Source organism: Bos mutus, chromosome 27 (assembly GCF_027580195.1).
Source record: "Bos mutus isolate GX-2022 chromosome 27, NWIPB_WYAK_1.1, whole genome shotgun sequence".
Classification (NCBI taxonomy): Eukaryota; Metazoa; Chordata; class Mammalia; order Artiodactyla; family Bovidae; genus Bos; species Bos mutus.
Genome location: NC_091643.1, coordinates 42,942,197 through 43,086,375, shown reverse-complemented (window position 1 = coordinate 43,086,375; position 144,179 = coordinate 42,942,197). Strand labels below are relative to the sequence as shown.

The 144,179-nt window shown below is 47.0% G+C and overlaps 1 protein-coding gene, 2 long non-coding RNA genes and 1 other non-coding gene across 9 annotated transcripts in view; 2 read left to right on the top strand and 2 right to left on the bottom strand.

The window, feature by feature from the left end:
* Positions 1-50,389, top strand: part of CLN8 (CLN8 transmembrane ER and ERGIC protein) — a 57,274-nt gene extending 6,885 nt beyond the window's left edge. The window contains exons 1-4 of one of the 6 annotated variants that reach the window (XM_070364339.1): positions 37,581-37,717; positions 37,861-37,931; positions 43,030-43,642; positions 49,533-50,389. In XM_070364339.1, the coding sequence (XP_070220440.1) occupies positions 43,106-43,642; positions 49,533-49,832 (837 nt within the window). In that variant the 5' untranslated portion in view covers positions 37,581-37,717; positions 37,861-37,931; positions 43,030-43,105 and the 3' untranslated portion in view covers positions 49,833-50,389. Of the gene's footprint in view, positions 1-32,936; positions 33,063-36,567; positions 36,751-37,577; positions 37,718-37,835; positions 37,932-43,029; positions 43,643-49,532 lie in introns of those variants that run through there. The other 5 variants (XM_070364343.1, XM_070364341.1, XM_070364340.1 and 2 more) reach the window with 5 other exon arrangements.
* A 3,290-nt stretch (positions 50,390-53,679) lies between these two features.
* Positions 53,680-53,751, bottom strand: TRNAW-CCA (transfer RNA tryptophan (anticodon CCA)). The gene has a single exon. It is a non-coding gene; the product is annotated as a tRNA-Trp (tRNA).
* Positions 53,752-88,882: 35,131 nt separating this feature from the next.
* LOC106701751 (uncharacterized) lies at positions 88,883-100,343 on the top strand. The gene is made up of 4 exons (XR_011462896.1): positions 88,883-89,486; positions 91,388-91,474; positions 93,416-93,527; positions 95,956-100,343. It is a non-coding gene; the product is annotated as an uncharacterized lncRNA (long non-coding RNA).
* LOC138985969 (uncharacterized) lies at positions 90,921-127,963 on the bottom strand. The gene is made up of 5 exons (XR_011462897.1): positions 127,833-127,963; positions 110,135-110,290; positions 96,044-96,088; positions 94,366-94,503; positions 90,921-93,592 (listed from the first exon to the last, which is right to left on the bottom strand). It is a non-coding gene; the product is annotated as an uncharacterized lncRNA (long non-coding RNA).
* Between the last annotated feature and the right edge of the window lie 16,216 nt (positions 127,964-144,179).

Genomic DNA, 144,179 nt, shown 5'->3' with positions numbered 1-144,179 from the left:
GGAGAGATATAAGCATCTGAATGCAGAGTTCCAAAGAATAGCAAGAAGAGATAAGAAAGCCTTCTTCAGCGATCAATGCAAAGAAATAGAGGAAAACAACAGAATGGGAAAGACTAGAGATCTCTTCAAGAAAATCAGAGATACCAAGGGAACATTTCATGCAAAGTTGGGCTCGATAAAGGACAGAAATGGTATGGACCTAACAGAAGCAGAAGATATTAAGAAGAGGTGGCAAGAATACACAGAAGAACTGTACAAAAAAGATCTTCACGACCCAGATAATCATGACAGTGTGATCACTCATCTAGAGCCAGACATCCTGGAATGTGAAGTCAAGTGGGCCTTAGAAAGCATCACTACACACAAAGCTAGTGGAGGTGATGGAATTCCAGTTGAGCTATTCCAAATCCTGAAAGATGATGCTGTGAAAGTGCTGCACTCAATATGCCAGCAAATTTGGAAAACTCAGCAGTGGCCACAGGACTGGAAAAGGTCAGTTTTCATTCCAATCCCAAAGAAAGGCAATGCCAAAAAGTGCTCAGACTACCACACAATTGCACTCATCTCACATACTAGTAAAGTCATGCTCAAAATTCTCCAAGCCAGGCTTCAGCAATATGTGAACCGTGAACTTCCTGATGTTCAAGCTGGTTTTAGAAAAGGCAGAGGCACCAGAGATCAAATTGCCAACATCTGCTGGATCATGGAAAAAGCAAGAGAGTTCCAGAAAAACATCTATCTCTGCTTTATTGACTATGCCAAAGCCTTTGACTGTGTGGATCACAATAAACTGTGGAAAATTCTGAAAGAGATGGGAATACCAGACCACCTGACCTGCCTCTTGAGAAATCTGTATGCAGGTCAGGAAGCAACATTTAGAACTGGACATGGAACAACAGACTGGTTCCAAATAGGAAAAGGAGTACGTCAAGGCAGTATATTGTCACCCTGTTTATTTAACTTATGTGCAGAGTACATCATGAGAAACGCTGGGCTGGAAGAAACACAAGCTGGAATCAAGATTGCCGGGAGAAATATCAATACCTCAGATATGCAGATGACACCACCCTTATGGCAGAAAGTGAAGAGGAACTCAAAAGTCTCTTGATGAAAGTGAAGGAGGAGAGTGAAAAAGTTGGCTTAAAGCTCAACATTCAGAAAACAAAGATCATGGCAGCTGGTCCCATCACTTCATGGGAAATAGATGGGGAAACAGTGGAAACAGTGTCAGACTTTATTTTTGGGGGCTCCAAAATCACTGCAGATGGTGACTATAGCCATGAAATTAAAAGACACTTAATCCTTCGAAGGAAAGTTAAGACCAACCTAGATAGCATATTCAAAAGCAGAGACATTACTTTGCCAACAAAGGTCCGTCTAGTCAAGGCTGTGGTTTTTCCTGTGGTCATGTATGGATGTGAGAGTTGGACTGTGAAGAAGGCTGAGCGCCAAAGAATTGATGCTTTTGAACTGTGGTGTTGGAGAAGACTCTTGAGAGTCCCTTGGACTGCAAGGAGATCCAGCCAGTCCATTCTGAAGGAGATCAGCCCTGGGATTTCTTTGGAAGGAATGATGCTAAAGCTGAAACTCCAGTACTTTGGCCACCTCATGCAAAGAGTTGACTCATTGGAAAAGACTCTGATGCTGGGAGGGATTGGGGACAAGAGGAGAAGGGGACGACAGAGGATGAGACGGCTGGATGACATCACTGACTCGATGGACATGAGTCTGATTGAACTCCGGGAGTTGGTGATGGACAGGGAGGCCTGGCGTGCTTCGATTCGTGGGGTCGCAAAGAGTCAGACACAACTGAGCGACTGATCTGATCTGATCCCCAGTCAGGTAAAGCCCAGGAAGTCAGGCCCTTTGGCCTAACTGTCCCAAAATAATTGGTCAGATAGCTCAATGTAAATTTTTCTGGCCCCTTAAACAGATAACTTAAAACTGGGGTAAATAGAACAGGCTTGTTTAGCTTTTAATGTCAGAGACCAGTAGGGGTTCCTCAGGCTCATTAGCTTTGTTGCTGTTCAATCAAAGGGACTCTGCTACCTCAGGGACGGCAGCGCATCAGGCCGCCCTGTCCTTCACCATCTCCAGAGTTTGCTCAAACTCGTGTCCATTGAGTGGATGATGCCATCCCACCCTCTCATCCTCTGCCACTCACCCCCTTCTCCTCCTGCCCTCAGTCTTTCCCAGCATCAGGGTCTTTTCCAGAGAGTCTGATTTGGGATGCAGTAAGCAGCAGGGAGCAGAAGCTGGAAGCAAGGCCTTAGTTTCCCAGACCCGGAGTCCTAACCGCTGGACCCTGGAGCCAGCAGTTAGGGTTAAGGTCCCTAGTCTTGCCTGCCTAGTCGAGAGGCAGAAGGTAAAGAGTAAAGTAAAAAGTTTATTGAAAACAAAACTACATTCAGAAATGAACACTGGTGAGCTCAGAGTCTCACCTTTGGGAAGTTTAAATCCTTTATCAGGGGCCAGTTTCCAGGTCTTTGTCTTCCCTCAGGCCAGTACTCTTGCTTTGTCTCCGCCTCTCCGCCCCGCCCCCTGTGCTCCCCCACCACACCCCCCCCCCCCGCCCCCGCTGTAAGTTTGTGTCAGGACCTTCCCCAGGGTGGATCTCTAAGCAAGGCTTCTGGAAGGAGCAAGACTCACTGTGGCCTGGCATTATCCTCTGATTTTTGACTCCAGCAAACCTTTTTGTGCTTGTATAGTGTCTCCCTTATCCTAAAAAGGGGGAACCGGTATTATTCCCTTAATCTTTTACTCAGACAGGGTTTTGCCTCTCTTTGTCCTTGCCATAATTATTTCCTTGAGATGTTTGCAAGACTGGCTATTTACCCTGATTCTACTGTTTCTTCCTTTTTGGAGAACAAACAGGAAGCTGTAAATTCCTCAACTGGACCCCACCTATCTCTTGCCTCAGGAAGTGCAAAAAGGAGGTTGGCTGATTGCAAATGTCCAACCTAGAGCCACTATCTACCAAGTCAGCTTCTGGGACCAGGTGGCCAAAGTACTGGAGCATCAGCTTCTGCATCAGTCCTTCCAATGAGTATTTAGGGTTGATTTCCTTAGGATTGACTGGTTTGATCTCCTTGCAGTCCAGGGGACTCTTGAGAGGCTTCTCCAACAACGAGGTTCAAAAGCATCAATTCTTCGGTGCTCAGCTTTCTTTATGGGCCAACTCTCACATCCGTACATGACTAGTGGAAAAACCATAGCTTTGACAAGACAGACCTTTGTTGGCAGTGATGTCTCTGCTTTCTAATGTCATAGCTTTTTTCCAAGGAGCAAGTGTCTTTTAATTTCGTGACTGCAATCGCTATCTGCAGTGATTTTGGAGCCCAAGAAAATAAACTGACCCTGTTTCCAATGTTTCCCCATCTATTTGCCATGAAGTGATGGGACCAGATGCCATGATTTAGTTTTCTGAATTTTGAGATTTAAGCCAGCTTTTTCACTCTCCTCTTTCACCTTCTTCAAGAGGCTCTTTAATTTCTCTTCGATTACTGCCATTAGGGTGGTATCGTCTGCATATCTGAGGTTATTGATATTTTTCCTGGCAATCCTGATTCCAGCTTGAGCTTCATCTAGCCTGGCATTTTGCATGATGTACTCTGCATATAAGTTGAATACGCAGGGTGACAATATAGAGCCTTGACGTACCCCTTTTCCTATTTGGAACCAGTCTGTTGTTCCATGCCCAATTCTAACTGTGGCTTCTTGACCTGCATACAGGTTTCTCAGGAGGCAGATCAGGTGGTCTGGTATTCCCATCTCTTTAAGAATTTTCCACACTTTGTTGTGATCCATACAGTCAAAGGCTTTAGTGTAGTCAATGAAGCAGAAGTAGATGTCTTTCTGGACTTCCCTTGGTTTATCTAAGATCCAGCGGATGTTGGCAGTTTGATCCCTGGTTCCTCTGCCTGTTGTAGATCCAGCTGAACATCTGGAAGTTCTCAGTTCATGTACTGTTAAAGCCTAGCTCCCAGGATTTTGAGCATTACCTTTCTATTGTATGTGAAATGAGTGCAATTGTGCAGTAGTTTGAACTTTCTTTGGCATTGCTTTTCTTTGAGATTGGGCTTCCCTGGTGGCTCAAATGGTAGAGAATCTGCCTGCAATACAGGAGACCTGGGTTCATTCCGGGGGTCTCGAAGATCCCCTAGAGAAGGAAATGGCAACTCACTCCAGTATTCTTGCCTGGAGAATTCCATAGACAGAGGAGCCTGGCTGGCTACAGTCCATTGGGTTGCAAAGAGCTGGGCCTAACTGAGTGACTAACACTTTCTTTGGGATTGGAATGAAAGCTGATCTCTTCCAATAGTGTACAAGTGTCATGTCTTATCTATTTCCCCGTTCTAAATAGCCACACAAAGAATTATTTATTCATTTTAGGTAACTCCTTAAAAATTTGTTTTTGTTTTACCTCATTGGTATAATGGCTAGACTTTTTTCCCCCAAGTTTTTTCTTGATATTCCTAATTGCTCTTATTAGCATCCATAAGGAGAAGGCAATGGCACTCCACTCCAGTGCTCTTGCCTGGAAAATCTCATCGACAGAGGAGCCTGGTAGGCCGCAATCCATGGGGTCACTAAGAGTCCGACGCGACTGAGCGACTTCCCTTTCACTTTTCACTTGCATGCGTTGGAGAAGGAAATGGCAACCCACTCCAGTGTTCTTGCCTGGAGAATCCCAAGGAAGGGGGAGCCTGGTGGGCTGCCGTCTATGGGGTCTCACAGAGTCGGACACGACTGAAGTGACTTAGCAGCAGCAGCAGCATCTGTAAGGCCCATTGAGGGGAAGGCCACAATGAAGCTTCCTCAACTGATTTTTCTCATTCAAGAAAAAGTTCTTAGGTTAATTTGACTTTTGTTTTAACTATAACTATATCATACTTTTGCTTTAGCATCAAAACAGTTGTTTACAATGACAATGCTCTAAATTTAATAATTTATTAGTTTCTCTAATTTTCAAAGAATCCATCATTTGGCCACCAATAAATTATAGCTCCTCAGAGATGCAAATGATTGAGAAGGCAAAAAGATCTTTTATAGGCCTTACACACACACACACACACAAGAACAAACTAGGAAGGTCAGACACAACATTTACAACTCAAAGACACAGAGCATCCCCAACTTCCCCCTAGAAGCCCTAGTTTAAGGTTTTACCAAGCTGGCTTTTTAATTTTGAACATTTAAAGAGCCCCTCAATAGTTAAGGTAAGATTTAATTTCTCCAGTTAACTATGTACTTGCAAGATTGAGTTCCGTTCCTTAACCCATTTCAGTTCAGTTCAGTTCAGTTCAGTCGCTAACTAGTTGGAGTCACAAAGCTCCCATTCTGTTTTAAGTGGCCCCAGGGTGACTTTTGTGGTTATTCCTGTAAGATTTGTTGGGAAGAGTGGTTTTTCTCTCTGCATCATCATTCAGTTCAGTTCAGTCGCTCAGTCATGTCCGACTTGAGACTTCGAGACCCCATGAATCGCAGCACGCCAGGCCTCCCTGTCCATCACCAACTCCCGGAGTTCAATCAGACTCACGTCCATCCAGTCAGTGATGCCATCCAGCCATCTCATCCTCTGTCATCCCCTTCTCCTCCTGCCCCCAATCCCTCCCAGCATCAGAGTCTTTTCCAATGAGTCAACTCTTCACATGAGGTGGCCAAAGTATTGGAGTTACAGCTTTAGCATCAGTCCTTCCAAAGAAATCCCAGGGCTGATCTCCTTCAGAATGGACTGGCTGGATCTCCTTGAGTCCAAGGGACTCTTAAGAGTCTTCTCCAACACCACAGTTCAAAAGCATCAATTCTTTGGCGCTCAGCCTTCTTCACAGTCCAACTCTCACATCCATACATGACCACAGGAAAAACCATAGCCTTGACTAGACGGACCTTTGTTGGCAAAGTAATGTCTCTGCTTTTGAATATGCTATCTAGGTTGGTCATAACTTTCCTTCCAAGGAGTAAGCGTCTTTTAATTTCATGGCTACAGTCACCATCTGCAGTGATTTTGGAGCCCCAAAAATAAAGTCTGACACTGTTTCCACTGTTTCCTCATCTATTTCCCATGAAGTAATGGGACAGGATGCCATGATCTTCATTTTCTGAATATTGAGCTTTAAGCCAACATTTTCACTCTCCACTTTCACTTTCATCAAGAGGCTTTTGAGTTCCTCTTCACTTTCTGCCATAAGGGTGGTGTCATCTGCATATCTGAGGTTATTGATATTTCTCCCGGCAATCTTGATTCCAGCTTGTGTTTCTTCCAGCCCAGCGTTTCTCATGATGTACTCTGTTAAGTTAAATAAGCAGGGTGACGATATACAGCCTTGATGTACTCCTTTTCCTATTTGGAACCAGTCTGTTGTTCCATGTCCAATTCTAACTGTTGCTTCCTGACCTGCATACAGATTTCTCAAGAGGCAGATCAGGTGGTCTGGTATTCCCATCTCTTTCAGAATTTTCCATAGTTTATTGTGATCCACACAGTCAAAGGCTTTGGCATAGTCAATAAAGCAGAAATAGATGTTTTTCTGGAACTCTCTTGCTTTTTCCATGTTCCAGTGGATGTTGGCAATTTGATCTCTGGTTCCTCTGCCTTTTTAAAACCAGCTTGAACATCAGGAAGTTCATGGTTCACATATTGCTAAAGCCTGGCTTGGAGAATTTTGAGCATTACTTTACTAGTATGTGAGATGAGTGCAATTGTGCAGTAGTTTGAGCATTCTTTGGCATTTGGGATTTGGGATTGGAATAAAAACTGACCTTTTCCAGTCCTGTGGCCACTGCTGAGTTTTCCAAATTTGCTGGCATATTGAGTGCAGCACTTTCACAGCATCATCTTTCAGGATTTGGAATAGCTCAACTGGAATTCCATCACCTCCACTAGCTTTGTGTATAGTGATGCTTTCTAAGGCCCACTTGACTTCACATTCTAGGATGTCTGGCTCTAGATGAGTGATCACACTGTCATGATTATCTGGGTCGTGAAGATCTTTTTTATACAGTTCTTCTGTGTATTCTTGCCACCTCTTAATATCTTCTGCTTCTGTTAGGTCCATACCATTTCTGTCCTTTATCGAGCCCAACTTTGCATGAAATGTTCCCTTGGTATCTCTGATTTTCTTGAAGAGATCTCTAGTCTTTCCCATTCTGTTGTTTTCCTCTATTTCTTTGCATTGATCGCTGAAGAAGGCTTTCTTATCTCTTCTTGCTATTCTTTGGAACTCTGCATTCAGATGCTTATATCTCTCCTTTTCTCCTTTGCTTTTTGCTTCTCTTCTTTTCACAGCTATCTGTAAGGCCTCCCCAGACAGCCATTTTGCTTTTTTGCATTTCTTTTCCATGGGGATGGTCTTGATCCCTGTCTCCTGTACAATGTCACCGACCTCATTCCATAGTTCATCAGGCACTCTGTCTATCAGATCTAGGCCCTTAAATCTATTTCTCACTTCCACTGTATAATCATAAGGGGTTTGATTTAGGCCATACCTGAATGGTCTAGTGGTGTTCCCTACTTTCTTCAATTTAAGTCTGAATTTTGCAATAAGAAGTTCATGGTCTGAGCCTCAGTCAGCTCCCGGTCTTGTTTTGGTTGACTGTATAGAGCTTCTCCATCTTTGGCTGCAAAGAATATAATCAGTCTGATTTCGGTGTTGACCATCTGGTGATGTCCATTTGTAGCTTGATGTAAATCTGTTGTAATCTGGAGAAGACAAAACCTAACAGGTATTTAAAAAAAAAAACAGAGGCCATGGGTCAGTGAAAGAGTTGTTGCAACTAAGGATCAAGGAAGGCGTAAGAACCAAGCTACATTTGATGATAGTTTTGATTGTGGTCCCGATAGGGTCAGCGCTTGGGTCATCCTGTCCAAAGGAATGGAACCATTTGGACTCAGAAGTAGTTGGAGGAAAGACAACCAGAACATTAATAGGCAAAATAGAAAAACATGAAGCCTGAATCCTTAGATTTAACACTTCAAAGAGACTTATAGCCAGGTAGTCAGTTGTCTAGGTTTATCTAAGTAGGTCTTAACTTTTAATGTGGCTATTGATCATTACACATGTGGTTTTTTTCCTTGTCAGTATATGATCCAGAGCAATTTCATTGTCTAAACATATAACTCTGGAGAAGGAAATGGCAACCCACTCCAGTTTTCTTGCCTGGAGAATCCCCATGGACAGGGAAGATGACAGGCCACAGTCCATGGGGTCACAAAGAGTCAGACACGCCTGAGTGACTAAGCAGAAACATACAGCAATTATAAGAAGAGGCCTTTAAAAAGTAAGGTTTAATCACCTGCTCCTAGCAGACTTTGTTTTTAGAATGGCTGATGGCATCCTAAGTCTGACACAGCTCAGAAAACTCAAGTTCTTAACAGTACAAGGACTTGTCTGCAATCACACCATGGTACCGAAATGTGAAAACCGATTCTACTCACAGAGCCAAAGAAAGAATTCTGCAAACTTGCAAACTCTCACAGAGCCAAAGAATGAATTCTGCAAACTCGCAAACTCTCACACAGGTAAAGTTTATTTTTAAAGGCTAGAGATACAAAGCTCTCAACATATACTCTGAGAGGGGGTGAAGAGCCCCAGAAGGCGGGCATTGCAGCAGTTTTATATCTCTACTAGAATTGATCTGCATAATTTTGATCGGCTTGCGACTTTAATGTGTGTCATTTTTGACCAGTTTGAATGTCGCAAGGTCCGGTTTGTCATTTTTTGGCTTTTTTGGCCCCTCAGTTTCTCAGTCTCTGCAGACATTGCAGCACCATCACTTGACCCCAAGACCCCAGACCATTATTTAGGGACCAAATATGTTTAAGAGTTAATGGTCTTCTTGGAGTTTTTCCCCTTGAGAAACTGGACAGCAGTTTATGATTGTCTTGTCCTGGTAATATGGGGTGGGGGTGCCCTCCAGGGCCCCAAGAGAGTGGGCTCCTATCTAACACACGGAAAAGAATTGTCCGAGGAGACACGTGTTGACAAAGCAAGAGACTTTATTGGAAGAGGGCACCCAGGCGGAGAGCAGCAGGGAGAGGGAACCCAGGAGACCCGCTCTGCTGCATGGCTCACAGTCTCGGGTTTTATGGTGATGGATTAGTTTCCGGGTTGTCTTTGGCCAATCATTCTGACTCAGAGTCCTTCCTGGTGGCGCACACATCACTCAACCAAGATGGATGTCAGAGAGAAGGATTCTGGGAGGTGGTCGGACATGTGGTATCTCCTTTTGACCTTTCCCAAACTCTTCCAGTTGGTGGTGGCTTATTAGTTCCATGTTCCTTACCAGGACCTCCTGTCGTAAAACAACTCATGCAAATTGTTACTAGAGAGCCTGGCCAGGGTGGGCAGTTTCAATCAGTGTGCTTCCCCTAACACTGAGTCTGAATGTTTTATGACGCTCCAGACCAGGGAGGCAGTTCTCTGAATGCCTAGAAATTAGAACAATGAGTGAGATGCTTAAGAAGAGAAAAAATATTGAAATTAAAAAGGAACTGAGGTCTCATAGCCTTATACTGTCTAGCAATTTCTGCCTCACTGTCACCTAATTATTTCCATATCTATTCTATTTTTACTTTAACTGTAAATTTTTTAACAGTCAAAGTAGCTGTCACCCGTCAATGATGTTAGTGTTTCTCTAGGTATGAGAAGATATAAGAATCAGGGCTCATAAAAATTTCCTCCCAAAACTGCCCACTTGATTTCGCATTTCAGGATGTCTGGCTCTAGGTGAGTGATCACACCATCGTGGTTATCTGGGTCATGAAGATCTTTTTAGTATAGTTCTTCTGTGTATTCTTGCCACCTCTTTCTAAGGTCATAAAGTTATAAATCATGTTTTATCAGTAAATTCAGTCCCATGTAATTTAACTTTGACTCTTAATGGCATGCCTATATTAATTAGACCAGCAAGCTTAAACAATACTAGTATCAACTTAATGTTGAGTATTTCCCAGTCCACATGAACCTGACAGTCATTTGGTCAGTTTCTTTAACTTATGAGCTTTGGTCTTTAGGGGGCAGTTTAGAAGGATTTTTCTTTTTGTTCCCTGTCTGTTTTACGTACTTTTATATGAAAGGCTCTGTGATCCCCAGAGTTGGGTAAAGAAAGGGAAGTCAGGCCCTTTTTCCTTCTGGGAAGATTAGAGCTGGTATTATAGCAATGAGCTCAGCTTTCTGTGCAGAGGGGAATGGGGAGGGGGCTTTGGCCACAGTCACCGTTGCTCCATAGCTACTGCCCACGGCTAACCCTCCCTCCCAGAATCACGGCCGTCAGAAAAAGGTCCCAGCCAGCCTTGCTCAGGGGCTTATCTGACAGACCCAGTCAATCAAGGTGGACAGTCTCCAAACCTCCAGGTGTCTTGGAGGGTCTCCTGCTCAGGGAGTTAGGAAGCAGGGAGAAGGAAGTAAGAACTGCTCACTCTGTGGTGACATTGAGGGTTGTCCCGGCCCGTGCACAGGTGGGTCATTTCCGGACATGAGGCCAAATGAGAAGAGAATGAAGTTTATTAGAGTGGGAGACGCTGTTAGAACAGCGGGCCAGCTCGAGGGAGAGCAGATCTCTTTCACAGACAGTAGCCAAGTTTTACAGCCTCGAGACAGAGAAAATTCCTACTGGAAGGGTGGCAGTAGGTGATTGGCTGGGATATTATAGGGTGGGCTTCCCCGGTGGCTCAGACGGTAAAGAATCCACCTTCAATGTGGGACACCTGTGTTCGATCCCTGGACTGGGAAGATCCCCGGGAGAAGGGTATGGCAACCCACTCCAGTTTTCTTGCTTGGTGAATCCCCATGGATAGAAGTCTGGTGGGCTACAGCCCATAGGGTCACAAAGAGTCAGATACGACTGAGCAGCTAAGCGCAGCACCGCACAGGGTGGATAGGAGGGTGGGTATTTTACCTAATGTGGGATCAGGGAGCTGGCCAGTTTAGATATGGAGGCTCATGGCCACAGTTGCTATGGGGCTTGGTCGGTTGCAGAGATTTTACCCTGTGACCTTGGTACGGGGCTCCACAGGGGTCATCGAGGAGGATTACCTAATATTTCCCCATCCTCCCTGAGGTCATCCAGCATCCACCCCGTTGTTCCAGAAGGACTAGGCCTTTCTGTGGGATGGACACTGTGGCTGGCTTGCCCAAAGTGAACTTCACTGCCTCCTTTAGCCGTTCACAGGTGGCGGCTACTGCTCGTAAGCAGCGGGGCCGGCTGGCAGCCCTGGTGTCCAGCTGCTTTGAAAGATAAGCTACTGGTCAGGGATTCTCTCCCACCACGCCCTGGTCCAGCCCCTGCTTCTCCTGCACATACAATTTGAATTCTTTCTGGACCTCAGGCAGGCCTAGGGCCGTTTCAATCATGAGCTTCAGCTTCAGAGTCTCATAAGCCTTTTGGCAATCTCCCATTCAAACCAAAGTTTCAGAATCTGTACCTTTCAAAGTATGATGTAATGGCTTTGCAATTATCCCAAAGTTGGGGTATCCATATGGGACAAAATCCTGCAATTCCTAGGAAACCCTGGTTTTGGCAGCTTTTTGGTCTGTGCTCTAGATTTAATGATTAGTTAGTTTCTCTAATTTTGAATCAGTCATTTGGCCACCACTAAATTATAAAAAGACCTCTTATAAGCCTGACACAAACACACACACAATAGAACTACTTAGGAAGATCAGATAGAACATTTACATCTCAAAGACACCTAGAAATGTAACTTTAAAAAGATAAAAAGTAATTTTCACCCTAAGAGGTCTTAAAAGAGTTTCCTCAAAAAAAAAAAAATTTTTTTTTTTTAATGTTTGTGATCATCTTTGTTGTTGTTCAGTCACTAGACCATGTATGACTCTGCAACCCCATGGGCTTCCCTGTCCATCACCAGCTCCCGGAGCTTGCTCAAACTCATGTCCATTGAGTCAGTGATGCTATTCAACCAGCTTATCCTCTATTGCCCCCTTCTCCTTCCGCCTTCAATCTTTCCCAGCATCAGGGTCTTTTCTAATGAGTCAGTTCTTTGCATTGGGTGGCCAAAGTATTGGAGCTTCAGCTTCAGCTTCAGCATCAGTCCTTCCAATGAATATTCAGGGTTGATTTCCTTCAGGATTTATTAGTTTGATGTCCTTGCTGTCCAAGGGACTCTAAAGAGTCTTCTCCAACACCTCAGTTCCAAAGCATCAATTCTTTGGCACTCAGTCTTCTTTATGGTCCAACTCTCACATGCATACATGACACTGGTAAAACCATAGCTTTGCCTAGACTGACCTTTGTTGGCAAAGTGATGTCTCTGCTTTTTAATATGCTGTCTAAGTTTGTCATGTAGGCTTCCCTCATAGCTCAGTTGGTAAAGAATCTGCCTGCAATGCAGGAGACTCTGGTTCAATTCCTGGGTTGGGAAGATCCCTGGAGAAGAAAATGGCAACCCACTCCAGTATTCTTGCCTGGAGAATCCCATGAACAGAGGAGCCTGGTGGGCTACGGTCCATGGAGTTGCAAGAGTCGAACACGACTTAACGACTAAAGAGAGAGAGAGAGGTTTGTCATAGCTTTTCTTCCAAGGAGCAAGCGTCTTTTAATTTTGTAGCTTCAACCACTGTCTGCAGTGACTTTGGAGCCCAAGAAAATAAAATCAGCCATTGTTTCTACTTTTCCCCCAGTTGCTTGCCATGATGTGATGGCACAGTATTCCATGATCTTCGTTTTTTTTAATGTTGAGATTTAAGCCAGCTTTTCACTCTCCTCTTTCACCTTCATCAAGAGGATCTTTAGTTTCTCTTCACTTTCTACCATTAAAGTGGCATCATCTTCAATTTCCTATTAAGTCACTACTCATCATAACTGATTTGGGATGCGTGATGCAGTCAGCAGCAGTGAGCAGTAGCTGGAAGCAAGGTCTGAGTTTCCCAGACCGGGAGTCCTAACTGTAAGGCGAGTGCACAGAAAAAGAGACTGAGCCAGGCAGTCAGGCAAGAAAAGGAAATTTACTAGAGGGAAAAGAGAGGGTGACCGTCTCTTAAGGAGAACCAGCGTTCTCCCTTTCTGACTGAATCCTTCAGTTCACTTCAGTCGCTCAATTGTGTCTGACTCTTTGCGACCCCATGGACTGCAGCACGCCAGGCCTCCCTGTCCATCACCAACTCCAGGAGTTTTTCAGACTCCTGTGCATTGAGTCAGTGATGCCATCCAACCATCTCATCCTCTGTCATCCCCTTCTCTTCCCACCTTCAATCTTTCCCAACATCAGGGTCTTTTGCAAGGAGTCAGTTCTTTGAATCAGGTGGCCAAAGTATTGGGAGTTTCAGCTTCAACATCGGTCCTTCCAATTAACACCCAGGACTGATCTCCTTTAGGATGGACTGGTTGGATCTCCTTGCAGTCCAAGGGACTCTCAAGAGTCTTCTCTAGCACTACAGTTCAAAAGTATCAATTCTTCAGTGCTCAGCTTTCTTTATAGTCCAATTCTCACATCCATACATGACTAATGGAAAAACCATAGCCTTGACTAGATGGACCTTGTTGGCAAAGTAATGCCTCTGCTTTTTAATATGCTGTCTAGGTTGGTCATAACTTTCCTTCCAAGGAGTAAGTGTCTTTTAATTTCATGGCTGCAATCACCATCTGCAGTGATTTTGGAGCACAAAAAAATAAAGTCAGCCACTGTTTCCACTCTTTCCCCATCTATTTGCCATGAAATGATGGGACTGGATGCCATAATCTTAGTTTTTGAATGTTGAGCTTTAAGCCAACCTTTTCACTCTCCCCCTTCACTTTCATCAAGAGGCTCTTTAGTTCTTCGCTTTCTGCCTTAAGGGTGGTGTCATCTGCATATCTGAGGTTATTGATATTTCTCCCGGCAATCTTGATTCCAGCTTGTGCTTCCTCCAGCCCATCATTTCTCATGATGTACTCTGCATATAAGTTAAATAAGCTGGGTGACAATATACAGCCTTGATGTACTCCTTTTCCTGTTTGGAACCAGTTTGTTGTTCCATGTCCAGTTCTAACTGTTGCTTCCTGACCTGAATATAGATATCTCAAGAGGCATATTAGGTGGTCTGGTATTCCCATCTCTTGAAGAATTTTCCACAGTTTATTGTGATCCACACAAAGGCTTTGCATGTCAATAAAGCAAAAATAGTTGTTTTTCTGGAGTTCTCTTGCTTTTTTGATAATCCAACGGATGTTGGTAATTTGACCTCTGGTTCCTCTGCCTTTTCTAAAACCAGCATGAAATGTTCACATTTCACGTATTGCTGAAGCCTGCCTTGGAGAATTTTAAGCATTACTTTACTAGCATGTGAGATGAGTACAATTGTGCGGTAGTTTGAGCACTCTTTGGCATTGCCTTTCTTTGGGATTGGAATGAAAACTGACCTTTTCCAGTCCTGTGGCCACTGCTGAGTTTTCCAAATTTGCTGGCATATTGAGTGCAGCACTTTGACAGCATCATCTTTTAGGATTTGAAATAGCTCAACTGGAATTCCATCATCTCCACTAGCTTTGTTCGTAGTGATGCTTTCTAAGGCCCACTTGACTTCACATTCCAGGATGTCTGGCTCTAGGTCAGTAATCACACCATCTTGATTATCTGGATCGTGAAGATCTTTTTTGTACAGTTCTTCGGTGTATTCTTGCCACCTCTTCTTAATATCTTCTGCTTCTGTTAGGTCCATACCATTTCTGTCCTTTATCGAGCCCAACTTTGCATGAAATGTTCCCTTGGTATCTCTAATTTTCTTGAAGAGATCTCTAGTCTTTCCCATTCTGTTGTTTTCCTCTATTTCTTTGCATTGATCGCTGAGGAAGGCTTTCTTATCTCTCCTTGCTATTCTTCAGAACTTTGCATTCAAATGGGTATATCTTTCCTTTTCTCTTTTGCTTTTCACTTCTCTTTTTTTCACAGCTATTTGTAAGGCCTCCTTAAACAGCCATTTTACTTTTTTGCATTTCTTTTTCTTGGGAATGGTCTTGATCCCTGTCTCCTGTACAATGTCATGAACCTCCGTCCATAATTTATCAGGCACTCTGTCTATCAGATCTAGGCCCTTAAATCTATTTCTCACTTCCACTGTATAATCATAAGGGATTTGATTTAGGTCATACCTGAATGGTCTAGTGGTTTTCCCTACTTTCTTCAATTTAAGTCTGAATTTTGCAATAAGGAGTTCATGATCTGAGCCTTAGTCAGCTCCCGGTCTTGTTTTTGCTGACTATAGAGCTTCTCCATCTTTGGCTGCAAAGAATATAATCAATCTGATTTCGGTATTGTCCATCTGGTGATGTCCATGTGTAGAGTCTTCTCTTGTGTCGTTGGAAGAGGGTGTTTGCTATGACCAGTGTGTTCTCTTGCCAAAACTCTATTAGCCTTTGCCCTGCTTCATTCTGTACTCCAAGACCAAATTTGCCTGTTACTCCATGTGTTTCTTGACTTCCTACTTTTGCATTCCAGTGCCCTATAAGGAGTCCTTCTTGTACCCCACCAATGAAAAATTCTTTTAAGGGATGGTCATGTGGCTAGAGGTCTGGAATCTGGTAGTCTCACAGCTTTGAGAAGTTAGGCACTAGTGAGATACCAGGATGCTGTTTGGGCAATTTGGTCAGCCTCACAGATCACCGTGATTTATTCTTTATTTGTGACCCCATGTGGGCCCTGTCACTAACCACTGGACCAAAGGAGCCAGCAGTTAGGGCTAATGTCCCTAGCCTTGCCTGTCCATTCAAGAGGCAGAAGGTAAAGAGTAAAATGGAAAGTTTATTGAGAAGAAAAGTACATGCAGAAAGGCACACTGGTGAGATCAGAGAGAGTCTTGCCTTTGGGAAGTTTAAATCCTTTATAAGGGGGCAGAGACATTACTTTGCCAACAAAGGGCTGTATAGTCAAACCTATGGTTTTTCCAGTAGTCATGTATGGATGTTAGAGTTGATCTATAAAGAAAGCTGAGCACTGAAGAATTGATGCTTTTGAACTGTGGTGTTGGAGAAGGCTCTTGAGAGTCCCTTGGACTGCAAGGAGATCCAACCAGTCCATCCTAAAGGAGATCAGTCCTGGGTGTTCATTGGAAGGACTGATGCTGAAGCTGAAGCTCCAATACTTTGGCCACCTGATTCGAAGAACTGACTCCTTGGAAAAGACCTTGATGTTGGGAAAGATTGAAGGTGGGAGGAGAAGGGGATGACAGAGGATGAGATGGTTGGATGACATCGCTGACTCAATGGACATGAGTTAGAGCAAGCTCCAGGAGTTGGTGATGGACAGGGAGGCCTGGATGCTACAGTCTATGGGGTCACAAAGAGTCAGATATGATTGAGTGATTGAACTGAACTGAAGGAGGCAGAAAAAATTCCTTTCTGGGTCTTTGTCTTCCCTCAGGTCAATCATCTTGCTTTTTTCCCCTTTCCCCCTCCCCCCTGCTGTTATTTGTCTCTGGACCTTCCTCTGGGGTGAGCACGCACATCTTAGCCAAGATGGATCTTGAAGTGAAGGCTTCTGGGAGGAGCAGGACTCATGAAAGTGAAGTGAAAGTGAAAGTCACTCAGTCGTGGTGGACTCTTTACAACCCCATGGAATTATCCTCTGACTTGGACTCCAAGGAGGCTTTCTGCACTGTGTAGGATCTGTGCTACTGCTGCTAAGTCACTTCAGTCGTGTCCGACTCTGTGCGACCCCATAGACGGCAGCCCACCAGGCTCCCCCATCCCTGGGATTCTCCAGGCAAGAACACTGGAGTGGGTTGTCATTTCCTTCTCCAATGCATGAAAGTGAAAAGTGAAAGTGAAGCCGCTCTGTCGTGTCTGACCCTCAGGGACCCCATGGACTGCAGCCTTCCAGGCTCCTCCATCCATGGGATTTTCCAGGCAAGAGTACTGGAGTGGGGTGCCATTGCCTTCTCCGGTAGGATCTGTAGTATCTCCCTTATCCTAAAAAGGAGTAAGGGGAGATCTTTTAATCCTTGGCTCACACAGGATTTTGCCTTCTCTTTGTCCTTTCCATGACTATTACAGTAAGGTGTTTACAAGAGAAAAAGACTGGCTATTTACCCTTATTCTGCTGTTACTTCCATTTTGGATGGCAAACAGGAGGCTGGTTGTAAATTCCTCAGCTGTAGCCCACCTATCTCTTGCCTCAAGAAATGCAAGGAGAAGGCTGCTGTTGCTGCTAAGTCACTTCAGTCGTGTCCGACTCTGTGCGACCCCATAGACGGCAGCCCACTAGGCTCCCTCATCCCTGGGATTCTCCAGGCAAGAACACTGGAGTGGGTTGCCATTTCCTTCTCCAAATGGAGGCTGGCTGATTGTAAATGTCCAAGCTGAGCCCATTTATCTCCAACCTCAGGTCAACCAGTCACTGAGGATTTTCCCTAGGGCACTCTGAGATGGAATCTCAGAAAAAGTGCCTCCCATTATAGTTCGAGCAGTTCGTGTCAGAAGTCTGCAGCACAGGCCAAAGAAAACAAAGCAAACCAAACCAAACCTCACAAGTGGAAAGTCACAGAAAACAAAGCGGATGAAGAAATGCCCAGAAATTCAAAAACAAATGGCAAGACTACCCCAGACAGGACTTCCAAGTCTCACTAAGCCTGTGACCCTTGTCCAAAGCAGCACCTTACAAACGGGCCCCCCACTTCCATAGGGAGAAAAAAAAAACACCCAAACAGAAACTGCATCCATTTCCTCCAAAGGAAAATGTCAAGAGGCCTTGAGGTGTACCTTGGGGGACTTAAGAAAATGCTAGCAGGTGTCACGATGACGTACAAGACGCCCTCTCTGATCCTCCAATATTTAGTGTTTCTCGGAGTGGAAGTTAAGGTGGAGTGGACAAGAGAAGAAAAAATGCTTTCAAGGCAAAGGAAGCCTTGGCAGCTGCAAAGAGCAGCTTCTGCCCTGTTCTCTGCCGCAGTCCTGAGTTCCCCAGTGAGTCACCAGGCGGGCCGGAGCCCCTGGCTGTCTGTTAGGGCCACCTGCCAGCGACCAGATCATGGACAGGACCCCAGAATGGTTGCCGGCCAAAATCTTGTCTTTCTCTGCCCACTGAAGCCAAGTGAAAAATACAGAGAGCGAGTCTGGAGGAAATAGAAAGCTGGCTTCAATTCTCAGCAGGTGGAGAGGAGCACACAGCAGGCTCCTGCTTCAGGAACTGCAATGAGGAGTCCAGGGCTTATGTAACATGGGGGCTCGCACAGGAGATGTGGGGAACAAAGGGGATGGGGTCCTGATGTCTTCCTCTTGCATTGTTTCAAAGACAGACAGAAACTGGCGTCAGTAACCCAATAACTGAGTCTGGCCATTAGGTGGTGGCTCTGAGACCTTCTTTCTGGTCTGTAACTGCAAGGGGAAGGGTGCTGTAAGTGTAAACACCGGATAGGGGATGTATTTAGCACAGAGTCAAAGAAAGATAGGTGTGAATTGTAGCTCCTGCTGAGCTAGGGGGCAGAAAAGCAAACTTAGTTTCAGACATTCAGAGTCAGGAGCAGTTAAAGGAAAAAAAAAAAAAAAAACTAGACATGTTCAGGCCTGTGCAGTGCTCTCTTTATCATCTTTGCTCTCAGGAAAGAGAAAAGCTCCTTCCTCTTTTTCTGCTTCTCACTGCAACCCTTTCTGCTCACAGCCACTTGACCTTTTCCTCTCCTTCTGCCTCGAACTCCAAACAAAGGGAGCTGTCTGCAAAGGAAGCCCACCAAGGCCAGAAAAGGGGAGAGGCCGGGCTCCCTGCCGTCCCCAGAGGAGGGGTGCAGGACGCCAAGCAGAATCGGGCCTCCCCTCCCGGGCAGACTGCAAAGGGCCCCACTTTCTGAAGCAGCAGCAATCACCGCCGCCCTCCCTGTCCGCAGCGGTGGACGCACAGGAGCCACCCCTTCCCAGACCTCAGGGCCGGCCCACAGCAGGCAGGACTTCCCGCCCGGGCATGTGAGCAGGAGTCACGTGTCTGCTGACAGCTCGGAATCAGCCGGAGGGGAACATGCCTTCCCTGCAGGCCTGCCTGGCAGCCCAGCTGGGTGCACCAGGCCCTGGTGCTCGCAGCAACCCACGGCAACATGCTCATTTTTCAATTATTTTCAGAGAAAACGTCAACTCCAAGGGTCCTGGGAGTCGACTTAAATGTGTATGAGCTCTGTACAGGCCAAGGGTGTGGTGCGGCAGTGAAATGACCCGAAGGCGCGGCCATGCAGCCGTGAGGCTTCTCAAGTTGGTCACACGTATGCAGTGTGAACACTCGGTGTGCAGCTGGTCTCCTGGCACCAAAGCTTTGCTCTCAGCATCATCTAGTGATGAGTGTGATGCCACCAACATCTTGGCCTTGTCTGTGGACCGAAGCCAAAAGAAAAATACAGAGACAGAGTTTGGAGGAGACGGAAAGGTGGCTTTAGTCCCCAGCCAGCAGAGGGGAGACTCAGCAGGCACGTGTCCTCAGGAGCTGGAGCCCCCTCCATGAGGAGTCTGGGGGATCATACAGATGAGGGCGCGTGGTCAGAGGGCAGTGATGAAAATCAGTGGCGTAAGGATCTTGTGTTCTTCCTCCTCTGGCGTTGTTTCTTGCAGGGTCACGGGCTGGTGTCAGGTAGCAGGGGATTGGGTCTGGCTGTCTGGCAACCCAGTAGCTGGATCCATTGGCTTTTGTGTATTGTACCATGGCTTTGGTTCTGTAATGCAAAAAGAGAAAAACTGGGCGGGGAGGGCTGAGACGAGTGTGCCCGATAAACGTAAAGGTAAAGTATCAGGTAAAGGTGAGGACCACGTGCAGGATGCAGTTAGCATGGAGTCAAGGATGATGGGTGTAAAGGTAGCTCAAGCAGAGTTACAGTCCACAGGCCAGGAACCTTTAATCCACCTGCAACGCGGGAGAGCTGGGTCGGGAGACTCCCAGGGACAGGGAAGCCTGGCGGGCTACAGTCCATAGGGCCGCAGAGTCAGACACGACGGAGCTACTAAGCACACACAACAAAGTAAAGACTAGGAGTGATCAGGCCTGCGGACTGTCTCTGTGTCTTCTTTGTTCTCAGGAAAAAAAGAAAGTCATTTCTCCCTTTTTTTTTCCTTTTCACTGCAACAAATTCCCGCCCTCCCCCCACCCCCGCCCCAGTCAGTTTATTCGCTCTGTATCAGTGGAGGAAGGGAAATAGGGGTGGTTCTTGTCCAGCTGAGGACAAAACCTTAGTTTTGTTCTGTTTGACAATCACCAGTTGTCCAGCTCAGAGGCCCTCATGGGTGTCCTGGAGCTTTATTAAGGGGCCCGAGGGTGACTTTTCTGATTATTCCTGCAGGATCTGTTCTGAGGAGGGCTGTAGTCTCTCTCACATGCTAGTAAAGTAATGCTCAAAATTCTCCAAGCCAGGCTTCAGCAATATGTGAACCGTGAACTTCCTGATGTTCAAGCTGGTTTTAGAAAAGGCAGAGGAACCAGAGATCAAATTGCCAACATCTGCTGGATCATGGAAAAAGCAAGAGAGTTCCAGAAAAACATCTATTTCTGCTTTATTGACTATGCCAAAGCCTTTGACTGTGTGGATCACAATAAACTGTGGAAAATTCTGAAAGAGATGGGAATACCAGACCACCTGATCTGCCTCTTGAGAAACTTGTATTCAGGTCAGGAAGCAACAATTAGAACTGGACATGGAACAACAGACTGGTTGCAAATAGGAAAAGGAGTACATCAAGGCTGTATATTGTCACCCTGTTTATTTAACTTAAACCTGTTGTCATCTGGAGGAGATAAAACTTAACAAGTAATTTATAAAACAGAGGCCAAATATCAGTAAAAGGATTATTTTAACTAGGGGTCAAAGAAGGAATAAGAATCAAGTTACATTTGATGACAGTTTTGATTGTGGTGTACTTGGTCAGTGCTTGGGTGTGGACATCAATGTGGCTATTGGACATTCAGTTCAGTTCAGTTCAGTTCAGTCACTCAGTCATGTCTGACTCTTTGTGACCCCATGGACTGCAGCACACCAGGCCTCCCTGTCCATCACCAACTCCCAGAGCTTACTCAAACTCATGTCCACTGAGTCGGTGATGCCATCCGACCATCTCATCCTCTGTCGTCCCCTTCTCCTCCCGCCTTCAATCTTTCCTAGCATCAGGGTCTTTTCAAATGAGTTAGGTCTTCGCATCACGTGGCCAAAATATTGGGAGTTTCAGCTTCAACATCAGTCCTTCCAATGAATATTCAGGACTGATTTCCTTTAGGATGGACTGGTTGGATGTCCTTGCAGTCCAAGGGACTCTCAAGAGTCTTCTCTAACACCACAGTTCAAAAGCATCAATTCTTTGGTGCTCAGCCTTCTTTATGGTCCAACTCTCACATCCATACATGACCACTGGAAAAACCATAACTTGGCTAGATGGACCTTTGTTGGCAAAGTAATGTCTCTGCTTTTTAATATGTTGTCTAGGTTGGTCATAACTTTTTTCCCAAAGAGCAAGCATCTTTTAATTTCATGGCTGCAGTCACCATCTGCAGTGATTTTGGAGCCCAAGAAAGTAAAGTCTCTCACTGTTTCCACTGTTTTCCCATTTGCCGTGAAGTGTGAATGGGGACTGGGTCCCATGGTCTTAGTTTTTCGAATGTTGAGCTTTAAGCCAGCTTTTTCACTCTCCTCTTTCTCTTTCATCAGAGGCTTTTTACTTCCTTTACGCATTCTGCCATAAGGGTGGTGTCATCTGCATATCTGAGGTTATTGGTATTTCTCACAGCAATCTTGATTCCAGCTTGTGCTTCATCCAGTCCAGTACACTTGTGTTTTTTTCTTCTTGTCAACATATGGTCTTAAGCAATTTCATTTTCTAAGCATATAATGATGACAAGAGGAGACTTTTTAAAAAGTAAGGTTTAATCACCTGCTGCTAGCTGACTTTGTTTTCGGAATGGCTGATGGTATCCTAAGTCTGACACAGCTCAGGAAACTCAAGTTCTTAAAATACAAGGACTTGTCTGCAGTCACACAATATTGTCTCCTAGACACCATTTCCCTGGGTGTCAGAGCCACAGCTACTCTATTTTTACTTCAGTTGAAATTTTCCTTAATAGCCAAAGCATCTGTCAGCGTCAGTGGTGTTAGTGTTTCTCTAGGTACGAGAAGATACGAGAATCAGGGCTCATAGAAATCTCCTCCCCAGAGTGTCTAACTATCTAAAGGCCTGTTTTGCCAGTTTTTTTCAGAGCAGAGAGTGCCTCATTCCCGATCTCCACCCTGAACTCTTTTCAGGGGGTGTTGAAGGTCAGCAGCTGCGATGGCCATGATTTCATCTTTGTAGAAGTAGATGGCAAGTGCCAATTTCCAGTTGGCAGAAACCCTTCAGGGTCACGAAGCTGGCTGTGGTTTGGGAGCAGTACGTGACTATTTTGTCCCACGGTCCTAGGAATGTTCATTCCCAGGTCTTGTGAAGGTTTCTTTAACAAGCCATTCAATATGCTGTTACTGGACTGGACCATAAAACAGTATTCAGAATTCTCTGGATTACTTGTACTTACTGGTCTCTTGTGGTCCAGGAAAATATTCCCTTCTGTTGCTTCTTCCCATATCCAGAGTTACACTGTTACAATCAAAGATCTTATACAGAAGTACGTATCTGATCAACTGCTTCAAGTCACCTGCTGCTGCTGCTGCTAAGTCGCTTCAGTCGTGTCCGACTCCATGCGACCCCATAGACGGCAGCCCACCAGGCCCTGCCGTCCCTGGGATTCTCCAGACAAGAACACTGGAGTGGATTGCCATTTCCTTCTCCAGTGCATGAAAGTGAAAAGTGAAAGTGAAGTCACTCAGTCATGCCGGACTCTTAGCGACCCCATGGACTGGAGACTACCAGGCTCCTCCATCCATGGGATTTTCCAGGCAAGAGTACTGGAGTAGGTTGCCATTGCCTTCTCCTCAAGTCACCTAGTCATCATCATTTTTGTTGGAGGCCTGTTTACACACTTGGAACTATAAAGACAACAGTTTTATAAAATAGGATATAAGTAATACAGCTAGTAACATTGACAAAGTCATAGTGTAGTGGGGAAACAAAAGCACAAACTTTGGAAACAGAACAAATTAAAACAGTGATTAGTGTATTCGTTGTAATCTGTTTGTAGTAAACCATCAAATCCAAAGGAGAGCCATCTAGAGAAGCTAAATTCTGGCAGGGTCAGATAGAAAAAGATAAATGTTTCATCTTTGTTTACAGAGGCATACTTTATTAACTTGTTGTAGGTCATAGCATAAGAGAAAAAGTTTTTTTGAGGAACAAAGATTTAAGTTAGGATATTTTCCAAAGTCATAAAGTTATAAAACGTATTCATCATATTCATATAAACCATATTCATTCTGTCCCATGTAACTGATTCCTATTGATCTGCGTGCAGTAATCAGGTTTTCCATCAGAGTGTTGTCATTTGTTACCCAGTTCAGTGGCATTGTCTAAAGGCCATCAGAAACTTACATTTGTTTAAACGATTCTTTTTATGAGTCTTCTTGAAAATCTTCATTTTGTAAAAACTATAAAATTATGACTGTCTATAAAGGACAAAACTTGAAAAAGAGTGATTAAAGATTTGAGTACAGTACAATTAGCAGAAAACTTGGATGTTTTTGCAACATAAAATATTTTAGGATAATCACTAGGATTATGACTGATAACATTTTATCAGGACGTATCAGATGTTAGAGACTACATATAAATTCTGAAATATCTATATTAATGAAATTTATCCATACACTATAGTTTATAGTTTACCTCAAGTTGTCTGACAGTTTCTGAATTAAAAATACCGAATGTACAGTTGGACATTCCTCTCTGAGATGTCTCAGAGAGGTTTTTTTTAATGCATCCATCCCAGAGTCAGGTGGAGGCTAAAAGAGCTTTAGTTAGATTTTGGTATTTGGGAAGTTTGTTAGAAACGTCAAAAAGGTTTTGGAACAATACAGGATCATAGGGCATTGAAACAACACTTATTTAACCAAAGTCACAAGACAAAGAAAACAAGCTCGGATCACTTAAGGGCACAGGAACTCACATGATCTGTTATCAAAAAGGAGCACTTCCAACACAGAAAGAAACTAATTCTAGTCTTGCAGGAGCTTACTGAACAAAATCTAAACTTAGTTAATCCTGATTATACATAAAGCTTTTTCTGCAGTCTCTCATCAGTTTCTGTATCCAGATCAGCCTCTCATTTCCCATCTAAATAAAACCAAGAAGCTCACAGTCTTATTTTTCCTCAATAAAATGTAATTCCATTCCTCATGTCATTTTTTACTAAAATCATATATTTTACTTTCTTACCGTATACTGAAATGTTTGTTATTTCATTTGCTTTAATTGCATGTTTAAATTAGGATCCTTAATTACTGAACACCTTAATTTTTAGTAAAAACTAAGAAATAAGCAATTATGAACTGTCTTTTATATTGGCATTTTATGGACAGGTGAGCATGAACACTAGTGATAATTTCCAAAAATATTTGGTTTTTTATAGAGAACGTCTCAGGGTGACAGCAAACATTTTTGTTAGTATTTTGAAATATGTTTATAGTTTTTATACTACCTTTAATATTTCTAAATACATTTTTGTTAATATTTTAACATACCTTTATAAAGCTATGACAAACCTAGCAGTAGTAGTTAAGTCGCTCAGTTGTGTCTGACTCCTGCGACCCCATGGACTGTAGCCCGCCAGACTCCTCTGTCCACGGGATTCTCCAGGCAAGAATACTGGAGTGGATTGCCATTTCCTACTCCAGGGGATCTTCCCAACCCAGGAATCGAACCCAGGTCTCCTGCATTTCAGGCAGATTCTTTACTGACTGAGCTATGAGGGAAGCCCTATGACAAACCTAGATAGCGTATTAAAAAGCAGAGACATCACTATGCTGAGAAAGGTCCGTATAGTCAAATCTATGGTTTTTCCAGTGGTCATGTATGGATGTGAGAGTTGAGCCATAAAGAACACTTGAGTGCTGAAGAATTGATGCTTTTGAACTGTGGTGTTGGAGAAGACTCTTGAGAGTCCCTTGGACTGCAAGGAGATCCAGCCAGTCCATCCTAAAGGAAATCAGTCCTGAATATACATTGGAAGGACTGATGCTGAAGCTGAAGCTCCAATACTCTGGCCATCTGATGTGAAGAGCCAACTCATTAGAAAAGACCCTGATGCTGGGAAAGATTGAAGGCAGGAGGAGAAGGGGATGACAGAGGATGAGATGGTTGGATGGCATCACCGACTCAATGGACATGAGTTTGAGCAAGCTCTGGGAGTTGTTGAAGGACAGGGAGGCCTGGGTGCTGCAGTCCACGGGGTTGCAAAGAGTCACACACGACTGAACAACAATGACAAATACCTTTAGTTTTTTTTAATTCAGTAATTGATGTCTCAGTGTTTTTTAGCTATTTAATAAACTTTTATCATTTAATTTAAATTAATACAACTTTATAACTTTAAGTTACCAAATACCTGGAAAGATTGTTACCGAGTCCAAACTCCTTCTGCTTGCTGCAGGTCAGGTCAATGAATCCGAGAGACGAGGTGTTGAGGCAAGGAAGAGACTCTAATTGGGGAGCTGGCCGACTGAGAAGATGGCAGGCTGGTGCCTCAAAATAACCTTCTTACTGTGGTCTGGATGCCAGTTTCTTTTATAGACCAGAGAGAAAGAAGCAATAAGGAACTAAAGTCAAAGGGCAAACTAGAGAGGGAGAGGCAGGGGAAAGTGAAAGGGTCTTCAGGCTTGTGAAACATCCCCAAAGGAATGGCCAGCCTTCAGAAGGGGGGTGTTAACCTCTTCTGTTCACAGGTGGGCAGGGACAAACTCTCTGAACAAAGGCGCTTTAGTTTACAGTCAAGCAGAGGGCAGGGTCCTCTGGGAAGCCATTGAGTATGATTATAGTAATAAAAGCAACAAAAAAGAAAGTCAATGAAACAGTTTCCAACATGGAGTCAGAATTGGCTTTCTCCCTGCAACCAGATCATTTTAAGTAGACATTTCAAAAATATTATTTTAAAGAGTTTATTCCAAAGCTCTTATCTCATTTACATTTAAAGTTTTATTATATGAAGTTATTTTCCTTATAACAAATAAAATATTTATTAAACCTAGGTACTATAAAATATTATACTTAATTTCGTGACTGTTAACCATATGTCAATTAGATCAGTAAACTTTAATACCAGGTATCAACTTTATATGGAATATTTTGTAGTTCCTGTGAATCTGGAATCAGCCATTTACGCCGGTTTATTTATATTTAATTTGTAAGCGATCACTTCTCAATTTAATAGAGTTTTTTATGCATTTAATTTTGATAATGCTTTCCAAAGGTAGAGATCTCTCATATGTATGATGTATCCACAAGCAGGCAAAACTAGAGATCTCAGGGCTTTTCTTTAAAAATAAAGACTTAGTTATGAACCAGATATTGCATTATAAGTTTACTAGTTTACAAAGAATGGTTGAAACACATTCATATTGCTTGTTCAGATGACTGAGGCTTATTATCTTTTTAAAGGTTTTGTGGTGACCCAAGGAGGAAAGAGCAGATGAAACCAAGGAGGGTCTTGGAAGCGGGAGTGGAAAGACCAGACCCTGTTTTCCCTCCCTCCCCCATGCTGTAACTGTTATTGGATCTCAGGGCCTCCTGACCGGCGGAACCTGTCTCCCCTCCTACCCCACAGGGAGAAGGCATTTGCCTTACTCTTCCCCACCCAGACTACGTGCCTCATCCAATCAGCAAACGACCTGCGAGGCCCCTGTCCCACTCCTTGTACCCTGGCTATAGAAGCGGACTAAGGACCCCGATCGACGTCGGTTCTCCCTTGAGCTGGCCCACTGTTCCAACAGGTTCTCCCACTCTAAAACTTGACTCCCTTCTTATTCTGTCTCATGTCTGGAAATTCTTTTCCAACCTGCGCCCAGACCACAACAGGTTTGGCTGAGGGAGCAATTCCAGCGGTTTGAATTTTATACTTGTCACTTTTTTTTCCCCTTGGTTTTAGGTCTTGTCTGATTGAGTTAATCAGGCTCAGTCTCAGATCCTTGTGGCCTGTATTTATATTTTGGTTTTAAGATTTCCAAGAGAAAGTTGTTTGTAGTTCCCCAAAGAACTGGTCTGTCACCTGAAAGATTTTATCAGTGACAAGATTTCTAATTAGACTGAAATTTATTTTATGAGTTTTATGTTTTATGATTTTACAGTTTATCATATCGTCAAAAGTTTGTATGAGGCATTTAGCAAAGACCTTTTCTCTGAGTTACAAATTAAGCCCAAAGCAATGTCATTATTTTTATGAGCCCTTGAATGTTAGTTTCCAGCTGCTTCCAGGTAGTTCCACCGTATGGTGGAGACTCGCCCAAACATGACTTCCAAGTCCCACCCGACCTGCCCCAAAGCAATACTTTCCATCAGGATCTCCTTTTTCAAGAAGACCCCTAAACTGAACCGTAGTCCCCTTAGGCGGGGGTCAGAGGTCAAGGCGCAGCTCCAGAACTCACCACAGGTGCTGGGGGTGTCTTGGCTTCCTTAGCCCAGTAATTGGCTCCACTGTCTTTTGTGTTACTGCCCTGAGGCCTGCTTTCTGTAATGCAAAAAGGACAAGCTACAAGGGGTGGTCTGTGCAGAGAGCCTGAAAGGTGAGCACCAGATATGGGATGTCATCAGCATAGAGGCGAAGCCTCATAGGTGCGTATGCAGAGTTAGGGGGCAAAAAAGCAAACTTAGTTACAGTCTACAGGTTAGGAACAAAGTGAAAGCTAGTGAAAGCTTTTCACTAGTGAAAGCTAGTGAAAGCAATCAGGCCTGCTCTCTTCTCTCCATCTGCTTTGTTCTCAAGAAAGAAAAGCAAAGCCCGTTCCTCTGTTGCCTTTTCTCTGAGACAGGTGAGTGGAACGAGGCCTTGAGAGATGAGACCTGGATGAGGTGGGATTCGTGTGTTTCGGAGAAGGGTCCCGTTTCAGGTTGGATTGCCCATCCCCAAACAGACACGGTGGGTCCTAACCCCAGCCCCTCAGAATGTGACCTGATTTCAAAACAGGGTCTTTATAGTGGTCATCAGGTTAAAATGAAGTCTGGGGAGGGGGGTCCTAATGGACTGTGATGGGCGCCCTTATGGAAAGGGGGGTCTGGGCCCAGTGCAGGGGGAGGGGGGACGCAGGGGACATGCTGGTGGGGACCAGGGGCCGCTGCCACCACCAGAGGGAAGCCGGGAGCAGACCCGCCCAAGCCTTCCCAGGGGGCTTCCCAGGGGGCTGGGTCTCCAGATCTGTGAGAAAACAAGCCCCTGTTGCTCTAGGCTGCCCGAGATGTTGTGCTGGGTTACAGAGGCCCCAGGACGCTGACGTGACCCCAAATCGAGAGGGACCAAGTCGTGAGTCAGGCAGGCGAGCGCATGCTGGTGTCCCAGCAGGCACCTGTCAGTGGAGCAGACACAGTTTCTCTGTGCTGCTTCCACATATACAACCATATGTACACATTCTGAGTAGAGTCACAGCTGCAGACAGAGGTGTAGTCATGGGCACACAGTGGCTGCACCCTTGCCCCAGCTCCAGCGGTTGCAGCAGACTCCCAGGGGCTGGGGGCTTAATCCCCCGATGTTTATTTCTCACACTCTGCAGACTGGACGACCAGCTCCGTGTCTGCTGAGGACAGACGGATTCCCCCCAGCTCCATCGGTGGCATCTTTTCCCTGTGTCCTCACCTGGCATCACAGCCTGGATGCCATCCGGAAGTTCCACCCTTGTGACCTCCCCCCAAGGCCCTCCCAGCACCTACCCCCACCCAGGGTTAGGCTCCACGTGTGAGCTGGGCACGCACCCGCCCTCTGGAGCAGGTTGTTTACGGGATGAACCGGCTGAGGTGTGTCGTCTTCTCTGTTGAGACAGCCAGAGTGTGGGTTGGAAAAGAATTTCTAGACAGAGCATTTCAGAAGGGAGTGAGTTTAGTAAGAGCAAAGGGCAGATAAAGTGGACTCTGCGAGTGCAGTGGGCCAACCTCCTGACAGACCAGGCAGAGCTGACAGTTTTCTTAGCTTAATAGTTAGTTTTGTAGCCTTAAGACAAAACAAGGCTGGAAGGCTGGCCTTAGGTGATTGGCTGGGGCACTGTGGGATGTTTTCTAGAGTGGGCATCTTTGCGTAATTGGGAGTCAGGAAGTTTGTTAGCAATGATTAGGCGCTTTTTGACAACAATTACAAAGGGGCTTTGTCAGCTTGGGAGGTGACCTTGGCTCTGGGTTCTGTTTCTGTGGCTGGTGCCAGGCGCACCTGTGGCCTTGGGGCAGGACTCCACATCCTCCTGGACCAGGAGCTCCTGGGATGGAGCAGAGATGCCGCATCGTCACTGCTCGTCCCACCCGAGACGGCCTTGCTGAACACAGAGGACAGGGAGTGAGGCTCTGCGACGTGGGTTCCAAGGCCGCTGGGCTCACACGGAAACCCCCACAACGCACCCCTGTGCCCGGGGCCGGCCCTGCACCTGCCCTCACATCCCGCACAGCGGCCGTGGTCAGGCCCCGAGATGCTTCAGCCTCGTTTTTGACAAAATAACAGACAAGACTGTGCAAACTTCTGTACAGAGGTCACAGTTTAAACCGTGCCTCCCATGGCTGAGCTCAGGCTGGCCTAAACAGAAGTCTCTCTCTGGGATTCATCCAGGCAGCCCCTGCCCTCCCCGACCCGTCAGGTCCCCAGAGGCGCCCTGAGTCCTCATGTCGCCCCACTTTCCCAGCTGCACCCCAATTCCAGCCCAGCCTCGGGTGCCCCCGAGTCCACCCCTGCTTCCTGCTGGTTGCCTTTGGTAAGTTAGCATCTGTTGCCACAGTGGTCGTTCGGAAGCTAAGTGGAAGCCTGTGTTTGAGACAATGGTGTTGGTGTCCGAGCAGCGCCTGCTCAGCAATGACCCCTTGTCTCAGCGGCTCATGGGCTTTAATTCCCAGCAAGAATGTCGAGGTGGCTTGACTTGAATTTACAAGTCGTGTTTCAGCGGGAGACGTGAGGACAGAAGCTCCACAGACCTTATTTGTTCCTCTTTTCAATTAATTTTTAATTATGCACTTCACTTAAGAACTTAATTACTTCAACAGTAACCTTCAGCCTCGGCTCTTAGCATAGTACAAACAAGACTGGGTACCCAAGCATCCGCGAAGGAGAATAAGAGTAAGAATAGCCACACTTCCCAGCGCGGACTGGCCACTGCTGGTCTGAGGGCCTCGGTCACTGAGGAGATGACCTTGACCATCCCCCTGGGCCCTGTGACCATCCCCCCGGGCCCTGGACACCCAGGTGTCCAGCGAGCAGGTCAGCGCTTCAGGCCCTAGACACAGGACTGCTGGGGGCAGCTCAGGAGCCAGTTCTTTACCAACCGGCCAGGGGGGACTTAAATGACCCCGACCCAGGAGAGCCACGCTGGTGCAGCCGCCTGCAGGTCTGGGTGGCAGGGACAATTACTAGCTGCGTTTTATTTATTTATTTTTTTAATAAATCACTAGCTGCGTTTTAAAGAAGTAGAGACAGAGACTAAACCTCGCCCCATGCCTTAAATTCAGCAGAAAGCTCAAAGCGTTCTTGCTCTCGTTGGCTTTGTTTCGCTCTTGGGTCTTTTTGTTGTTAGTTTTTCACAGGGTTGAAAGAACTGAGCGTCCACCTGAAAATGTAGGTGTGAACTCTGGCAAACTGCCTCAAATGTGCCCTGGGATTGTTCTATGGAGGTCAGACAGGCAGCCCGGGAGGTGCTGTGGTGGCGGAGGAGAGCTGTGTTCGCACAGCCCACAGACAGGAGGTGGCCCCCCACGGGGTCACGCGGGGAGACAGAAGGAATGGGGACCTTTATGGTGGTCCTCCTGGGAAAGGCGGGGCGGGCAGGGGGCTGGCCCAGTTAGGGATTGCTGAGTCTGAACCACTTCAGCTGGATCTGGGCTCCGGGCAGGGGCCCCCGCCGTCTGACACGTCTGTCCTGGCTGATTAGGGCGCCTGTCTGGGAAGCTAGTGTCACGGGAGAGCCGGATGGAGCGGGTGGGGGTGCTGTGTAGTTTATATGTGGTCTCCTCAGTCTGGGAGGGGCGGTCCTTCCGGGTCAGACACGCCCCAAGGTATCAAAGCGTTATAAATACAGAAAATAAAAAACATCCTTAACACACAAACATAGCTTTAAACCAAGACTTACTTTCTCAACCGAGAATACATTGTTTTTTGTTTTTGTTTTTTAATTTTATTTATTTGGCCGTGTAGGGTCTTACTTGCAGCACATGGGCTCTTTTGTTGTTCCTTGTAGTACGTGGGCTTCCTTGCCCTGTGGCATGTAGGATCTTACTTCCCCAACCAGGGATTGAACTCACGTCCTCTGCATTGCAAGGCATATCTTAACCACTGGATCACAAGGGAAGTCCCGAATACATTCTGTTTTATCGCAATATCTCTTCTCCCTTCGGAATGGACCATGGTTAACTGAAACGGCCGTGGTTACTTGGAGCACATACTAAAAAAATGCTTGGACTTCCCTGGTGGTCCAGTGGTTCAGAATCCACCTGTTAATGCAGAGGACATGGCTTCGATCCCTGGCAAAGGAAGATTTCACATGCCACAGAGCAGCTAAGCCCACGCACCACCACTACTGAAGCCTGGGCGTCTAGAGCCCGCGCTCTGCAAAAGAGAAGCCACCGCGGTGAGCAGGCTGTACACTGCAGCTAGAAAAAGCCCACACGGCAATGAAGCCATAAAGAAATAAATAAGTTTAAAAATGCTTATGAAACAAACTTGATGAAAAGCATTCTCTGTATGGGTGTTCTTGCTTTGTATGATACAGTGACTGTCCTAAGCTTAGGCCCTATGTCTTCTCTTGATGCTTGTAAACACAAGTTCAGACGGTCCTGTTATTTTCTTAAGTGAAAGTGAAAATCACTCAGTCGTGTTCGACTCTTTGCCACCCCATGAACTATTCCTTGGAATCCTCCAGGCCAGAACACTGGAGTGAGTAGCCTTTCCCTTCCCCAGGGGATCTTCCCGACCCAGGAATCGAACTGGGGTCTCCTACACTGCAGGCGGATTCTTTACCAGCTGAGCTATCAGGAAAGCCCCTTTTTCTTAAGTGAATTGTGTACTAACAGGAAGGTTGCTCCCAGGTGCTTTGAGGTTGGGAGCTCATTGATTTTCATGGTTAATATTTATTGGTAGAAAAGAACAGAAGACCAGCGTCCAGACATAAAGCTACCCTGTCTGCAGATTTTAGAGTTTTTTTAGTTTATTTTATTCTTTTTAAAAATTTTTGTTTATTTTTGGCTGCCTCTTTTTCACTGTGTAGGCTTTTCTCTGGTTGTGGAGAGCGGGGGCTGCTCTCCAGTAGCACTGGGCGGGCTTCTTGTTGCCGTGGCTTCTCTGGTTGCTGGGCGCGGACCCAGGGCTTGGTGTGCGTGGGCTTTATTGCTCCGTGGCATCTGGGATCTTCCTGGATCAGGGATAGAACCCGTATCCCCGAGTTGGCAGGCGGATTCTCATCCACTGAGTCAAGAGGGAAGCCCTGTCTGCAGTCTTGTTTGGGAAACGTGACTCTGAGGTCAGCGTGTGTCATTTCACCCCAACCTGGTGAGTCTTCCCTAGTGAAGGCGGAAGCAGCCCATCTCGGACCCTCTGGAGGCTTCGTCCTCCATCCTGCTGCTTGTTTTTATCCTGGAACGACTCACACTAAACAGGTTTGGCCGCGGGGCCAGGCCACCCCACCCCCGCCGGGCATGACCATGGCCCCGAGTGGCGCATGGGCGTCCTGTGGCCCTCGCGCTGGGTGACTTTCGTCCAGAGTGACTCAGACCTTGCCTGTGACACTCCCCACGCCTACCAAGTAATTATGGAGAACCAGAGTCACTCTGCCCTGGTCTCACTGAGCAGAGGACTTTGTCAGAGGATAGTGGTGGTCGGGCCATCCGGGGCCCTCAGGCCCTGGTGAGCGGGACAGCTCGTTGATGGCTCCTCTGGCTCGGTGACTGTAAAAAGAGAAAGGCCTGCGAGTAGGGAGTCTGTCTGCTAATTGCGGCTGTGGTTTCTGCTCAGCTGACCCCAGTCTCACATCCTTGTCTCTGCGCCCAACGCTGCAGTTCCCAGGGGAAAAACTGAAAACTCTCGGGTAGGTTTTTGCTGTTTGGCGATTTTGCATGTCCTGTCTCGATGTGTTACTTTTGGGATTTGCCTGCTTACAGTATTCTACCTGATATTGGGAACACTCCATCCCGTTTTCTTTACGTGCCTGTGTATTTGATGTGTGTATCACCTTGTGCTCTGTTTGGCGGGGGATGGACGGCAAATTTTGAGTCTGTAAATTTGTCTGTAAAATAATAACCGAGGTGAGAGATCAAGGTCATTAGATCTCTCTGTGGTATGAATCGAGCATTTCTCACAGTTGCGCTTGACCCTCCAGGTCACCTGATTTCCATCTGGTACCAACCCGAGAGGTGGAACTGGACCGACTGGTTGGGGGGCGTCTCTCACAGGGTTTCTGTTTGTAATTAGGGCATCTCCACTCCCGGCCCCCGCAGGGCTGATGTTTCTTGTGCTTCATCTTCCGGGGAGTACAGCATCCAGGGCACCCTCCCCCACTCCGTGACAACCAAGACTGTCCAGACTTGGCCCTGAGGGGGGGTGTTCCAGCTGAGGGTGTACTTCAGTTGGCCCCGGAAGCAGCCTGACTCTGCAGCGCTAGAACCAGCAGTTTTCTCGAGGAGGTTTCGTCGTTACAGTGATGTGTTTGGCCAGGGGAGACTTAAGGATTCTTTGTAACCCACGATAATGACAGCCATTAGCTTCCAGCTCGTTATTTGCACCAGAGGCAAACCGGCTTAGCTGACACTCAAGGAGGAGAAGCCTGGATGCCCAGAGACTTTTCTTTTAATATTTATTTTTATTTTACTGATTTGGCTGTGTCGGGTTTTAGCTGCAGCACGCAGACTCGTAGTTGCAGCATGTGGGGTCTAGTTCCCGGACCAGGGATGGATGGAACCCGGGCCCCTGTGTTGGGGCACCGCGTCTTAGCCTCGGGACCATCAGGGAAGTCCCTGGAAGAGACTAGACCAATCTCATCTTCTCCTGTCTGTGGCTCAGAGGTTAATCAAGGCTTCCGAGGTCCCAGAGCAGTAGGAGTAAAACTGGCGAGAAAGAGTTGAGACCCCAGCCTGAGCCTTTAGCGTGTTTTCAGACTCTTGGATCCAAGCCATAGGCACCGTGGTTGGTGGTTCAAAACTATGCTTTGCAGAGAAAGAAATGGACATAATGAATACTCAATAGGAGCAGGAATGACTCTAGGAAGGTACATTTTTCTGTTATAAATGTCTTTTGTTTCCAGGAAGTGTTTGTTTTGCCACAGTTGTTAAGGAACTAGTAAATGGCAACCCACTCCAGTGTTCTTGCCTGGAGAATCCCAGGGAAGGGGGAGCCTGGTGGCTGCCGTCTGTGGGATGACACAGAGTCGGACATGACTGAAGTGACTTAGCAGCAGCAGCAGTATTCATGAGACTGAAACCAAGTGGGTGCTGTTTTGGGGGCTTCAAAGAGCTCCTGTACACAGTCCTTTATGTTTCGGAGCACAAAGAATGGGGTGAGAGGCAAGGTGGTAGATAAGAGGTGCTTTATTAGAATAGAAGATGCCCTGAGAACGCACTGGCTACAATTTTACAATCAGAGGAAAAGTGGGGAGGGGAGGAGAACTTCTTTGTCTTTCTTGAGTAGAGGTCATGCTTCCATCATCAGCTCCTCCTCCAGGCTGAGCAAGGGAGTCTTCTTGACTCTACCTGGTTAAGCAAGGTCCACAAATTACTGCTTTTTTGTGTGTGCAGAGAGCACGTTCTGGGGATCCCTAACTTACTGAGCTCACGGGCAGGATGTGGGTCTCACGTCACCGCTGTTTTGTCGTTGGGGGCATGTCTCGTGCAGTTCTGTTGCTCAGCAAGCCTGCTCTCTTGAGAGATCATGAGAGTCTCTCTCATGAGAGAGATCTACAGGGGTCTCCCGTATTGTTCTACTCACAGCCCCCGAGTGGGATGAATTATTTACTCGCCCACTTTGACCCTTCACTCTGACCCTGTCAAGACTAGTTGCTGAAACACAGTGAGCAGCTCCAGTTCAAGGCACCACGAGACCCGTGTGGGGACCTGCGTGGTGGGGGCAGTGGGGAGGAGACTGGGCTCACCTTCAAATACAACAGGGACAAGTAGGGTCACAGCCAAGGAGCAGGGTGTGTCTGGGGGGCTGGGGGACAGGATGTTCCCAGCAGGAAGCATCAAGGTCAGGGCATTCTCACTGGACACTTAACAGGGAGGCCCAGGTGATAACGGGGAGGTGGGGCTGAGGAATCTGATCAGATGTCCAGCGTGGGGGATTTGTGCTAAAGCTGAACCAAAGGTGCAAAGACAGACCCGAGGTCGGGCCTTGAGGATGGAGGGCAGCCTGGCTCGAGCTGGGGGGGACCCCGATTGCCAGCACAGCCAGAATCCAGAGTCTGTGCTTGTTTCTGACCTGTAATCCGCAGATGGCCAGCACAGGTCCAGTGCTTTCAACTGTTGACTGGCAGCAGGGTGTGGGGGTACCACTCTCCAGTGTAACGTTCCAGAGTTACTCCACTCCGGAGAGTGACTCCCGGGTTTAAAACTGGGGAGATCCCTCCCTCCCTCCCTCCCTTGGTTCTTAGGAAGAGAGGAGAAATCCCAACAGCCGCTCCCCCCCGCCCCGTCTGCTAATGTCTTCTAAAAACCTGTCTTTTTCTTGATGAAACAATGAGCATGTACTGCTTATATCAGAAAGAAAGATGCCACCCTGGCCACCTCCTCTACAAGTTGTGTTTTCCGTCCTCTTCTCTACACTCTCACAGCTTGGACCCCCAAACTCGGCCTCCCGGAGCCCTGTGGGAAATGGGACCAGTCAGTCAGTTACCCTCACCCCGGCTTGGCTTCCTCAATCGACCATTTACAGAAAGGGCTTAGCTTGGTCACACACTCACACCACACATCACACAGCAGGGAGAGGGATCCCTCACCCCGGCTTGGCTTCCTCAATTCCCCCGGTTATTTATCACTAGTTACACCTGTAATTTTCGGAAAACATGACTGGTTTTTTCAGGGTGCTTTAAAGATAGCAGAGCAGATGACAAGACCCTTGAAAGCACTGAGGAATTTACTGCCTGTGTGACTAGCAAGTCATCACCTGGCGCCGCCGACCCCAGCTCCTCCTCTGCAAGGCGGCCTGGTCACCGCCTCGCGCGGAACTAAGCGCGTGCTCCGGGGCCTCTCCAGGGCCGAGGTCGGGAGGCGGAGGCGGTGGCTCCCCCAGCGGTTCACATCTATTTCCACAGGACAGGTAGGACTCGGGGTTCAACCTAGACAATGAGGCATGCCCGAGTGTGAGCGGAAACCTCCAGTGTGCTGGAAGGACACAGTAATCGATACTTTCTTTTCAAGGGCGCTGATAATGTCCATGTCTTATTTCATCCTCAGAGAAGTCCTGAGAGGTGGCTGAGGCCGTGGTTCTCCTCACGGGTTACAGGGGCAAGAAAACTGCAGAGTCTGCGGGCTGGGCGGCATTGCTGCAGCTCAGTCAAGTGACTGCGGGCGCCTCAGGCAGCGGGTCAAGGTGGGGCTGGAGGGCAGAGGCCGCTTCCCATGGGACCCCACGGGCTCTTTCTGCCACACCCGCTCTGGTCACTGGTCGCCGCGGCGGTGCCGGGCACGGGCCCAGGGGCTACTTAACACCACAGTCAGAAAATCAACAGGGAACTAGGACAAACGCATGAGAGCACAGGATGCCCAGCGGTGACAAGTGCCCTGGAGGTAGCCTCGGGGATGAGACCGCGGGGAGGGCGCTGCTGGGGACACAGGAGCACGCGGGCGGCCGGGTGTGAGCAGGGCCGCGGGTCAGCGGGGTCTCACGGCCTCTCCCCGCTGCTCCATCCGGGGCGCAGGGCTGCCTGGCTCCAGGCCGGGAGGTGGTCCCGGAGCTCCAGAGCCCGGCCTCGTGCTCCCGGGGTGAGGCCCCCATGCTGGGCGGGGACCAGGCGGCGGAGAGGGGGGGTTCACCCGCCGACCTCACGGCCCCACGAGCCACCGGGCAGCAATGCGGTCCCTGCCCCGGGCACGTGCGCCCGGCCGGCGCCCGGAGCCGGCTGCCCCGGCGCGCGCGGGGCCAGCCTGTAGGGAGCTGGTTACCTGCCCGCCCGAGGGGAAGCGAAACTGCGCCCGCGGCCTCTGCCGGGGGATCACTGCGGGCCCGGGGCTCCGCCGGGTGTCTCCGCGGGGCGCGGCGGGGGAACCGAGGCGTGGTCGGGCCGCGTTCCCGGCGAGTGCGGGACCGGCGGCCCTTTCCTGGTCCATCTCGGTCGGAGGAACAGACCTGGGCCGTGAAGGGCGCGTCCCGGCCTGGTTCCCTAGAGGCCAGAGAGCTCCGCCCCACCCCACGCTCGTGGTACGGCCCGCGCCCCCTGCACGCGGTGGTATGGCCCGCACCCCTCCGTGCGGTGGTACGGCCCGCGCCCCCGCCCAGCGCGCACCCTTGGTATCGCCCATAGCCGGGAGGCCACGCCCCCTGGTGCGCATGCGCAGCGCCGGGCGCGAGGGTCTCAACACAACGGTGTTCGGGTGGGCGCTGGGCGGGGCCGGGTTCTCCTACTGGTCCGCGTCTCCTCGACGATCTGAGAGCCCCAGCCCCGCGCTGAGGATCCCCGCGCCCACCAGGTGCAGTCAGCGGTGGTGACGGCCAGGCCTGGACTGTGGGGGCGGGATCCGGCTCGCCCGTCCTCAGGTGAGCGCGCAGGGGGTCAGGTTGTCCTGTCCGCAGGTGGGCTGGGCAGTGACCAGGTCGCTCCGTCCTCGGGTGAGCCGCGCGGGGGTCTAATCGCCCCTTACGCAAATGGGCCGGCAAGGATCAGGTCGCTCTGTCCGCAGGTGAGCATGCAGAGGGGCAGTCGTCCTGTCCGCAGGTGGGCCGGGCAGTGGTCAGGTCGCTCCGGCAGCAGGTGAGCCGCGCGGGGCTCGGGCCGCGGTGGGAGGGGTGCAGTCCGCGGGCGGTCCGAGAGGACACTGGCAGGCCGGCCCAGACCAGGTCGTGCTGGCTGTAGGACTTGTTTATATTTTTTGAATTATGTTCATTGAGAGTGTTTTTTTACTTACTTTTTGAATGTCAAAAATTAAGTTTATTCTGCGTTAAATATTGACGTAAAATGGGTTGTACCACTTTAAAACTTGGAGAACACCTCTTTCACACTGCAGATTAAAGAGATGCAATTTTGTGGGTGGAATAGGGAATAGGAGCTTTTTTAGGAGATGAAAAGTACTGAAAAGTAAAAGAGGAGAGCTCCACAAGGTGAGATGGAAATTGACCAGTTTTTTAAAGACTTGGCTGGTTCTCTCCAAGCCATCAGTTGCTGCCACATCTCATCTTTAACTCAGTGGGATCTTCCTGCATGTCTTCACACGAGCTCTGCTCTGCATCCTCAAATCAGTGATATTCTTTTTTTTTTTTTTTTTAAGTATGATTGCTTTACCATGTTGAGCGTGTCTTTAAATTTTGGGAAAAAAAATGTTTAAAAGCTGCTGAAGTATAATTCTCAAAATACAGAGGCGTAATTCCTGAGCAAACAGGGAGCACAGATCAGGTTGGACTAACTCACTGAGGAAAGACCGTCAGAGAGGACAGAACCAACTACGGGTCGGCGGTTGGAGCGGGGGATAGTCCAGGAACGCCGCACCTAATCGGTGCCTCTGGCTGACCTCACAGTGCAGTCCCTGCCAAACAGACCTGCTGTGTGCCCTGGAAGGTCAGGTGACCTTCAGAGGCCTGCAAGCGACCGAGGGTGCCTTAAGAAAGCCTGCTTTTCCCTCTTTCTGATATGTTTCCAAGTTTTGGATCAGTGTAGCCTCCAGTGAACGGTGGAAGCTCACACCTGCTCTGGTGGCAAGACCCCGGTCCCCAGGATGGGGCAGCAGAAACCCTTCTCTTCAGTTTCCTGAGACACCTGGTCCAGTGCAGGGAAGCGGCCAAAACCACCGAATCTTGTGAAAGAGACGAAGTTTGTACATAGATTGATTTCCCGAAGTAAATGGAGGCCTGTGGTGCAGAGGCGGGCTTTCCAGCCCCGGAGCCCCTTCCCCTTAGCTGTGGGGCCTTGGCTGCCCAGAAGCAGGGGCTGCAGTGGGGTGACTCCAGAGCCCCCCAGGATTGAAAGAGCAGGGGTCCATGCTCCTGGGTGTGGCTGTGCAGGGGGAAGCAACAGTGACCTCGAGCTGGGGCCTGAGGTAAGGCCAGCCTGCTGCCACGGGACCAGCTGGCCCCGGGTCCCCTTGCCTAGAAGGTGAGGGGTGTGGTGGGGTGGGGGGCAGGCGCTGAGCCGCTGGAGCTCTGCCCGCCACCCTCTGGTCTGTGCTGCCTTCCTGAGCAGGGCCCTGCTGCACCCTGGGGTGCTGCTTGCCAAGGGGCAGCAGTGCCACCTCAGGGTTCTGGGGGCTCTCTGGCCGCTGACTAGGTTCCTGCAGACTACCTCCAACCCAAGGCCTGGACTTGCCCGTCATGGCTCAGATGGGTCACCTCACCTGTGTATCCCTGAGGCCCAGGGTGACAGGTTGGACCTGCCCAACCTGCCCAGAAGCTCTGAGCAGGCAGCTCTGCAGGAGGGTGTGTTCAGGGAGGGCTTGAGCAATGACCAGGGTGGAGCGGGTATACTGGGATCGAGTCCTGGGGGTGGAGTACGGGGGGTCCAGTCCTGGGGTCGAGTCCTGTGGGTGGAGTCCTGGGGGTGGAGTACGGGGGTGGGGTACTGGGGTCGGGTCCCGGGGATGGGGTATGGGGGTCGGGTCCCGGGGGTGGGGTACGGGGGTTGGGTACTGGGGTGGAGTACTGGGGTCAGGTCCTGGGGGTGGAGTATGGGGGTCAGCTCCCAGGGGTTGAGTCCTGGGGTCGAGTCCTGGGGGTTACATACTGGGGTCGGGTCCCAGGGGTGGAGTACTAGGGGTCAGGTACTGGAGTGGAGTACTGGGGTCAGGTACTGGGAGTAGAGTACTAAGGCAAGGTACTGAGGCTGGGTACTGGGGGTGGAGTACTGGAGTTGAGTACTGGAAGTAGAGTACTGGGGTCAGGTACTGGGGGTGGAGTACTGGGGCCAGGTCCTGGGGGTGGGTCCTGGGGTTGGGTACTGGGACCAGGTCCTGGGGTGAAGTACTGGGGTTGAGTACTGGGGGTCGGGTACTTGGGTGGAGTACTGGGGGTGGGGTACTGGAATCAGGTACTGGGGGTGGAGTACTGAGGCCACGTACTGGGGTTGGGTCCTGGGGGTGGAGTACTGGGGTTGAGTACTGGGAGTAGAGTACTGGGGTCAGGTACTGGGGCTGGAGTACTGGGACCGGGTCCTGGGGTCAGGTCCTGGTGTGAAGTACTGGGGGTCAGATACTTGGGTGGAGTATTGGGGGTGGAGTACTGGGGTCAGGTACTGGGGGTGGAGTACTGAGGCAAGGTACTGGGGGTGGGTCCTGGGGTTGGGTACTGGGGGTGGAGTACTGAGGTCAGGTACTGGGGGTGGGTACTGGGGGTGGAGTCCTGAGGTCGGGTGCTGGAGTGGAGTACTGGGGGTCAGGTACTGGGGGTGGAGTCCTGAGGTCGGGTGCTGGAGTGGAGTACTGGGGGTAGGGTACTGGGGGTGGAGTACTGAGGTCGGGTACTGGGGTGAAGTCCTGGGGTCAGTTCCCAAGTCTGCAGAGGGAGTTGCGTCCATGTGTCTGATGGGTCCCACCTCGGCTCTGTCTGGCCTGGGAGCTTTAGTGTCTGCCTTGACCGCAGCACAGATCCTGGAAGGCGTGAGGACCCGGAACCAGGCTGAGGTTGCCTGTCAGTGACTCTGGAGGCCAGTGGTTTCCCTGGTTCCTGGGTGCTGGGAGCCGCCCTCTCCTCTGCCCTGGCTTCTCCTGTGTCTTCAGAGGTGGGTGGTCGACTCTGCTGCGGCCTCACGTCTCCACTTCCCACCCTCCCGGGCCCTCTGCCTGGCCCCTCAGGACCGCACGTCTCTGTGTGCCGCCTGGTGGGCAGCAGGAAGGTCAGAGGCGGGGACGTGGCATGGGGGGTGCTGGTTTGTTCCGGGCTTTCTCTCCAGGATGACTGGGTTTGGTTTGGTTTTTAACTTGGCTCACAGTTAAAACCACCTGCAGCACACAGGAGACGTTCACACGCTTTCAGTTGCATTTACTTGGTTAGGAAAAGGAAGCCACTAAACCACTGCTTCTCAGAGTCGCAGGGCCCTAGAGCTGGGGGCACTGGGCATGTTCAGTGGTTCTGTACCTGCTTAGGGCACCTGGGCATGTCAGACATGCCCGCAGCTGGCCCTTCAGGGCAGTGAGGGCAGGCCCTGGGCAGGTGCCCGGGGCGCCCTGCGTGATTGAAAGGAACAGGTGAGTCCTCAGGTGGTCTGAGCCCCTGGCCCCGCTCTGAGGGCCTGGACGTGGCGGTCAGAGGTCTGTGGAGCGGCCTGGGCTCACCTGGCTCCTGGGAATCCGCGGTCCCATGAGCCGGGCAGACCCCCAGCCAGCAGCCCCACATCGGCTCCTGCCCTCCTCTCCGCCGACCTCCATCCTGCAGTCAGACTCCGGCTCCTGGGTTCCCTCTCCTAAACTGTGGAGCCGGGGTCAGAACCTACCGCCCTGTTCCTGGTTCTTTAGTCCCGGGGCCCCAGGGTCCGCCAGCCTTGGAGAAGAGGCCTCTGTACAGGCCACTCCCCTGTAGAGCTCGAGTTGTTTAGTCAGAGCTTTTCAGGGTCACAGGGGAAGGGGAACCCCCATTTCAAGACAGAGCTCCATGAAGTGAGGTGCTGGCTCGGAGTGCAGTGCCAGGGGGACGTGTGAAGGGAGGGGGCGGACAGGATGAAGGCTCGGGAGGGGCTGCCTTTCAGCAGAGCTTAGGGTCGCACGGCCCCTGTGTGGAGCCTGGCTCTGGACGGTGAGGCTTCCTTCCATCTGCCCGGCCCACTCCTGTCGGAGCTGGTCCTCACCCAGTTTGGCTGGAAGCTGACCACTGCGGGACCAGATGGCTCCGGGCTCTGTTCTGAGAGGGTCAGGCAGGTGTGGCCACGGAGGACAACAAAGCCCGTGGTGCTCACAGGGCCTGGAGGTGGGGCCCGGGGCTCAGAGGGCAGAGGGCAGGACAGAGTGGAATGGAGGCCACGGCCTGTCCTGGGGTTTGCTGGGAAAGGCAGGCAGGGTGGGGTGAACACGAGACTGGCCTGTTCTAGTGATTTCTCTGGGCTTTGGGCGACAGGGGTGTTCTGAGCTGCCAGGCACACGGCCGGGGTGATCCAGGCAGAGGGGTGTCCTCTCCCGGGGGATAGGGCAGGTGGCAGAGGCTGGGCCTGGCCGGGGGGGTTGGCACAGGTCATGGGCGGCTCCTGGTGGGCCCTTGGCTAGTAGGGTGGTGTCTAGGGAGTCCAGATGTCAGAACATCACAGTAGACAGAAATATAGATATATACACACACACAGATGTGTACATACATAGATGTACACACAGGTGTACACAGATACACGCACACATAGATGTACACAGAGATACACACAGATGTGTACACACATAGATGTACACACACACAGAGATACACGTATGCACAGAGATCAGAGAGATACATGCACACACAGATGTATACACACAGATAAACATACAGATGTACATACAGAGAGATACATGCACACAGATGTACACACACAGAGATACACACACACAGATGTGTGCACACATACACATATGCACAGGGATCAGAGATACACACACATAGATGTACACACATAGATAGACATACAGATTACACACAGAGATACACGCACACACAGATGTACACACAGAGATGCACGCATAGACGTGCACACACAGATGAGCCGGGCCAGTGTCTTTCCCTGCCCCGTCCACACCCCTCCGTCTGTCATGTCCCTGTCTCTTGTGCGTCTTTCCCTCCAGTGGAAGCTTTCTTGCTGTGTGTGTGTCACCCAGATGCAGGAGCACAAGGTGGGGGCTTGTTGCCCGTGCTGTGACCGTCTTCCTGGCACGGGCGCGGCCAGCAGAAGGTCAGGCTCTGTTCTTCCCCAGGGTGAGGACGGGCGCATGAGGGTCCGGGGGCTGTGGCCCTGGTGCAGCGTGTGGACCCCGGCCTGGCTGAGACGACATGGGCAGCATGAGCCTCCTGGGCGCTGGTGCCCTTGACCTGGACTACACCTCCGGGCGGGTCCGCGGGGTGCTGGTGGCCGCCGGCTGTGCCTTCTACCTGGGCGTCTTCGTGGTCTGCCACCGGCTGTCCTCCTCCCTGAACGCCACCTACCGCTCGCTGGCGGCCCGCGAGCAGGTCTTCTGGAACCTGGCGGCCACACGTGCGGTCTTCGGCATCCAGGGCACCGCGGCGGGGCTGTGGGCGCTGCTGCTGGACCCCGTGCTCCAGGCCGACAAGGCACTCGGCCAGCAGGACTGGTGCTGGTTCCACATCACCACGGCGACCGGCTTCTTCTTCTTCGAGAACCTCGCCCTTCATGTGTCCAATGCGCTCTTCCACACCTTCGACGGCTTCCTGGCTGTGCACCACCTCTTCGCTTTCCTGGGGTTTCTCGGGTCTGCGGTCAACCTCCAAGCCGGCCACTACCTGCCCATGGTCACGCTGCTCCTGGAGATGAGCACGCCCTTCACCTGCATCTCCTGGATGCTGCTGAAGGTAGGCCCCCCACACCTGCTCGGTCTGTTCCTCCATAGCCTCTGCGCCTGGCCGCAGTCGCTTCAACCCTGACGCCTCTGCTGCTGGCCCCTTGTGGCCTGTGCTGTCCCCAGGCTGGGTTAGAGCTTAAAGGCAGTAGGAAGCTCATTCTGATCGAATTGCATTTTAATAATTTTCAGCAGGCTTCCAGCCATGGCAAAAGAAGACGTGCTGGATGTCGTGTCTGCCGTGGTGGACAGGGCTTTCGGTAGATGCTCACTTGGTTCCTGTGTCGCGTCTTCATGGTGGCGCTGTGGCTCAGGAGTTGCGGCTCACGGGTTTAGTTGCAGACGCCCCCTGGCGAGTGGGATCAAACCCGTGTCCCCTGCCTTGGAAAGTGCAATTTTAACCTGGACCGCCAGGGAGGTCTCAGTAGACAGTATTCGTAAGCCCTTGAAAATGTGCTTTTTCTGTGTGTCTCTTGAAGGTTTTATTTCACGTTGCATTATTTTACACACATCTTCGTGGCCAGCACAGCATTGTCAGCCGTAGGACACGTGTGCAGCAGGTTTCTGGAGCTTACTCGTCCTGTTTGATTTGAAGCCTGCTGCCTGTTGATGGGTACCTCCCCGCTGCCTCCCTGCCACCCCCGGCAGCCGCCCTCCACCGTTTGACTTAGGGCTGCTGGATGCCTCGTCCACATGCACTTGTGCCGTCTCTCCTGTCCTGGTTTGTGTCACTGGGTGAACGTCCTCCGGGTCCGGCCGTGCTGTTGCACACTGAAGAGCTCCCTCCTTTTCTCGGGCTGGAGGGTTTCCCGTTACGAGTGTGAGCGCGTTCTCCTCGCCCGCCGTCCGTCAGGGAGCGGTCGGGGGTGCTTCAGCCTCAGTCACTGTGACTCGCGCTGCGGTGAACTCAGGGGCGCTGAGGCCCTTCCAGATCCTGGTTTCGGTTCCTTTACTGGGCCCTAAGGCAGTTCCGGTTTTAGAAACAAACCCCCCCGCGCTGTTCCCCACAGTGGCTGCACATTCTGTGTTCCCACCAGCAGTGCAGAGTTCGAGGTTCTCCATGTCCTCAGCAGTGTATGCTTTCTTTATTTCTTGGCTGTTGGCTCATTGCCTTCGGTCTTGTTTTTCCCTGATGACTGGTGACAGGGAGCATGTTTTCATTTCATCTGTCTGTGGGCCATTGGTATGTCATCTTTGGAAAACCGTTCAAGTCCTTGGCCCACGTTTCAATCAGAGTCTTTGTTATTTTTTACTGTTGAGTTGTAGTCCTGTTTTAAAAAACAATTTTATGTATTTATCTATTTATTTTTGGCTGTGCTGGGTCTTCGTTGCTGCTCACTGACTTTCCTCTCGTTGCAGAGAACAGGGTCTTCCCTCCAGTTGCGGTGGCAGGCTTCTCTTGTTTCGGCTCGTGGGCCCTGGGGCTCGTGGGCTCGGTAGCTGCGACTCCTGGGCTCCAGAGTGTAGGCTCAGTAGGTGTTGCTCAAGGGCATAATTGCTGTGCAGCACGTGGGGTCTTCCTGGATCAGGGGTCAAGCCTGTGTCTCCTGCAGTGGCAGGCGGCATTCTTTACCACTGAGCCACCAGGGAATGCCTGGAGTTCATATGTTCAAGATTAATCTCTTATTAGACATATGGTTGGCAAATATTTTCTCCCACTTTGTAGGTTGCCTTTTCACTCTGTTGTTTCCTTTGCTTTGAAGAAATTTTTAGTTTGCCGTCCCGGTTGTTTATGTTTCCGTTGCCTTTGTTTTTGGTGTAATGTTCGTCAGAAGATGCGGTGTCTCCAGCCTTGTTCTTTTCTTTGAAGGTTGATTTGGGTATTTGGGGTCCTCTGTGGTTTCGTGTGAACTTTAGATTTTTATTGTTGTTACAAATGCCCTTGGCGTTTTGGCAGGGGTTACACTGTACACCTGCCATGTGGCTCAGATGGTAAAGAATCTGCCTGCCGTGCGGGAGATCTGAGTTCGATCCCTGGGTCGGGAAGATCCCCTGAAGAAGGAAAAGGTAACTCACTCCAAAATTCTTGCCTGGAGAGTCCCATGGACAGAGGAGCCTGGTGGGCTACAGTCCAGGGGCTTGCAAAGAGTCGGTCTCGACTGAGGACCTGACGTACCTTACACTGAACCTGTAGGTGACTGGGACCTCCCTGGTGAGTTTCCAGTTCAGTTATTGTGTTCTTCAGCTCCTTGGTTTCCGTTGGGACTTTGTTTATATTTCATCTGTTCACTAACGTTCCATTTTTATAAACCGTGTGTTTCTCTTGGCCGCACGGGGTCTTTGCTGCAGCACACAGGCCCTCTCTGGTTGCCATGTCGGGCTTCTCGTCGCCGTGGCTTCTCCTCGCCGTGGCTTCTCCTGTTGCAGACCATGAGCTCCAGGGCACTCAGGCTCAGGAGCTGTGGCACGTGGGCTTCACTGCTCTGCGTGTGGGGTCCCGGACCCAGGATCAAGCCCTGTCCCTGCACTGGCAGGCGGATTCCCAGCGCCTGGGCCACCAGGGAAGCCCAGTGTCCCACTCTGTCCGTGTGTCCTCCTGCCCCCGGGGAGCATCCTGTGCCAGTCCCAGGGACTCCCCTCAGCAGGGCTGGGGATGGGTCTTGTCCCTCTGTGTGGAGTGAAATGTTGTGCCTCATCTCCGGGCCTCTGTTGGAGTCTGTGCGTCAGACGGAGCTGACCTCTTCCCAGATCGCGATCAATCGGCCCAGCCCAGGCCCTGGGCCTTCTTGTCAGCATCCTCCTGGGGGAGGGTGGAGGCTGTGGCTTTTGTCTGCTCACAAGTTGGGGTGCTGGATGCCCCAGCCCCTCCCTCTTCGGCGTGAAGCAGGGAGCTGGGGTCTCCTCCTGACCCCAGGGTGCTGTGGGACATGGACCGTCCTGTCGCTCCTGGGGGCCTGTCGTGGCGGCAGGGCCCTTTCCGTGGGTCCCTGATTCCTCACGACGGAGTTTGCCTGTGGCCTGCAGCTCACACAGGCCTCCCCCAGCGCCCCTCACACGTCAGGCACTGGGGAGGGGGTCTTTGGCAGCTCCTCCCGAGGTGGGGCGGCCCCCCTCCTCAGGAAGCAGACAGACCCCAGCTGTGGGGGGGATCCCAGAGGGAGGCACTTTGTTTGGGGTCTTTTCCCTCTGAAGTGTTTGGATGCCATTCACTTAGGATGGAGATGAAAAAGGGGGGTCTGGGGATAGGACCCCCTTCTTGCAGCCTTGCTGTGTTCACCACGTGGCCAGCGGCCCCACAGCAAAGCTGTCCCCTCAGCTAGGACAGCTCAGAGCCAGTGTGTCCAGGTAGACTAGTTCTAGTTCAGGTCCTGTTGAGCCTTGGGAGTAAATGCCACTCAGATGCTGAAACCCCTCTAAGCCTTTCATAAAGCTGCCGAGTTCTTGCTTTGTAGGGCTTCGGGGTCCAGGCACTCTCGCCGTGGACTCTGGTTTGATGAGATGCAGGCGGTGTCAGGACCGGACGTCACCACCGTGTGATGTAGTTTACACCCCAGATGGGCTCATGCTTCTGTTTCCTCCTTCAGTTTGGTTCTGAAATGCTGTTTAGAAATAATAATAAATAAATTACACACTCATACATCTAAGCTGGTTCATCCACAGAGACACTAATCCAGGTGTAGATGAATTGATATTAAAAAAAAAAACAGTGAATTTATGTATAAATATATACTAGGCACACTACTTGCTGGGACCCAAGCTAGACAAAGGAACCTTGCATGGTTCAGTCTCAGATTGTTACTGACCCAGCTTTTCTCAGAGCATTTGGTGATGATGAATGCAAAAATTTTAGTGCCTGAGTAAGAGCAAAAATGCTCAGTTCTCAAGCTTGGAGTTTTCTGAACTTAATGCAATTATTGTAGGAGTAAAAGTTCATGCTTCTGGTGTAGACGTTAGTGATTTAAGATGACTGCTTTCAGCACGTGGGGAAACCGTGGGAAAGAGGACATTTAGTGAACTTTGGAGGAGACCACTCAGTGGGTGGAAGATGGCTTGCTGGCCTCTTGGGTGGAAAGGATGAGCAGTGGCCCCCCGTCCCCCAAGCATCCGCAACTCACTCTGCACTTCGTGTGTGCACCCCAGGGCACGCTTAGCTCTCGTCCCCACTCTGCAGTTTGTACATTTAACGTCCTTGGGCCAAGGCAAAGGCTAAATCTTTCTCATGTAAGGACTCTCTCATTGAAAGCCTCAAACCTTACATGTTTTGGTGTTTGCACTTTTCTGTCTGATCGTACAGTGTAAGGAATTTTACTTGTGTGAGTCATGATTCTGACTGACATCAAGTGGAGAATGCCTGCCCCCACACTGGGTATAAAACTGTTTCTATAGAACTGTGTTGTTTCCCTAGTACTCTGTGGTTTTCTTTTTCTTTGAAATATTGACATTTCATCCATTTGAAAAAAAGTATTTTTAAGTAAGGTGGGAAGTGAGATCCCATTGGATTTCCCAGGAAGCGAGCAAGCATCCTGATGTAATTACATCATCCATCCTTTCCCTGGGGAGTCAAAATGCTGCCCAGTATCAGCTCTCCGTATATTTTACTTACTTCTCATTTTGTGTTGTTTATTTCTTGCACTGCAATCACCTTATTTCTGAAGCGTCCCCACATTTCATCCTTTACTGAGGCACCTTCAGCCCTCCTGGTGCATTTACTGCATGGGTGGAATTATTTAGAGTTATTTTAAAGCGATAAAATATGGAGGGAGGTATTCTCTTATTTAGACTAAATCTGGATGGATTCTAGGAGGGAAGAATGTAATGCCTTTTGAATGTTTTCCATCCGAGAACATGTGTGCCCCAATTCATCCAAGACTTTTTCCAAAGACCTGGGCTCCTGGGATCCTGTTAGGGAATCCTGGGCTCCCCGCTTCCTGCTGTTTCTCTCTGCCTTGTCCTTCTGCTTTTCTTCACACTCATTTCTTAGCCTAGGCTTGGTAGAAGCTAATGTAAATAGAGTTTTTAATATTTAAAACTGCTGGAATAAATAGGGTGTTTCTCTGGGTATTATCTGCAGATGATTTAAACATCCCTGGTAGTAGAAGAGGACACGGTCATGTCTGGCCTAGAAACAGCAGGCAACTCAAATTTTCTGTGAAGTTATTTTTGGAAGTTCACAGTACTTCAGACAAGGAAGAAACTTCTGTTTTCCCACTGTTTTAAGTTGGCCCTGGGTCACGGGTCCCGTTGCTTCTCGTCTGTCCGTGTCAGAGCTGTGTGAACACCTTCTGCAGCTCTGAGAGGTTAGGGTCTTCCTCTGTTACAGTGTGGTCCCTCCAGAGGTCAGTGTCCGTGTCCCTCCCTGTTCCCAGGGTCACCGGGCAGCTGCCTGGCCCGCGGCAGCACCTCCCCGGGCCCTTCTCCTCCTGCACATTCCAGACGGGCCCTCCCCTGGGAGGGGGCCCAGGACGAGCCCCAGCCCCAGTGTGGCCCAGAGCGGCGAGGAGAGGCCGGGGTGCACAAGCTTGTGGGTCTGAGGTGTGCGGGCCGTCCTGGTGCAGCGAGATCCCCACCACAAGCCATGAAGGCCTATCTCTGTGTGCCCGGTCTGCTGTGCAGAGTCTTCAGATTCCCTGTTGGGTTGTGGCTACAGCTAGTTTTTCTGTGAATTTGGAATAATTTTAGGGCATGTTCACTTGGGCTTGTGTCCATGGGCTGCTGGGGTGACAGTGCCAGAAGACAAATGGGGTCACATCTCATCCCGGGGCCTGGGGAGGTTGGTCACAGGTGATGGACAGGTCTCCCAGCGTCGCCTGGTCACTGGCTGTGTGTAGTGTGTGCAGGACCCGGGGAGGGGGGGGGGGGGAGGGGGGGCTGGAGGGGGGGCAGTCCCAGGGAGGGCGGCTGTGGGCGGGGCGGGCGGCACGAGGCCCGCGGCCCCGCCCCTGACCCCTCTCTGCGCCCGACAGGCCGGCTGCGCGAACTCTCGGCTCTGGAGGCTGAACCAGTGGGCCATGGTGCACCTGTTCCACTGCCGCATGGTGCTCACCTACCACATGTGGTGGGTCTGCCTGGGCCACTGGGCCGGCCTGGCCCACAGCCTCTTCCCGCCGCACCTGGCGCTCTTCGTGGTCGGCCTGGCCCTCCTCACGCTGCTCATCAACCCCTACTGGACCCGCAAGAAGACGCAGCAGCTGCTCAACCCCGTGGACTGGAACTTCGCGCCTGGCCCCCCCAACGGGCCAGCGCAGCCCAAGAAGGCCAGGTAGCAGCCTCGAGCCCCAGCCCGCGGCCTACGGCCGCCCCCCAACACCAACCCCCAGGCGTGCGTGCCGGCCGCGTGGCGCCGGATGGCCCCAAGCGGACGTGCCCAGGGACAGCGTCCTGCCCGGCCTGTGTGCGGTCTCCCCAGGAGGGCTGTGGGGCAGCCCCCGAGGCGTCCCTGCGACCTGCTCACGGCCATGCTCATGTGGGCAGGAGAGAAGGCCCGCAGGTCATTACCCCAACACCCGCCGAGGGAGCGTCTCCCCGGCGAAGCTTATCCAAGCGAGAATTTTGCTTCCCCTTTGTGAGGCTCTGCTGACACTGGAGGGAGATGAGAGTAATCACTTGTCTGGATGTGAGAGCTGCTTTTAACCAGGTGTGCAGCCAGCCCGTTACTCCTAATCGCTGTGGGTTTCGAGTCAGGGAGCCGTCGGGGGCACCCACCTGGCGGTGCTGGGCTGCAGGCTGCCACCCTCACGTGTTGGCCCCACAGTTTGACTGACAGTGCTGACATCTTTTTCTTGCCACGAATGTGCAATTAAAATGAAAAGCTTGTATCTGTTGGAAGTGCCCTTGAGTGTTTTTGGAGAACACGTTTATTGGTCGTGAGAGTCTCATGTGCCCTGGGGAGCGCGGGGGTGGGGGGCGCACACAGGTCAGGAGGTTAACACCTGCTTGCCTCAACTGGAGAGTCGGTTTCAACTTTAAACACACCCAGCAAACCGCGTTCCTCCTGGGGCTTCTTCCCCTGGCAGAGACCCTGGGGGCCGAGGCTGTTTCCACCACCCAGAACTTGAATCAAGTGACCTCAGTTCACAGAACCTAAAGGCACGTCCCTGTGTATCTCTCAGTGCGGTTCACCTTGCTGCAGAGGTTTTCCATCTTGGAGATGCAGCTGTGATGATAAGTCTTCACGTGCTCAAAACTCAGGTTAAGATCTGAAAAGGTCAGCTTGATTCCCACGTAACCCTCACTGGGACTTTGACCTTCCGGGTTCAGTCTCTGCATCCTGTCCCAGCCAAGCTGGTGTTGGCTCCACCCCGACCAACTTCCTGGGAAGACACAGCCTGGCATTCGGGCAGAAGGAGCCTCCTGAGATGATGACCCAGCATCCCGGTGCCTCTGCTGCCTGACAGCGTTTGCTCTTCTCCACCCCGAGCGTCCCCTCGCTCGGCTCTGCCGGTGTTGCTGTTCTGGCTTCTGAGGCTTTCACAGTCACAGCGCTGGATGCCGAGGGTGCCTCGCTCTTTGGCATGAACCCTGCTGGGGAGTTGGCACCATCCATCTTCACAGCAGGGCCTGAGGCTTGGGTGGTGGCCCGCTGGGCAGCAGCCTCGCAGCTGAGGCCCGTGAACTGTGTGCAGCACAGTAGCACCCCGCTGACCCTGGCTATCGGGCCCAGGTGCATCCCCGGTTTGCAGAGCACTGAGTGGCCATGTCTGCCTGTCCAGGACAGGCGCAGGGTCCACCAGGAAGGGCAGTGTTAACAGTTCAGGGGTGAGAGTCAGCCCTGTGGCAAAGCCACATGGGTGTGGCCGGGCGCCATGCAGGGTCAGCCGGCATCAGGGCTGGTCTGGCGATGGGCTGACGGGCTGACGTTTCCTTTCAATGCGTCCCTGTTTAAAGAAGCACAATGGGAAGACCGGCTCCTCTTCCTCCTGCACGTGCACCTTGGAGTCTAGTCCCTGTGCCTCACAAAGGCCAGAGGCTGCCCCAGGACGGGGTGCGGAGCTGTCGGGTGGGGGTGGGGGCCCCTCTGGGGTTGGAGCAGGAGGCTGGCTCCTGCACGCATCCCCCAGGGTCCTCTCCTCAGGGCTCCAAGCTCTCACCTGATCTGCCCATCTGATGGAGCCCGCGTGAGGTGGGCAGGACCCAGAGCTGGGGGAGCAGCCCCAGGAGGAGGGGAGCGGGTCCGAGTGAGCCAGCAGCCCAGGAGGTCCGACAGATTTCTCGTTGTTCGAGTCATGTTTGCAGCTCACCCAGAAGAGTGCTGCACACACCCCCGTGGGTGCTTTCAGTTCACCTCCCTTTACTAAACTTCTGCTCTAGTGGGAGAGCTTACTAATTCAATATTTCTCTTTCTAGATAAAAGCTTCCCTCTTTTCCATAACTAAACTATACAGTGTATACACAGTTTTGCTAGATCATGTTTAGTGACGTGAAAAACTCAGAAACTTGTCGTTTTACTCTGACACCTGGGAACCCAGAGAGCTCGGAGGGACCCTGGCTGAAGCCCCTGCGCAGAGCGGAGACGCCACACCTCCCTCAGCAGGGCCTGGCCTCACAGCGACGGGAGTGGGCTGGCAGCCACGTCTAACTTCGGCCTGGCGTGTGCCTTGTTCTTACTGCTGTGCAGTTGCAGCGTCAGGCGCCGGCCTTTGCAGGCCTGGACGTTGTGCTCCGTGTGTGTCCCCACGCCGCCCCCACACGCCAGCACCCTGACCTCAGTGCCACCCCCAGAGGCCCTGACACTGCTGGTGACACGGGCTGTGTGCAGAATGCGACATCAGAGTTCTGCTCCGTCACAGAGTTTCCTGGGGTGAGTTTTACAGAACTGGGTCGTTTTCAGTGATGCTCCCACGTATAGGAATAAAATGTTATTTTACTGTAACGCTGCTTTTTCCAAGATTCCTTGGGATCCAGGGAGACATGGCCCCAAATGGCTCTCTAAATGACGACACCGCAGTGCAGCTGAAACTAATCTGTGAGTGGGAAGCAGAACAGCATGAAATTCCTTAGCTTTTAAGCCACTGAATTCGAGTGAGCCTTCTGGACTGGGTTTGTTTATCGTCTCAGGAGTGTGTGTCTGTCTGTCTGTCTCAGTATGTGAGTCCACACCCTGCTCTCTTTTCCTGGTTTTGACCCTTGTTAGTGATCTGCATCCTGGTTTGAGGGGGGACCCCGCTAATTAGGAAAGAGAGTAAGTGGAAGGATTAAGTGTTCTCAGAGACCTCCTGAGAGGGCCCTGGTAACTGCATGTGGCGAAGACGCTCCTTGAAACTGATCGCTTAGTTTGAAGTCTGTTTCAGAGCCATCTGCAAGCTCATCTAGAAGTGCGGGGGTGAGTGCACTCCATCAAACCAGTCAGTCCTAAGGGAAATCAACCCTGAATACTTATTGGAAGGACTATGCTGAAGCTGAAGCTCCAGTACTTTGGCCACCTGATGTGAAGAGTCAGCTAATTAGAAAAGACCCTGATGCTGGGAAAGATTGAAGGTGGGAGGAGAAGGGGACGACAGAGGATGAGATGGTTGGATGGCATCACTGACTCAATGGACATGAGTTTGAGTAAACTCTGGGAGTTGGTGATGGACAGGGAGGCCTGGTGTGCTGCGGTCCATGGGGTCACAAAGAGTCGGACACGACTGAGTGACTGAACAACAACAGTTGTCTGTTGGTTAAGCTGAACTGGCTATTTGGGTACTGAAGGAGATCTCCCCTTGAAAATGGCCAAATGGGGCTCTCTTATGTTGTAAAAACTGGTTTTTGCCTGTGCAGTGAGAAGTGGCTTTCTAAGAGGAACCTGCTTTTCTCCTCCTGTGCCTTTGAGCTGTACACATTTTGACAGTTCCTGAGACTGAAGAGGAAAGAGGGACAGCAGGGAAACTGAGGTCTCTGTGTGGATGTCTGTCACAGAGGCACGTCTTCACCGACAGAGAGTATCAGAATTATGCAGCAATGTGCAAACGAGCTGTGTGACTCGCTGAAAAGAAACTAAAGTGAAAGGGAAGTCGCTCAGTCGTGTCTGACTCTTTGTGACCCCATGGACTGTAGCCAACCAGGCTTCTCAGTCCATGGGTTTCTCCAGGCAAGAAGACTGGAGTGGGTTGTCATTTCCTTCTCCAGGGGATCTTCCTGACCCAGGGATCGATCCTGGGTCTCCTGCATTGGAGGCAGATGCTTTAACCTCTGAGCCACCCGGGAAGCCCTAAAAGAAATTAAGTGTTTACTAAAAATACAAAAGACACCTACCCAAATGAATTTCAGGTTCATGTGATCTGGGAAATACTCAGTATTAAATATCTGGTCTGAAAGTTTAAGCTTGTTAATCTTAATACAGACATGTTTCAAGAGACATCAACTATAATTTTATTATACTTAAAGTTAATAAGATCTTATTAATTCTGTTACACAATTCATGAGCAAGGAAAGTAACTTGATACAATGACTTAACTTTAAGTTAAATATAATTGAGATAAGAGTTTTGGGAGTTGAGCTCTTTGGGAATAAGTGTTTTAGGAAATCTACTTAAAAAAAGTCTCTCCAGATTTTGGCAACTTGAAAGTTTTGTTAAGTTAAATAATGGGGAGTCACTTTCTGAATTGCTAATTGCTAAACAAGTCTAAGTTCACCCCCCTTTTTTATGAGAGAAAAACTAAATATGTTTGGGTTTGTTAGAAACATATGACACCACACTGAGGACAGAAGTTATTCGATGAGATGACGTGTGTTTCTGAAGGCTGTAGAATACATAAGTTTTCCAATCAGGAAGCCCTGGTATGATCACAAGTCCTTGCTTCTGTTTTTGCTGGAGATCAGGGTTCTTAAGGGCTGTTGTTATTTAGTTGCTCGGTCACGTCCGACTCTTTTGTGACCCCATGGACTGTACCCGCCAGGCTCCTCTGTCCATAGATTTCTCCAGGCAAGAATACTGGAGTGGTTGCCGTTTCCTTCTGCGGGGGATCTTCCCCACCCAGGGATCCAACACGCGTCTTCTGCATCGGCAGGTGAGTTCTTTACCACTGAGCCACCAAGGAAGCCCTTTGAAGGGTGAAAAGCTGTATCTTACATACATGTATATATTTTAAGCCACTAAAATAAGTGAAACATTTCAGTATGCTAGGAAAGATATGAGAAATGAAAATGCATTTTGTTAAGGGGAAAAGTAACATGGTCCTGAAGTTGGTTATTTCTAAATAGGAAAGAAAATAAGGGACAAACTAATACAGGAAAAGGAAAGGTGTGACAGGTTTGTAACAAAGGAGCCCAGAACCCAAAATGTCTAAGAGATTAAACTAGAATTGTTTGGTATGTTTAATTACATGGGAAGCACTGTCAAAACTTTCTTAGGTTATAAGGTATGGGTAAGTGTTGTTATTATATTCTAGAAATTGTATGGAATTCTGAAAAATCTGGTGGTCCTGATAACAAAACTAGAATTTTGACATTTTAATTGAGGTGTTTACCAAGACTCACCTCCCAGATGGTTCCTTGTTATGTCACATAATTGTTTTTTTTTTATATTGAAGTACAGTTGATTAACAATCTTGTGTTAGTTTCAGGTGTACAACAAAGTGAGTCAGTTATACATATACATGTATTGATTCATTTTCAAATTTTTTTCAAAGTTACATTGTTATGGAATATTGAGCAGAGTTCCCTGTACTATTCAGTAGGTCCTTGTTGGTTATCCGTTTTAAATACTGCGGTGTATACATGACCATCCCAAATTTCTTAACTATCCCAATTATGTGACATAATTGTAAAGTTTAATTATGAAAAGGATACTCAAGTAAGTTTGTTTTTGCAGTGAAGGAGGAAACAGACAGAGCTGGACTCCGTCGTAGGCCAGGCTGCGAACATTAGGCTACACGCATGGTCACCCTCCCAATGGACTCTGAACTTTGTGCTCGGTATCTATAGAAACGGCATACCAATGGAAAACCAGACCCCCGGATAAAAGAGCCTCAGGACTTGTACTTGGACTCTCCGTTGCCTAAAAGAATATGCTAATTCTCTCTGTAACAGAACAAAGTGGTAAATTCCATTATATTTATTGGGATATGACCATAGACCTATTGGTAAATATCCACTGTTTATCTAGTCTTGTGACATGTGAATCATAGGTTAACTTTGATCATATCTCTCTTTTACCTTGTCCAGACTAGTTTCAAGGAATTTGGGGAGGTGGGTTTGAGCAAGTACACTTAGGGTATATAAGGTTTTCACAAAAACTGGTCGGGGTCCTTGGCTAAGAGGAGACTCTGCCTTGGGCCCGCCGGTGTAATAAACCACACTCCACTATCTGCATTGTCCTTCTGAATGAGTTTGTTTCCCGGAATGCGTGGCTACAACATTTGGTGCATTGGCCGGGAAACTCCTCACTTTGAGGAGACAAGTCCCATTTGGGACTACTCCGAGGCCTCGTGGCTTGAATCTTCTAGAGTGGGGGAGGCGCCTCACCCTTCTGGAAGGATTCTGCTTCTCAACGCCCGGACCTTTCACGTTAGCAGGTAGTGGATGGCAGCAGAGGAACTGAGCGCTCAGGTGAGGAGGAACCCACCCGGCAGAGTGGAAGAGGGGGCCTAATCACCCCCCTGGGAGGGACTGGAAGGGGCACGGACCCACAGGAGCCTGGAATAGGCAGGCAGCGATTGCTTGGTACACAGGCTGACGAGCGTGCTACTGTTTAGGAAGGAAATTTGTGAAGGTCATTTAGGAGATGTGTCCACGCTGTCTCGGGGAAAATTATTACCAAGCAATCGCCAGGGGATGTTAGGATAGGCAGGAGGCGGTGATTGCTTGGTACACAGGTCAACGAGTGTGCTAGGGCTTAGGAAGGGAATTTGTGAAGGTCATTTAGGAAGTGTGTCCACACCGTCTCAGGGAAAATTATTACCAGTGACCGCCAGGAGATTTTAGGATAGGAAACTCGTCCTTGTATGCCCGTATTCTGCCTTCCCCAAGGAGGTGTCCTGTCTGCTGTGAAATTCTTGACCCCCTCGGAATTGTTAGGCTAGAAGGAGGGGGGATACATAAGTGAGTATGAATTGGCTTTTCCAGAGATGGCCTGGGACATGAGATATTTAACCCATCTGTGTTTTCATCCGCACCTGATCAAGCCCACCAAGGCAGAATGGACTTTAAGGGAGAAAGTCTTGGACCACGTGGTATTCTGGTTCGGCTGTGCTGACTGGCAGGTGAAGACACGCCGATCCCCCTTCTCCCTCTGGGATCTGACAGGATTTGGACGGGGATGACCTGACCCCTCTCCCATACTGGATAATGACGCGCCTGCCTCCCAGTGCTCCACCTGGACTGGAGGCCGCCTTGATGCCCAATCCAGAGCCAAGTGAAGTTCCTGCAGCAGCCACTGCATTTGCGCCAGCTCTCCCAGAGTTCGTAGAGCCGCTGTTTTGGCAGGCTCTGATCCCGGTGACAGAAGCCTCTAGCCAATACTTCCAGGATCCGGCTCCAGCTGAACTGCCCAAGCTATACCTGCCTCTCCCAGTGAGCACTGACAAGAAGGGGAGGGAGATGTTGGCATTAAGCAGAGACTGCGCTCTGCCACTCTGCCGGAGAGCCGGAGGGAACGAAAGAGAACAGACGAGATGTGCAATGCTAGCTGCTGCTCCGGGAAAGTCTATCTCGGGCCCTCCGGAAAACCTCATCTGCCCCAGGGACAGGACAGTCCTTCAACTGGTCCCAACGGAGGCCCTGTCCCCGTTACAGCCAAAGCAGTGTGCCGGGTGCCAAGCTTTTGGCCACTGGAAGAATGAATGCCCTAAGGCAAGGAAGGAAGAGGAAGCTCCCGCAGTTGTGGGGCTTGCTGACTTGGAAAGTAAATAGGGATGCTGGGGCTTAGAGATACCAGCTCCCCGAGAGCCCATGGTAACCTTAAAAGTGGGGGACCAAAACATTGACTTCATGGTGGATACAGGAGCAGAACTGTCGGTAGTAACAAAACCTGTGGCACCACTGTCCAAAAAGAGACTACCACTGTAACTGGGGTATCAGGCGAAGAGATGATTAAATCGTTTTGCCAGCCCAGAAAATGTCAGATGGGGGGGCGCACCAAGTGATTCATGAATTCCTCTACATTCCTGAGTGCCCAGTACCCCTGTTGGAAAGAGACTTGCTTTCCAAACTAGGAGCAGAAGTGGCTTTCTCCACTGAGGAGAGGCCCACCTTCTGGATGGGCACTATGACTTATTTGCTCTTTCTCAATGCCACCCCAGGATGAGTGGAGGTTGTATGAGCCTCCGAAGGAAGAACCAGGTGGGCCAGAAGAGCACGAGAGAGAGCTAACTCAATTATTCCCTGAGGTCTGGGCGGAAGACAACCCTGCCTTCCCCCAGGCTGGGTAAACATCAAGCCCCAGTGATAACAGAACTCAAACCAGGTACCATCCCGGTTAGAAAGAGCCAGTACCCACTACCAGTAGAGGCCTGGGCCAGCATACTACCCCACATCAATAGATTGAAACAAGCGGGCATTCTAGTAGAGTGCCAGTCGGCTTGGAATATGCTGATCCTGCCAGTCAAAAAGGAAGAAGGACAGGACTATAGGCCTGTACAAGATCTCAGGCTAGTCAACTAGGCTACTGTGACTTTACACCCCACTGTTCCAAACCCCTATACCTTACTTAGCCTCTTCCTACCGAGGACTAAAGTTTGTACTCGCCTAGATCTCAAGGATGCCTTCTTCTGCGTACGCCTCGCCCCAGCGTCACAGCCCGTCTTTGCCTTTGAATGGGAAGATCCAGTCAGGGGCACCAAACATCAGCTCACCTGGACTCCCCCACAAGGGTTTAAGAACTCCCCAGCCATCTTTGGGGAAGCCTTGGCTTCTGACCTGAACTCATTCCATCCGAAAGAGTATGGATGATGGCTCCTACAATACGGGGATGACCTGCTGCTGGCTGCTGAGACCAAGGAAAAATGCTGGAAAGGGACAAAAGCTCTGGTCCAGCTGCTGATGGAAGCAGGTCACCGGGTGTCGAAGGAGAAGGCGCAGATCTGCAAGGAGGAGGTAAGGTACCTGGGGTTTGTTTTAAAGAAGGACTCAAGGGTCCAGACCCTAGTTGGGTCCTATATACTGATCCTAGTTGGGTCCTGTATACTGATGGCACTAGCCTGATAAAACAAGGACAACGGCTGTCAGGTTAGCCAAAGTGGAAGGGGCCATCAAGACTGAAAAGGGATGGTGGGAATTGCCAAGTGGCAAATTATTGGCACCGGAGGAGCTGGCACACACTCTGGTAAGCCAAACACACCAAGCGACCCACCTAGGCATGCTGCCTACTCACAGGTTAATGCTGCCTCTCGGGTATTCAGACAAAAACCTCCAGGTATTCAGCAGAAAGGCATGCTGCCCTTTGAACACCTGGGAGTGGACTTCACTGAAATGAAACCTCACAGACACTACCGTTACCTGCTGGTCACGGTATGTACGTTCTCGGGATGGGTAGAAGCTTTTCCTACCTGGACTGAAAGGGCATCAGAAGTAGCCCAGTGCCTGCTTAGGGAAATAGTTCCCAGATTTGGATTTCCTACCAGCATTGGATCAGACAATGGCCCAGCTTTTGTAGCTATTTAGTACAACAAGCAAAACTTTAAACATCAAATGGAAACTGCACACTGCATATGGGCCCAGAGTTCTGAGATGGTGGAATGAACCAACCAGACACTTAAAGAGACTCTCCAAGTGGATCATAGAGACTGACTGCTTCTGGGTGGACTTGCTTCTGATGGCTCTGCTCAGACTCAGGATGACCCCACAGTCCCAAGGCTATTCTCCATACGAAATACGAGAGGCCCCCTCCTATAAATAGGTGTCAACAAATTTGCCTCATGTAAGGGGGGATAGGATTTTGCAGCAGATGGAACTGGGTAAGGTAATAAATCGGGTAACTAAGTTTGTACAAGAAAGGGTGCCTTCCCCCCTTGGGGAACAGATTCATGAGTTTACGCTTGGTGACCAAGTATAGGTCAAAGACTGGAAACTTGATTTACTAGCCCCTCAGTGGAAGGGGCTTATACTGTTATTCTAACTACCCCTACTGCAGTTAAAGTTGCAGGTATTGCTCCTTGGATCCATCATATGAGGGTGAAGAGAACATACCACGCAGACCCAGAAAATGCTGAGTGGACTGCACAGCGGCCCAGCCTTAAGAAGAAGGAAAAGAAGATCCCAGATGAGGCCCTTGAGGATGAAGCCGCATAATCAACTCCTGCTGCTTGGTCTCATCAACGTGCACATTACTACGCGGACTTCACAATACCTCCAGCTATTGGGTATGTGGGGCTATGCCTCTGTCTGTGTTGGATGGACTTCCCTGGTGGCTGTCACTGCTCCACTAAGGAGATTTTAAACCACTCTGCTCTTTTCTGGGACACAGTCATAATCTCTCCCTGCTCTCTGGGTGTAAGCCAGACCTACAGTGAATAGACTCGGGTCATAGGGTTACATTTGATATAAATGCCAGTGTAACAAAAGCCTAACCTACAACAAGCCCCAGTAAATCTACTTTATTTACATGCTAGGTGGACAAGATCTGTGTTTCAGTGGCATGAATATATTGCTGCTTTATTCATACCCTCTATAGGGACAACAGATATTATGATTAAAGTACAGACCTTGACTAATTTCACAAAACAGGCCCTCCTAGATAGAACAAAAGCCATCCAAGCTTTAAATGAAAAGCAAATCCAAATAAGAAAAGCTGTAGTTCAAATAGAATGGCTTTGGACATACAGCTGCTCAAGGAGGGACCTGTGCTGTTGATTAAGGTTGAACGTTGTGTATGCATTCCTGACTTATCTGGCAATATATCCACTGCTTTAGATGACATGAAAAACCAGGTAAAAGTGATGTCAAATGAAAACATTCCTTTCTGGACTTCGCTCCTATCTTGGGTGAAGGGCGATTGGTGGAAAACTGTATTTACCATTGTTATAGTTGCCTTGGTAGTTCTGCTTTGTGGACCCTGAATTTTACAATGTATTATGAGCTTTGTAACCCAAAGGTTGATGTCATTCTCCCAAATTGGCGGTTGGAGAGCCAGGGTGCAATATATCCCTATGAGTGATGCTCATAATATGAGTTAAGAGCATCAAGAGGGGGAATGAAGGAGGAAACAGACAGAGCTGGACTCCATCGTAGGCCAGGCCGTGAACATTAGGCTACACACATGGTCAGCCTCCCAACGGACTCTGAAATGTGTGCCCGTGTCTATAGAAACGGCATACCAGTGGAAAACCAGACCCCCGGATACAAGAGCCTCAGGACTTGTACTTGGACTCTCCGTTGCCCAAAAGAATATGCTAATTATCTCTGTAACAGAACAAAGTGGTAAATTCCATTATGTTTATCGGGATATGACCACAGGCCTGTTGATAAATATCCACTGTTTATCTAGTCTTGTGACACGTGAATCATGGGTTAACTTTGATCGTGTCTCTCTTTTACCTTGTTCGGACTAGTTTCAAGGAATCTGGGGAGGTGGGTTTGAGCAAGTACACTTAGGGTATATAAGGTTTTCACAAAAACTGGTCGGGGTCCTTGGCTAAGAGGAGACTCTGCCTCGGGCCCGCTGGTGTAATAAACCGCGCTCCATCTGCATTGTCCTTCTGAGTGAGTTTGTTTCCCGGAACGCGTGGCTACAACAGCAGCTTATCACAGCAGTCTGTCTTTGAATAAGACTATGCATACTGGACAAGACATTTATAGGACTGTCTCCAACCTAGATGGAAGGACCCTACAAGGTCCTTGTTTTGTTTTTGGCATTTTTTACTGAAGTTCAGTTTATCTTGTGTCAGCTGTGCAGCATGGTGATTCAGCTACACACACACCTACAACTCTCCTTTTCCAGGTCTTTTTCCTTATGGGCTCTTACCAGATACTCGGTGTGGTTCCCTGTGCTATACAGTAGGTCCTTGTTGTTTATTTTTACATAGTGGTCTGTATATATTAACTTCAAACTCCTAATTTACCCACCAAGTACCCTTAACTCGCTCAGGCTCAGTGAAACTGAAGGGAACTGATTCAAATGCATACATGCGTTTTACCTGAGAGCCTTCTGTTCTGAACACCAAGAGCAACACACCCCACAGCGCCCTCCTGCTCAGTGTCTCCAAGAAGCCTCCCTGGAAGACGGAGGGGGAGCGTTCAGGTGCGAGCACCACAGCAAGTGCTCCTTGGGTGGCCCGCGCAGGCGCCTTACAGACGCAGCCCTGCCCTTCACCTGCCGTCACCCAGGTCTGGCTCGCTGACAGTGGGCTGGGGGCGCTCCTTTCTCACCTGCCAGGCGGCAAGGACAGAGCCCCTGTCGTCATCCTCGAGTCTGTAGAGGCGCTCTCCTCTCCTCGGCACATTATACAAGTGACCCGTGGGTCCACTTAGAGGTAGATTTTATTCAGTAAATGTATTGGACTTTGTTTTTTTTTTTGAGATTTGCAACAATTTGAAAAATCTCTTACAAACCACATAGCCCAGAAACATTGAAACAAGTCAGGAATGTCATAAGTGCACCAAACGTGTGTAGGTAGGCTTAAGGTGAGTTGTTTAAAATTAAGGAGGTGTTAGTGTTCCTCTCGTAGTTGGAGAGACTGGGTTCCACCCATCACAGGGAAGTGTCTTTTTGTGTAGCCGTGTTTCCAGCACTGTATTAGAAATGTGGCTGTAAAACTCTGTGCCATAAGAAATGTAAAACTACTCATTCATTAGGGTCTCTGCTGCTGGCGTCTGAAGAACCCGCAACTGGAGGTGTGAGCTGAGTCTTAAACTTGGGGGCCTCACTGAGAACAGCCTGGGAGGCTGCTCTGAAAGGTAAGGTAGGACATCCCTGCTAGTGACAAGACTGGCACGGAGGTCTGTGATGGTCGTGCTCTTCCGTGATGACAAGACGCAGGCACGTGGGCGCAGGGAGGTTGCGCCTGCACGGCGGAGGCTGGGCCCAGAGCACAGCTCCTTCCTGTCGTCTCCCTGCCGAGCCCGCAGACTCTGCCGGGCCAGCTGGACTCTGCCAGCTGACGGCCGCAGCGTTGTCCGTCCACTGCCCCGTGGTGCCAGGAGGTCTCGTGCCTGGGTCAGATGAGAAGAGGCCAGTGTGTTATTTTGGTTTAGGCCTGCCGATAGACGACCTGAAGGTCTCTGCGTTGACTGTCTTAACTCGTCAATTATGACCCAGGAGGTATTCTCCCCAGTTTCTTCCTGTATCTAGAGTTGCACTAGTACAGTATTCAGTATTGAGTATATATATATATGTCTGCTTGACTGCCTCAAGACTTAGGTAGCGTTAATTTTGTTAAAGGCCTGATTACACACTGGGTAACACAAGAGAGAGGATAGCACGCAAGTAGTAACATGAATAAAGTCCTAAGTAGGGATTTAAGCCATGAGATTCTAGAACCAAACCAGCTCCCTGAAAGGACCACGAAGACTAGGAAGTGGACGACTTAGGACAGGAGCCTCATTTTTCACGTGGGTCATTAAACATATCCCATTAGAGGATCTGTCTGGTAAGAAAACACAGCGTTCGGTTTGAATTATAGTGCTGGTGCCTCCTTGAGATGCTGTAAGGATATCCAGGGTCCTGTGATTTTGTGATAACCACTTTTCTCATCATAGAGGCCTCAATTCAGTAGGCTAATAGCCTGATTAATCATTTAAGGCCTTTTGGGTGAGTTCTGTTAAGGCTTTGATGTGGGCATGTACATCTTCCAGTTCTACTGAAGGCATGAAAAATAGATGCTAAATGGTCATACCAGGGAATACGCCTCACTTGGTAAATCTGCGGAGTCATCTCTAAATTAACATACAGGTGGCCTAGAGCCCTAGGGAATCCTGAAGTACATCTTCCCATCCATCCTGACAGAGGTCAGGGCCACAGACCAGCGCCCCACTGCTATTAGGTCCCATTTGGTGCAACCCGGGAGACTTCTGGTCACCTCTCTTTAAGGGAAATGGTAATATACTGACATTTTTTATAGGACACCCAGCTTAATTTTTTGGTGTTAGTAGGCTACTGTAAAAGCCTTTGCAGTTGTTTTACCGCACGATACCATCTTACCTGGGTGCCAGTGAGGTAGCTCATGAGGATACCGAGGCTCACGCAGAAGGAGAGGCCTCCTGTCTGGGCGTATTCCCAGCCTTTGACTTGAGTTCAGCCTTCCCCGTGTGTCCAGGTCCTTCTTCGGGTGCTGCCCCTGAGCCACCTGTCAGGACAGCTGCTGGGAGGCCAGTGTGGTCGTGGCCACGTGGTCACTGCTGCAGAGTGGGCCTTTGATGCCACCATAGCAGCAAGTGCCCTGGAGGCAGAGCCGCCTCCAGCAACGCTGCTCACGTTTACCGTTGTGAACAGGCTCTCAGGATGCTGAACACCGTTGTGAACAGGCTCCCTCAGGATGCTGGACGTCCTGTGCCCCCAGAAGGCGGCGGCATCTGTCAGTATCAGCAGACTTCCTGTGCACACTGGCAGGTTCTTATCAGTCCTGTTACCTCAGCCTGTTGAAGGAGGAGATTTCAGACAAAACTCTGTTTTCCGGGACAGCACGGGAGAAACAAATGGTGCAGCCCGCCCCTCCACGAGGTTCTCTCAGACATGAACCACAGTGAGTGAGTAACCTAAAATCAGAATTGTCCGTCGGGCTTCCTTGAAGGTCAGTCCCAGAAGACAAAGGGTTTTCATTGTCTGCTGCTTTCTGGGAGCCGGTGCTGGGCTGTTTGTTACACCTGTGGAGAGTTTTGGTGAGAGCAAGACCACCTCAGGAGAAGGCAGTGGGCTTGGGTAATGTGTGTGATGAGTGCTTAGAAAGGCCTTCACGGAGTGGGAGACCGCGATGGTGAGAGTGTGACCTGAGACCGTCCCTTCTGTGGTTGGACGCAGCAGTCCTTGGCTGCTGAAGCCGGCTCCTGGTGGCGACGTCTGGTTGCTCGGTAGGAACCGCACTGTCACTGGGTTAAAACTCCTAGTGTAGCGTCTCTGTTTACACGTGCAAAGAGAATAAAAGGGTAAATAATACTGGGATGCCCCAAGGCCAGGGCCTTTGCCAGGAAGTGTTTTAGGGTCTCTGTGGCTTCAGAATGCTTTTTCTCCCAAAGAGGCTCAGCTGGGCTTTGTCTAAGGTAGTCACATAATAGTGGGGCCACTGAAGACAGTTTTGGAATCCAGTTCCTGCAGCAGCCTGGAAAGCCCCTGACCTGCGTGTGTCTCAGGCATAGGGAAAGCCAGTGTCTCCACTGCCAACTGTCCTTCCGATGACCCGTCACATCAGCCTTGGATCATCATTTTCCCTGGGTCGCTCTATCCCTTTGAAGCTGGTTTCTGCAGCACAGGCTGTCTTGCTGGAAACTGAACACGACAGTAAATCGCCTGCTCGTTCTGTCCGAGCTGACTCGGGAGGAGACGCCAGGTCACCTGGGTCTGCCCTGCAGCACTGTGCTGCCGTCCGTCCCAAGTGGAGAGGCTGAACAGCGCTGTGGAGACCGCAGCGAGGGGCCACCGTCCCAGCGACAAGGGCGGCGAGGGGTGGGGCTGGCAGTGCAGCACAGCAAGGAGTGAGGCAGCCAAGGAGTGAGGCAGCGTCGCTGCAGCCCGACCTTGACCCATCCGGCCGTTAACTGGCGGAGAGAGCCACAGGGGTGGTGCAACCGGCCCTTCTCAACGTGAACCGGCGTCAAAGCTTTCACTCTGTGGCTTCCTCCCTCCACGGGTACTGATGAGTATCAGGCAGGGCCTTGTTCTCGTCTCCGGTCGTTGCAGTGGGAATGCATTCTCCTTGTCAGGAGGGTCACGTGCCTGTAACTCTCACGGTGCTCAGCCCGGCGATCTTCCCCTGCGTCACCTGATCGTGGGTCACATAGAGTCCCATCTTTCAGGTCTAAGAACATTTCCCCTTAGGAGGAAGGGCAGCCTGGCCTTCATAAGTTTCTAATCTCTTTCCATCGGGTGAACGGGGCATTTTGTACTAGAAAAGGTGAGCTCCTTCCTTTACGTTCTCCTAAGGAAAATTCTAAAGAGCCTTAACAGGTACATTAAAACCCCACCATTTGCATTAAGCACCGTTCCTTGGGCAGCAGCCTCAGATTTTGGTCAGGTTTAAACCTGAAAAGCTGCCCCCCTCCTTTCTGTTAGGGCTTTAACTGTTTTCCCCTGTTTTCTTTTCTACTTCTCCCCGTGTGATAAACAGGAAAGACTCCCAGTGTTCCCTTGGAGCAGCCTCATTCTTGTCTAACTTTGGATTCTGCCCTGAGATCTAGTCCATTTTAAAATCTTTCTTCATTTTCTAGAGTTCCTTCTCTAATGACTTTTTCTTCTTAAACCCACAGTAAAAGCAAGTGCTAGGTTCCTTTGTCAGTCGAGGACTGAACGGGGATTTATTAACTGTAGCCTGACCTTGATTACTTAATTGGTACAATCGGAAGGTACAATTTTTACAGATGTATTTTCTCTATCAGTATTTTTGAAGTTGATCAGCCAGCACGGTAAGGGCATTTTATGTAATGCTGATCAACCTAAGTTGTATTTTTTAGTTAGAGCAGCCAGCTCCTCATTGACACCTTCATTCAGGTATCGTGCCAGAATAGTGTTTGAAAGCTCTCAAACCTCATAATCCAGGATTCATCTTTTCTGTGTTTGCACTGCTGAATCTTTGTCCAGGCTACAGCTTGGGGGAAACATGAGTTAATTGCATTTGCTTTGAACCTGTGAACCATGGGAACTGAAATTGGTTGAGAGGTGTTTCCACTCTGCTTTGTCTCTCCTTTCCCTCGCTTTACTTTCAGAAGGGAATAGCTGCATTAATGGGTACAGATCTGCAAAACCGGGCTCACAGGTTGGGATGTTTATCTTAAATTCCTTTGCAAATCCCAGTAGGTCCTGACTAGGATTGGGAAGCTCCCTCGCCAAAGCCCTAAGTTTTGCTCTAGTCCAGGGTGTGTCTATAAGCACAGACGACAGCTCACCTCTTCCTGTGGTAGGTTCTGCCTTAAAGGGGATGTAATTACTTCTGACTGTACGTCCTCTTTTACTAGGCGGGGTGGAAGCAGGAGGCAAGGTGATGGGGAGAGAAGGAATCAGGTAGTTCAGGACAGTGAGGACTTTAGGCAGGAGCAGAGGGAGAGGCAGCTTTGAAAAAGTCTGGTACTGTATTTTTTGGTTGATTTCCTATAAAAGTTTATCGTTTCCTCTTTGGGAGCATCTAAATATCAATAAGCATTCCATTCAGACTGTCTGATCAACAAATTGACTGTTTGTTGAGATAAAAATCTCTAGTGATGATCCCAGGGTGGGCCAGCCTGCTGGTTGGGATTGTAGATTGTAGCCTAGAGTCACGTCTCTACCTTCCCTAGTCTAAATCCACCATGAGTGGTTGGAACAGACTGGCTGGCCCTTATGTGTGTCCCCAGCTGAGGAAGTTTTTAATTCAGATGAGTGGGTTTCCCTCTGCAGACAGCAGTCCAGTGTGAAGACTTACCTCCACCACTCCCATGAGTTTCCCAGCTGTCCAAGAAAGCCACCACTGACCAGAAAAAGACAGTTCATACCAGCTTGCTGCTCCAAAGAAGGGATATATTTGTTTGTATTCCAATAGCCCCGTTCAAGCAGCCAATCAGAGAAGGCAATGGCACCCCACTCCAGTACTCTTGCCTGGAAAATCCTATGGACGGAGGAGCCGGGTAGGCTGCAATCCATGGGGTCGCTACAAGTCGGACATGACTGAGTGACTTCACTTTCACTTTTCACTTTCATGCATTAGAGAAGGAAATGGCAACCCACTCCAGTGTTCTTGCCTGGAGAATCCCAGGGACGGGGGAGCCTGGTGGGCTGCCGTCTATGGGGTCACATGGAGTGAGACACGACTGAAGCGACTTAGCAGCAGCAGCCAATTCAAGGAAAACTGACACATCAGTCTCGCATCTAATTCCCAGTTCAGCCACACTCCGTGTCTTTGACTCAGCCTTCCTCGAGTCTCTCAACTAGAGTAACCCAAGTACCTCTTCTTAAAACTAACCTCCTCCAGTGAGGGATTTACCCACCAGCAAATAGGATAGGATCAGCCCATAGCAGGAGATCTGAGATCCGGGAGACTCCCCAGGGAGGCAAGTGGGCCCAGGAGCCTCCCTGCTGAGTTCTGGCGAAGGGGAGACATCTGCTCTGGGCCCCCTCGTGGTCACCAAAACCACTGACCAGAGAAAAACATACAGCTTAACTTGCAAGTTTTAGGTTATTTGGGGACCTTACTGAGGACTCGATAGCCCAACCTCTCAGAGGAGGGTAGAGCAGAGCCAAGGTGTATACATTTTTTGCTGGAAGAAAAAAAAAAATTCAAGGATTACCGCTCATCACACAGAAACCCCAGACATTTCAAGGTAATCGTTTCAATGCTTTTCTATGCTTGGGTAGATGCAAGACTCTGGCTTCCCTGCAGTTATTCTTCAGACATGCATGTACGCTGTCTGGGGCTGGGGCCCAGAGCCCAGAGGGTCTCCTAAACCCCCGTGGGACAGCTGGCGCCGGTGGCTCCAGGGGCCCAGTGTTCTTCGCTTTCTGGAGTGGCAGGTGCGTTCTGTGTCCAAACTGCCGAAACCACAGCGCTGCTCTGCACTGCCAGAGTGTGAGCCTTCATATCTGCAAAATAAAGGCACGTTTTCACACTGCTTTTGACGTCTAGTGTAATTACCCGTAGAACACCTACATTGTTTTATGTCATAATATCAACGTCCTCACGGATGACTCACCTTGAAAACGCCCATCATAGTTGTAAACATCCTCTTCCTAATGGTCTTAACATTTTCTCTACTTACTTTAATTATAAAAATGCTGTATGATATATACGACATAGAAAATGTGTTAATAAACTGTGTTACTGGTAAGGCTTCTGGTCAGTAGTGGGCTCTTAGTAGTTACGTTTCGGGGGAGTCAGCAGGTATACACAGGAGTTCCCGAGATGGCAGAGTAGGAAGACCCGAAGCTCACCTCTTTTCACGGGCAAACAAAAACTACAGTTTGCAAAGAAACTACTGTCGACAAGGAGCAGAACCTACTGGAAAAGATCTACAGGGTCTAAAGAAGGAACCACAAGATGGGGGCGGGCAGGGTCACAGTGTAGTCAGGACCCATAGGGAGGGGGAACGTGGAGGTCACCTCCTCCCACAAATACATCAGGACACATCCACATGTGGAGAGCAGTTCTCATGGAAAACTAATTGGAAACTGCCAGAACTGTGGTACAGCCAAGGCTGTCGGGTAGACACGTAATCAGGTAGGACGGGAAGAAAAACACTGGTGCAGGACCCCCAGGGAGGGGACTAAGAAGGGAGATTGCATGGTGGACGCTTGCCCTTGGGAGTGAGCAAGTCACACCACAGACCAGGCATCCGAGTTCTAGGACCCTACCTGGAGGAGGCAGGGTCCCTGGAAGGCTGAAGGCGGGTAGCTGCTTCCACAAAGAGCACACAGGTGCTGGCTCCACTGGACAAAGTGGAGAGACAGCTCACCCGGTGGCCACCTTGCTAGGCTCCCCAGCCTGAGCTGAGCAACGCCCCAGCACCACACTCCACGCCACAGCTTGGCAGCCAGGTCCTGGGGAAAGGCTCAATCTGGGGACACAGGTGGCCCAGGGCCCTGGCATGAGGGCAGATGGGTGGCGGCCATTGTTGGCACTCAGCACTGCAGAGGCAGCCCAACCCTCTGACAGCAGGGGAGCCCCGTGGACCCCACGGTCCCTGACTCCCAGCTGAGCTGACCCTCTCTCCTACCCATGCCACATCCCCGCCTTGCACTAGATCTGGGATGACCACCACGGGAGAGACGTGACGCTGCTGCGTGTGAGCAGGGGCACAGACGCCAGCACAGAGCTGTGTACACGCCTGAGCCCTACTTGCTCCCACAGTGGCCCCAGAGCAGGAAGGAGGAGACACACCCTGAAGGAACAGAGCCAGCTCTGGGCTGCCCTCAGGGCATCCACTCCGACCTGGGAGCAGACACTCCCCGGGCGCTGACGGGGTGGGGGCCTCTGAGCAGAGAAGTCCTACCAAGCCCTGCAGAGGCTCTGCTCCTCCAGCACCACAGTGATGGTGGCCAACATACCCTGGATACCGTCTGTACAGGGATGCTCCCATGTAAGGACACCCCTTCAAAGTCACAACAGGTAACTTCCACCTAAATCCATAGATACAGAAATTTAAGTACAATGAAAAGGCAGAGGAACGACTCTGAATTGAAAGACAGAAAAACCCTGAAGAAAATAACGAACCCAAGGTAGTCTACCAGACAATGAATTTAAAATGTTGGTAATAAAAATGCCAGCTGAATTAAGAACTAATCTAAGCACAGATCATTTTAACAAGGAGCTAGAAGCTGTAAAGACAACCTAATCAAAAATAGGTAATTAAATCTGAGATTAAAAAGCACTCTAGAAGCAATGAATCCCAGACTAAATGACATAGAAGAACACATAAGTGAACTGAACGAATAGGAATCACCCAATCAGAACAGCAGACAGAAAGACAAATGAAAAAAAAAAAAAAAAAGGGCAATACACAGGATCCATGGGATTAAACGGGCTTCCCTCGTGGCTCAGCTGGTAAAGAATCCGCCGGCAATGCAGGAGACCTGGGTTTGATCCCTGGGTTGGGAAGATCCCCTGGAGAAGGGAAAGGCTACCCACTCCAGTATTCTGGCCTGGAGAATTCCATGGACAGTCCGTGGGGTCACAAAGGGTCAGACGTGACTGAGCGACTTTCACTTTTACGTGGGATTAAACTGTCAGCATTTACGTTATAGAGATTGCCCACAGGGAAAGAACAGGGTCAAGTGTACTTTGAGACACTACTGACTAGAGATTTTTGCAGCAACTAACGCCTGTGGCCAGTGATTTGTTATGTAAGTGAGTACTGAAAGCTCTAGTGAATAACGTTTGGGTAACAAAACATATGTTAATGCATCTCTGGTCAATAATGTGTAAGAAGTTATGGCTGAAAACTTCCCAAACCTTAAGCCAAGTACAGGAAGCACAGAAGTTCCTGAATAAGGTGCATAAAGACAGACCCACACCGAGACACAGAATAACCAAAATGGCAAAAGTTGCAGAGGATTCAAAGCAGCAACAGGAGAGCAGTCAAATACAAGGGAATCCCCACAAGGCTTCAGCTGATTGCTTTGCAGAAAATCTGCAGCCTGAAAGGAGTGGCATGATGCATGCAAAATTCTAAAGGGAAAGACCTGCAAGCGAGGGTACTGCCCCAGCAGGAGCATCACACAGGATAGAAGGGGAGAAAGAATGTCTCAGGCAGTCACAAAACGAATTCAGCAATACTGATTCTAGTTCAGAATAAGTGCTGAAGGATCTTTTCCAAATGAAGGAGTAGTAAGAATCTATAGGAAAGGGAAAGCCCAACAGGAAAGGCAAATATACTAAGGGTTTAAGGTCACTTAAACCAGTATGTATATCAGTGAAAGTGGAGTAGCTCCGTCCTGTCCGACTCTCTGCGACCCCGTGGATTGTAGCCTACCAGGCTCTTCCCTCCATTGGATTCTCCAGGCAAGAATACTGGAGTGGGTTGCCATTTCCTTCTCCAGGGGATCTTCCCAGCTCAGGGATTGAGCCCGCGTCTCCTGCACTGCAGGCAGACACTTTAACCTCTGAGCCACCAGGGATTCCCTATGTATATCAATTGACTGATTCAAAATCAAGGCTGTATATTGTCACCCTGCTTATTTAATTTATATGCAGAGGATATCATGTGAAATAACGGGGCTGGATGAACCACAAACTGGAGTCAAGATTGCTGGGAGAAACAACCTCAGATATGCAGATGATGCCACACTAATGGCAGAAAGTGAAGAGGAACTAAAGAGCTTCTTGATGAAGGTGAAAGAGGAGCGTGAAAAAGCTGGCTTAAAACTCAACATTTAGCAAAACTAGGATCATGGCATCTGCTCCTATCACCTAATTGCAAATAGATGGTGAAGATGTGGAAGCAGTGACAGATTTCATTTTCTTGGGCTCCAAAATCACTGCAGATGGTGACTGTAGCCACAAAATTAAAAGACACTTGTTGCTTGGAAGAAAAGCTATGACAAACCTAGACAGTGTATTAAAAAGCAGAGACATCACTTTGCCGACAAAGGTCTGTATAGTCAAAGCTATGGTTTTTCCAGCAGTTACAATACGGATGTGAGAACTAGACCATAAAGAAAGCTGAGTGCTGAAGAATTGCTGCTTTCAAACTGTCATGCTAGGGAAGACTCTTGAGAGTCCCTTGGACTGCAGGGAGATCAAATCAGTCAATCCTAAAGGAAATCAACCCTAAATGTTCACTGGAAGGACTGATGCTGAAGCTGAAGCTCCAGTACTTTGGCCACCTGATGCAAAGAGCCAATTCATTGGAAAAGACCCTGATGCTGAGAAAGATTGAAGCAGGAGGAGAAGGGGGCAACAGAGGATGAGATGGTTGGATGATATCACTAACTCAATGGACATGAGTCTGAGCAGACTCAGGGAGATATTGAAGGACATGGTATCCTGGCATGCTGCAGTTTATAGGGTCGCAAAGAGTTGGATGTGAATTAGCAACTGAACAGCAACATAATTGTAAAAGCAGTTATAGCCACTAACAGTAAGGAGATGAACATCAAGATGTAAAATATAACATCAAATATATAGAGAGTGTACAAGGGGAGTTAAAAAAAAAAAAGATCTTTTAGAAAGTGTTTGACCTTAAATGACTGTCAGTTTAAAGCAAGTGTATAAAATTATGAGTCAACATATGACCCCCATGGTAATCATAAACCAAAACCTACAATAGATACAAGATACACAAAAACCAAAATGAAAGGAAACCAAGCATAGTACCAAAGAAAAACCAAACCTCAACAGAAGAAACAAGAAGTGAACAGAGAACTACAAAAAAAATGGAAAACAGGGAATAAAATGGCATTAAGTATGTAGTTGTTGTTGTTCGGTTACTAAGTCATGTTTGACTATTTTCGACTCCACGGACTGCAGCACACCAGGCTCCTCTGTCCTTCACTGTCTCCTGGAGTTTGCTCAAACACATGTCCGTTGAGTCAGTGATGCCAACCAGTGATGCCACTCATCCCGTCATCTCCTCCACCTGCCCTGAATGTTTCCCAGCATCAGGGTCTTTTCCAATGAGTCAGTTCTTTGCATCAGGTGATCTAAGTACTGGAGCGTCAACTTCAGCATCAGTCCTTCCAGTGAATATTCAGGGTTAATTTCCTTTAGGATTGACTGATTCGATCTCCTTGCTGTCCAAGGGACTCTCAAGAGTCTTCTCCAAAAATAAAAAAGAGTCTTCTCCAGCACTACAATTCAGAAGCATCAGTTCTTAAACCAGTACGTTGTGACGTGCTTAGCAAAGTGCCTGACACATAGTAGGTTCTCAGTCTCTCCACCCCACCTGCCTCTGAAATTTAATTAGGATCAATTATAATCAATTAGAATGCTTCTTCTTTATCAAATCTGAATGTCTCATTACACTTCATTACAATGAAGTCAATTTCTTCATTCTTAACAGTTTTTGATAAAAGATGAACGGTAACTTTCATGTACTTGAAAAATAGTCATAATAAATTATTTTTCCCCCTGTGACCAGTAATCATAAATTTTGATTCATGCTGTTAGTAAACAAGCTGAAAACATTGAGTCTGTGCAGTACACTGAACACTGCAGAGTCATCTCACCTGAGATGTCCTCTCAACTTCGCATAATCCCTTCTATTGGAAAATTTAAAAACACATATTACTCAGAACTCTAATCAACTATGAATGCATTTTTTTAAATTGTGAACTAATTCTTACCCATTTTTCCCACTGCCAGATAATTTGACTATAGTTTCCATTATGGAGCATCATTTTCTTATATTTTTCCTGTTTGTGATCTGATTCTTCAGTTCAGTTCAGTTCAGTCGCTCAGTCGTGTCCAAGTCTTTGCGACCCCATGAATCGCAGCACGCCAGGCCTCCCTGTCCATCACCAACTCCCGGAGTTCACTCAGACTCACGTCCATCGAGTCAGTGATGCCATCCAGCCATCTCATCCTCTGTTGTCCCCTTCTCCTCTTGCCCCCAATCCCTCCCAGCATCAGAGTCTTTTCCAATGAGTCAACTCTTGGCATGAGGTGGCCAAAGTACTGGAGTTTCAGCTTTAGCATCATTCTTAATGAGCCATAAAAGAAATTAAGAAATAAGCAAGAAACAGGAGTCAACACAGAAAAAGAAATGTACACAGAAGTTGTAAAACAAAAAATAATTTAGGAAGTTAAGGGAATGGTTCCTTTCTCCCCTTCCTCTTTTCCCCCTTTTCCCTCCTCCGTTTCTCACAAAGCCCTACGTCCGCTGCAGGAGGTTCGGGAGTCTTCAGGTAGTTCGGAGCTCTGACCCTCACCTACCTCTGGTGAAATCACCTCTCTGACCTCAGACGTGTTGCTGGTCATTACATGAATGTCTTAACTCCCAACATCCACAAATGTCCTCCGGGACTCCACGTGGGCTGCGTGTATATGATACAATGTTTCCCTTTCTCTCCAGCTGAGGACTTTTGTTCTGTGTCAGGTTTTAACACCTGAACATCAAGGCCAGGTCTCTGTGCTTAGCGTGTGGAGGGGTGTGATGCTGGGATGTGGGAAGACCCCCACAGTGAGTCTGTCGCCAGTTTCACTCTGATGTGTTACCCTCTGCTAGACACTGTGTCTCCAACTAAAAAAGTGTAGCAGTCCCTGCAGGTCTGACCTGCCTGTCTTGTCTTTCCTCGCACCATTAACTTGGTTGGTCATCTCAGGTAATTTGACTCCTGTGCCCGGTAATTTGACTCCTGTGCCCACTGTGTTACCAGCTCACCTCTTGACATGGCGTCTGGGGCCACCAGATCCCAGACAGGAACTGCACACAAAGGAGAAAGAATAGGGGCGGTAGAGTGGTTTGCGTGGCTGTGAGCTGTCTTGGCTGGCAGCCTGCTCTCCGTGTGGTAAAACACAGCTATTTGCAGCAATGGCATGGGATATTACAGGGTTCTCTATGTCCTGAACAAATAAGTTACAATCTCTCTGCCTTATTTTTTTCCCCGTGGGAGGTAGAGAGCTGAACCCCCTAGTGGAGCCAACAGAATAAAGAGGAAAAGATATAACAGCTGTTTCTTCCTGTGAAAGTCATTTTTGTCTAGACACAGAACAGAAATTACTGCAGAAACATATTGAAGCATTAGTGCATGTTGGTGGGGGTAGGGGGAAGAATTAATTACTGTGTCCCAGGCTGTCCTAAAGCATCACACTCCCATACAGAGACTTTTGTTCTTGTTGTTGTTCAGCTGCTTGGTTGTGCCCAACTCTTTGTGACCCCATGGACTGCAGCAAACCAGGATTCCCTGTCCTTCACTATCTCCCAGAGCTTGCTCAAACTCCCATCCATTGAGTCAGTGATGCCATCCAACCATCTCACCCTCTGTCGCCTCCTCTTCCTCCTGCCTTCACTCTTTGCCAGCATCCGGGTCTTTTCCAGTGAGCCAGTTCTTCACATCAGGTGGCCAAAGTATTGGAGCTTCAGCTTCAGCATCAGTCCTTCCAATGAATATTCAGGGTTGATTTCCTTTAGGATTGACTGGTTTGATCTTGTTGTCCAAGGGACTCTTAGGAGTCTTCTCCAGCACCACAGTTCAAAAGTAGCAAAGACTTTAGCCATTTGTATTTTAACATTTTCGTAACATAAAAATGTAACCAGGAAAACTGATTTTAGACTTTACATTGAGAAGCTTATTATTAGGAAGCCATTAAAAGCTATCAGTCTTCTGTTGTTAAAATTGCTGTAGAAGCCAATATGTTGCTTGATTTTGAAGGCTAGTGGCCCAGAGCAGAAAGTGGAGCTTGTCAAGGCTGCAGGATTTCACACTAAGCCTTTACCGTGAGCTTGTCAAGGAAGGAAAATTACAGGGCTCAAAATAGCCTGGAGTTAAAACTCCCCTCCGATCCTCCCCAGCATTCTATGCAAAACAAAGAAATCTCTCACCGGAAGGAAAAAAAAAAAGACATTAAAGTTGATTACGCCCAGTTCCCAGCCGGTCCAGCCTCTGGCCCATCTCCAGAATTCCTTGCCCCAGACCTTAAAGAGAGAACTACTCCGAACAACCTTCGAGAAGAACAGGCCCCCTTAAGACAGTAGATTTCCACGTATATGCCTACATACACTTACTCTTTTCTTGGGTTAGTGCAGCAGCTCACTAATCTGACTGCTGTCTCTTCTCGCCTCATTAAAGGTGATCTGTTCCTGTAAAGTGCCGGTCTCCTTCTTCTTCCGAACCTCGCCTTCTCTAACTCCTTACCCTACAAACTTCCAAAAACCACGAGGAGGAGTTCACCTTCTCTGCAGTATGTTTCATTTATAAATGTTGTTATTTAGTCTCTCAGTTGTGTCCAACTGTTTGTGTCCCCCTGGACTGCGGCCCACCGGGCTCCTCTGTCCCCCTGGGGTTTCCCAGCTGAGAACACTGGAGTGGGTTGCCATCCTCCCCTCCAGGGTTGTAACTAGAGCGGCGTATAAACTATGTGTGATGTGCTTCCCTCTGCAGTGGTGAACTGCCTGGACCCAAGGCACGTGCACCAGAGCCTCCCCGAGGGTTTTGAGTATGGAGTGTCGTTTATCAGTATCAGTGCAAGAGGGGCTTCTGCCTTCTGGGATCTTCCGCCCTCACCTGCATGGCGAACGGCCTGTGGGATCGCTCTCTGCCCAAGTGTCTGGGTGAGTGGGGTCATCTGGGCTCTCATGCCGCAGAGCCCTGAAAGAACACTGCCAACACCACACGTGTTTTGTTTTTTTAAGTATTCAAAAAGGTATTGATTTTTTATTCTACCTGACCCCATCACAAATCGTATTCGTTTCTCTCATGCCGCAGAGCCCTGAAAGAACACTGCCAACACCACACGTGTTTTGTTTTTTTAAGTATTCAAAAAGGTATTGATTTTTTATTCTACCTGACCCCATCACAAATCGTATTCGTTTTTATGATATCTTTAAAGAAATCACCAAATATAACTCAAAACTAGTTTCAGGGGAAGAAAGGCACGGGGTGCAGGCCGTTCACAAACTGGTCCCAGAGGGCAAGGGACTCGCCTGGACCCTGCTGTCCCTGTGTCCGCTCGTCAGTGCTCGTTTCCTGCTTCAGCCCAGCAGGCGGCAGATCCTCTGGTTCACCCAGGTGCCACCAGCCTCCAGACTGTGCCTCTCGCAACACACTGCCTCCCTGGGGACCCACGTTCAGAGATACTGTAAATGGCTATAGTATGGAGTCTCCATCTGTGGACCCAGTATCTGTGGCCGGAAGCGTGGAGCACTCTGGGGGCCTCATTTGTCTCATCGGCACTTCTGGGACAGTCCAGTGTGAGCCTGATAAAGAAGACGGCACCCTGGTTGGCACTTCCTCCTGACCCTTAGGTTTAACCAAGAGGAAGAGCAGGGTGCTCCTCCAGGCAGACAGAATTACAGGTCACGGCTCTGTCTTCCGAGAAAACGTTATTAGCAGTATGCAGATGAGCAAGGACATTTTCTTTTTCACCCACTAGCTACATTATTACTTTCTTTCCCTTGAAATAGCATATTGTCCTTGAGTTCAAAGAGAATCGTCCTGTGTCTTGTTAAAACCGAGTCTGAAAAGGAAGGAAAGGGAGTCACTCTCCTTGGTCCTTTAAAAATCAATCAGAAACAAAACAATTCTTAGAATCAAAATTTTATCTTTTTAGTACTCATTTTGTGTGCATAGAGAAAATGGGAAATGACAATTACATTATGAATTGAAATACTGAAAAAATGTGATAGTTCATTTTACCCCTCATGATTACAGCGTTTTCAGTACATTTGCAGAGTAGACTGGTGCCGGAGACTTTTCTGCAAATCAAGGTCCCTCAAAGCCCTTTGGGAGAAGGCAATGGCACCCCACTCCAGTACTTGGCCTGGAAAATACCATGGACGGAGGAGCCTGGTGGGCTGCAGTCCATGGGGTTGCTAAGAATTGGACACGACTGAGCGACTTCACTTTCACTTTTCACTTTCATGCATTGGAGAAGGAAATGGCAACCCACTCCAGTTTTCTTGCCTGGAGAATCCCAGGGACGGGGGACCCCCGCCTGGTGGCTGCCGTCTGTGGGGTCACACAGAGTCGGACACGACTGAAGTGACTTAGCAGCAGCAGCAAAGCCCTTTGAATCTGCCTGGAAACCTGTGTCAAATTCTAAGTGTAACAATACAGTTAGTACCTATGGAGAAAGAGAGCAACGCTTTCCAAAAACAAATGTACAAACTTATAGGACCCCAAACCCCCACATCTATGAATGTGTTACAGCTCTCAGCATATGTTGTGTGCTCTGGTTTTCCGTGCCTTCACACATGGGAACTTTTCAGAGAAATTACTTTTATTTTCTCCCCAGAGATATAGCTAGCCTCTTCCCCGGCCTCCCCGAGACTTCCTTTAGTGGTTGTGATGATGCCCCTGTGCCCCACACCTCCAGGACCCAGCTTTTCACTGCCCTCGTTTTCCCAGGTTTCGAGTTCCCACCTCTGCTGTCCTGAACCGCTGGAGTTACGGAACGTGGGAATTGTGCTCTCAGAGGAGTGCTTTGTTTTCACAGGCTCTGCAGTGGCTAGGCTAGCTTCCATCTCTGTTTGTGCCGATTTTTTTATTTACCTGGAACTGATCTTTCACCAACCGTGTCACTGATTCTGCTCGAGTTAGCTTCTTTTTAGGACTTTAGATAAACTCCCGTTCTCCGATGAGTGGATTTCAGGATGAGAGTGTCAGGGGAGGGCGAATATGACTCAGGGGGCACTGGGGCCTTTCTGAAACCTGCCTCTCTGGTTGGTGTCGCTCTGTGGTTGCCGATGACCAAATGCAATCTCTCTCGGATGTAAAATCAGCTCCCTTTGGATCATTTCTGGCACCGTCAGTCCAGTTAGTTGTTTGAACATGGTACACTTTTTTTTTAATGGTTAACCATAAAAATTTTGGACTTTACAAAAAGATAGAACTCTTTACCATCCTGTGGTAATCTGGATTCTAGAATTTTCCTTTTTGAGGAATAATGATCAGATGATGGGCCTCATTTGGTATAAAGAAATAAATGGAATACTTGAGGAAAAATAAATCAGCAATTTATTATTACTTTTTAACTTAAACATTTTATCCTCTATTAAAAAATTAATAGAGGATATATGTGTATGTAACTGATTCACTTTGTTGCACAGCAGAAACTAACATAATATTATAAAGCACCTAGATCCAGTTTTAAAATACTAAAAAAAAAGACATTTTAGATTGCCACCTATTCAAGGAAAAATTGTTAGAATGGTCTCTCTAGACTGTGATCTGGAAGAGGGAGCAGATTTGACTGAGTTTTGTCCCATGCAAAGCATACTAACTGAAGAAATAATGGTGAAAACTTTGGTGGGTCTGTGGTAGTCTCTGTCATTTTGTATGAACACTGCTTACTTAGGATACAGTTAAGGGAAGATGGAAAAATTTAGGTAGATGACTTTCTTTTTCAAAGTCTCAATGTCAATTTCTACCTTCAGCAAAGCCACCTTAATTAAAAAACAAACAAAAAGCTTCACTGACGGACCTTTTCCTGGTCTTCAGTAATGTGTGAGGGAGGGTCGTCTGGAAGTTGATGCTTCTCATCCACAGGGTACCAGGGATGTGTTTTCGTTAATAGGCGGTGATCATATGAGTCTCTGAAGTACAGTGACTAACACAGAGCAGCTTAACAGGAACAATGTACTTATTGATTATTTTCTCTTCTTAAGTGATATCATGTGGACACCCTGGCATCCCTGCCAACGCCATACTCACAGGAGACCTGTTCACCTATGGGGCCGTGGTCCACTACTCGTGCCGAGGGAGCCGCAGTCTCGTGGGCGACAGCAGCAGAGCCTGCCAGGAGGACAGTCACTGGAGTGGAGCCCAGCCCCACTGCACAGGTGGGCTGGCGCGGGCAGTCGTCCACCACGGACTGGCGGCGCCCGTCTCCAAAGTGGTTACTAACCCATTCCAGCCGAGCACGCCCCTAGGACATGTCGCCAGTGCCTGCGGCTTCTTCTCTTTGAATGAATGCATGTCCCAGCACGGTTTCTCCTGCTGGAGCCCCAGGAGCCTCCCACCCCTGACTAGGAAGCCTGCTCACCTTGACTCAGCTTGCCCTCCCTTTTCTCTCCTTCTGCTTCCTCTCTTTCCTATCCTTAGGAAAGATATCCTAAGATATCTTTCCTATCTCCACCATCAACAATCACATCGGTCCTGTTTGGAAAAGAAATCATCTTAATTCTTCCATGAATGTTTCATAATAACTCAGTGGATCACATCTCTTATTTGATTTTTTTATTCCCAACACACCTTCCCACATCTCCTTGTGGGCATCCTCACCAGCATTTCCAGTGAGCAATTCCTGCACTCACTGTCCCCAGTGTTTTGTTTCTTCCAAAGAATATCAATTATTGTCACTACCATATTTTAATAAACTATTTTGGTTTTAGTTACATATAAACAAATTCTTAGAGTCTTCTAGTTTTGTGCTATAATAAGGAAAATCTTTCTCACAGGATTTCCAGAATATTATATGACTGTGACCATGTTTGATACACATTTACATACAATTTCATTCTCTTTAAGCATAACAGCCCTGCTTTAAACAGCATCATCTACTGCCATGTATTTTGTGGCCTGCAGGAAATAACCCTGGATTTTGCAGTGATCCGGGTACCCCAGCCCATGGGTCTCGGCTTGGAGAGGAGTTTAAGGCCAAGAGCCTCCTGCGCTTCTCCTGTGAAATGGGCTACCAGCTGTGGGGCTCGGCCGAGCAGACGTGTCTGCTCAACGGGTCCTGGTCAGGACTGCAGCCCGTGTGCGAGGGTGAGTGGGTCCCAGCCTGAAAGTCAGCGCTGCAGGTTGAAACCGGGTAGCTCACTCTGAAATGACCAGTGACATTCTGCAACATCTTACAGGTCACACTGTTTCTACAATTAACCTGTTTTCCCCCCAAACATAAGAGAATCATCAGGAAGTCTTCTCCTGGTGACCATCTCTATGTGGCGCTCAGGGTGTTATGGCTGGCGGGGCTGAGAACGCAGGTGGAGGTGCTGTGAGCAGGGCAGGTCCTGACGGGGGCTCCCTGCTGCTGGAAGTCATTCCATTCACACGTTATTTCCAGTCTGTCAGCCCCCTGGTCTTAATTCCTTGCACTTTTTAAAAAATTAATTAACTTGTTTGACTGTATGGGGTCTTGGTTCCATCATGTGGGATCCAGTTCCCTGAGTAGGGATCAAACCTGGATCCCTTGCTTTGGGATCATGGAGTCTTAGCCACTGGACCACAAGGGAAGTCCCTCTGGCAAAGTTAAACAGTCAAAAAACCAAGAGCAAGTCATGTTTTCCGTAAAAATCTCACTTTGTTGCTGGGGTACCACACTATGAGTTCTTTCCCAACAAAACATAAATGAATTCATTTATTTGATTAGGAGAGCTTAATTGGATTTCACTTCATGATGTACTTATCGCAGACTATGCAAAGTGCTTTTTAAATAGCATTTAGTTTATCAATGGACATGAGTTTGAGCAAACTTCAGGACATGATGAAGGACAAGGAAGTCTGGCCTGCTACAGTCCATGGAGTTGCAAGGAGTCAGACGTGACTTAGCGACAAATTCAGAAATTCAGAGGGTTCCTATAAAATCCTTTTAAACTTTCCCTTAAAATCTGTGTACAAAAAGAAGTTACTAAAATGTTTCAATGCTGAAAACATTTCTCAAATATGCAATGTTCCCGAAAATTGGTAATTTCCAATTGCATTGTACCTGGAAGAGGGTATGGCAACCCACTCTAGTATCCTTGCCTGGGGAATCCCCATGGACAGAAGAGCCTGGCGGGCTACAGTCTATAGCGCAAAGAGTCGGACACTACTGAGCGACTAAGCACAATGCATTATACAGAAATCATGGGAAGTTGTGTGAGTGATAGTACAGTTACACTCAGAAAAACCACAAATGATGTCTAGGAATATATGATTAATCCCTTCCCACTCCTGCACACACACTTACAACTCTTGGAGAATCTATTGCTTTCTGTTTTTTCTTACTTGCTATCATAGGTCCGTATCTTTGGGGCTATCATAGGTCCGTATCTTTGGGGCACACATTATTTTCTGTAGAAAGTGGGGTTATCAGCAACTTTTCATTGCCACAAAAGTTAGCCATGACCTATGTACTCGATCCCTTGGCCAAGGTCATGCCTCTCCTAATGAATTTACCTTCTCTGAATCTATTTAAAAATATATTAGGTCCTGATGGGATATATCAATAAATTTTAAAAATAGGTTCATGAATTACGAGAAAAATATTTGAAAAATTCTTAAGCATCAAAAACCTTAAACTTCTGATAACTATTTTCATCACTTTAAATCATGTTTTCTTTGGTTAAGATCTAGTCTTTGAATCACAGGCTCACTGACTTAGCTATTCAAATGGATCTATCTTACCAAGTTGTGTAAATGTAACTACATTTTTGGGGTAACTCCTAATCCTATTTCCCAGGAGATTACGATAAAGTTGACCTTTATTCACATAATGGACATGTGACTAAAGTGATGATAATGAAAATAAAAATACTAATATGTCTATACAAGATGGTGGCATTTTGCACTTAGTATGGCTTTCCAGGTGCCTCAGTGGTAAAGAACCCACCTGCCAATGCAGGGGATGCAGGAGACATGGTTTCAATCCCTAGGTTGGGAAGATCTAGAGGAGGAAACGGCAGTCCATTCCAGTATTCTTGCCTGAAGAATCCCGATGGACAGAGGAGCCTGGTGGGCTACAGTCCATGAGGTCACAAAGAGTCAGATGTGACTGAGCATGCATGCACATGTGTAATCTTACAACAGGGAAGAGTTATCTTTTTTATCAATTTTATAGTGAAGACACTACATGTTGAGAACTCGAATTGATCATTCACATTGATTTAACTTATATGAGCAGAGATTCAAACCTATGACTATCTCAGTTTAACAGCAATCATCCTAATACAGCATGCTAAGTGAGCAATATTGATACTAGTAAACAATAATGTGTATTTGGAATAAGTATGATGCTGCTGCTGCTGCTGCTAAGTCACTTCAGTCGTGTCCGACTCTGCAACCCCATAGACGGCTCCCCCGTCCCTGGGATTCTCCAGGCAAGAACACTGGAGTGGGTTGCCATTTCCTTCTCCAATGCATGAAAGTGAAAAGTGAAAGTGAAGTTGCTCAGTCGTGTCCGACCCTCAGCGACCCCATGGACTGCAGCCTTCCAGGCTCCTCCGTTTATGGGATTTTCCAGGCAAGAGTCCTGGAGTGGGGTGCCACTGCCTTCTCTGAAGTATGATGCGACCTTATTATAAATTGAGTAGAAGACAATGATCTTTTACGAAAAGGAGGCACATTAATTAAATGTACTTTTAAAAAGTATATTTAAAAATAAAATTTAACTTATAATTTTCAAAATATCTTGTTTTCTATCATCCTTAAAATGTAATCTCTCATTTTGCCTAAGTGTCAGTCTTTGTATGCCTTGAAACCTCAGGACCTTGATATAAAAACAGATATGCTGACCCTGTTTCTAATCTACACTTTCATAGGCATGATCATCAGTGAAAGTATCCCTGTCAGGAAAAAAAAAAGTTAACCATGAATTTGACTATATCAAATACAATAGTAGAGGGGACTTCATAAACATCAGGGTGTCATTACTATGATGGACATTCCTTTACTGACAATACATTTGTCTGTAAATTAAGTCGAATATGTTTCAACAGTCACCTGCTTTATTTCAGCATTAGCCTTTCACAGGTCACTTTTGAAAACTGCTGCATGGATTTTAATATTCCAGATATGACTGGAAGAATCTACAGTGACATGAGTCTCTTTTGTTACAAGTTGGGTCAATGCAGTTCTTTGCTGTGCCAGGTTTGCACCCATACTCATGAACAATGACTGTGCATAGGAAGGAACGGATCAGCGTTAGTGGAATGGAGTAGTGTTCTTTAACAGGCTTGGATTTTTGCCAAGTGAAACTTTAATTTATGTCACAGCCGTCAAAGGACCCTGAGCTTTACAGGATGTTAGGTATCATCTGCCTCAGGACTGGTAAATATATCTCATCTCAGATGTCAACCAAGAAACCACTGAATGATCTGTGTTAGGAAGGGATTGTAAGTCCAAACCCAGACTCATCAGGGAAGAAGGTTGTAACGGATTAGTTATAGCTGACATAGAAAAGTGAAAGTGTTAATTGCTCAGTTGTGTCCAGCTCTTTGCGATCCCAGGAACTGCGTAGCCTGCTAGGTTCCTCTGTCCATGGGATTCTCCAGGCAAGAACACTGGAGTGGACTGCCATTTCCTTCTCTAGAGAATTTTCCCAACCCAGGGATCTAAATTAGGTCTCCTGCATTACAAGCGGATCCTTTACTGTCTGAGCCACCAGGGAAGCATAGGCACAAGCATAAAAGCACCAAGAAGTATACTTTTTGTCAAACAAGATCTAGTCCAGTCTGAGAGTTATGTGCATTTTTTAACATTATATGATAGGGAACTCATAAACTTCTATTATAGTGACTTTTATTTTGCAATCTGTTTTTTTCCATGTTTTTAAGAACAGTGTATATTTGTTCACAGGCTAAGTTTGAAAGTGGAACAACTAAATAGGCCAGAGTATTTCAAATATTTTGATCATTCTCAGAAAAGGGACTCATGATACATTGTTGGCATTAGAATTACATTCTTTGTATGTCTGTCTATTGTGCATTATTGTGGGAGGATTAAGGAGGGAAAATAACCATCTTTATGGTAAATAGATTCAATGAAAAAAGGCAAAAAGCCCGTAAAGGATTGAGATCATCACATTGATACACACCCAGAAGCTGCTGAGTTTCTCTGTTCGCTAAGGAAAGAACACACCTGACATACTCAGAGGGCAGACCTGCCCCACTGCCCATCCCAGCTGAAGTCTTCATTCCTGTGCAGGATGACACTGTGGTCATCTGGAGAGATTTAAGGTGCAGCCATTCCAAAGCCAGTGGTACTAGTGTTAAAGAACTGCCTGCCAATGCAGGAGACAAAAGAGACTCCTTGGGTGGAGAAGATCCCCTGGGGCAGGGAATGGCAACGCAGTATTTTTGCTTGGAAAGTCCCTTGGATAGAGAGAGTCTGGCAGGCTACAGTCCATGGGGTCGCAAAGGGTCAGACACGACTGAGTACTAATACAGAGCTTTTATAGACAGGAGGAGGGAGCTACATGCAGAAACAGCACAGACAGCTCTGACAGTCATCTGCAGGTCGGTCACCGGTGGTCTGACCAGCGTCGTTTGGTTGTTGAAGTACAGTCAGTCTTCAGTTCCAGGATCAGTTTGTTCCCATTTCCTTGAGGCCAGTTCTCAGACTTGTGGCAGCCTGTGTCATGGCTCCAGTCTGGTCATCATGAAGTTAACTTCTCCACCTGGTGGGGGTTTCCGTTTCCACAAAAGAGCTCACAGGACCTGGCTCACAGTTTTATCTATGGCCCTGGAGGAGGAACTGTTAAAGGTCCTTGACTTAATGACTAAACTATTTTTATTTTGTCTCGTTGGACTGCTTTCTTTGGTTCTGCATTTTCTCACTTCTCTGATTAAACTCATTGTTTGGCTACAGTTTTTCTACAGACGAAAGGCAGGCAGAGGATGTGGGGGTGGGGGGAGGACCACAGTGTCCTTCCGATGACTTTTTAAATAAATGTGCAGGCTGTTACGCAGATGGCCCTTGACCTCTCGAGTTTATCACGTGGTAACGGGTCTCCCCTGCTGTTCTGTCTCCCCACAGCTGTGTCCTGTGGGAACCCGGGGACGCCCACCCACGGCAAGATCGTCAGCAGCGATGGCGTGCTGTTCTCCAGCTCGGTGGTCTACGCCTGCTGGGACGGCTAGAGGACCTCGGGGCTGACCACTCGCCACTGCACCGCCAACGGGACCTGGACCGGCACAGCCCCCGACTGCACGCGTGAGTGGCGCCGTCCTGGCCAAATCCAGGTCCCCACAGCGACTCGTACTTGACTGAGAAAAAGGAGTTGAGTTTACAGAGGGCTGTATTGTTTAATCCCTAGGGAAAAAAAGGATTATATCATACGTATGTTTGATAATATGACCACTTTCTAAGCACTTTCAGATTTTTCTTCACTTTCTTATTTATATGCTTAAAAGTGCTTTGCCTGGCTGGTTGGGTTGGATATTACAAAACTGAGTTCAGAAAAGCCAAGATTCCTTCTCTCTGTAGACCAGTTAGTCTGAAGGGAAATGGTGCAGGAGCCTGTTCTCTATCTCAGCCTGTGTCTCTGTCCTTGACCTTGTGGGGTGACCCCTCACGACATGTAGTTAAGGACAGAACGCGGATGACAGCTGTCATCCACACAGACAACTATCAGTGGAGTAGAAATAAGCGGTTCCAAACATGCAGCCTCCTGACTGCCAGCCAGCGAAACTGTCCCCCAGATAGGTTGGTATCGCTGTGCTCAGCTACGGCATCATTGCTCTGAAGAGCAGCTTAAGGAGAGTCACTTAAACAGAAACCAGGAATAAGTCATCCCGTGATGATACTGTGTCTCTCTGTTTGTCTGTTCTCTGCTGATTAGTCATCAGCTGTGGAGACCCAGGGACCCTGGCTAACGGCATCCAGTTCGGGACGGATTTCACCTTCAACAAGACGGTCAGCTACCAGTGCAACCCCGGCTACACCATGGAGCCCGCCACGTCCCCCACCATCCGCTGCACCAAGGACAGTACCTGGAATCACAGCAAACCGACCTGCAAAGGCGAGTGTTGGGGCTTCTCTTGTGCATCACTCACATGTGGAGAGTCTTTATTGAGTTAACATTTTACATCAGTTTGCAAGCATCTGTGTAAACCTTCTAAGTGCTCAGCATTCCTGTAAACTCATTCGCAAATATTAAATCACTTCCTTTTCTTATTACCTTAATCTTGGTTTTACAGCCTCAAGACTGACTCACAGAGAGCTGCAGTAAATTCTCAGGGTCGCAGGTTAGGTCTTGGAACCTCGGGCTTCAGGGCCGACTCTGGAGTCTGTGCTGTGAACCCAGCTCTGCTGTCTCGGTGTGCGTGGCTGTGTTGAGTCTGTGGCCGTCATCACGGGGTTGGAGAGGCAGGTCAGAGCCAATCATCAGATACGGCAGAACAGTGGCAGAGACCGCCAGTGTCCTGATGCCTGGTGGGCCTCGGACGCTGAGACTAACAAAGCCCCACCACGAGGAAGGGGTACAGGGAGGTTCATGACTTGGCCAGTGGACTTTCCAGGGAGAGAGCGAGCAGGCAGAAAGTGTCCGCGTGGCTGGGGGAGCAGCGGGGCTGGCGGACCGCTGATGCAGGACTGATCTGCAGGGTGAGCGTCTCCACCAGCTCCAGAGGGAGCTGTGGGCCTTCTCGGATGGGCAGGAGGGGCAGGGGCAGGAGAGGGCGTGGAGGCCGGCAGTGACCACACAGGAGAAAGGGTCGTCTTATCGTCATTAGACAAAGGAGGGGGGAGAGCTGGAGCTGGAGCAGCAGGAAACCTTGGAGGAAGGTGCGTCCTGTCGAGTCTTTTGAGGTCAGAGGAGCCCCCACCCCCAGGGCCGTTTACCCACTTCCGGCCGGGGCGGTTCTGGTGCATCCTGGTTTCCTCCCATCAGAGGGTGAGGAGCCCTGTCTCATGTCCTTCTTTCCAGCTGCAGTATTAACACCGTGCAGCTCTGTGGCAGGTGCTAAGAGGGTGTTTAATGCAGCTCACGCTGTCCTGCTGGGAGCATTCTAGTCCAGTGAGTGTGTCCATGGCGCTTATTCCTAGAACGTCTGATCTCTGGACTTCAGATCCATCTGTGTAGATCTTGTCCCTCTGTTTGGTGTCTGTGGATTAACAATCCTTCCACAGCCATCCGGGCCCTCACGGAGGAGACCTCCTCTTCTCCTGCTGGCCACCCTGTCCACTCCTCCCTGGAGCCATGTCACTCATCACTGTTCCCACCTGGGGGCCTTGTCACCTGACCTCGACCTGTCTATAGACTGTTCCCCCAGTCTTCACTTGGGGGTTCTGCAGGAATCTTTGTTGAATGAGTGGATAGATGGAGAGAAAGAGAATGGCAAGAGGAGGGCCCGTTTCCAGCTTCCGGGCGTGCACGTGTGGTTGTGTCTGTGTGTCTTTCTCATGTGAGAAGGTGTGAGCACCTGTGAGAAAGTGCAGGTGAGGAAACAGGGCTGAGTCTCCTCTCCCGCCGCCTTCCGTGCCCAGACTGTCAGCGGCAAACCTTCTCCAGCGTGAAGTCTCGGAGCTCTTGGGTTTTCAGGGAGCTCTTAGACCAGGCGTCACAGAACAATGGCTGGAGCGGGCCAGGCAGACACCAGCACCAGTGGGCAAGTCACTCCTGGGAAGCCCCTGGATGTGACAGAACCCTGGCAAAGCGGTTTCTTACAGGGTCTTCTCTAACCACGCAAGTGTTAGTGCTCAATTCTTCAGCAAGTGCATCAGCAGCCTATGTATGTCTTTTGGAAACTATATGCTATCTTTATTTAAAGAAAAAAGTACAGATAGAGAAATTCTTACCATCTGTGTATATAAACTCAAACATTTCTTCTCACGTCATAGGACCACATTATGGCTGGATTTGCCTCTGGTAAGGGCATGGCAACCCACTCTAGTACTCTTGCCTGGAGAATCCCCATGGACAGAGGAGCCTGGAGGGCAACAGTCCATGGGGTCACAACGAGTTGGACACACATAAGAAGACAGTGGAATAGCATTCTTTCTTTCTTGGTCTTATACATACTGAGACTGTGTTGTTTACTCCACTTTCATGGTGTGAAATGTTTTGACTTTGCTTTTGTATACTTGATCTAAACTAATGAGGAAATATTGGATAAAAGTTTTATTCTTTTGATTTACTCTCTTCCTCAGTAATTTCGCTGTTAAAAAATTTAGCCCCTTGTAGATGTCATGCAAAATGACATTGGAGCATTGTGTTGTGGTGGAAACTCTAGAATGTTGAATCCTGTTTGTTCTCTGACAGCCGTCACGTGTGGCCAGCCTCCTCTGGTCCAGGATGGGAAGGTAGAAGGAACGGACTTCCACTGGGGTGCCAGCATCAGCTACAGCTGTGCCCATGGCTTCCAGCTCTCCCAGCCCGCCATCTTCTCCGGCGAAGGCTGCTGCTGCTGCTGCTAAGTCGCTTCAGTCGTGTCCAACTCTGTGTGACCCCATAGAAGGCCAAGGGGTCTGGAAAGGCGAGGTCCCCCAGTGCACACAAACCTCAGGCTGCAGTCTGAGGAAGAGAGCCTGCGGGACTTGTAGCCAGGGTGCAATAGGTTAAAGACTCCACATTTGAGACCCGCTGCCCACGGGCAGATTCTGTGCTTTTCTTCATCGTTGATTCCTAAGGATTTAATGCGTGTATGTGCTTTGTGACCCATTGGACTATAGCCTCTAGGATCCTCTGTCCATGGGCTTCTCTAGGCAAGAAGACTGGAGTGGGTTGCCATTTCCTTCTCCAGGGGATATTCCCTACCCAGGGATCGAACCTGCATCTCCTGCACTGCAGGCTGATTCTTTACCCACTGAGCCTTGAGGGGCTTAATGGGAGGATTTATCGGAAAGCAGTTAGAGAAGCTGAATAGACTAACCTGACCCAGGGGCACAGACTGTGCACTGACCTCCTGGTTGTCTTCTCTAGCTGTGTTCTGCGGGGACCCCGGCACCCCTGCCGAGGGGCGCCTCAGCGGCAAGAGCTTCACCTACAGATCTGAAGTCTTCTTCCAGTGCAAGTCCCCCTTCCTCCTGGTGGGGTCGTCCCAGAGAGTCTGTCAGGCAGACGGCACCTGGAGTGGCGTCCAGCCCACCTGCATCGGTAATGATGGCAAGACAGCCCTGGGGGTGGGGAGAGGGCATTTCATTCTAAAGCTGGCGCGTTTGTGGGCACACAGGTGATGCTCTCCTGGGAGATTCTCTGTGCAGGCACTGACCAGCCACGCTGATGGCAGCCTCTTTTAAATCCTGCCACGGAGCCTGGAGCTGACGTGACAAGTCATTTAAAAACAACTTCTAGACTCTCTTACCCTGGCAGCTCCCCCTCTGCCCATGTCAGCTGACAACTGCGACCTTCAGGGGAAAGACCAGTTTGCTGAAGATCTCACTGTTGCCATGGCACCAGAAGGCCCCCCACTTCAGAGCCTGACACCCTCTCCCCCAGCCCACCCCTGCTCCCCAGTAAACCACCTGCTCTGTCAGCCACGGCTGAAAGGGCTACAGGGTCATGCGAGCTCTGTTGACCTTCCAACATGAAGTGAAACTTACAAGTTAAAAGAGATTCTCTACATGACCTAAACCCTTCATTTTTAGACTAAATCTCTGTCTCTTAGGAAGGGTTCAGGTGGAAATTATACTGGTCGACAGTCACTGCATCAGTGACATAGGAACCAGAACCCTCCCTGCCTCCTTCCCAGCCTCCCTCCACCTCGCCCTGCAGACTAAGTGATGGCTGGCCGCTCCGTGCACCCTGCTTCCCCAAGCAGGAGAGGGCCTTCTGCACACACGCAGCAAGCAGGGAATGACTTCTATCCCTGGTTGTTTTCCAAGAAAGTAAATATCTACTTAAAAATACAGTGTCAACAATAATTTCTTTGAAACACTGCTTTTTCTAATTAAAGTTTACTGCATTGGGCTAAAACTATCGCTTTGCTTTCAGTTCAGTTGAGTCGCTCAGTAGTGTCCAACTCTTTGCGACCCCATGAATCGCAGTACGCCAGGCCTCCCTGTCCGTCACCAACTCCCGGAGTTCACCCAAACTCTTGTCCATTGAGTCGGTGATGCCATCCAGCCATCTCATCCTCTGTCGTCCCCTTCTCCTCCTGCCCCCAATCCCTCCCAGCATCAGAGTCTTTTCCAATGAGTCAACTCTTCGCATGAAGTGGCCAAAGTATTGGAGTTTCAGCTTTAGCATCAGTCCTTCCAAAGAACACCCAGGACTGATCTCCTTTAGAACGGATTGGTTAGATCTCCTTGCAAGGGACTCTCAAGAGTCTTCTCCAACACCACAGTTCACAAGCATCAATTCTTCGGCGCTCAGCTTTCTTCACAGTCCAACTTTCATATCCATATATAGCTATTTCTGAAAATCTTAAAAAAAAAATGTTTTTTTCTCTTCCCAATAGGTTAGTTTCTCTTGAAAACATACTTTTGTAAAGTTATCCATTTTGTTTTCCCATCAGCAGCTGGAGAGCTGCCGTACTGAAGCCACTTGCTGATTGCTGAAGTGCTACAGTGTTTTAGACAAATATCACTGTTGGTCTGCCATATGCTTTTATTTTGAAGCATTAAGTATATTCCCCATTTTGAAATCTTGAGGAAAATTAGTTTAAGACATTTAGAATAATAGATGACCAAATGAGATGGCGATTAATTAACAATAAAAAATAAAAGGTCATAATAGGTAATTATTGAAGATTATATATCATTAACCAACCAATAAAGTATGTCAGTAGAGAAAAATTAAACCAGAGAATGGAAAAGAATGTGCTTCTTCTGACATAGAAAATAATATTCACAGCAATTTAGAGTCTGATAAAGCACTAAAGATTAACATCTAAAGAAGTCAGAAAAAAGATGAAAATAGCAATTTAATTTTTTAACCTTCTTGCAAAACATCTTGCCCACTTGTCAAAACACAATTTTCTGAATTCTGAAAGGCCTTTTAGTGAAAATATTAGAATTTCTGTAATAACCATATCTGGTTCTGATTTTTTTTTTAAGTTGTGAGTTTCAGATCCTGCTCATGACACCTGTCCAGACCTTGGTACTCCACAGTTTGGAATACAGAAGAGCTCAGGAGGATATGAGGTATTCCATTTTTATTTTACTATGTTTTTCTCTATTTCAAAATGTAATTGATACTTAAATATACATGTGTTTATATAGCATATCTGACTCATGTTACATTTGCCCAAATATAGTCCATTCAGAGAGGATTTCTCATTATTTTAACTGTTAGAACTGAGACAATGGTATCTTATTCACACAGGATTAATTGGTATATGAATTTCTGTTTGAAAGCATGTATATTTCTTTCTGTCTGCTGAATTGACACAGCAAATCTCAAACAGGGTGATTTTCCACTGATTCACATAAGAAGACTCCACTTGATGACTAGATAGAATAGGTTAATAACATTAAATTCCAGAGACAAAAACAGAAGAAAATGCCTTCAAAGTACATTAACACGAATATCAGAGAAATACCTGAAAATGGAAATTGAAGAAGCTTGAAATAAAATATTTCAACCATCTTAAGTAATTGAGTGACTTCAGGTTCTCTGATCAGATGGCTTTGAAAGGCAGAGCTGAATATACACACTACTTTCAAGTTACTGTTTCCATTCATTGAGAATAAAAGTCTCTTCTTCAGCCACTTCTCCTCCTTTTTCCTGAAGTGTAAACTGTCCTCATTTGATTGCCCTGATGCCACACTGGCTCCTTCCTGACAGCCTTGGTTCACTCTGCAAGGACAGCCTCACAGGTCCCCAAGGTTAAATCTAGCGCATTTTATGCAGGGTCTTGTGTGTGGCCTTACAGCTTCAGGTAACGTTTTCTGGCATATGCTGAACATATTGCAATACCAGAAAATACAAGATGTGGGTGTTCTCACTCACTCACCATAAGAAACCCAAGTTGTGGTCACCCCTGGTTTCAGTGATCGCTAACTTGCCTGCATGTGGCCTGTAGTAAGTGAACCTTCATGACGATTGCTTTCAGTGACGCAGTCCTGTGATCTGCTGTGAGAAGCTAATCGGGAGGGATGAACCCACCATTCCCCTTATGACAGAGTAGTTACACTATCCTGGATAACAGGTTGGACCCAAGGCAAGATTTACTAATCATTTTAAAGTCCGGATGCCATCTTTTAAAGAGATGACTGAGACCATCAGAAGAATAGTTGTGGAGGATTCTATGATGGAGTCCTTATCAGCCTCCAAGCCAGTTCCCCCAAGTGCTAAAATAATTTGCTAACAAACACTAATTGCTTAGAATAGGACTTGTTTAGTCTCAAAGTCACGTCTGACTCTTTTGCGACCCTAGGGACTGTAGCCCACCAGGTTTCTCTGTCCATGGGGATTCTCCAGGCAAGAACACTGGAGTGGGTTGCCATTTCCTCCTCCAGGGGATCTTCCCAACCCAGGGATCGAACCCAGGTCTCCTGCCTGGGCAGGTAGATTCTTTACTGCCGACCCACCTGGGAAGCCCAGAATAGGAGTAGCAGAGGGGAAAAAAAAAAAAGAAAGAAAAACAGAAAAGGAAAAGAAAAAAAAAAAAGAAAAGGAAAAGAAAATGATCACAAACTAAAGAGAGATAAGGCTAAAACTAAAGAGAAAAGGCATACTTTTGTTACCCAAATAAACTGCTTCTAAATAATCATGAGTCACTGTATCTAAGACCTCACACGCTCCACTGAACAACCTGTACTGTGTCTAACACTGCCAAGCACAAGATGTGGGTTTGATCTCTCAGTTGGAAAAATCCCCTGGAGAAGGAAATGGCAGCTTAATCCAGTATTCTTGTCTGAGAAATACCTTGGACAGAGGAGCCTGGCAGGCTACTGTGACCCCCATGGGGGTCACAAAACAGTTGGACACAACTGAGCAACTAAACAATAAGAACAACTGTGTCTGACACTTTAGCCCACATTTTACATGTACACGTTGATTCAGACCTGACCCTGGAGCGTGCTTTCCAGTGTGAGTGTGTCCACGTCACCTCTGAGCTTGGTGCTGGCTTTCCCCTCCAGGTTGGAAGTATGGTGTTTTTCTGGTGCCGAAAAGGTTACCACGTCCAAGGCTCTACAACTCGAACTTGCCTGGCGAACCTGACGTGGAGCGGCATCCAGACGGAGTGCATCCGTAAGTGTGACCCTGTGCAAGGGCAGGGCCTGTCCACTCTCCAGCAGCTGGAAGAATTCACCTTCCTGAGAAACAATGAGGGGCTTATTTTTGTTTGTTTACTTTCCATTCCCTAAACTCATTTCTCAGAGTCTGACTCCCTGGAAGCATCAGCAGCAGCACCCAGAGTTGGTTGAAGTTTGAATCTTGAGTGCTATCCTGCACACCCCTGCGGTATCTGAGCTCTGGGGGCCAAGGGCAGGTCGGGTGAAGAGGAGCAGGGGGACCCCAGTCTGTAGTCCCCAGGCACCTCCGGTGATACCCAGGCCCCAAAGCCTGAGAAACTGTCCTTAACCAAAGACCAGTGAATAACATGCTGGTCAACACTCACCGAGAGAAAACCTGCATGTGCTACTGCTCCCCTAGGATGTTCACCTCAGGTCACTAAAGATCATGTGACTCATCAGAGTATTAATACAAATGTTTAAACTATTCTTTTTGGAGTCCATATGAATTGATAATTCAAATACTTAGGACCAAGTTTTGTTTTGTGATTTAATCATTAGAATTAGGAGAAATGCAATGATTAGTAATCAACCCTTCATCCTCTACCAATCTAGGGCAAGGTAGTATCTAACTCTTACTATACAAATATCTTCTGAGTATGTAAGTTGTGAATTTTGTGTATTTATGTATCAGTATTTATTTCAAAGCTATCATCTCTATTCTAAATCTCTACGTGAATCCTCTGTGTGAATGTTATACAGAGATATCACACATACATGCATGTATATGTATGTATATACACATAGGTGTGTGCGTCTGTGTGTGGAGCTAGCTAACATTAGGTCTTCATTACCTTGAAAATTTGGAGAAGGAAATGGAAACGGCTCCAGTATTCTTGCCTGGGAAATCCCATGGACAGGAGGCTGGCAGGCTACAGTCTATGGGGTCGCAAGAGTTGACCTAGCAACTAAACCACCACCACTTTGAAAATCTGTCAAAGTGAAAAATATTACAATACTTAAAAAGATTGCATTAGTGACATTAATCATATAAACTTGTTTTATAATACTTGGCCAAGTCCTATATTTGAGATATAAATGTGTACTCTATGAAGAATGATAACTTATTTGAGATCAAGCATGGGGCTTCCCAGGGGGCGCTAGTGGTTAAGAACCCACCTGCCAATGCAGGAGACATAAGTTAGTGACTTGGCTTTGATCCCTGGGTCAGGAAGATCCCTGGGAGGAGGGCATGGCAATCCGCTCCAGTATTCTTGCCTGGAGAATCTCATGAACAGAAGAGTCTGGCGGCTACAGTCCATAGGGTCACAAATAGCTGGCCATGACTGAAGCAATTTAGCACAGCACATACACAAAGCACAGCATATTACAACCTTGGGGATTCCCTGGTGGCTCAGCAGTAAACAATCTGGCTGCTAATGCAGGAGACACAGGTTCGATTCTGGGGTGGGAAGAACTCCTGTGGAAGGAAATGGCAACCCACTCCAGTATTCTTGCCTGGAAAATCCCATGGACAGAGGAGCCTGGCAGGCTACAGTCCATGTGGTCACAAGAGTCAGACACGACTTAGCAACTAAACAACAAAAACAATTACAATCTTATTTACTCCTAAATGATATTTTTAAAGGAAATAAGAATATATATTTCAATTAACTTTCTAAACACACAGTGGATTTTGACCAAAATTAATTATTCATTTAACTGAGCAGTAAATTTTCCAGTTGCTACTGGACAAAAATCAAAGCGTATTTTAAAGTACATATTAATCTCTTTGTGTTTAGTTTAAAGGACTGTTCTTTTAAGGAAATTTAACATATTATTTATCTTAGTGTTAGTTGCTCAGTTGTGCCCAATTTTTTGCAACCCCATGGACAGTGGCCTGCCAGGCTCCTCTGTCCAAGGAATTCTCTGGGCAAGAATACTGGAGTGAGTAGCCATTCCCTTCTCCAGGGGATTGTCCTAACCAAGAGACTGAACCTGGGTCTCCTGCATTGCAGGCAGACTGTTTACCATCTGAGCCACCAGGGAGGCCCCATTTATCTTAACAGTATGTCAGAAGTGTTTATTTTAAAGCTATGATTTCTAAATTTATATAACATAATTACATACACACATGTATGCAAAGAAGGAGACTAGATAGACAGATGATAGATAGATGATAAATAGAAGACAGACAGAGACAGAGGAGGAGGAGAGAGTGAGGGAGGGGTGGAGGGAGAGGAAGAGAGAGACCTGGCAACACCAAGGCTCTGCTGTGCTGTAAGCTGCAGAGACCAGAGTGTCAGTGATCTGTAAAGCTCCCATATTCTCAATTTTAAATGGTAAACTAACTTTATAGCCATTTCCATCTCTTTCTCTGTATTTCCTTTGACACATATGCTTAGGCTCCAGTGGACTTACTAATGGACTAAATCCCATTTCAGCTCATGCCTGCTGCCAGCCTGAAATACCAGCCCATGCAGATGTGAAAGCCATAGACCTCCCCACCTTTGGCTACACCTTGGTATATACCTGCTATCTGGGATTCTTCCTCGCAGGTGGATCTGAGCCAAAATTCTGGGAAACAGAATCCAAAAACATTAAAAAGATCATACATCATGACCAAGTGGGTTTTACCCCAGGGATGCAAGGATTCTTCAATATTTGCAAATCAATCAATGTGAATCACCATATTAACAAACTGAAAGATAAAATCCATATGATTATCTCAACAGATGCAAAGAAAGCTTTTGACAAAATTCAACACCCATTAATGATAAAAACTCTCCAGAAAGTAGGCATAGAAAGAACACACCTCAACACAATAAAAGCCATCTATGATAAATCCACAGCAAAGATTATCCTCAATAGAAAAACATTGAAAGCATTTGCTCTAAAATCAAGAACAAGACAAGGGTGCCCACTCTCACCACTACTATTCAACATAGTTTTGGAAAATCTAACTACAGCAATCTGAGAAGAAAAAGAAATAAAATGAATCCAGATTGGAAAAGAAGAATTAAAACTCCCACTGTTTGCTGATGACATGATCCTCTACATAGAAAACCTAAAGACATGACCAGAAATTACTAGAGCTAATCAGTGAATATAGTAAAGCTGCAGGATATAAAATTAATCCACAGAAGTCCCTTGCATTCCTATACACCAACAATGAGAAAACAGAAAAAAAAATTAAGGAAATAATCCCATTCACCATTGAAATGAAAAGAATAAAACAGTTAGGAATAAATTTACCTAAAGAAACAAAAGACCTATATATAGGAACCTGTAAAACACTGATGAAAGAAATCAAAGATGTCACAAATAGATGGAGAAATATACCATGCTCATGGACTGGATGAATCAATTTAGTGAAAATGAGTATGCCACCCAGAGCAATCTATAGATTCAATGCAATCCCTATCAAGCTACCAACAGTATTTTTCACAGAACTAGAACAAATAATTTCACAATTTGTATGGAAATACAAAAAACCTCGAACAGCCAAAGAAATCTTGAGAAAGAAAAATGGAATTGGAGGAATCAACCTGCCTGACTTCAGACTATACTACAAAGCTATGGTCATCAACACAGCATGGTACTGGCACAAAGACAGAAATATAGATCAATGGAACAAAATAGAAAGCCCAGAGATAAATCCACACACCTATGGACACCTTATCTTTCACAAAGGAGGCAAAAATATACAATGGAGAAAAGACAACCTGTTTAACAAGTGGTGCTGGAAAAACTGGTCAACCATCTATAAAAGAATGAAACTAGAACATTTTATAACACCATACACAAAAGTAAACTCAAAATGGATTAAAGATCTAAATGTAAGACCACAAACTATAAAACTCTTAGAGGAAAAATAGGCAGAACACTCTCTGATATAAATCACAGCAAGATCCTCCATGACCCACTTCCCTAAGTAATGGAAATAAAAGCAAAAATAAACAAACGGGACCTGATTAAACTTAAAAACTTTTGCACAACGAAGGAAAATATAAACAAGGTGAAAAGACAGCCTTCATAATGGGAGAAAATAACAGTAAACGAAACAACAAAGAATTAATCTCCAAAATATCCAAGCAGCTCATGCAGCTCAATACCAGAAAAATAACCCAATTAAACAATGGGTCAAAGAAATAACAGACATTTCTCCAAAGAAGGCAGATGACTAAAAAACATGAAAAGATGCTCAACATCACTCATTATCAGAGAAATGCAAATTAAAACCACAATGAGGTACCACCTTACACTGGTCAGAATGGCTGCCATCAAAAAGTGTACAAACAAATGCTACAGAGGGTGTGAAGAAAAGGGAACCCTCTTACACTGTTGGTGGGAATGCAAACTAATATAGCCGCTATGGAGAAAAGTGTGGAGACTCCTTAAAAACCAGGAAACAGAAAAAGAACTGCCATACCACCCAGCAGTCCCACTGCTGGGCATACACACTGAGGAAACCACAACTGAAAGAGACAGGTGCCCCCTTTATTTGTTGAGCTCATCTTTGCAAGTGTTCCCTTGGTATCTCTGATTTTCTTGAAGAGATCTCTAGTCTTTCCCATTCTATAGTTTTCCTCTATTTCTTTGCACTGATCACCGAGGAAGGCTTTCTCATCTCTCCTTGCTATTCTTTGGAACTCTGCATTCACATGGGTATATTTTTCCTTTTCTCCTTTGCTTTTTGCTTCTCTTCTTTTCACAGCTATTTGTAAGGCCTCCTCAGACAGCCATTTTGCTTTTTTGCATTTCTTTTTCTTGGGGATGGTCTTGATCCCTGTCTTCTGTACAATGTCACAAACCTCTGTCCATAGTTCTTCAGGCACTCTATCAGATTTAATCCCTTGAATCTGTCACTTCCACTGTAAGGGATTTGATTTAAACCATACCTGAATGGTCTAGTGATTATCTCTACTTTCTTCAATTTAAGTCTGAATTTGGCAATAAGGAGTTCATTATCTGAGCCACAGTCAGCTCCTGGTGTTGTTTTTGCTGACTGTATAGAGCTTCTCCATCTTTGGCTGTAAAGAAAATAATCTGATATCAGTGTTGACCATCTGGTGATGTCCACATGTAGAGTCTTCTTTTGTGTTGTTGGAAGAGGGTGTTTGTTATGACCAGTGTATTCCTTGGCAAAACTCTATTAGTCTTTGCCCTGCTTCATTCTGTACTCCAAGGCCAAATTTGCCTGTTACTCCAGGTGTTTCCTGACTTCCTACTTTTGCATTCTAGTCCCCTATAATGAAAAGGACATCTTTTTGGGGTGTCAGTTCTAGAAGGCCTTGTAGGTCTTCACAGAACCATTCAACTTCAGCTTCTTCAGCATTTTGGGGCATAGACTTGGATTACTATGATATTGAATGATTTGCCTTGGAAACAAACAGAGATCATTCTGTCATTTTGAGTGTATCCAAGTACTGCCTTTTGGATTCTTCTGTTGACTATGATGGCTATTTCATTTCTTCCATGAGAAACGCTGGGCTGGATGAAGCACAAACTGTAATCAAGATTGCCGAGAGAAATATTAATAACCTCAGATATGGAGATGACACCACCCTTATGGCAGAAAGCAAAGAAGAACTAAAGAGCCTCTTGATTAAAGTGAAAGAGGAGAGTGAAAAAGTTGGTTTAAAGCTCAACATTCAGAAAACTAAGATCATAGTATCTGGTCCCATCACTTCATGGCAAATAGATGGGGAAACAGTGTCAGACTTTATTTTGGGGGGCTCCAAAATCACTGTAGATGGTGACCACAGCCATGAAATTAAAAGACACTTACTCCTTAGAAGGAAAGTTATGACCAACCTAGACAGCATATTAAAAAGCAGAGACATTACTTTGCCAACAAAGGTCCATCTAGTCAAGGCTATGGTTTTTCCAGTAGTCATGTATGGATGTGAGAGTTGGACTATAAAGAAAGCTGAGTGCCAAAGAATTAATGTTTTAGAATAGTGGTGTTGGGGAGAAGACTCTTGAGAGTTTTTTGGACAGCAAGGAGATCAAACCAGTAAATCCTAAAGGAAATAAGTCCTGAATATTCATTGGAAGGACTGATGCTGAAGCTGAAACTCCAATACTTTGGCCACCTGATATAAAGAACTGACTAATTTGAAAAGACGCTGATGCTGGGAAAGACTGAAGGCAGAAGGGGACGACAGAGGATGAGTTGGTTGGATAACGTCACTGACTCAATGGACATGAGTTTGAGTAAACTCCAGGAGTTGGTGATGGACAGGGAGGCCTGGCGTGCTGTAGTCCATGGGGTTGCAAAGAGTTGGACACAACTGAGCGACTGAACTGAACTGTGTACCCCAATGTTCATTGCAGGACTGTTTACAATAGCTAGGACGTGGAAGCAACCTAGATGTTCAGTGGCAGATGGATAAGAAAGTTGTGGTACATATACAGAATGGAATATTACTCAGCTATAAAAAAGAATGCAATTGAGTCAGTTCTAATGAGGTGGATGAAATTGGAGCCTATTATACAGAGTGAAGTCAGAAAGAAAAAAACCAATACAGTATATTAATGCATATATATGGAATTTAGAAAGATGGTAACAATGACCCTATATGTGAGACAGCAAAAGAGACACAGACATAAGAACAGACCCCTGGATTCTGTGAGAGAGGGTGAGGGTGGGATGATTTGAGAGAAGAGCAGTGAAACATATGTATCACCATATGTGAAATAATGACAAGTCTAAGTTTCACGCATGAAGCAGGGCACCCAAAGCTGGTGCACTCGGACAACCCAGAGGGATGGGATGGGGAGGGAGGTGGAGGGGCGTTCAGGACGGGGTGGGGGGACACATGTACATGTGTGGCTGATTCATGTCAATGTATGGCAAAAACAAACATAATATCGTAAAGTAATTAGCCCCCAATTAAAATAAATTTTAAAGATCTGGAGAAACGAACATTGCTTTGGTTTGACATTTTTTCAAACTTATTTGAAAATAAATGTTTTTTCAAAGTGATAATTTGTCTTTTTACTTGTCAATAAAGGAGAGAAGTTAATAAAACAGTTACTAAACTCCAGGTTAGTATACCAGAACAGTTACAGATTTAAATCAAATAAGATGTTCAGTTCTCTACTCTGTGAAGCCAAATTTCTGATTCGTTTAGTCCATGAACAAATTAATGTTTCAGTTATTTAAAACACCAAGCCCACACAGGTTCCTGTTCCCCTCATAACGGTGGTTTGTTAATGGAATATCAGTACTTTACTTAAAAGGAAAACCTCTGCCATTGTCCCACGCTGTTTTACTGAAAGGAGGCTTGGGCACTTTGTAGGCAGAAGTGGACTCAGATGTTGAACCGGAATGAGGTGTAACAGGGAGCCTTATAAAGAGGGTTGTGCGTCTTTCCTCCACATGAGGATGCTACAGTAAACAACGGTCGTGACAGCATCAGCTGTGCATTCCAGCAGTTCACATGTGGCATACATCCTTCCTTAAGTTCTCCATCATCAGACATCCTCCATCTCCGATACATTAATTCTCGCTTTCTGTTGTGTGTCATACCTTGCTTAATGCATGCGGCAGCAAACAAGCAAGGTGCAGGTTTATTTCCTAATGAAGATATTCGTTACTCCAAATCACCTGGCCTGTTGTATGTTATAAATTTAGAGACTATTTAAACAATATAGTGTGCCCCCGAATTATAATGTAAGTCAAACTTAAAAACAGAACAGAAAACACTTAGATAAGTTGCATTTTCTGGTGTTTTCTTTATTCAGGTTTTCACACTGGTTTCTTAGACATAAACTCTGTTCCAGGATCAAATGTGGAGAGCTGTAAGTGCTGTATGTGTATGTGAAATGCTGTAAGTTCAGTCACAGTTGCTGGGTTTTGCATTTAATTCTTAGACGAGGCAAAAAGTTCCAACATGGTTAAAGGAATTCATGCATTGTACACCATGAAGTATGAGAACTACCTTAAAATGTTTTTTCTGAACTATTTTATATAAATGTTATTTACAAATCAAACACAGAAATCAGTGCTCTATCCAGGCAATGTTTTCTTTGATTGAAGGAAACACAGTGGATGGTGGTGGTGTGTTCTGTTTGCTGATTTTGTCAAGGTCAGTGACAAACCTGCAAGCTTTTTAAATTTATTTCTAATTGAAGGATAATTGCTTTACAATATTGCATTGGTTTCTACCAAACATCAGTATGAATCAGCTATAGCGTTGCAGACTCTACCTCAATGTGCCCTGTCCTCTCTGAAGGGAAGCACTGATGAAACAGCTTCTTTGTATAGGCACACAGTCTAGCACCTCCACTGTGGTGGTTACATTACACTGCAAACCACCAGCAACAGGTCAGAGGACAAGGACCCAAAAGGATCCTCCATGTCCCCAGTGGTCGCAGCTGAGCACAGTCGGAACTGCCCCGGCAACCTGTTGCTTCTGCTGGTGCCCAGCCAGGCTGGCCCACCTGATCCGCCAACGAGAGGGCCTCGGCACATTCACAGCTTCCACTGGGTATGCCCCTTCCAACTAGGGAAAGCGATCTGGATACTGTTTAAAAGGCTTTTTATTTTAGAAAAAAAAAGACAAGGCATCTCGGGCTTGCTGATGAAAAGTGGGCCTTGGTGATACTGCTGATGACGGGCCTGCTCAGTGTCCTGATCAATCAGCAGCTGTGTCAGAGGCCTGCGTCAAGTCCTTGCTTCAAACTTGAGTTTTAAAATTATTACTATTAGGAAGTTGGGTCCATCAAAGCCCCAGCAAGTGCTGACATTGTTCTGTTGTTGGGAGACGTCTTGTAGGGTCAGCCTGTCTGGGAAAACAGGCAAACGTCCAGTGAAGCCAGAAAGAAAAGCGCAACCAGGGATTCTGTGCTTTGTCCTCACCACACTGTGGCCATAAGTGCGTTTGCTAAAAACACATTTAGGGAGACCAGCATCTTTCTTTATACCTAGGAAGTCCAAAAGTACCTTGTGACCAGTCCCACTCGCGGCGGATGTTGTCCAATTAAACGATTTACACATGTCATGAGACAGAGCAGAGAGACATGTAGTGGATTCACTGATGCATATTTACATCAATGCCCCTGTAAAATGTTACAGCAATACTGCAAAGATAGAATTTTAAACATATTAGCAGAAATGTGAAAAAGTTTATTTTTTTGGTATCCAGTGAAGAGAATAGCTCAATAATCTTTGTAAGAATTCCTGTCCCAGATGAATTGTAATATTTTAAGAAGACAGTTTGCCTTTGGTTTTTGACATCATTTAGTCTAGCTTTCTTATCAATTCTGGACTATTTCTCATCAGGGGGAGTAGAGTAGAGCAGAAGAGCTAGATGAGAGATTGGCTTTACTTACAAAATAAAGATCTTGGGAAATAAAGCATCTTTGTTTCCATAAGCTGGGTCTGTGCAGTCAAGAGTGGTGCTGTGAAATGCAGGCTTTCTGAGGGCAGAAGGGCCCTGGCAGATGTCAGTTCCTCTGAGCCTCCTAAGTCTTCCCACACCAAGTGGACTCGGACAGTCAGTGACACGGCAGTAGTGATTTCCAGCTCAGCCTGGCTGATGAGACCTTACCTAGTGTCTGCAGTCCCAGTTCACCACACACGCTGGCCCTTGTGGATCTGGTAACACAGGTGCGCTGGCATCCACCCCAGTGACAGATGACTGCATGTCACAGTAACCTGCCTGCTCCCACCCGGCTCACCTGACTCTTACAAACCTGCTGTGAAGGGACATGGAGACAGGTCTTCTTCGTCATCACCATCGCCACTGTTGTGCTGTCTTAATGAGCAGTGCTATGCCTTCTGTGTATTAAAATGTCTAATGTAATTGTTCTGTGTGTGCTAATATTTGTCTGTTTACGTCCCACAGCTCCTTCAGATGTGTTTTTCACCCATTCAGTGAGGAAGGGATATTACGAATATTTAGGGAAAAGACAGCCTGTGCCGCTGTTGACTGGTTCAATGCAACTAACAGCAAAGAGGATGTGACCCTCACTGAAGCCTCCCAGGCGGAGCTGAAGTTGACAGTAGGTACCCAAGGGTCTCCCACACCAGACCCTCTGCTAGTCTTCTGGCTGAGGGGGCACCAACATGGGCCAAGTGCTGGCTGCTGTTACCAGGGCTTTGCACCTGCTGCCTCTCACTAGGTCATCTCAGTGACCGAGGCAGGATGGTTCTATCTCCTCACTTTAAAGGTTACAAAGCCAGTTGTGAAAAACAAATTAATTTGCTGCAGATTACACACAGATTTCACTGCAGATGGTGATTGCAGCCATGAAATTAAAAGACGATTACTCCTTGGAAGGAAAGTTATGACCAACCTAGACAGCATATTAAAAAGTAGAGATATTACTTTGCCAACAAAGGTCCGTCTAGTCAAGGCTATGGTTTTTCCAGTAGTCATGTACAAATGTGACAGTTGTACTATAAAGAAAGCTGAGCGCTGAAAAATTGATGCTTTTGAACTGTGGTGTTGGAGAAGACTCTTGAGAGTCCCTTGGACTGCAAGGAAATCCAATCAGTCTATCCTAAAGGAGATCAGTCCTAGGTGTTTATTGGAAGGACTGATGTTGAAGCTGAAACTCCAATACTTTGGCCACCTGATGCGAAGACCTGACTCATTGGAAAAGACCCTGATGCTGCGAAAGATTGAGGGCAGGAGGAGAAGGGGACAACAGAGGATAAGATGGTTAGATGGCATCACTGGCTCAATGGACATGGGTTTGAGTGGACTCCGGGAGTTGGTGATGGACAGGGAGGCCTGGTGTGCTGTGGTTCATGGGGTCTCAAAGAGTCAGACGTGACTGAGCGGCTGAACTGAACTGATATACAGATTGTGTTACATCAGATACGTAAGACTTATGCCCAGATGTTCACATCTCCAAAATTTAGTTTTGATATTCTCTTGCTGTCATTCTTTAAAACTTGTTTGCTCCTAGAGAGCTTTTATTGATGCATCTCAGTTTAAAAAAGCAATTTTTTTAGGTAAAGGGTTTTTTCTCCCAGCATGCATCGGAGAGCCCTTGTGAGGACCTAAGGGGAAGACATCCCTCAGTGAGACCTGGGCCACACTGGCACCCTGACCTTGGACTTCTAGACTCCAGAACTGTTATTTTGTTCAGTCTGTCCACGAGATTCTGAAGGAAAAACTGTATTTGATCCATAGATCAAATATATTTGATCTATGGAAATAACCAACAAGGTAGCCACACTTGTAGTGCGATCACAAGAAGAAAGATCTGTGAGCGCCGGAGAGATCAAGCCCTGAAGCACTGACTCTAAGACCCTAGACTACCAGAGAACTAACCCTAGGGAGTATCAAACAGTGAGAACTCACACAAAGAAAACCACTTGCATACAAGACCTGGCATCACCCAACCACCAGTAGCACCTAAACAACAAACAAAACAAAAATGCAAGCCTAGTCGTCAGCAGACAGGATTAGTATTACCATCTCACTCAGCCTTGCCCGTCAGAGGAAAAACAAACAAAGACTCAGGACAAATCTCACGCTATACGAAACTTACACAAACCACTGGATCATCCTTAGGAGGCCAGAAACCAAAAGGAAGAAAGGATTCAGTTGTGAAGCCTGGGAAAAGGAGACCTCAAACACAATAAGTTTAGGAAAAAAATAATTAAAAGGAAGAGAAATGCTGCACAAATGAAGGAACGAACTAGAAACAGAGAAGTCCAAACAGATGAAGAGGAAATAGGCAAACGACCGGAAAAAGAATTCAGAATGATGATAGTGCTGCTGCTGCTGCTGCTCAGTCGCTTCAGTCGTGTCCGACTCTGTGCGACCCCATAGACGGCAGCCCACCAGGCTCCTCCATCCCTGGGATTCTCCAGGCAAGAACACTGGAGTGGGTTGCCATTTCCTTCTCCAATGCATGAATGCAAGAAGTGAAAGTGAAGTCGCTCAGTCGTGTCCGACTCTTAGCGACCCCATGGACTGCCGCCCACCAGGCTCCTCCATCCATGGGATTTTCCAGGCAAGAGTACTGGAGTGGGGTGCCATTGCCTTCTCTGATAATGATAGTTAAAGGTGATCAAAACCTTGAAAACAGAATGGAGAAAATGCCAAAATCAATTAACAAAGACCTAGAAGAATGAAAGAATAAACATACAAAGCACAATTACTGAAATTAAAAATACTCTAGAAGGAATTAATAGCAGAATATCTGAAGCAGAAGAATGAATCAGTGAGCTGGAAGATAAAATGGTGGAAATAACTTTTGAAGAGCAGAATAAAGTAAAAAGAATGAAAAGAACTGAGGTTAGCCTCAGAGACCTCAGGGACAATATCAAATGCACCAACATTTGAATTATAGGGATCCCAGAAGAAGAAGAGAAAAAGAAGGGGTATGAGAAAAATTTTGAAGAGATTATAGTTGAAATTTTTTCCCAACGTGGACAAGGAAATAGTCAATCAAGTCCACGAGGTGCAAAGAGTCCCACACACAGGATAAACCCAAGGAGAAACACACCAAGACACATACTAATCAAACTAACAAAATTAAACACAAAGAAAGAATATTAAAAACAACAAGGGAAAAGCAACAAGTAACATACAAGGGAAACCCCATACGTTTAACAGCCAACCTTTCAGCAGAAACTCTGCATGTCAGAAGGGAAAGGCAGGATATATTTAAAGTACTGAAAGGGAAATATCTACAACCAAAATTTCTGTACCCAGCAAGAATCTGATTCAAAACTGATGGAGAAATCAAAAGCTTTTCAGACAAGCAAAAGTTAACAGAATTTAGTACCACCAAACCAGCTTTACAACAAATGTTAAAGGGACTTATATAGTCAAGAAATACTAGAGAAGGAAAAGATCTACACAATCAAACCCCAAACAATTAAGAAAATGGCAATAGGAACATATATATCAATAGTTACTTTAAATGTAAATGGATCAAATGCTCCACCCAAAAGACACAGACTGGCTGAATAGTTACAAAAACAAGACCCATTTATATGCTGTCTACAAGAAATCCACTTCAGACCTAAAGACACATATAGACTGCAAGTGAGAGGATGGGAAAATATATTCCATGCAAATGGGAAGCAAAGGAAAGCTGGAGTAGCAATCCTCATATCAGACAAAATAGACTTTAAAATAAAGAATATTACAAGAGATAAGGAAGGACACTACATAATGATCAAGGGATCAATCCAAGAGGAAGACATAACAATTGTAAATATCTATGCATCCAACTAGGAGCACCTCAATACATAAGAGAACACTAACAGACATAAAAGGAAAAATGGACAGTAACACAGTAATAGTAGGAGACTTTAACACCCCACTCACACCAATGGACAGATCATCAAAGAAAATTAATAAGGAAATACAAGTCTTAAATATACATGAGATGAGATGGATCTCATTGATATCTTCAGGACATTCCATCCAAATGCAGAACACACCTTCTTCTCAAGTGCACATGAACATTCTCCAGGATAGACCACATTGTGGGTCACAAATCAAACCTCAGTAAATTTAAGAAAACTGAAACTGTATCAAGCTTCTTTTCTGACCACAATGCTATGAGACTAGATATCAATTACACACAAAAAACCCTGTAAAAAACCACAAACACATGGAGATTAAACAATACGTTTCTAAATAACCAACAGGCTACTGAAGAAATCAAAAGGGAAATCAAAAAATTTCTAGAAACAAATGACAATGAAAACACGACAACTCAAAACCTGTGGGAAGCAGCAAACGAAGTTCTAAGAGGGAGGTTGATAGCAATACACAAGAAACAAGAAAAAACATCGAATAGACAGCCTAACTTTACACCTAAAACAACTGGAAAAAAAGAACAAAACCCCCCCAAAATTAGCAGAAGGAAAGAAATCATAAAGGTCAGAGTAGAAATACATGAAAAAGAAATGAAAGAAACAATAGTAAAGATTAATAAAACTAAAAGCTCATTCTTTGAGAAAATATAAACAAAACTGACAAACCTTTAACCAGACTCATCAAGAAAAAAAGAGAGAAGACTCAAATCAACAGAATTAGAAATGAAAAAGTAGAGGTTACAACAGACAGTGCAGAAATACAAAGGATTATAAGAGACTATTAAGAATAACTATATGGCAATAAGATGGATAACCTGGAAGAAATGGACAGATTCTTAGAACAGTTCAATCTTCCAAGACTGAGCCAGGAAGAAATAGAAGTTATGAACAACCAAATTACATGCACTGAAATTGAAGCTGTGATCAAAAATCTCCCAAAAAAACAAAAACCCAGGACCTGATGGCTTCACAGAATTCTATCAAACATTTAGAGAAGAGCTAATGCCTATCCTTCTAAAACTCTTTCAAAATACCACAGAGGAAGAAACACTTCCAAACTCATTCTATGAGGCCACCATCACCCTGATACCAAAACCAAAGACAACACAAAAAAAGAAAACTACAGGCCAATATCATTGATGAACACAGATGCAAAAATCCTGAACAGAGTTTTAGCAAACAGAATTCAGCAACACATCAAAAAGCTCATATATTATGATCAAGTTGGGTTTATTCCAGGGATGCAAGGATTCTTCAATATATGGAAATCAATCAATGTGACACACCATATTAACAAACTGAAACTTGAAGACTATATGATAATCTCAATAGATGCAGATTTTCTGCATCTTTACAGAAGCCTTTCAAAAAGCCTGTCAAGCCTTTGACAAAATTCAGCACCATTTATGATGAAAACTCTTCAAAGAGTGGGCAAAGAAGGAACCTACCTCAACATAGTAAAGGCCAAATATGATAAGCCTATAGCAAACATCATTCTGAATGGTGAAAAGCTGAAAGCATTACCCCTAAGATCAGGAACAAGACAAGGGTGTCCACCTTCACCAGTATATTTCAGCACAGTTCTGGAAGTCCTAGTTATAGCAATCAGAGACGAAAAATAAAAGGAATCCAGATCAGAAAAGAAGAAGTAAAGCTCTCACTGTTTGCAGATGACATGACACTATACACAGAATACCCTAGAGATAGTATTAGAAAATTACTAGAGCTAATCAGTGAATTTAGCAAACTTGCAGGATACAGAATCAATACACAGAAATCACTTGCATTTCTATATACTAACAATGAAAAATCAGAAAGAGAAATTAAGGAATCAATCCCATTCACCATTGCAACAAAAAGAATAAAATATCTAGGGATAAACTTATCTAAGGAGACAAGAAAACTGTACACAGAAAATTATTACACAACACTAATTAAATGAATCAAAGATGACATAAACAGAGAGATAGTCCATGTTCCTGGGTAGGATGAATCAATATTGTGAAAATGACTATATTACCAAATACAACCTACAGATTCAATGCAATCCCTATCAAATTACCAGTGGAATTTTCACAGAACCAGAAGACAAAATTTCACAATTCATATGGAAACACAAAATTCCCTCAATAGCCAAAGCAGTCTTAAGAAAGAAGAATGGAGCTGGAGGAATCAACCTTCCTGACTTCAGATTATACTACAAAGCTACAATCATCAAGCCTCTTGATGAAGTCATAAAAAGCCTCTTGATGAAGGTGAAAGAGGAGAGTAAAAAGTTGGCCTAAAACTCAACATTCAGAAAACGAAGATCATGGCATCTAATCCCATCACTTCATGGGAAATAGATGGGGAAACAGTGGAAACAGTGTCAGACTTTATTTTTTGGGGCTCCAAAATCACTGCAGATGGTGATCGCAGCCATGAAATTAAAAGACCCTTACTCCTTGGAAGAAAAGTTATGACCAACCTAGATAGCATATTCAAAAGCAGAGACATTACTTTGCCAACAAAGATCCATCTAGTCAAGGCTATGGTTTTTCCAGTGGTCATGTATGGATGTGAGAGTTGGACTGTGAAGAAAGCTGAGCACCAAAGAATTGATGCTTTTGAACTGTGGTGTTGGAGAAGACTCTTGAGAGTCCCTTGGACTGCAAGGAGATCCAACCAGTCCATTCTGAAGGAGATCAGTCTTGGATGTTCTTTGGAAGGAATGATGCTAAAGCTGAAACGCCAGTACTTTGGCCACCTCATGTGAAGAGTTGACTCATTGGAAAAGACTCTGATGCTGGCAGGGATTGGGGGCAGGAGGAGAAGGGGATGACAGAGGATGAGATGGCTGGATGGCATCACTGACTCCATGGGTGTGAGTCTGAGTGAACTCCGGGAGTTGGTGATGGACAGGGAGGCCTGGCCTGCTGCGATTCATGGGGTTACTAAGAGTTGGACACGACTGAGTGACTGAACTGAACTGACAGTCATCAAGACAGTATGGTACTGGCACAAAAACAGAAATATAGACCAATGGAACAAGATAGAAAGCCAAGAAATAAACCCATGCACCTATGGGTACCTTATTTTTGACAAAGGAGGCAAGAATATACAATGTGGCAAAGACAGCCTCTTCAATAAATGGTGCTGGGAAAACTGGGCAGCTACATGTAAAAGAATGAAATTAGAACACTTCTTAATACCATACACAAAGATAAACTCAAAATGGATTAAAGAGCTAAATGTAAGAGCAGAAACTGTAAAACTCTTAGAGGAAAACATAGGCAGAACACTCAATGACATAAATCAAAATAAGATCCTCTATGACCCACCTCCTAGGAGAAGGCAATGGCAACCCACTCCGGTGTTCTTGCCTGGAGAATCCCAGGGACGGGGGAGCCTGGTGGGCTGCCGTCTATGGGGTCGCACAGAGTTGGACATGACTGAAGTGACTTAGCAGCAGCAGCAGCAGCAGCAGGGCCCACCTCCTAGAGTAATGGAAATTTTAAAAAAGTAAATAAGTGGGACCTGATTAAACTTAACAGCTTTTGCACAGCAAGGAAACTATAAGCAAGGTGAAAAGACAACCTGCAGAATGTGAGAATAGCAAATGAAACAACTGACAAAGGATTAATTTCCAAAATATACAAGCAGCTCATACAACTCAATACCAGAAAAACAAACAACTCAATTTAAAAGTGGGGAAAAGACTTAAATAGACATTTCTCCAAAGAAGACATACAGATGGCTAACGAACACATGAAAAGATGCTCAACATTGCTCATTATTCAGTTCAGTTCAGTTCAGTCGCTCAGTCGTGTCCGACTCTTTGCGACCCCATGAATCGCAGCAAGTCAGGCCTCCCAGTCCATCACCAACTCCCGGGATTCACTCAAACTCACACCCATCGAGTCAGTGATGCCATCCAACCATCTCATCCTCTGTCATCCCCTTTTCCTCCTGCCCCCAATCCCTCCCAGCATCAGAGTCTTTTCCAATGAGTCAACTCTTCGCATGAGGTGTTGACTGGAGTTTCAGCTTTAGCATCATTCCTTCCAAAGAACACCCAGGGCTGATCTCCTTCAGAATGGACTGGTCGGATCTCCTTGCAGTCCAAGGGACTCTCAAGAGTCTTCTCCAACACCACAGTTCAAAAGCATCAATTCTTCGGCGCTCAGCTTTCTTCACAGTCCAACTCTCACATCCATACATGACCACTGGAAAAACCATAGCCTTGACTAGACGGACCTTTGTTGGCAAAGTAATGTCTCTGCTTTTGAATATGCTATCTAGGTTGGTCATAACTTTTCTTCCAAGGAGTAAGGGTCTTTTAATTTCATGGCTGCAGCCACCATCTGTAGTGATTTTGGAGTCCAGAAAAATAAAGTCTGACAGTGTTTCCACTGTTTCCCCATCTATTTCCCATGACGTGATGGGACCAGATGCCACGATCTTAGTTAGAGACATGCAAATCAAAACTACAATGAGATATCACCTCACACCAGTCAGAATGGCCATCATCAAAAAGTCTACAAACAATACATCCTGGAGAGGGTGTGGAGCAAAGGGAACGCTCTTGCACTGTTGGTGGGAATGTAAATTGATACAGCCACTATGGAAGACAGTTTGGAGATTCCTTAAAAACTAGGAATAAAAGCACCATATGACCCAGCAATCCCACTCCTAGGCATATACCCTGAGGAAACCAAAATTGAAATAGATACATGTATCCCATTGTTCATTGCAGAACTATTTACAATAGCTAGAACATGGAAGCAACCTAGATGCCCATCAACAGATGAATGGATAAATAAGTTCTGGTACATATACACAATGGAATATTACTCAGCCATAAAAAGGAACACATCTGAGTCAGTTTTAATGAGGTGGATGAACCTGGAGCCTATTATACAGACTGAAGTGAGTCAGAAAGAGAAAGATAAATATCGTATTCTAAAGCATATATGGAATCTAGAAAAATGGTAATGAAGAATTTATTTACAGGGCAGCAATGGAGAAACAGACATACAGAATAAACTTATGGACATGGGGAGAGGGGAGGAGACGGTGAGATGTATGGAAAGAGTAACATGGAAACTTACATTCCTATATGTGAAACAGATAGCCAAAGGGAATTTGCTTATGTCTTAGGAAACTCAAATAGGGCTCTGTATCAACCTAGAGGTGGGATGGGAAGGGAGATAAAGAAAAGCGCCAGCTCTGGTTACTTGTAAGCAAGAGACACTATTTTAAGTGCTTTATATGCATTGTCCCTTTCCTTCTTGCATCAATCTTGTGACTTAAGTAATCGTATTAAACACTTTTTTTTTTTTTTAACTGGTTGAAAAAGAGAAACACCCGGGAAAACTAAGCAGTCTTCCTAAGTGACAGAACAGGAGTAGGATTTGAGCTCTTCAGTCAGAATCTCAGTGATTAGAATCTGGAGCCCAGCTCTCAACCCACATGGCACAGAATCACCTTCAGACTGAATGTACTGCCTTCTGTTTTCTAAAAATTATCTCACTTCTTATAACAATGTATCCTTTTCTATAGACTAACTCCTAAAGTGTTCAGACTCTGAGTTATTCACAAGCCCCAGCCCTGGTTCTGAACATAAAGGTCCCAGAGGGGCACAGAAGCAAAAGATATTAAGAAGAGGTGGCAAGAATACACAGAAAAACTATACAAAAAAGATCTTCAGGACCGAGATAACCATGATAGTGTGATCACTCACCTAGAACCAGACATCCTGGAATGTGAAGTCAGATTGGCCTTGGGAAGCATCACTCCGAACAAAGCTAGTGGAGGTGATGGAATTCCAGTTGAGCTACTTCAAATCCTAAAAGATGATGTTATTAACATGCTGCGCACAATATGCCAGCAAATTTGGAAAACTTAGCAATGGCCACAAGAGTGGAAAAGGTCAGATTTCATTCCAATCCCAAAGCAAGGCAATGCCAAAGAATGTTCAAACTACTACACAATTGCACTCATCTCACAAGCTAGCAAAGTAATGCTCAAAATTCTCCAAGCCAGGCTTCAACAGTACATGAACCATGAACTTCCAGATGTTCAAACTGGATTTAGAAAAGGCAGAGGAATCAGAGATAAATTGCCAATATCCGTTGGATCATCAAAAAAACTAGAGAGTTCCAGAAAAACATCTACTTCTGCTTTATTGATTATGCCAAAGCCTTTGACTGTGTAGATCACAACAAACTGTGGAAAATTCTTCAAGAGATGGAAATACCAGAACACCTGACCTGCCTCCTGAGAAATCTATATGCAGGTCAAGAAGCAACAGTTAGAACGGGACATGGAACAGCAGACTGGTTCGCAATTGGGAAATGAGTTCGTCAAAGCTGTATAATGTCACCCTTCTTATTTAACTTATATGTCAAGTACATCATGCAAAATGATGGGCTGGATGAAGAATGAGCTGGAATCAAGATTGCCAGGAGAAACATCAATAACCTCGGACACAACGATGACACACCACCCTTACGGCAGAAAGTGAAGAACTAAAGAGCCTCTTGGTGAACGTGAAAGAGAAGAGAGAAAAAGCTGGCCTAAAACTCAACATTCAGAAAGCTAAGATCATGGCATCGGGTCTCATCACTTCATGGCAAATAGATGGGGAAACAATGGCAACAGTGACAGACTTATTTTCTTGGGCTCCAAAATCATCGCAGATGGTGACTGCAGTCATGAAAGTCAAAGACACTTGCTCCTTGGAAGAAAAGCTATGACCAACCTAGACAGCATATTATAAAGCAGAGACATTACTTTGCCAACAATGGTCCATCTAGTCAAGGCTATGGTTTTTCTAGTAGTCATGTATGGATGTGAGACTTGGGACTATAAAGAAAGCTGAGCACCAAAGAATTGATGCTTTTGAACTGTGGTGTTGGAGAAGACTCTGAGAGTTCCTTGGACTGTAAACCAGCCAATCCTAAAGGAAATTAGTCCGGAATATTCATTGGAAGGACTGATGCTGAAGCTGAAACTCCAATCCTTTGGCCACTTGATGCGAAGAACTGACTCACTGGAAAAGACCCTGATGCTGGGAAAGACTGAAGGCAGGAGAAGAGGATGACAGAGGATAAGATGGTTGGATGGCATCATTGACTTGATGGACATGATTCTGAGCAAGCTCTGGGAGTTGGAGATGGACAGGGGAGCCTGGCATGTTGGTCTTGGGCTTGCAGAGAGTCGGACATGACTGAGTGACTGATTTGAACTGAGGGGCACCCACACGTCACTGATGACTAGACAGACACATGGTTCATCTCCAGAAAGTATTCTGGAAATACTTGGAAATGGATATGGAAAGTATCATGCAGGACTCTTCCCATCCATCACATTTCACTTTCCTGCATCCCTGACTGGGAAAACATCTCAAAACGGTGCACACACTCTGGATTTAGGAAAAGAAAAATAATGCATACTCACAAATTTTTAACACATACTTATTTATGAATTCATGATCCAGGATCCCCAAAATTGCTTGTCACCTTGACCCTGTGAATGTATAAATGAGATAGACCGGGTGCTCAAATCTAGTCCTGCATCAGAATAAACTGAGACTTTGTAAAATATTCAGATTTCTTAGGCTCACCCAGGTCATTTGGATAATATTTCTCTTTATGGAGTTTGGATTTTTTTCCCCAAAGGTATGCTCTCCAGTGTGACTTTGATGCATTAGACTTGGGTTTGGAAAAGAGGTTTAATCAAAGGGTTGTTCAGACTTAGTCCCAGTGGACAGAAGTCCACCTGTCATGTATAGTCTGATTGGGAAGAAGTATAGAGGAGGAAATGGAAGTCACACTTCCAGAGTGCCAGCCAGGACCCGGTGTCCTGTGGGGTGCTGTAATTTAATCAGCATAAAACTCTCCTGAGTACATCTATCTTATCTCTACTGATAGTTTGTTGAAGTGGGGTTCAGAGTTTTATAGGTTAAACTGGATACCAGGAACACAGAGTTGCTGATGGTGGAGACGGACAGCAGCCCAGAGTCAACTCTTCATGTGGTACTCCTTGTCCGTTGGTCCTTCTTGTCCTTGGGTTCTTCCCATCCTTGTGTCCTTCCCATCCACAGGCCCTTCTCGCCTTTGGGGTTCCCTTCCATCCTGTGTGATTGGCCAGTGGACACTCTTCCTGCGATGTTAGAGGTTTGCTTCTCTGATGGGAGGAAGTGGGAATTAACTGCTGGAGTCCCTGAAATGAACAGTGTGCCTTCCCCTTGAACCTGTCTCTCTGCACAGATGATGTCTAAGTTCATTATTATTATTATTAAATATCTGTTCATTTCTTTGTTTACTTATTTATTTGGTTCCTCCTGTGGGTACGGAATTAGCCATAGCTGCAAACACATCCTCCCCCAACCCCACACACACACCCAGACCCTCTGGACAAAACCATTCAGCAGTCATTCCAAGGACCTTTGTCCATCATGCCATTCATTTCATTTTAATAAGCACAGTTCATCTGTATAAGTAGTTATATTTGGGGCTACTGTTATGGTCTCTCTTTTATATTGATTTAGAAATATTTATGTTTTAAATAAGAATTTTGTACACTCTCCATGTCTTTTCAACATAGCTGTTTTTATCCAGACATTTTTTAGTGATTCAATATTTTTATACATTATTCTCCATTTAAAATTATTGTAAAATATTTGGTATAGTCCCTGTGCTGTACAATATATTCTTGTAGCTTATTTCTTGAACAGTAGTTTAATCCCCTAGGTTATGTTTCTTTTTCTTTTTTAATACATACCCCCATCCTCAGAAGTGAGTAAAAACAATAAAAATATTGAACTTAAAAAGTTAATATAACTGAATGTATATTACTTTTGTTCCTTCTGTGGGATAAAGTTGAACTGGGTGAAGTAGATGATACTTCACGAGGACTTCAATAAGAAGTGATTTTTAGGAAAAAAGAAGGACCGCAGCTAAACTTTAAAAATAAAATATTAATCTCTGTTATTGAAAACACTATCCTCTCTGTAACATATCCCACATAAACAGACTAAACGCCTACCCTCCTGACCATAAGCGTTTCTACGATGCAAGAAGAACCCATGATCCTTTCCTAGGTGTTTACAAACAGGAGGAGGCCCACTTACTTGTAAAAGCTTTTCAGATTAAAGGCCCAGTGGTATTTTCTTCAGCAACTTTGAGAACAACCGGGGACTGGATGGTTATGTGAATACTTCCTGGAGGGTTTTCTAATCGTCATGTCTGCATAGAGGTGGGGGCACCAACGGGGATTCGTTCAAAGACAACCTGGGTCCTGTCTGCACCGTGAAAACTCAGGGCCCTTGTCCTGACCTCGCAGCCATGTTACCCTTCATCATCTGATGGAAGAAAGCCGTCTCTGAGACCAGAAAGAAACTGGCCTGGAGCTACAGGCTGTTCCTGCCAGACAGAAGAGCTTAGATGCAGACCACAACCCATTGTAAGAATGAGACCACACTCTTCCCAGGCCCTGCTAACCACCCAGACGCCCCTTCACAGTCTCCTTTGCAAGTTAACTCTTTGCTCCTGCACTAATTCATCATCAAACTCGAGCGTAAAGGGCCTCACGTGATACACAGGAGACAGCAGCTGTGACACAGTGAGTTTTACATAATGTAGGCTCTGAGGTAATACGTGTGTTCCCCCTTCCAAAGGATACTTAACCTATAAAAGTTTAAAATTTACTACGTTTTTGAGATCAAAATGAGACAGGGTTTGTTAGTTGAAGTTCATATCTGTATTTTTCAATTTAACTATAAATGGGAAACTCAGAAGAATGACAAATTTTTTAAAGAATTAACCATTAGTGTCTAAATAGGAGAAATATTTATATGATGATAAAAGAGGTTATGATTAACCCTTGTCGTTTTCTTCCTTTTCACGTGTATCAAATATCATTCGGACTTGAAAGGGGAGTTTACTTTTCAAGGTGATGTACATGGAAAAGACTGGGAAATTCAAGCTGGAAAGGCAAGATACGCTGCACTTACGTGATTTTTCAAATCAAATATCAGGTTAGTCTGCAGATGACTGAGTTGGGTGTGACGGAAAGGACATGACTCAAAAGAAACAGAAACAAAAATAATGGGAGAGATTGATGGATTTTACAACTGGGTGGAAAAAATCCCCTTCATTGGCAAGCAAAAGAGAAAATATCAGCTGGTATAAATGCAATCAATCTGCCAGACACAGGATTAATATCTTCAATTTACAAAGAGATACTTTGAAAAACAGGAAAAAAAGCAAAGTGGAAACTCAAAAAATAACAAATAACAAACTACATCACCCTAAGAATATCATTAATTATAAATAATTAAAAATAAACTATGAAAAGATCTTAACTTGAAAAATATGTATTATAACAACAAAGGGAGATCATCTTCAGCTAAGAATGCTGAAGTTTTTAAAAAGCGATTTGGGGTGCACTAGAAAAAGGCACCTGAGTGTTCATTTTTGGTGAGTGTGTGAGTAGATGTGTACAATTTGACAATATTCTTTTATCAATGATTCTACCTCTAAAATTTTTAATCAGAAAAGTGTGATCATTATTTTTTGCATATTCAGGTGTGTGTACAGCAGGATTATTTTTAATAGTTGAAATTAGAAATAACCTAGGTATCTCACACATCTATCATATATGAATTGCTTCTTACATCAATCTTATACAATGTGTTACACTAAATAGAAGACAGTTTAATTCAGTATTTAATTCAGTATTAGAAAACAAAGATTACATAATGATGTAGAAAGGTCTTAATGACGTATATATGAGACAGAATTTTGTTCTAGATAGACAGAAGGGACAAATATGCCGACCTGCCTTCTTTATGTCTTTCTCAAGTACTAATTAGACAAGACAAATATTTGGGAAAAAAACAGTAGATGTGAAGCTTACCTCATCCACTTGCTAGTTTTGTGATCTACGAGGAATTACAACATTGTCAAGCCTATTTCGTCATCTGAAATCTCAGTAGACAGTCTGTTCCTGGTTGCTGGGAAGATTGAGAGTCAATATGAGGGTCTGCGTTGTGCTAAAGCTCTTCTCACACACGTCTTTGCTCAGGTTGCTGCTAACACAGATGAGAAGAGGCATCTCTCATGGAGATCAGATGATGAGCACCATGTTTCTCCTGAATAGTACCAGCTACTTTCTACTTTACTTACAGAATGTTACTAATGTATTAATTGCACACAGAGGAGTACCACTATGTACGATTTGACACCGAGCAGTTTTTCAGAGGAATATGAGTGTAGTATTTGCTGATGGTTGTCACTGATATACTCATTTCATAAATCCTTTATCAATATCCTGAGGGATTCCGAAGGAAATACATACCAACCTGTAATAATCACACTTGAAAAACAAACAACTTGACCAAAAGGGATAATTAATCATAAAATACTCTAAACCCACCTTTCCAAATTAAGAACTTGTACATAGAAGAAGCTTTAAATTACAATGTCAGCCATGGCTGAGATGGAGCTTTCAATGGGGTTATATTATTTTGAGATAACTAAAATAGGCCGGCACTAATGATGGTGAGGTTTTCTCTTGCTCTGAGCCATACCCTGTGGTTATCTGCTCTCCTTTCTCAGAGGCACATGCTCTAGTAATTCTATCTAAGGACACTCCAGCGAGCCCTACACTATACTCTATGGATGTCGGAGTTTACTGATCCAGTGAGCCTGACCGGAACCATCATTTTGCTGTTGAGAATTTTCTTTGCGCTGCTCCATTTCTTTATAATCTAGCAAAAGAACAGCTTGTTATAACAACTAATTTTTCTTCTCATGTGATGATGAGCTTATTGTCAGGAAAAACAATTTGCCTCACAAAATAATTTGAATCACAAGAAAGTCTCACATTCAACTAATGAGAAAAGTTTAGTGTAACTGATGTTTCAATAACAGCCATTCATTTCAAAGTTATGGCTATACTGTTTTTATGGATAAAAATAAACAATTTCTTAACTGTCTCCAGTCAGTAGATAAACTGAAAAAAAATAAAAACTGATTCTCTTTCAGTTCAGTTTAGTTGCTCAGTCATGTCCGACTCTTTGCGACCCCATGAATTGCAGCATGCCAGGCCTCCCTGTCCATCACCAACTCCCAGAGTTTACCCAAACTCATGTGCATCGAATCCGTGATGCCATTCAGCCACCTCATCTTCTGTTGTCCCCTTCTCCTCCTGCCCCCAATCCCTGCAGCATCAGGGTCTTTTCCAATGAGTCAACTCTTCGCATGAAGTGGCCAAAGTATTGGAGTTTCAGCTTCAGCATCAGTCCTTCCAATGAACATCCAGGACTGATCTCCTTTAGAATGGACTGGCTGATCTCCTTGCAGTCCAAGGGACTCTCAGGAGTCTTCTCCAACACCACAGTTCAAAAGCATCAATTCTTCAGCGCTCAGCTTTCTTCACAGTCCAACTCTCACATCCATACATGACCACTGGAAAAACCATAGCCTTGACTAGATGGACCTTTGTAGGCAAAGTAATATCTCTGCTTTTTATTATGCTATCTAGGTTGGTCATAACTTTCCTTCCAAGGAGTAAGCGTCTTTTAATTTCATGGCTGCAGTCACCACCTGCAGTGATTTTGGAGCCCCCCAAAATAAAGTCTGACACTGTTTCCACTGTTTCCCCATTTATTTCCCATGAAGTCATGGGACCAGATGCCATGATCTTAGTTTTCTGAATGTTGAGCTTTAAGCCAACTTTTTCACTCTCTACTTTCACTTTCATCAAGAGGCTTTTGAGTTCCTCTTCACTTTCTGCCATAAGGGTGGTGTCATCTGCATATCTGAGGTTATTGATATTTCTCCCGGCAATCTTGATTCTAGATTGTGCTTCTTCCAGACCAGCGTTTCTCATGATGTGGTCTGCATATAAGTTAAGTCAGCAGGGTGACGATATACAGCCTTGATGTACTCCTTTTCCTGTTTGGAACCAGTCTGCTGTTCCATGTCCAGTTCTAACTGTTGCTTCCTGACCTGCATATAGGTTTCTCAAGAGGCAGGTCAGGTGGTCTGGTATTCCCATCTCTTTCAGAATTTTCCACAGTTTATTGTGACCCACACAGTCAAAGGCTTTGGCATAGTCAATAAAGCAGAAATAGATGTTTTTCTGGAACTCTCTTGCTTTTTCAACCAAGTCGGGCTTCCCTTGTGGCTCAGACGGTAAAGCGTCTGCCTTCAATGTGGGAGACCTGGGTTCAATCTCTGGGTTGGGAAGATCCCCTGAAGAAGGTAATGGCAACCCACTGTAGTACTCTTGCCTGGAAAATTCCACGAACTGAGGATCCTGGTAGGCTACAGTCCATGGGGTCACAAAGAGTCGGACACGACTGAGTATCAAAAAAAAAAAAAAAAAAGTTAGTCTGAAAGGCAACTCAATGCAAAACTCATGTAAGAAACAAAACTAAATTGGTTTTTCCATTAAAATCAAAGCTCCTTGGACTTTGGTGGTGGTCCAATGGCTAAGACTCTGTGCTCCAGTGAAGGTCCAGGTTTGATCCCTGGTCAGGGAACTAGATCCTACATGACACACTAAGACCGAGCACAGCCAAACAAATATATAAAAATAAATAAATACTAAGAAAATTGAAGCTGCAATCCTGCCCCCCTGCCCCCTCACAATCAGAATGGGAGAAAGTGCAAGCCATGTGTCTACTCAGGGACTTATATCCAACATATGTGAACACTCATGGCTAAATAGTACATGTTTAGCAGGCAAATAACCTAACTAAAATACTGGCAATTAGTTTGAATACATATTTCTCCAAAGACATAAAAATGACCAACAAGCAAATGAAAAGATGCTCAACATCATTAATCATTAGGGAAACAAATCAAAACCACTTCACACCCACTAGGGTGCCTCAGACCAAAATGACAAGAAACAAGTGGAGGCAGAGATGTGCAGGAACTGGGGCGCTTGCACTGTGTTGATGGGAAGTACCAATGGTAAGGCTGCTGCAGAAGACAGCCTGGCCGTTGTTATTCACTGGGTGGTTGAAACATGGGGCTACCACAAGGTTCAGCAGTTACACTCCAACACATATAGGCGGAAGGACTAAAAAACTATGTTCACACATAAATCTGTACATGAATGTTTGTATCAGCGCAGCGTTCCTCCCAATTATCCAAATGTCCATCAACTAGTGAAAAGATCTTGAAAACATTATGCTAAATACAAGAAGCCATTCACCAAAGGAACACATATTGAATGACTGTATTTACAGGCAATATCCAGAGCAGCCGAATCTAGACAGAGAGCAGAGTAGTGGTTGTTGAAAACTGGAGTCTGGCATAAGGGGGAGGAGGAGTGACTGCTGAGAGGCCCTGTCAATTTCAGGGGTGACAGCAGTGTTCTCACATAGGTTGTGGTGATCACTGCAGCATCAAACTCCCACATTTTTAATAGTAAAAAAGAAAAAGCCTTGAAGTATATGTATGCATTAAAAGGGTGAATTCTACAGTATGTGCATTTCTTTCAGTAGTGCTCCAGCCTATAACGTGAAAAGACACTCACCTTCATTCTTAAGAAGCACAACTGAGAAAATAGCTGCGCACTGCATCTGATTTCCTAGGGCAGCAGCAGTGGTAATCATGTGCAGAAGCGGGGCAGCGAGAGACAAGGATGGAGGTGGGGGGCATGGCGGGGGGAGATTGGACACAGTGTCCAGGTCTCTCCTGAGATGAGTTGGAAGGAAATCGGGACGCCACTTTGGAGAGACATTAGGTAAGACTGAGCAGCACTACAAGGTACACGTTCTGTTGGGCAGTGCTTCTACTTCTTAGAATCTATCCTCTATATTTAGCCTTCTGCTGATGCATCTCTGTAGAAAGAGGATTTCATGGTGGCACTACAGAGAACTACTAGAAATGGCCCAAATGTTTTTCAACAGCCAATTAATAGGATACTGCACACCTGAAAACAATTACATTCACGTGCAAATGAAGAAACTCACAAATATATGGATAAGTTAAAAAAGGCAAATATAAATAATGTAAATAGTATCCCCATATTTTAGGAAAATAAGAACAAAGAAACAGTCACAAATATTAATAGTACACTGGCTAAGACACCCAGCGGCTAAGACACCGCACACCCCATGCTGGGGGCCCTGGTTCCATTCCTCATCAGGGAACTAGATCCCACACGCCGCAACTAAGACCCGGTGCAGCCAAATAAATAAATACAAATACACACACACACACTATACTAGTACATTATGTGAAGGATGCTAAAGCACACACAAAAGCAAAACTGAAGACCTTGTTAATTATAAAGAGGAAAACTAGTGCAAAAGGCAAGGCGTGGCCCTTTATGTCCATCATCTTCATATTTATTTCTGTATCTGCTTACGCCTTTAAGTTAGTATCATGTGCATGTATTACCCCTCAAGTTATTAAAACATGGGCAAATAGCTGAAATTAATTAGGTGCTCCAGACAGCATAAAAATTTCAGAATCAAGTCAGGAGTTTAATTAAAAAAGACCTTTCATATTGCCCTGTGTCGTGATATGATGTCTCCTGTGGCAGGTCCATTATCCAGGATTTTATTAATTGGAAGTCTGAGATCTATGATGGCCAAAAATACATAGTCTTGCTTGCAGATAACAGAAAGTAGCTTTCGTTAATTTAAGCAGACTAGAAATTTATCAGAATAAGCAAAGAGATGGACAGAATTATAAACAGCTGGAGAATGAGCCATGGTAACTTAATGGAAGCCAACGGATGTTGAACCACTACAAAGACAGCACCATTTTTTTCATCTCTCAAATATGTACTGAGCAATTGTTATGTTCCAGGTTCTACTGTAGGAACTGGGGATTTAAGAGGAAAGCTGGCCAGACAACTACCCAGGCATCATGCAGCAGATGTTCTAGTAAGTGGGGGTCCTGCAGAACCTGTGCTACGTGGCAGGACTGTTCCAAGCAGCTGAGACATCCTGACATTTCATTCTCAAAACAAATCTCTGAAGCTGGGCCCTTTGAGCCGCACTGGGTTCTCCTGGCTGGACAGCGCCACCCCTGGTGGCTGGGGTTACTGCTGCACCCAGCCCCCAGACTGGACAGGTCTGCCCTGCTGCAGCTGGAACCACCACCACCCCCAGGAAGTTCTTGATGCTGTCCCCAGGGCTCTAGTCCCATCACAGCCCCGAGTCTCTGCATCACTCATGCTAACCTCGTGCCCAAGGAGGGCGCACCCTTGCTGGCTCTGCTCACAAGCCCATCTCCTGGGTGCTGAGATTCAGGAGAACAAGTATCTGGCATCCCCTGTGCATGGGAGCTGGTGAATGCATCTGAAAATGAAAAATTAAATCTGAATCATACATGCTGATGCAGAAGGATCGCAAAAAGGTATGGTTTATTTACAAGGTGCCAACATCCAGGATAAAACATGTTTACCTAAGACCTGAAGGTGGTAGTGAGTAGCATAATCCTGCATCTACTGAAGGTGTGTGTGTGTGCTCAGTCGCTCAGTCAAGTCCAGCTCTTTGCAACCCCATGGACTGTAGCCCACCAGGCTCCTCTGTCCATGGATTCTCTAGGAAAGAATACTGGAGTGGGTTGCTATGCCTTCCTCCAGGGGATCTTTCTGACCCAGGAATTGAAACCACATCTCCTGCATTGGCTGGTGGATTCTTTACCACTGAGCCACCTGGAGAACAGGATGGAGGTTCCTTAAAAAACTAAAAATAGAGCTACCATATGATCCTGCAATTCCATTCCTGGGCATATATCCACAGAAAACTATAATTTGAAAAAAATACATGAACCCCCCGAGGTTCTCTGCAGCACTAATTACAACAGCCAAGTCATAGAAGCAACCTATATGTCCACTGACAGTTGAATGAGGAGGATGTAATATATATGTATGTATACACACACACATGAGTATTACCCAGACATTAAAAAAAATGAAATAAAGCCATTTGCAACAATATGGATAAACCCAGAGATTATCATACTAAGTGAAGTGAGACAGAAAGACAAATACCTTATAATATTGATTATAAGTGGAATCAAGAAAATGATACAAATGGAATTTTTACAAAACAGAAATAGCAGCACAGACATAGAAAACAAACTTATGGTTAGGAAAGTGGGGAGAAAGGGCATAAATTAGGAATTTGAGATTAAATATATACACAACTATCTATAAAACAGATAATCAACAAGAACCTACTGTATAGCACATGGAACTATACTCAATATCTTGTAATGAGGGATAATGAAAAAGAATCTAAAAAAGAATATATATACAGCAAAGTGATTCAGTCATACATATATATACATATATACATGCTGCTGCTGCTAAGTCGCTTCAGTTGTATCCGACCCTGTGTGACCCCATAGATGGCAGCCCACCAGGATCTTCTGTCCCTGGGATTCTCCAGGCAAGAACACTGGAGTGGGTTTCCATTTCCTTCTCCAATGCATTCATGCATGCTAAGTTGCTTCAGTCGTGTTCGACCCTGTGCGAGCCTATGGACAGCAGCTCATAGGGTTGCTCCTCTGTCCATAGGATTCTCTAGGCAAGAATACCGGAGTGGGTTGCCATTTCCTTCCTTAAACATATGTACATATTGTTTATTAATTTTTAAATGTCATACAAGTGCCTGAGAGGTCTTGACTACTAAGACAAAGCAGCGTGGCACACATAACATAAAAGCATATATACTGTGTATTCTACATGCCAAGCCATGTTTTGGGGCATTCCGCTATGTGAAAACTCATTCTCCACACAAACCTGATGAGGTAGACAGTTTTCTCCATTTTTCAGATGAGTAAACGTACAGGCAGAAATACTAAGAGTCTTGCCTGCTGTCTCATAACTACAGAAGTCGAACTAAGATTTCAACCTTGACAGCCTGTTTTGTGTGTATTCTCTTAACCATCCATGAAAGCCAAAGTGAAAGTGGCTCAGTCGTGACCGACTCTTTGTGACCCCATGGACTTTACAGTTTATGGAATTCTCTAGGCCAGAATACTGGAATGGGTAGCCTTTCCCTTTTCCAGGGGATCTTCCCAACCCACGGATCGAATCCAGGTTTCCTGCATTGCAAGCGGATTCTTTACCAGATGAGCCACAAGGGAAGCCCAAGAATACTGGAATGAGTAGCCTATCCCTTCTCCAGCGGATCTTCTCAACCCAGGAATTGAACTTGGGTCTCCTGTACTGCAGGTGATTCTTTACCAACTGTGCTATCATCAACCATCCATATTATCTTTCTATTCACATGTTTGACAGCTTATTGTGCTATTTGGGTCAAAGAAAATATTTATTTTCTTGAATTAATATATTATTCCGGTACAGAAAATTTCACATACCATTAAATACATCTGTCTCAGATTTATCCCTTGATCTGGCTTTGAGAAAAGGGAATGGTATGCTTCTATCTTTGAATAACCCTAATTAACGTATCTCCTTGCACATGATATTATTTGTCTATCTATTATATATTATTATCTACCCAGCTGTCTTGGCTGAGTGAGAAAGAACATGTTCCTAGGAGTCAATTACCTAAACACACATTAAAAGAGCTTTTGAAAAGGAATGAATGATTTTTGATCCAAAGTGAAAGCTTTTTTGAGTAACTAAAATAACAGAATTATCAGAAATAATTAGCAATCATTGATTTTTTTTGTGACACTCATCTTTCTAAGTACTTTATAGTCATATTCTGAAGTAACAGTAAAAATTAGTCCATGGGTTTACATCCCAAATAATGCTCACCAACAAAAGACAAATTCTACCAAGTCTCAATGGTCAATTAGGTTTGTTTTCAATTAATCAATAACCTTCATATATTATCCCACATAGAGCTAAAAATGTCATTCAAAGGATGAAATGCAACAATATTTAATCTCATTCTCACTCAGTTTCAAATTCCCTTTGGTAACTGAGCAAGATCTGAGGATCGGGGTTGCAGACTGTTTGAATACAGATAGAGGATGTCAATTATAATTTTGCTCATTTTCCAAAGGATCAACCTCAAGGTTAATGGAATCACACTGAAAAATGAAAGAAAATTCCGACACATTAAAAAAAAAAGACCTCTTAAAATTCAGTTATATATGTTCTCAACAAAGAAGTTTAACTCAATTATAATGACTCATCAAAAGAGTGTAAAATGAATCATTCCAGGACTCTAAATTCATCATGGAATTATTCTGAAATCTGCTAACTTTTAAAATTATGTTGGAAAACCCATCACCATTAAGATAGCATTAATTTTTTAGAAATTAGTAGACAATATTTTTGCAAAGTAACTGTCTCATTTTAAATTTTAATAACAGTTTAATTTTTTAACAGTTACTTTCCAAAAATATTGTCTTACTAATTTCCAAAAAATTAATGCTATCTTAATAGTGATGGGTTAGGGTTAACCTGGAGAAGGCAATGGCACCCAACTCCAGTACTCTTGCCTGGAAAATCCCATGGGCGGAGGAGCCGGGTAGGCTGCAGTCCATGGGGTCGCTAAGAGTCAGACACTACTGAGCAACTTCACTTTCACTTTTCACTTGCATCCATTGGCGAAGGAAATGGCAACCCACTCCAGTGTTCTTGCCTGGAGAATCCCAAGGAAGGGGGAGCCTGGTGGGCTGCCGTCTATGGGGTCGCACAGAGTCGGACACGACTGAAGCGACTTAGCAGCAGCAGCAGGGTTAACCCTAACCCTAACCCATCTGTTTTGTAAGAACAGACATTTCTTCCAAACAGGAAACGCAGATCGCCAAGAGGCACATGAAACGATGCTCAACATTACTGGCTAATCAGGAAAATGCAAGTCAAAACCACAGTGAAGTTTCAGTTTGTACTTGTCAGAATGAAAAGTAAAAAGTGTTAGTCATTCAGTGGTGCCTGACTCTTTGTGAACCCATGGACTAAAGCTTGCCAGGTTCCTCTGTCGTTCGGAATTCTCCAGGCCAGAGTACTGGAGTGGGGCAGCTGTTCCCTTCTCCAGGGGACCTTCCCCATCTAGGGACTGGACCCAGGTCTCCCGCACTGCAGGCAGATTCTTTACTGTCTACCCTCAGAAAGACAGGAAGCACTGAGGATGCTGTGGATTAAAGGGAATGCTCCTACACTGCTGGTGGGAATGGAAATCGGTGCAGCCACTATGCAGAACACAGTAGTGGAAAAAATTAAAAATATAACCAACAAGAGATTGAGCAATCCCACTCCTGGGTACACACACAAAGAAAACGACAACACAGACTGGAAAAGAAACATGCAACCCACAGTTCACAGCAGCAGTATTTACAAGAGAGGCAGCTAGGGAGATCTGAGCCCGCATGGGAGTAGGGCCGGGCCATGAGCACCCCGAGGCCCGCAGTCACAGTAAGAGTCCATGCACTTCCCAACCAGCCTCGTGCTGAACGCTCAGCCACCAACCACGGGGCCCTCCTGAGAGGCTCTGAGCACGGGCTCCCGCGGCTCTGCCCTCTGTGCTGCCCCTCAGGCCCCAGCCTTTCCCGAGGCCACAAGGACTCTACACAGAAGAGAAGGTCCACACCTTCTCACCATCGGTCCATCCCTCCAACTGCCCCAGGGCGCCTGGCCCGGCCTCCCCACCGGTGTCCGGGCTTGTCCAGGCCTCTCCGCAGCCCTCCTCCGCCATCACGTGATCACTTCCCTGCCGGTCGGTGGTTCTGCTTGATGACGGCCAGCCCACGGACGTGCAGTGACGGCTCCCAACACTAAGACCTCCTGGATCTCACTCCTTCGGCAGCCACTTTTCCTCTTCACAGAGAACCCTGAAAGGGCCTCCTGTACCCGCATCCCCGTGTCCCCGGCAGCCCCCACCCCATCTCCCCGACGGCATGCAGCCCACCCCGGCACGGCGGCACCCGTGTCTGACCCTTCATAGCACTCACACAGTCGCTTCCCCTTCTCAAGGCTCCTCCTTGGGGGTCTGGGACACAACCTCATCTTGCGAGCCCACCCTGCCCTGGGGGTCTCAGCCAGGCCTGGCCCCTCCAGGCCCCCAGGTTTTACCTCTGCTCCAGCCGTACTGCCAGCTGTCCCCAGGTGTTTCCAGGGTGTCCGAAACGCATCGAGTGCCACTTCACCCCGAACCGGCCTCGACCCGCCTCGCCTCAGCCTCCGTGAAGGGCACGGCTTCCCTCCCATGTGTTTGAGTCAGTCCTCCCGGGATGGCCTGGACTCCACCCCGCCAGCATGTTCCGCGGGCTCCACCTGCAGGACGCGCCGGGATGCACACCTCCGCCTCCGCCCCGGCTCCCCACCACAGCCTGGTCCACACGGCAGAACCACTCCGTTCCTGAGTCACCACAGGGCTGTTCTCGGCTGAAGACCCCCAGGGGCCCTGCTCTCAGGGTCAGAGCCCCAGTGCCCACAGCCCGGCCGGACTGCCCGCGCAGCTCGCGAAGTGGCAGGTCCCACTGGCCCCGGAGCACCATCCCCCCACTCCTGTCTCCTCACTTAGGGAAACGGCTCCAGGCCCTGGTCTGGTATGACCGACAGATGCTGGAACGGGTGTGAGCTCTCCTCACTACTGGAAATTCAGGATAAACTGGCAAAAATATACAATAATTTACATGTATCAGTGAACGGTTAGTTTTGGAAAGCAGTTCTCTTAAGGCAAGAAGTGTTTTGTCAATATGTAACGGGTTTACTATATTTTAATGGTTACAAGTGAAAACTGAGACAAGCCTGGCTCCAGTCCAGCAAATCGTGGCCCCACACTCTCCTCTGTGAAGTGACTTCACAAACATGTGAGAAGCCGCCCGCCAGGACGCACGCAGCAGCCCCCCATCCTCGGACCCTGTCTACCCCCAACACTTGACAGGACAGGAGGAGAGCCAGGTAAGAGGGATTCATTCCTGCCGTGGACTTCCCCATGGGGGCAAGGTCAGGCTCACCTCCCCCTCTGGAGGCGACCCTCAGGAGCAGGTGGAGCCACAGCAGGAAGCTGGTGAGAGGGAATGGCAGGGGCGGGGCCATCTGCTGAGCTCCTGTCACAGCAGGACCACGAGCTGAGTCCTCAGAGCCTGCAGGACGGACGTTCAGGATCAACAAGCAGCAGATGACATGTCTGGTGAGGCCCCTCCACAGTTCACACAAGGTGCCTTCTCCCCGTGTCCTCAAGTGGCAGAAGGGCTGGGGGCACTCTGACCCCATTCATGGGGGCTCCACCCTCATGACCTCGTCACCCCCCAAAGGCCATACCACCACCCCGGGCACTTGGATTCAGCCTGAGTTTTGGGGGGATACACACTCAGACCATGGCAGAATGACCCCACTGAACGACGTACAGGATTTGTGCTGAGGGCAGGCAGGGGCTCAGACTTCATTATCTGGGGAAAGGGGATGAGCAGTCCAGTCATACGCTGAGCCTGGGGAGCTCCGGCTAATCTGACTCAACAGGAATCTTGCTAAAATGGGACAAAGAAGAGACAGACCTCGAAGCCTGAGGAGTCAGGACCTCGATGGGAACCACTTAGAGGAGCCCGACTAGAGTCTGGTCCAGAAGAGACTGTGGCCCTCCTCTGCTCCAGGACACCTGTCAATGACACACTGGTCAGACTGTCCCTTCTCCACAGTGCAGAGGGGCCCACAGCATTCCCGTACCCCCAGTCCTGCTCCCAGAACTCCACAGGCTCCTCCTGAGGCAAGTCACACGTAGACCTGGGAGAGAACCCGGGTTTACATCTATCTCCAGGACTCGATCACACAATGTGAGTCATGTGAACTGGTAGGTGTCCCGTGCATATAAAGCTTGCTAACACCACGCTTCAGCCTGTTATGTGTACAGACTTATGTCTGAACGGTGCACACACTGTTAATACTTCACTGCTAAAAAATGCTAACCAGCACCTGAGCTTTCCAAGTCGTTCCAGTAAGATCACTGATCACAAAGAGCAGAGGGCGCCTGCGTCCACGGGAAACCCCCTGCATGGGCAGCAGCTGCCAGGGAGAGACGTTTGCTCACTGACCCAGGGTCCCCTGGGGAGCATCCACCCTCAGTGCAGGACCACCCTTGACCCCCTGTCCCCTCAAATGATGGCATTTCCCACAGCGGTCAGGGGACTCGGCCCTTGTCCTTCAAGTTCAGAGTCCACCGTCTCTAGAGGGACGGTCTCTAAAGACCCGTCTCTAGAGAGCTGGGTCTGGAAAAGCACTACTGACGCCTGTCCGCACCCCCTGGATCCTGGTCACACAGAAGTCCTGTTGCCCTGGAACTCGCTGACCTTCTGCCCCAGAAAGCGCTCCAGCCAGGAGGTAAGATGGCCCTGCCTCCGAGTTCTGAACTGGAAGACTAACCACTTCTGATGACGAGTTACATGGTCTTCAGGACCGAGTGGGAAGGCCCGGCATCTGAGGATGCTGACCCAGCGGCACTGGGTTGCCCGTCAGGGGCTTTCCAGGGATGGAGCATGCAGGAGCCCTCCTAGACAAAATGTCACCAGTGCTGTCACTGTTAGTGGCCAGGTTCATTCTGCCCGGTGCACAGCCAGCCAAGACGCTGAGATGCCAAGGTCGCCAGCAAAGAGGGCTTTTTTTGTGAGGCAGCCAAGTGTGGAGACTGGAGAACAAATCTCAGGTCTGCCTCCCAGAAGGTGCCGGACTGGGGCACGCGTGGGCACCGTGATAAAAGAGGTGCCTAACTGTCCTTGAGCACAGGCGTGACTAGGCTCCAGGCCTCTGCACATTCACAAGGTCACCAGTACACATGCAGATCCAGGGGTGGGGGTGGTGGTCCTATCCCATCTCAACCAGCTCAGTCCAAACTCAACAGAGCTGCCTCCAAGCTCCTAGAAGACACCTCAGATAAATGCTTATCAATAAGGCCCTGCACTGCTGGGAGGACATGTAAGCCTTCACAACCTTGACTAGGGACAGCGGGGAGAACAGGTTTAGCCCACAGGTTCTGGGTTCAGTGCCTCCCCCCATCTTGTGATCGTGCCTCAATCTGGGAAAGAGGGGAAGAGGATGGTTTAGTTACTTTCTGCTCATAAGGGGCACAGACTCAACAAGGGCTTGAAGAGTCAAACTGCTCAGCACTTGTCTGAGTGTATTTTCTTATGCCCGGTTTCACTGTAACACTGACCCCAACAAACAAATACCTCCTGTGCACCAGCTGTCAAGGCAGCCACAGGCCCAAGGCTGGTAACTGAAACTGCAAAGACGTACCTCAAGGGGCACACAGAAAGCAAGCCACAGGTAATGTTCAGGATGTTTAGAGGTTTTATCCAGGGAAAGGAGGGGACCGGTGATCAGCCCAATTGATAGGTTACATCTGAAGTCAGTGAAGTTAGCTGTGGTCAGAAAGTTGACCAGCACAACCAAGGGGTCACCACAATCTGGTTTTGGAAGGTTTTGGAAAAAACCAGGTTCTGGAAGACAGAGCCATCACCAGAGAGATTATCCTCTTCTACCAAAGTAGGAGAAATCCTCATCATAACCTATTTCTATCAAAGCAGAAGTGCTTCCAAGCCTGGGAGTTAGAGACAAAGGACTCAAAAGAACACATCCTGCTCATAATGGAGAAGTTGCCTTCCAAAGGGTGCAACTTGAACAAAGCCATTCACCTTGGTTTCTTTCTTGTAGCTTTTTTTTTTCTTGCAGCTTCTGAAAAGCAACTTGAAATCTGAAGGGGCTGCCCTGCCTCTGGGAGAACCCAGTGTCAGGGCTGGGGCTGGAACCAGCGAGGTTTGGACGACCCTGGTCAAAGTTTTCCTTCTGCTGCATGCTTTTCATTTCCCATCGCAGTTTTCCTGAGTGCCCATCCTGCAGAGATGGAGCCAGCCTTCCGGATTTCATCTTTCAGGATTCTAGCCTAGAGGTCTCCTGTCTCCTCCTTTAAAAGCATCTCCAGAAGGGTTTTGCTGTGAGTCCAGAGTTGGGGGTCCAGGTGTGGCAGAGCCCAGTCACTCCCAGGATCCCCACAGTGTCTTCTGGTGGCAACTGCGATCCTGGTTAGAGCTTCCCTGCCCCCATCAGCAGCCAGCTCTCTGTTTTTGAGTTCAAAACCTCAAATATTTAAGAGTGCTGAGAATCTGCCTTCTTCCTGGACCCTTTACAGCCTCATTCAGCCAAGAAGTCTGAAGTCAAACCCGAACCTGGTCTCAGATGTCCTCTGCCTCACTGGTGCCCAAGCATCATCTGCATCCTGGAGCAGGGTTTAAGGGTTCAAGGTCCCCGGCGTCTGGCCAGGACTACTCCAGTGAAGAACTCATAAGGCCCTCAGATGTCCTCTGTCTCACTAGTGCCCAGGCATCATCTGCATCCTGGAGCAGGGTTTAAAGGTTCAAGGTCCCCGGAATCTGGCCAGGACTCCTCCAGTGAAGAACTCATAAGGCCCTGAGGAAGTGCTGTCTAGCAGTACTGTGATCTAACTCCTTTACCTCCATATTTCCACTCAAAAGCAGACTTGGGATTCAAAACTCAAAAGAGTGCAGGAAAAGCCTCCTTCAAGTCCAAAAATGGTCACTCAACAAGAGACCCAGGACAAAGTCACGAGCAGAGTATGGGTTAGGGAGAGCAATGCGTTCCTATAACCTATTAAGTGCTCTTCAATCCAGTACAAACACTCAAATGGGGACCAGCCAATCACAAAGTGACCAGCAGGACCATACTGGGTCATACTGGAGGAAGGTCGTTAGGAATCCATCCCAGGCTTTGCTTCCTCCTCTTCATGGATATTGCATGACGTCTGGGATGCCTGCCCCCTACAGAGCCTGATCTGTGCAGCTGTGGCCATCTGCCCTCTTCCCAGCACCCCATTTGCCTATCCCCCAGACTCGCCCTCTGGGGTTTCTCTCCCAGAACTGCCGCGGTAGAGCCTGCAACTCACAGACCTGCTCTAGTGGTGGTTTAACGTCCACCTGGTGTCCAGGTGCGGAGGCTACCCTGGCACTTAGTTCAGTCAATCTCATCCCAGAGGGGACGCAAGGCCATCAGCAGGGCCAGAAAGCCAATAGGAGCTCTTCCCCTGCTGGAGAAGAGCTTTTCTCTAGGGTCCTCTGACACCCCTTGCTACTAACAGTCTCAAAAGAAAGTTTAGAAAGCTGGGTAGTTAGAACCAAGTTCCCAGACTCCCACATAGCGGTTTCCCTCTGTCAAGTCACCCAGGGCTGCATGTGGGAGGCAGTGGTGACTCAGCAGCATCACCCTTGGTCACTGTCATGGTCATGCCAGTTACCTGGCACTGGGTATGCCACCTGCTTACCTTCTTCAGGGCTTCCCTTGTGGTTCAGCTGGTTAAGAATCTACCTGCAATGTGGGAGACCTGGGTTTGATCCCTGGGTTGGGAAGATCCCCTGGAGAAGGGAAAGGCTACCCTTCAATACCCTGGCCTGGAGAATTCCAGGGACTGTACAGTCCATGGGGTTGCAAAGAGTCAGACACGACTGAGCCACTTTCACTTACCTTCTTTAAGAGTCTAAGCATGGACACTACCCCAGGGTCCCCTCTGCCTGCAGAAGGCACGTTACTGTGGTCCCACTATCGGGTGCCCCATTCGAGTGACAGTTTGAGGCCTCCTACCTTTTGCCGAGTCCCTCATTGGGGCCTCAATTTGATCCACTCTTCCCTGAGTTCAGGCAGCCGCCAGCACAATGGCCCATTTCGTTTTCCATTGTTTCCTTTTCTCTTGAAACTGGTCCCTGCAATTACAAACTTAAGGCCATCTCAACAAGTTGAGATGTCAGCATCTCTAAAGCCCCTCCCATCTCTTGTAGCTTCTGTGTGCCAGTTGCTCTGACGAATGAGAAACATAAGGCCCATTTTAAATTCTCTAGGTCCTTATGATCTGTATCTGTACTGCCAGTAGGCTTTACAGACCCCGTCTAGAAATTCTGAAGACTTCTCATTCAGTTTCTGTTTTATCTTCTGTACTTCATCAAGGCTTCTTTGTTTTGCCCCCCTCTTCACACACCTGCAAGAATGCAATCTCTATAATGTTCACGTTCTAGACTTTCCCCAGCATTCACAACCCAACTGGGATCTGCTTTTCACACAATTATGCTTTCTGCAGCCCGAGCTGGGTCACCAAGGGTTTCTGTATGAAGCCCAAATGCCTCCTTCTGAGCTTTACCCTGCACTATTCTATGTTCTTCTGAAGTGAGAAGGGTATTTAATACACTTTTGAACACTTGTCCAAATCAGGTTGGACCCCACCTTGGGGTCATCTCTGTAAGTTGGCATACTGCTCTTCCAAATAAGTTCGAAGTTGTAGAAGAGTGGACCCAGATCCATCCCACCCACCTCGCATTCACACTCCCAAGGGAAACCTGCTTTAACAGATGTTGCCCCACCTGAGTTTGGGTAGCTTTCTGGCCCAGTCGGGTACCCAAGTGGGTTTGATTGACAGCAAGTTGTCCACCTTTTCATTAGGACCAAGCAAAACAGGTTTCTTTCCATCCTTGCAGGACTTCACATCTTCTTGGCACAGGTTTAGTCTGATATAACGTAAGAGACTATAAAAAAGCATTTCACCTTCTCATTTACAAAACAAATCTGGTTGAAAAGTTATACTGTAACTTAAGAATCCATTTCCAGGCTGTTTTCCTGTAGAGTCTAAAGGATGTTGTGGCCATACAGACAGAGAGAATGAGTGTGAGTGTGTGTGTATGGCCGGGGGGGAGCGGGCTGGGCACGGGGAGATAGAGGAGAAGAAGTAGGAAGAAAACTATTTCTTCCTTGTGCATGGATTCATAAGTCAAGGTCACCCAACTTTGGTGAACACAGCCTAAAGGGAATCACAAGAGGGAACCTTGGGATAAGCACCTCCCATTCTGAAGCGGCTTTGCTTCTAGGGGTCACAGCAACGAAATGTAAGGTCCTCGCTGTGGTCATCAAGAAGCTTAGTTCTCAATAGCCAATTCTTGTTTTTCTTACAGAAGCTTTACTTATTATAACACAAAACAGGAAACGACCCAGATGTCATTCATTAGGTAAATAAACTGTATACAGCCATACAGTGATACAGTACTTGGCAATGAAAAAGAAAAGACCACTGAAGCACTTAATCTGTGTGAATCTCCAAAGAATTACTCTGAGTGAAAAAAGCCAAAGGTTACATACTGTATGACCGCATTTAAACAACATCTTTGAAAAGGGGAAATTACAGAAATGGAGATAAGGATGAATAAGGTAGCAAAGACAGGAGGAAAGCAGGTGTATCTGATAAAAGGCAGGCAAGAAAAAGGTCTCTGTGGGCACTTAAACGTTCTGTATGTGACTGGATAGTGGCGCTTGTGGTAAAGAACCTGCTGCCAACACAGGAGACATAAGAAACACAGGTTTGATCCCTCGTCAAGAAGATCCCCTGGAGGAAGGCACGGCAACTACTCCAATATTCTTGCCTGGAGAATCCCATGGACAGAAGAGCCTGGCGGGCTGCGATCCATGGGCTCTCAAAGAGTCAAACACGACTGAAGCGACTTAGCATGTGACTATATCAGGGTCAGCATTCTAGTTGCTATGTTTAACTACAGTTTTTCTGGGTGTTATTATGAGGGAAATTGGGTAAAGAGCACACAGGATCTGTCTATTATTTCAACTGTCCAATTTTAACAATTATCCACAAAGATTCATAAAAGAAGCTCTCCACATCAGCCCTTTCATCCACACACTTCTGTACTCTAGACAACCTCATGCAGATTAAAGTGTATTTCCTTAGTTTGTATAATTACAGTTGAGTGGTATATTCAGTTTATTACCATTTTGGATAACTGCTTCTTGCACAGAACAGCCAATTCTCAACAGTTAAGACACAGACAGATGTGAACACAGACGGAACACCAGCGCCCGGGCCTAGGGCACCGGCGCCTCTGCCGCCCTGTGCGCACTCAGTTGTGGCCGGCTATTTACGGCCCCATGGATGGTACCCGCCCAGCTCCTCTGTCCATGGTATTTCTCAGGCAAGAATACTGGAGAGGGTTCCATTTACTCCTCCAAGGGACTTTCCCGACCCAGGGATGGAACCTGCGTCTCTTGTCTCTCCTGCACTGGCAGACGGGTTCTTTACCACTGAGCCACGTGGGAAGCCCCTCAGCTGCCGGACTCTCCCTAATTGTCTCCAAACCCTCCAGCCTCGCCCCAGTCAGGACCTGCAGCCGACCTGGCACAGGCGTGTCTCTTTAACTAGACTACACACCAGAAGATGTCTTCCTTCCTGAGCCCCAAAACCACTTTTCTGCCACAAAACGAAACCGAGCACCGGGGTCAGGGTGCCTGGTGGGGACCCGAGGGGCAGCCCTGGAGCAGAGGGGTCCGAGGCTCACGCTGGGCCTCTCGGTCCCTGTGAGGCTCCAAGTCGATGGGCTGAGGTCCCTGGTACCCCCTCCTTCCTGGCCCGCTTCCAAATTCATCACCAAATTCATCAGGGCTTGGTGAGTGGAGCTCTTAGATGTTAGCTGCCACAAGTCCCGCGTGCAGTCAGCAACCTGCACATCCATACAGGCCAGACCTGTGCCCTCGGTGCTCCCATGTGGTGGTTTCTTCTTCCTCTGAACTCCTACGAGTCAGGTTGTTTACTTATGTGATACTGTTTTTGTTCGACACAAAACAAACTGAGGTGAAGCACGGAGAGTGGTTACTCATAGCGAGACGATGAGAGGGAACGCCAAAGTTTCAAAACGCCTGAGCGAAGCCCAAGAGCCCAGAGAGAGAGGTGGCGGACGGCTGACCTGGGGACGCAGGGCGTGGGGGGCGTGGACGTGAGGACGCAGGGCGTGGGGGCGTGGACGTGGGGACACAGGGTGGGGGGCGTGGACGTGGGGCGCAGGGGGGGGAGGTGTGGACGTGGGGACACAGGGCGTGGGGGACGTGGATGTAGGGAACCTGGGGTCGTATGCAGAGCAGGGGAGGGCTGGAATCCTGACTGTAAAAATGTGCCTGGTGGACCTTGTGCGCAAGCGCAACTAGGCTCCAGGCCTCCGAACATCACAGGGTCTCCAGTCTTGTGCAGACTCAGCTGAGGGGTCGGTGGTCCTATCCAGGTTCAACGTCCAAGCTAGGCAGCTGAGACCCCAAGGGCCTGGAAAACCTGGGGCAAACAGCTTATTGTTGAGACTCCAGGCCGCATGGAGGACATGAAGTCTTATAACAGCTTTGATTGGTAGGGGCAGGTGCAGTGGGTTTCAGCTTGAGCATCCAGTGAGTGATGGGGCTGTGATCCTTAACTTACAAGGAGGTGTTAGAAATGGCTCAAGGGACTAGAGCCACCAGGGGACTTTGGATTGTGAGGTTGAGACCTGGCCTTACTACTAACAGGCCCTGTGTGGGAACAGACTGTGTCTCCTGCCCGCCTTCTTTTCTGGCAACCCGGAGCAATGCCTCCGAGGGGGTACTGAATAACTTAATATAAGAAAGCAAGTACCTCGACTTAATCTCTTATCTTAAAATGACAGCCAGCACTTCCAAGGATTAGAATCTCAGGAATGAAAGTGGCCTTAAAAATCATACAAGCAAAGTTTAAAACATTTTTTTACAGTATCACATAAGTAAACAACCTGACTCGTAGGAGTTCAGAGGAAGAAGAAACCACCAGATGCGAGCACCGAGGGCACAGGTCTGGCCTGTATGGATGTGCAGGTTGCTGAGTGCACGCGGGACTTGTGGCAGCTAACATCCAAGAGCTGCACTCACCAAGCCCTGTGCTTCCACTTTGTGGACTGCAAGAAGGACAGTAATGAACCTTGTATAGAGGAGAGACTCCATTAGTGCGGGGTCAGGGGGAAGGGTTGAATCGTGTTCTAGAAACTGAGGTTTCATGGAGGGAGAAGGCAGCTAATGGGGGAAGTGGACTGGGGCCCAAAGTCAGTGGAGATGAAATAGGACTCTACCCTGCTTGGCAGCAGTGCCTGGCAAAACAGAATCCCTTAGCACCCCTGGGTGCAGGTAACAGTGCTGCAAGCAATAAATAGTGATACAAGTAATAAGTAGTAGTACAAGTAAAGGAAAGAAATGCTTCAGAGACTTTAGAAAATGGTAACATTTCTCCCTTCAAATTAGTGTGTTCCCTTTATTCATCTGCAACACAGTGGTCTTGTCTAAGTTTCATGTGGGAAGGAAATAGAGTGAGCACACACTGAGTCATAGCTTTTCCACAAATGCTTTCAAATCTTGGCCGGATCTGACCCATTAGAGGCCAGGAGCTAGAAAGGACAGGACTTTTTATTTTTGAGAACAGCTTCTTTGTTGTCCGTTTGTTGAATAATTCAGTCATATTAAATTTGGGAACAACTAATTGAAAAAAGTAAAAAGTGATAAAAGCTAACTAAAAGATGTGATTTTGGATGTACAAGAAAAACTGAATTGTTGGTAATGAGGGCTCACCAGTAGGAATGGCACCTTCTGCGGGAGGATCTGATGGACTGTCTCTAACCTGAAGGTACCTTGTGACACAGAACTTTACATCCTGAGCCTTAGTTGAAGTAAATATCTGTGACAGTATTGCTCTGATTGTTGCTTTATACCCAGGCAAGTTCACAAAACCTAACAAAGCTACCATCCCATGCATTTGGAACTATAATATGAAATATGCTGTTTCTACACCCACAAGTAAGCCAAAGTGAAAATAATTGAAGATACTAGAACTGAACATAAATTACTTAAATTTTATATTAAACATTGCTGCCACCCTAAAGTAAGTTTAATTATAGAGGATGGAAGGAGAGCCTTGGGACTCTGAAAGAACCTGCAGGTTTGATGGACTTGAACACTCACAGTGTTTCTTGATCACATTAAAACTTACTTCAAATTCTGCCTCTTCCTGACCTTGATATCCTACTTACTTAAAAAAAAAAAAAAAGAACTCCCTTGAGGGACAATTTACATACTATCAAATGAACGGGCCCATTTAAAAAGTACAGTGAGATGAGTTTAGAAAAACACATACGCTTGTGATACCGGCAGCCCAGCCGGCACCTCCATCAGCTGGATGACCCCAGGGCTCCTCCCAGGCCCTGGGTCTTATCTGAGGCTTCACTGAAGATTATTTTTGCCTACTGAAGAACTTCACGTACTTGGGAATACACAGTCTAGGTGTCTCATTTCTTTCAGATTTTTCAACATTGTTCTTTTTTTTTAATACCGAGTAGCATTCCACTGAGGGCTTCCCTGATAGCTCAGTTGGTAAAGAATCCGCCTGCAATGCAGGAGACCCCACTTTCATTCCTGGGTTGGGACAATCCGCTGGAGAAGGGATAGGCTACCCACTCCAGTATTCTTGGGCTTCCCTTGTGGCTCAACTGGTAAAGAATCCACCTGCAATGCAGGAGACCTGGGTTTGGTCTCTGGGTTGGGAAGATTCCCGTGGAGAAGGGAAAGGCTACCCACTCCAGTATTCTGGCCTAGAGAATTCCATGGACTGTATAGTCTATGGGGTCTCAAAGAGTCAGAGATGACTGAGTGACTTTCACTTTTACTTTCAGCATTCCATTTCATAGATGTAACAGTATTTGTTTATCTGGTCACCTACTGATGGGTTGTCTCTGCAAAGGCAGTGTTTTGAATAAAGCTGCCAAGAACACTCCTTGTACAAGTCTTGCAATGCAGGTTTCTGTAGTTGGGATAAATACCTGGTGGAATTGCTGGGTCGGATGGTATTTACACGCTTACTTTATGAGACTGCAGATGGTCTTCCTGATAAAATGTTCTATCTACATCCCCATAATCAACACGAGAATTCCAGTCACCCCCTGGTCCCAGCCTTGTCAGCACTTGGTGTTGTCAGAATTCTCCACTGTATCATTCTCATGAGCAAACATCTCCTTTTATATAAAGACCAGGGTCATTTTTGGAAGATTACAAGCAGGATGAAGAGAGGGACACTGCAGTTAAGGGCTGGGTCCCACAGATGTCCAGCTTACACACCAGCCCAGGCCTCTCCCACTTCTGACTCACCTGGGCTCCCTTCCCTGGGTTAAGTAATTTGCTCACGGAACTCAGGGAACACTACTTATGTTTACTGGTGTGTTACCTAACACAGGAAAGGATGAGGTTGAAAGATACAGACAGACAGTCAGATGATGAGGCACAGAGGGCAAGGTCTGGGAGTGTCTGGGGGACAGGAGCTTCCGCCCCTAGAGCTGGGGCTGTGCCCACACTCCTGGAAGTTCTCTGAACCCTGTAGTTTGTGGGTTTTGATGGAGGCTTCATCATGTAGGCACAGTCTCGATGCATCATGAATTCAGTCTCCAGCCTCTCTCCTCCCAGGAGAGCTGGGTGGGGCTGGAAGTTCCAAGCTTCTAATCTTGGCTCCGTGACTTTGGAGCCCCCATCCCGAAGCCACCACATTAGAACAAATGCACTCCCAGCACCCACCCAGGAACCCCATGGGATTGAGGGGTTCTGGGCTGGCCCCGGAGCAGACACACTTCTGTCCCCTGGGTCACAGCTCCGTGACCACAGCCACGTAGGAGGGGGCGGCGGGAAGGGGCTGGGAAGTGGAAGCGTGAGCAATCTCAGTGGCGTTCCACAGAAACAGACCCCTGGCAGAATTCGCAGAAAGGGTCCCAGGCGCAGAGAGGGGCCGGCCTGCACGCGCCATGAGAGGGTCTGGAAGTTGGGGAGGGGACTGGCAGGCTGTGGCAGCAGAGCCTGCAAAGTAGCCGAGGTGGCCTCAGGCAGGAGCAGGGACTCCTGGTCCCCAGAGAGGCACTCATGTCCTTCTGGCGTGGGTGGGAGTGGACCCTGCAAGTCACCCGCCTCCAGGCTGTCGGTGCGGAGGGAGTCAGCATCCTGCTGAGAGGGGGAGGCAGTAGTGGGGGCAGCCCAGGGAATCCTTCAGGGCTGGGACCTCCTCTAGGGGGTGGGGATACCCTTGAGCAAAGGAAACATCCTGGGGGGAGGGTGGGCATGGGGCAGGCTCCAGGACCAGGCGGGGAGCTGCAGGTGGGCGCGCAGGCAGGGGTCTGCACCCCTCTGTCCCCTGCAGGCTCCTCTCTCCTGCGCTGTCAGACCACCTGGCTCGAATTCCCAGGGCCCAGACCCAGTCCCCTCCACCATCTGGCAGGTCCTGGATAACTAGGTGCAGGTGCTGCCCAGTTCTGAGGGGCACTGGCCTCTCAGGGTGGGATGGAGGCTGCAATGCCCTGCTTCTCACCCACAGAGGCCCTCAGGCCGTGGGGACAGAAAAAGGAGTGGGTGCCGGCCATGTCTTGGGGCTCCTCGAGCCATGGCACCTTCCTGACTGTGTACCTTCTCGGACCTGTGACCCCTGCGCCCACCCTGCTGAGAATCAGAGCTTGCTCTGGGGAGGACCAGGGCTCTGAGAGCAAGAAAAAACGTTCTAGAACACCCATCCTCTTTCTCTGTCCTTCTTTGACATTCCTTCCCAGTTCCAGATCCCTGAATTTTGAACTGTTCTGCCAGAGGAGAGGTGGGGAAGGGGGGAGGGAGGGAAGAGCACAGCCCCCCGGGGGCCCTCACACCTCGGGTGTCACCTGCTGGCCCCCAGGAGCCTGCGTGTGAGCCTGAAGCACTGAGATGGAGGCCCCTGTCCACCAACCCCCAACTCTGCGGGGGGACGCAGAGGGACGGCCTTCCCTGCTCCGAGCCTGCCCTTCACCTCCCCCGCTGGAGACACAGCAAAGCCAGAAAACAGCTTAGTCCTTGTTACAAGTGCTCTGGGAACAAAAGAGTCCTGTCTCCTGCCTGGAACAATGCTTCCTTCTCCCCTCCAGATTCCAGTGACCGCTAGAAACAGCAGCCGCGTGACCCCGCCTCACTTATCTCCCTGGGTGCCTCTGCCTCTTCTCTGCTTCCTGCTCTTTGCTTCCCGCCACCCCGTGTCCCCTTGGCCTGCCAGCTATCGCAGGGGATATGGGTGGGGGCAGGGTGGGAAGCAGAGATGCTTCAGGCAAGCCCAGGAGGGGAGTGTGGCTCAGCCAGGGAGGAGGCTCTGGGCACCATGCCTCTCTGGTCCAGGCCCTGGGGCTTGGGCTGAGGGAGTGCACCCCCAGACTTTCTTTCATTTATGCAGAAAGGGACACGCAGTCTGGGGCAGAGGGTTTGCGTCAGGTCTGTTTTTTCCTGCAGTGCGAGGGCTCTGAGGCTCATCTCAGCTACTGGGTGCAGTTGATTCCCTGCGACTGTTATTTTTTGTTACACACCGTCTTCTACTGTGTGACTGTACCACACTCGGTCGATACACTCACCCCTTGATGAAATTTGAATTGTTCCCAGTTTTGAACTATGCACTGTTTTGAACAGTTTGAAATGTTATAAATCAAAAACTCTTGTAATGGTCTTTTTATGGAGTTCTCTTTTCCTGTACCTTGAGGACAGATCTAAGAGTAGGGTTGCTGAGCCTGTCCTACAAGAAACTGCAGAACAAATGTTCTGAGTGGCTGAACCATTCTACACTCACATCAGCAATGTGCATTTGTGACGGTTCATTCTATGGGGCAACTGACGGCCATGGGTTACCCAGATTGAACATTACTTCCAGGTGCCTCCAGAGGAGATTGTCCTTTGAGTCGGGGGACTTAATAAACCGCCCCCATTCATGGCCCAATCAATTGAGGGCTTGACTGTAACAAGATGGTGAGCTGGGTCATCTCACGTCATCTGCTCCTGTCCTCAGACTGGGATTCACATCATCGACTCCCGCAATTCCTTGGCTCTCTAGAGTCAGATAGTGCATCATGGTGCTTCTCAGCCTTCATACCTGTGTGAGCCAGTTCCTCATAATCAGTCTCTCGGCTTCTCTCTCCAAATATGCATATGGTAGCCCACTGGTCAAAGGCAGAATTGCAGTGGAAACTCTCATCTTTCATCCTCTTCCACAAAAGGGCTTACAGAAAATGGTGATGTATCTGAAGAACACCAGTATACACTAGACAGGACTGGAGGCCTCAGTCGGTGTTCTTTCTGCCCCAGCACCCCACCCCACCTGCTTCGGCATGCTCTTCGCAGTGAGCATGCTCTTCGGAGCTCAGGGGTTAACAGGGCCGTTGTGGAAATGGGGCGCTTCATTCCTGCTTCTAGTCACGGTGCTGCTACTGCGTTGTCCCCACTGGTCCAAAATAACACGATTTCTGAGTGAAAAATGATGACAGTGTCAGCCTCTTGAACTTAAGTTTTTAAAAATGAACTTGTGAGCCATCTATTAGAAACACTGGTTCTTTTTTTTTTTTTTTTTTTTTTTTTTTTAATTCTTTTATTACTTTTAAAAAAATCACATGCTCCCCATCCTGAACCCTCCTCCCTCCCAACCTCCCCATACCATCCCCCCTGGGCCTTCCCAGCGCACCAGCCCCAAGCATCCAGCATCGTGCACTGAACCTGGACTGGCATCTCGTTTCATACATGACATTTCACATGTTTCAATGACATTCTCCCAAATCTTCCCACCCTCTCCCACAGAGTCCATAAGACTGTTCTATACATCAGTGTCTCTTTTGCTGTCTCGTACACAGGGTTATCGTTACCATCTTTCTAATTTCCATATACATGCGTTAGTATACTGTATTTATGTTTTTCCTTCTGGCTTACTTCACTCTGTATAATAGTCTCCAGTTTCATCCACCTCATTAGAACTGATTCAAATGTATTCTTTTTAATGGCTGAGTAATACTCCATTGTGTATATGTACCACAGCTTTCTTATCCATTCATCTGCTGATGGACATCTAGGTTGCTTCCATGTCCTGGCTATTATAAACAGTGCTCACGATGAACATTGGGGTACACGTGTCTCTTTCCTTCTGGTTTCCTCAGTGTGTATGCCCAGCAGTGGGATTGCTGGATCATAAGGCAGTTCTATTTCCAGTTTTTTAGGAATCTCCACACTGTTCTCCATAGTGGCTGTACTAATTTGCATTCCCACCAACAGTGTAAGAGGGTTCCCTTTTCTCCACACCCTCTCCAGCATTTATTATTTGTAGACTTTTGGATCGCAGCCATTCTGACTGGTGTGAAATGGTACCTCATAGTGGTTTTGATTTGCATTTCTCTGATAAAGAGTGATGTTGAACATCTTTTCAAGTGTTTGTTAGCCATCTGTATGTCTTCTTTGGAGAAATGTCTATTTAGATCTTTGGCCCATTTTTTGATTGGGTCATTTATTTTTCTGGAGTTGAGCTGTAGGAGTTGCTTGTATATTTTTGAGATTAGTTGTTTGTCGGTTGCTTCATTTGCTATTATTTTCTCCCATTCTGAAGGCTGTCTTTTCACCTTGCTAATAGTTTCCTTTGATGTGCAGAAGCTTTTAAGTTTAATTAGGTCCCATTTGTTTATTTTTGCTTTTATTTCCAATATTCTGGGAGGTGGGTCATAGAGGATCCTGCTGTGATGTACAATGCAGTAAGATTAGATCTCAATTACAGGAAAAACTATTAAAAATTCCAACATATGGAGGCTGAACAAC